Here is a 121896-nt window from a genome sequence, read left to right as displayed (position 1 = left end):
CTGTTGGAATTTGTTCGGCAGTCTGTGAACCATGGAGCAACTCACGTGCAACCATCTGGCTATCTCTGCTTGATGGCCTGCCTCTAGCCTTGAAATTCATTATCTGAATTCATTGGTTAAATGATGTCTTGCATATCCATGAATTTTGCTATCGCAAAATGGAAAATCGTTTTAAAATGCCTCTTAAAATGCTGTGACTCATTAGGATATTATACTGCTGACAACAACACTCACTTGTATATGATAAGCAGACTCGGTATCAATTTTTCATAATGTACCTGACTTTCGTGTGTGTGTGTGTGTGTCCCCTCACCCTCAATTATAGCAGTTTTCCTCTTTGTTCTTTAATTTATGGAAACAAGAAATAACATTTCTCTATGAAATATTATTGAAGTTGGCTGTAGCAAGCCTTTGACCGAGTTTGGCACAAAGGCTTACTAAGCAAACTCTCATTATTTGGACTGCCTCAGGACTTCTGCAGATGGATTGTTAGCTTCCAGTCTGGATGCATACTATGTGTGATGGTAGATGGCTCCCTATCCTCTCACCATCCAACAAATGCTGCGTTCCCCCAAGGTTCAGTTTTCTCACCGACCCTCTTCCTTCTATATATCAACAACCTACTTCAGTTGACCTCTAACCCAATACACAGTTTTGCAGATGATAGCATATTACATTCCTCCCTTTCATTTGACAAACCCTACTCTACACAACTCACCTCAACCCACAGAACATCAACCACCTCTGCCCTTAATTCTGACCTCCAAGCCATATGCCAACGGGGCTCAGATAACCTTGTCAACTTCAATGCTAGTAAAATCCAGTTGTCTTATTTCTCACAAAAAAGAACCATTTTCCCCCAGCATTGTTTTCGATAACACTCAAATTCTCAGACAAGATGAAATTTCTCTTCTCGGAATTACCTTGACATCAAGCCTCTCCTGGCATAAATACATCACAACCATTGCATCCTCAGCTTCCAAAAAACTAGGCTTCCTCTTTCGCTCAAGACACTACTTCACCTCTAAACAGCTGTTAACACTATACAAGTCACAAATCCGCCCAGCTCTCAAATACTCCTCACATCTGGAGTGGGGCTCCAGAATGCTTGACTCAATACAGAGGAGAGCAATTAGACTAATAAATGACCCATCCCTCACTAACTCACTCCCCCCCACTTTCACATAGATAGACGCCTACTCTCCGCAATATTCTGTATATTCTATAAATATTTCCATGGAAAATGTTCATCTGAAACAGCATCAATAATTCCCCCTACCCTGTACTAAGCCCATTGGAACATATACAGCTGCTGCCCAACATCCTTTCACAGTACACCTCGAAACCCACAGAACAAGTTTCTTTTCCTCCTCGTTCATCCCTACTACTGCAATACTGTGGAACAGTCTTCCCCCAGACGTATTTCCCAAGGAATACAACATACAGGCGTTCAAATCAAATGTAAACAAGTTTCTCCCTTTGCATCCCACCATCCATATACGGTACTAAAGTACTATAGGTTGACCAGCCAACCTCCTGTATATGGGTCCAACATAAAAAAAAAAAAAAAAAAAAAAAGTCAGTGTCTACACTGGTCAACAAATTAAAGTTTTTTTAATAACTAATTAATTTAGGTGATTATTTTCTCTAAATCCAGAACTATGATCCAAAAAAATATTTGGTAGTATTGCATATACAGTAGATACTGGTTAATTGGTCCACCACTAAATAGGATCAGCCATTTTACTGAACAAGTCTAAGAAGAACAAAAAGAAAGAACGTGCTTCATTTATTTGGGACACAATGGCCACCCAGTAACCTCTACCAAATAGAGTGGTGAAAAATTACTTCAGCTTGCTGCAACAATTTAGCTCTAATGACATTTATGATGCTGATGAGATAGGGCTATTATATCATGCTATAAACATGCTACACCATTTAATCAAAGAAACCAGTGGATTGCATAACAGTGGTATGGTGTTCAAATATGTCAGTAACTGCTAAAAGAATCTGTTAGTTATGGAAAAGGGACAAGCCTTGATGCTTTAAAGGGATTAGAATAAAGAATTTATTAGTTCAATGCCATGCCAACAAACATGCATGGATGATATCAGAATTTTTTTATTGGCTTATGAGTTTGAACATAAATTACAATGGAAGTCAAGAAAGCGGTTGTGAAGAATCACAAAAATTTAAGAGATCAGTGCAAAAGTTAATCTCTTACAAGTAGTACATTTTTCAATAGTAGCATGGAATAAGCAACAAGCTTATTCAAAATGGTTTTGCTCACTGTGGTTTTAAGCATTCAATCACAGATATTCCAGATACAGCCAATAGTGAAAATGACATCCCATGTGAAGTGAATCACATCAAACTATGAAGAGTTTCATCCATTGACAATAATCTTTAATACTATAATGTTAAATGAAGATTTTGAAGATAAAGTGGTAGAAGAAATTGCAGCAAAACATTTGAGGATGTTAGAACATGTAAGCAATGAGGATGACCCTCCTGAGTTTGAACAAATGACTGCCCAGGACATTAGCAAATTTACTGCTGGATTATAACTATTTCATGCAAGAAGGCAATGAGGTGCTATATCTGTGCTTTGATACCTGCACAATTGTGTAGTCAATCAAAAAAAAGCTGGGGGGGGGGGCTACGCTTGATCTATTTCTAGAATGTCATTAACAACAGAACTGCATGCATATTTAATACGTGTATAAATGAAATTATTTTTATAGCAACTATATTACTCGAATTAAAGCCAGTTGTTTATAAGTGTAAGCTTGCTTCTCAGCAAATGAAAAACTTGTCTAAATTTGTATTTCTTATGTACACACACACACCTTTTAAACTCTTTATGTGCAATTTTGTGTAAACTGGCTAAATTATGCTATTCCTGACACAGTTCAATTAACCAGAATGTACACAGAAACACATCTGTGTGTACACACACAGATGTGTATGCTTTTGATAGTTTTGGAATATTTTATCATGGATTTGTCAACAATAATACTAAAATTTTAAATTATTGTCAGTTGATTACCCTTTTGTAGCTGTTATCTTTCAAGACTTGAAGCAGTAATTTGAAGATGAGAAGTTTGAACTCGTGGTCTGAATACTGTACACAAGTCTGTTGATTAGAATTTTCACTTGTGCTTTGATATCTTTAATTCATAGGCAAAGTGGATGCTAGATTCGATATTATTTCAAAGCTGAATCATTAATCTCTTTCTTTTTATTATTTTCATCACATTTACAAATTAGTTACCTATAAAACAGGTGCAGCTGCAATTATGCGTGTAGTTTGTTTACAAGTTAAGCAGCAGCAACACATCACTCATGCAGCCAGGAATACATACTTTTGGTGTGAAATAAGGAACCAAAATAAAACGTTGGCTTCTCATTTTCTGAAACATGGCTTTGTAAAGTCAGTTTAACTTGATGGGTTCAAGGAAATTCTGATTTTTGAAAAGAACCAAATGGTCATGTAACATTTTTCTTCTAATTTGCACTAATGGATATTCTATTAAAAATTTAATATTGTACCCAAAATTGTACTTTGAATCTGCCATAAGAGAAGTGTTTCGCCCTTGAACTCTTCTAGCACTTGCTCAACTATCACCATCAAATATTACAGTACTGGTGGATGAACTTTTGCTTCCACTGTAGATAGGAAGTTAGTGGCTTTAATTGAAAGCATTGATGAAGTTACAAAAAATTTCATCTGATTGAATAAAAGGAATTGTTTTGAGTTTGAATTTATGTGAAAAAAAATTGGTCAGCTGTGTTCACCAGTGGAACTCATTAGCTGGAGGAATGAAATTTTCTGTTTTTAGAAATGGAAGCAATGTCTTAATATTTTGAAATAAAGAGTGGAATTTCTTACTGCTGTGATGCAGAAGGGTTTTTTAGAGAAATGGAGTTGACCACAGAGATTGGTACTGTTTTGGGACTTCTGAAGCAAGCTAAAGTACCTGTATTTTGTAACAGCAATGAGAAAGAAACCTTCCATATCCCTTTGTACATGCTATGAGTATGAAAGTAGACTGAAAATATGTGTAAATTGAGGGGAAGTAATAGGATCCAATAATTTCCATTGGAATATCTGTGGCAATTTAAAAGTAGTTTGCTTTACTGCTGGCTATGTGCAAGGCATTGCAAGTTTTTCTGGTAGTGTGGTATAGTAGTGCAGTGATGGAACACTAGCAAATTTTTACACAAATTTTAAATTCATAAATTTAAAAAAAAGGAAAATGCTGTACTTATTTTTCCATCAGTCTCTAAGTCGTTTATTTTTATAGTTGGTTTCATTTGTGCTATTGTGTATTTTTAATAAGAATGGTAGTTAAATAAAATAAAAGTTGAATAAAAGCCTGCTATTACAAAGAAGTAACAGTTAAGTTTGATTTATAATGCTGGTTATTCACAAACTATAATTTATATATACCTATATATATAACATAAAGGTTACATTTACATTCCTATAGTTGTTCATAGCATTTCTGGAATAAAAACTGAAATTATGAACATATTAAATTAGCTGAACTCATTTATTTATTTACATGCTAAGATGCATACTCGCAAAAAAAAAGCATATTGAAATGACCTAAAGAACAAAAAATCATGTGCTGATGTTCAATGTTGAAAGTAGCACATCTTGTGGCAGTCTTTTACAAGTAGTATTTTTGGTTGATGTAAAGATTGTGCACTTTCCTGTTTCCCCTCTTGCACATGCTTTATATATGAAAGTGGTGATGTCGATAATAACTGCAAGATGAGTGTTGGTGAATTTTGTGCAAGAACATGTTCAAATAAGTGCAGGTAAAAATTTGAAAAATTACTGAAGAATATACATATGAAAATGGAATCCTTAATTTGTTTTGTTCTCTCATAATTTTTTTAAACAAGTGACAATTCTGTATTGGCTATTGTCACATTCCAAACATGTTATCTCTCCTGTCTCTATTCATATCAGAGACACGACAAAGCATTTGAAGTTTTTGTAGTCCAGAAATGTGAAGTGACGTTCATGACCAGATGATCCCTGTATAAAGTTGGTGGTGATAATCCTTCTATCCTCACCATCCAAGTGTTATTACTAAGCATATTGGCTGTCTGTGTGCTAAGCAGGTGAAATAAGAGCATTCCAAAATAATGCCTTTGGTGCTTAAAAATATGTCAACATTGCTCCACAGTCTAAAGTTCTTGGCTAACCAGATCTTTCCTGGATCACTGACATCAGTCAGTCCATGTTATTAAACTGCTTATACCACCAATTTATTATTTAGCATGACAAACATTTTTATGCATATGTAAGGGACATGGCCAATAAATATCACTTGGCATAACATTCTGTAATGAAAATAAATCATGTAGCTGTTTAATGAAGGATAGAAAAGCCATCATTTGTTTTGTTGGGGGGGGGGGGTTGTCAAACATTAATAATGCATCTGAGATGAGCATAGATGCATAATTGTTTTACAAAATGAATTGGAAAGCTCAGATAATATCAGTTTTAGAGATATGATTAATTAAGATCTATGAACCTTGAAATTTTTTGTATTGGAGCACTTGAATTTTTAAGTAATGGAAAATTGATCTAATGATGATTTTAAAAAGAAAGAGTAAAGAAGAATTTTTTTTTTCTTGCCACTTATTCAGTGAAAAATTTACTAATGGGGAATTGTCTGTAAACCAAATCCAGAATGTCATCAGTATTATCAGTCTGAAAAATTACTTTTCTTATATAGTCTTATGTGGAATATTATTCAAAAATATACATCTGAAGTATTATATATATAAATTAAAGCTTAAAAGTAAAACAAACATTAAAGCTCTAGTTAAATAATTCTTTATTTCAGTAATTATAAAACAAGCAAATATTGTGTTAACATTAATTCTATGCAAGGTTATATTCTTTCAAGTTATTTTGCAGAATAGTGTCCTTGACAGCACAAAATACCAAACGTATATTTTCTGTATCTGTTGTCCAGAACATCAGGTGTTACACATGCAGCATGCAAAGAAACAGCTATATTAAACCATTAAAATACTATTGCCAAGAAAATATTTTGTTTATGGATAATGCAATAAAGGAGATTTAAGATTGTATAATTCTACCTACCAATGAAAGTCCAATCAATATTTGCTAGAATATCCATCTATTTCAAAGTATCTACATACCAGAATGATTGTGCTGATGTGAAGAAATCACTTCATGTAATGTTTTGAAAGTCATTCAACTAGATGGTAACCAGTTTTTTTACTACCTGGTGTTGCGACCATCTTCCTTATTGGAGAACTTTAAAGCAGTACCATGCTCGGTCTATAGAGTAGAGAATAGATTATCTAACCCTCACTGAACGTCACTACTGTGCCATTCCAAAGGCAACCCTTAATGAATCTGTAGAAATTAGGTACTATAGGTTTACAGCCTTTCATAGGTAGGATGTATAGAATTCATATAAATTTATATAATTTCAAATTTATCACAGATGAAGCTCATTTGTTCATTGACTTTTCTGAAATATACTGCTAAAACAATATAAGTTTTATAAATCTGGAAAAGAGGTAAATGATAAGGTGTGCCAGGAGAAAAGCTGTTCGAAGTGCTACAGTTACATGTTGTAAATGGCACACTAGGAAAGCACAACTAAACCTAATATCAAAATCAGAGAAACTGTTCTTTAAGGAGGTTAATGTCTCTGCATTAAATGCATTCTCAATGCTGAACCTGTAAAGCATTTAACAAAACTATTATGATGGAAAGCTGGTTGATTAAATTTAAGTAGAATAAGAAAATTTAGCCAAAATATAAGATAGAAACTAAATGTTTGCTTATATCTCAGCACATAGTTGAAGCTTTGTATGTTAAATTCAGTGTGCTTCAATGTTTTCTAAGTCATTTTGTGATGGAAATAGCATTGCTTCCTTTGCTTGAATACCAATGGCATTTCCCAATCAGAGTTCTTAGTTTATGTGTTTAGCAGTTTCCAGAAACTGCAAGTAAGTAGCTCATTTGCTAATGTTCATATATCATCGAAACATGTATTTAAATAAGTTGTACCTGAACAAGAAAACATTAGTACAGTGCTGTTGTTTTCGTGCAAGTACATGAACGTTTCAAGTATTTTTGTGTTTCACAAACAGGAGTACATACAATGTTATATGAAGATAACTTCTAAATCACACATGTATGTCAGCACCTGCTGATGGGTATGACCTGCAGGTCGTACCCATCAGCAGAAGTTTTGTAATTGGCTCAGTTCAACAACATAACATCATATGATTAAAAATGAATCTTCATACTGCTGTGGAAAGCAGCATTAAAAATTGCTTTCCACAGCAGTATGAAGATTCATTTCTGATCTGATCGCAGATCAGAAAGAACTGATTGCACAGTTTGTAGGGTGCTATTCTCTACGATCAGTTCTTTGATTGCAGAGAATATCACACCATAAATACTTTTGAAGGCTATCTTACAAGTGACATTTATCTCTGATTCCTGTAAAATGAATTGCTTCGTATTAGTTGTACTGTTGGCTACTTGGCAATGTATATACCTCTAGCACATCAATCTTCCAAAATTTTCTCATACAGTAAAAGCGTATCTCATTGATCATTTTCATGATTTGCATAAGTTATAATGGTGGTCCACAAACTAGCTATCCAAAGTCTCTAGACTGGATTTTGGGCATTCAGATGAGTTGATGTATTGTATCAGGCAAATGACTGTTACAGTGTGGTGATATGCATTGCTCAGTTGTATTATCGATTCTGCAGCCTAAAGGACAGTCCAGAGGAACTAATGTGGACTATGTGTCTGGAGAGAGTGTGCATACAGGGATAAGCTGTATCTAGGGTGGTTGTTTTTGAGAACCTACTGTAAATGTGTATGTACAAACATAGTGCTATAACCAAGTATTCTAGCAGTAATGATCAGGAAAAAGGAGCAGCTATAATATTGAATACTAAACACAAGTAAAATCTTGAATGACAGGCAATATCAAGTAGAGTGATGTGAGAATATATCAGAATTTGGCAGTGTGACTCATTTATACCTATGCTCCCACTGAAGATTCTTCTGAGGGAATAGTTGAATTTTTTGAGGCATTAGAGTAGGCAGCTAACACAAAGAAAAAGTTAGTCCTTGTTATATAGATCTAAAGAGCAGAGTGGGAAATTATTATCAAACTTATAGAAATGTTTTAGGAAAATTTGGAGAAAAGAGCACAACTAATAATAATAATGATAAGTACCTGCTGTATTTCTGTTCAGGATGTGAGCTAGTTACTACTAACATGTTCCAACATAAAGATGTGCACAAATTCACATGAAGAGAAGATGCAAGAAATAAAAATATCATTGATTATGTTATTGTTGATGGGGATATCTTCATGCTGGTTCAGAACACAAGAATACACAAAGGATTTGAAATAGGAAGTGATCACCATAGTTTTGAGTAGGTAAAATTTATTATCATATTGAAAATCAGAGTGTGTAACAAAGTTTTAAAATGAATCAAAGTTGAACTGTAGACCCAAACACAAACCATTAATCATGAAAAAATGAACAGATGTGAGAACAAGAACCAAATCTTGAAGATTTGTTGGCAAACCCTAAAGAAAACATTGATTCAGCCAGAGAGGCATGTGTGGTGAGATTGTAAAGATAGAAAAATCAGAACTCCATGGTGGACTCAGGAAATTAAAGAGGCAGTTAAGGAAAAAGAAAAAAAAAAGCACATCAAAAGTTCATGCTAAGTAAGTCAGCTTGTGCTCTTAGAGAATGCAGAGAAAATTGTATGATAGCAAAGCACAGTGTAAAACTAGCTAAACAAAAGTCATTGAAGACTTGAGTAAGAACATAGAAAATAAATATCAGGAAAATGGCAAAATATTCTGGAGGTCATTGAAAAAAGCTTAGAAATGGAGGAGAGATGGAGCTCTTATTCTTTTTATAGAATACTATAAAAGGAATTAGAGATGATAAAGGTGGTGATAAAACTGAAGATAAAGTTATTCTATATATCTGAAGTAATTATTTGAAGAGCTGTTAAATGAAACAGTGACAGCACAGAATGGTGGTAAAAAAAAACATTGAAGAAGAATATAATCAGGAGTACATATCAGAATACCTGAAGTGGAAAAAACAACAAAAAATTAGACTTAGCCAGAGGGTTGAATTCCAGATGATTGGAGTAGAGCTCTCATAGTATCCATCATAAAGGGAAATGAAACTTGAACATCAAAATTAGACTAATTTCACTACCGGGTGTTCTCGGTAAGATTTATGCAAGTATACTCGAGAAAAATTGTGGAAGGGAAGCTTGCTTGGAATAAAACAAGCTGGGTTTGCGCTAAACGCATTGGCAGGATCAGATTTTCACTTGCAGCAAAGACCACATTGTTGGGTGATTTGAATTTGTGGGATTTTGTGCAGTGCGGTGGGTGTGAGATGTATATGTCGCAAAAATTAAAGGATGTGTGGAAGGAAATTGAAACTGGAGAGAGTGTGCATTAAACGTTTCAAAAGTGAGTGCCTGTTGGGTGACGAGACTGGAGCAGATATTGGCAGGGTGGACAGCATTGACGGTAGGATGAAAATTTCAGAATTAATGTCGAATGTGTGGCTGAGGAAATAGAGTAGAACGGAACGGACATAAAGAAATAGTGCACTTGAATCACTTATCCTTCACATGAGAAAGTGCAGAAGTGACAAAAGATTAGCAGGGCTGAGAAGAGGAAGAAGCAGGTGGTCCGAAGTAATAATAAAAACCTAGCCAACAAATGAGAAAAGTTAAGGAGAAAATTATCTACAGAGACTCAGTGAGTCAATTGAGTCTGATCACTGAGTCACTCAAAGATCAGACTCAGTGAGTACTTAGAGTAATAAAACTGTTTCCTCTGGGTGCAAAAAGGTAAGGTGAAAGAACTGATTGTCTTAAATGGCACAAACGATTTTAGAGGTGAGAAATATTTTATGAGGAAGGAGGTAAAGGAGTTGTTGGAAGAAGAAGAAGCAAAATTAAAGAACAAGAAGGTGAAAACTAAGTCTCCTGCCACACTATGATAAAGACAAACCAAAGAGGAGGGCGTTGGTAGCAAATGAATCAACGTGTAGATTGTGCAGAAAGAATGATGTAATTTGTGGGTCTGTGTTTGAATGGTTTAGGTGTCTTAGAGAGATAGCTTTGTTCACTGAGCATGCTAAACCACAAATTCAGGAAAACTTAAGCAATTGGGGTGGAAACAGGAGAGTTTATGTGAAGGCACCCATGAGTGAGTGTAAGAATGAGTAAGTGCAGAATCTAGTCTTTCAAGCAAAAATATTGAATAAGGTAGTTTAGGAAGTAAAGGTGGGTGGGTACCTAAAAGGATGCTGCAGTTTCTATATACTAATGCCAGAAGTATCAGGAACGAGAAGGGGGAGTTTCTGACATTGGTTAGAGCAACCTTGCCAAAATGATATGCATTAGTGAGACTTGGCTATCAGCAGATGATGTAGTTACAGGGATATAATGTGAAGGGTTTGGTGTTTTCAAGGAAGATAGTGAAGATAGGATTTGATTGGGTGGGGGGGGGGATTCTGCTGATAATAGCAGATGACTTGCATCTAAAAAGGATAAGGAGGGTGGATGTTCATTTGAAGCAGTCTGGTGTGAGATCAAGGCCAGTAAGACAAAATATACAGGTTGAGTGGTTATTATGAAGAATTTCAACTACAGAGATATAGACTAGAAGGAAGAAACATCACATGGAATTCATACACCTACTGAGAGAGAATTACTTGAGGCAGCATGTGATGGAAGAAACTAGGGGTGTGAGAGTATTGGACCTGGTCACAAGATCAGAAGTGCTATCCATAACCAAGGTGGTCACATTGCTTCCAATTGGCAAAAGTGACCATTTTGGTCTTGACTTGGTAGATTGTAAAACATTGAGGAATATTCTGTCAAGAAGAGTTAAATGTGGAACTATAAAGCAGGCGATTATGACAAGCTTAGGAGGAAACTTAAATTTGTGTCATGGCATAAAACACTGCAGGGGAAGGATGTGAGTAGTGCATGGGAGATAAAGGGTCATGTAGAGGAAGCAATATTAAATTGTATGCCTAAGGTAAGGAGGGTTAATCAGGTAGGAGTTAGGTGGATGAATAATGTCATTAAGCATGAGTTATAGAAGAAGAAAATGCTGTGGAGGGTATACAAGGAAAAAGGTGACCATGTCAAGGAAGACAAAATCAGATCGAGAAGAAATCCGAAAGAGTGCTTTGGTTATGTGGCAAGTAAGAGGAGAATGACTATGGAAGATTAACCTTAATGAGTAATGACGATCATGAAGTGACAGAAGCAGATAAAATAATTGAGTTACTGAGTGACCACTTTACAAGGGGTATCATTCAAGTGAGGTTACTGCTGTAATAACATGTGGGAACAGAGGCGGATGAATTGGAGGTTCTTAGGATATTGCAGAATCTCATGTAAATACAGCTCTGGGGATAAATTGGATATCAGCTTGCATTTTACTAGAACGTGCAGAACTGGCAATCTCTGACTGGAATCTTTAAGTCTCAGCTCTGGTAGAGTTCCAAGGGAGTGGAAGGACAAAATACAGTAGATTCCAGTTAATTGGGGCAGCCATTTATTTTGGACAAATATTGAAGAACAGAAACAAATCTAGAATATAACTTAAAGTTGCTTTGCTTATTTGGGCCACCTTGTTGCTTTATTGGTAGATTGGCTATAGATGGCACACATGTAGTGAGTTGAGTAGAGCGTGTTGTCAGTCAGTGCTGGAATACAGAGCAAAGAGGACAGTGACTGCTAGGTAATGTACTTTTGAATAAAACAGGAGTGTGTTAATTTTTTTAGTAAAAAGTGTAACAAACAATGTAGCAATTTTATTTATTTTTTATAAGGCCCCTGTCAAGATGCCAAGGAAAGATCTAATGTTAGCAGATAAAATCACTTTACTTGACAAAATAAAAATCCAACCGTCTAACACCAGTCATCTTCAGCTTGTAGAGATCACTGATGTTCTTCCAAAATTTCACATTTGTTAGGCCAGCAGGACAAATAGCTAGAAGAACTGGCATTGCACAGTGGACAACAGGGAAAATCCCAAAGATGGAAGTGAGAATGCAAGAATCCAGACATTGAGGAGGCTCTCAATGTCTGGTTGAGAGCCGCCTCAATATGTCTGACCCTCTGGATTTTCCATGAAGATCCTTCATGGAAAATCCAGAGGGTCAGACATATTTGACAAAGTAAATTCATGTCTAGAAAATCAACAACTAGATTTTAGTAAGCTCATCAGTGTTTGCACAGATGGAGCACCGTCAATGGTAGGTAGAGTTTCTGGGAGACAGTAACTTTACTTGAAAGGTTTTTAGGTCGTTCTGTACTAAAGCATCACTGTATTATACATGAAGAATCTCTGTGTGGAAAAACTCTAAATTGGATACCAGTTGTAAAGTGTGTGAATAAAATTAGAGCAAGAGGGTTAAACAGAAGAGAATTCAGAGAATATTGTGAACTGCTAGATATGGAATATGGTGATCTCATCCTTCATCGTGAGGTGCACTGGCTTTCTAAAGGACAAGTTCTCAGTAGATTTTGGAAGCTGAAAGAAAGTGTTTCTGGAGGAGAAGGATGAGCTGCATGAGGAAAAGCCCTGTTGTGTGATGAGAAATGGCTATTTGATTTAGCATTTTTAGTTGATGTTACCAGCCATCTCAATGATCTAAATTTGAAACTGCAGGGCAAGAACAAATTGTTTTCTAGCTTAGTAAATGACATTAGTGCATTCAAAATTAAATTAAAACTGTTCCTCCCCCAGTTAGAAAACAGGGATTTAAGTCAATTTCCACATTTAAAAGAACATAGTGAATCTGTTGAAGATAATGGCAACTTTACAGAATATACTGTGAAACTCAGATTATTGCAAGAGTCCTTTAACAGTCGTTTTAGCAATTTTGTCGAAAAATACTGCATACTTGTATTTATAAATCATTTTCGCTTACTGAACAAAAAATCTGACTATGCCTAGTAACATATAAATGGAACTTATTGATCTCGAAACCAATTCTTTATTGAAAATGAAATTTAATGAACTTCCATCACTCCCAGATGCTTCTGATATAATTAATTTCTGGCGATCGTTGCCCTGTGAATATTTTCCAGACCTGAGAAAATTTGCTCAGAGTTATATCAGTCGTTTTGGAACTACATACAGATGCAAACAAGCATTTTCATGAATGAAAATGATTAAAAACAAACTACAGTCGCAACTGACTGATTCAAATTTGAAAAACTGTTTGATGCTTTTTGTAACTGATTTAACTCCAAACATTACAAGCTTAGCAAAAGCAAAGCAATTTCAGAAGTCTGAATAAAATAATTAATGTTTATCTTGTCTTTATATGAAATCCTTTTATTTAAAACTGCTAAAAGTGTCTATATAATAAATCATTTTATGCATTAAATATATCCATATAACCATATTTTAAAAGGCCTGAAAGAGGCTAGGAATAAGAAAAGTCTCATTGACTATGTTATTGTTGATAGTGATGTTTTCTCCTTGGTGCAGGACACCAGAGTGTACAGAGGATTTGAAATTGGAAGTGATCACTATTCAGTCTTGAGCAGGATAAAATTGAATTTCATATTGAAAAGAATAACATGTAAGAAAGTTTTAAAGCGAATAAAAGTTGAGCAGCTCTCAGATGTGAACTGTAGACTAAAATACAGAAATATTATTGAAAAGAAAATGAAAGAGTTTGAGAACAGGAATCAAACCTTGGAGATTCAGTGGCAAACTCTGAAGGAAACATTGATTGATTCTGCCAGGGAGGCATGTGGTGAGGTTGTGTGCAAGGATAAAAAAATCAGAACTCCCTGGTGGACACAGGAAGTTAAAGAGGCAGTGAAGGAAAAGAAGAAAGCATATCAAAAGTTCCTGGCAAATAAGTCAGCTTTTACTCTTACAGAATACAGACAAATGTAAGAAAGCTAAACAGTGTGTAAAACTAGCTAAACAAAAGTCATGGGAGGACTTTGGCAAGAATATAGAAAATAAATATCAAGAAGGTGGATAATATTCTGGAGGTTGTTGAAGAAGCTTAGGAATGGAGGAAAGAGTGCTGTAAAAGGAATTAGAGATGATAAAGGTGAAATGAAAACAGGAGAAAAAGATATCCTTGAAGTATGGAGTAATTACTTTGAAAAACTGCTAAATGAAACAAGCAGTGATGACAGCACAGTGATAAAAAAACACTGACCAGGCATGCAGTCAGGAATACGTATCCATACTTGAAGTCAAAAAAGCCATCAAAGGCTTGAAATGTGGAAAGGCAGCAGGAGTAGATGATATTCAACCAGAAATGCTGAAGTATGGTGGTATAAGAGTCTTACAGTGGCTGCACTGCATAGTTCAGAAAGCCTGGACAGAGGGACGAATTCCCGATGATTGGAGTAGAGCTCTCATAGTACCCATATATAAAAAGGGAAATAAAACTGAATGTGAGAATTACAGAGGTATTTCCCTACTGAGTGTTCCTGGCAAGATCTATGCAAGTATACTTGAGAAACGGTTGAGAAGAATTGTGGAAGAAAAGCTTGGTGAAGAACAAGCTGGATTCATGCCAAATAGAGGCTGTCAGGATCAGATCTTCACTTTACGACAAATAGTCGAGAAAGCATGGGAATATAACAAAGATCTGTATTTAAGTTTTGTCGATTTGGAAAAGGCATATGACAAGGTGCCAAGAGAGAAGCTATTCAATACGCTGCAGTTATATGGTGTGAATGGGGCATTATATCAAGCAATACTTAGTCTTTATTTGAGTAATAAATCTGGTGTGAGACAAGGATGTACATTATCCCCTCTGTTATTCATTATCTATATGGATCACATTATGAAGGAATGTGGTATTAAACCTGATATCAAAATTGGAGATGTTAATGTCAGCTCTTTGCTTTATGCAGATGATGTTATACTTCTAAATAAATCCGCTACAAGTCTGCAAGATTCTCTGACTAAATTGAATAGCTGTTGTAATAGATATGGTATGAAGGTCAGCAATAAAAAGACAAAGACAATGAAAATAGGCAGAATCATTGAAAATGTCAACTGTGTTGTGAATGGAGAACCTATGGAACAAGTAAAACATTTCAGCTACTTAGGCACAATTTTTACTGAAGATGGTAAACTAAATATAGAAATAGACAACAGAATCAGCAAAGCTGGTATCGTGGGAAGTCAATTGAATAAATTCATATGGAATAAGAAAGAAATTAGTCGGAACACTAAATTAGCTGTATACAAGACAGTGTTCAAACCAATTTTAACTTATGGATCTGAGAGCTGGGTCAGAAGTAAAACACTTGACCAAAGACTAGAGACCGCAGATATGAGAGTCCTGAGAAAGATTAGAGGCGTGAACAGATGGCATCAATGGCAATATCATATTAAAAATGAGGATATTAGGAAAGAACTTGACATTGTCAGCATCCAGGAATGCGTTAGCAGAGCTAATCTCAGATGGTATGGTCACTTAAATAGAATGGGAGAGGAAAGATTAGCAAAACAAGTGTTCTCTGCCAGGTTGGCAGGAAAACGACCCAGAGGAAGACCAAGATATAGGTGGATTGATACGGTACAAAGTGCCTTAGACGATAGAAATATAAGATCTGATAATGTTAGAGTCTTGACAAGTAACAGACGGATTTGGAGGAAAATTGTAGATAGGAAGTTAGTAATGATGTAATTTTTTCATGTAGTACTGTCATATCCTGTACACCCCTTGAGGGTACATGGCAGGAATTTGATGATGATGAAAAGTGGTATAAGTTTGTATGGCGCATCTTAACTAAAAAATGAAAAAATTGACGCATGACATACAGGGTGTTCGGGATAAATTTGACAGTTTCGTAAGGAAAAAGAAAATCTTCTTTGTATCTATTAAATTTAATGAATTGACAAAAAACATTACAGGCAGAGTTAATTACAATACTATCAACAAGATTTACTCAAAATAACCACCATTAGCATCGATCACAGCTTCAATCCTGCTTCGGAACCTCGAACAAGCTGATGCTACAGTCTCCCTGGGAAGGGCCGCAAAAACTGTTTTAATTTTATCCATTAACTGGGCTTTTGTATTACTGGAAGTGCGATTGGTGTCTTTTTCAACTGCGCCCCATACAAAATAATCCATGGGGTTAAGGTCTGGGGAGTTTGGAGGCCAAACATTTGGACTGGTGAAGTCGTAGAAATTTTCAGACAACCATTTTTGACTTTTCCCAGAGGTGTGGCAAGGGGCCGAATCCTGCTGCCATACATACGGCCTACCATTGGCTACCCTTGTTATCCAGGGCTTGACTACAGTGTTTAGCAACTCCACGTAGCCATCTGAAGTCAACCTGAGGCCCTCTTGGAAAAAATGCGGAGGCATCACATTGCCTTCAGAGGATACACATCCGAAAACCATCACAGTTTGGGGAAATTTAGTCTGCATTACATGAGGAATGTCCTTTGTACTGTATGCAAGCCATCTGTTATTCTGCGTGTTGTGTTTTTGATCCTGGCAAAAGTTTTTCTCATCGGAAAAGAACCAGATTGTTTGTGGTTCCGCAGGATGTTTCACTCTGCTTAGAAGTTTCTTCGCGTTTATCAAACGTTTTTCACGGGCCTTTTCTGTAAGCAGCTGACCTTTGCGGCGCTTGTATGAGTAGTAGCGGAGGTCTTCATTGAGTGCAAGCTTCATAGTAGAGGCTGCAACATTCATTTCACGTCACAAAGCCCGAATTCCAATGCCAGGGTTCTTCAACACCTGTTCCTGCAGATTTGCGAGGAATTCTGCTGTACGAACGCAATCAGATCGTCTGCTAGGGATCTTTCTTCTTGCTACATCCTCGTAGTCACCATTGCAAGTCTCTAGTTCATGCCTGATTGTTTTTACTGTATTCAGGGAGCATTGGGCAGCAGTCGAAATATCCTTATTTTGATGGCCGGCACGAATCATCATGATACAAGTTATTCTCTTCCATGATTCAGGTGGGTTCCAGCTATCCATCCTTTCTGACATCTTGTATATGAATGAAGAAGGGTCCAACCTTTTAAATGAAGAGAAGTGTGTGTTAATACATGTAACTTACGGAAAAATATAATTAATTATAAATATGTCAAATTTATCCCGAACACCCTGTATAAAAGGTTGGCCACCCCTGCCTTAAAGGGTACATATCAAGAATTTAATGATGTATTTATAAATGAATCAATTTCTTTAAGAAAATTAAATTTTTGCAGAGTTATCTCAGAAACACAAAAATGACTTCCATTGAATATAAAAATAAAATCCAGTTTATTTTAGAAGTGACACGTTCTTCATGACAGGTTAAGGAAACTTTTCTGTGTTTCCTTTTTTCTCTGCACATTCTCATCAAGTTGGTTTTCTTTACTGTGGGAGGAATAGTATCTGGAAAGTGATAGGCAGTAAGCCTAAAAGGAGTTTGACTGGATGGCATAGAATAACCATGAATATTCACAAATGAATTGTAATTTCCAATTCACTGATTCCATTCAGAAATCAGTGAGCTTTTTTGATTGACCTGATTTTTCTTATGGAATGCATAAATTCCATATAGCTAAAGAGATTGAAATATATTTTCTTGTAATATTATAATTGTTTTTATAATCAGCTGCAGTGTGGAGGGATGAAAACAGCTTTGTTCTTATGTTGGCATTTCTTCATTTGAGATGAATGAACTGTTGAAAGTAATCACATCACATGTCATGTTTCTGTTTCATTTCAAGTCACAAATAAATAACTTCCAGTTCTCCAAAAGACAAATACGTGAATAACTTCATATTCATGTCTCAACCATACACCACCCCACCAATAAGAATCTAAATCATATCTTAAGCAATGCCCAAAACACAAAATAAAGGAATGATGATGGCCATACAAGTATATTTATTTGAATTCTTAAAATTAAGAAAAAAACATGGAAGTAAACTTGAGGAAAATTTATTTGGTCTAATGGCATATCCAAATATATTTGGGTAAATCTGTTAAGTAGTTAAACTACTCAATTCGTTAATTAAAAAATAGTCTCCAATCTGTCAGCTGTTTTAAACAATGTGTCGGTTTCATTTCTCCATAATCATATTTGACAAGCAGAGATGAGTGGTAGCTCCACTGTACAAAACCCTGATCAGAGCACATTACTGTGTTAGATCTGGACACTGGGATTTGAAGGGCTTGAAGTAACTGGAAAAAGAGTACAGGGGTGGATAACAAAAGTGATATTCGTGCTGCAGAATGTTAGTTATGATAATGGGCTTCAGGGTATGTAATCTGCAAAATCTGGAGAGAAAAATTATGTGATTCAGACATTGGTATTAACTGGACTGACAATGAGATATTTTATGGTAGAATGAGAAAGAACAGGAGCAAGATGCCATTCTTTGAAACAAGTCAAGTTTTTGTGTTAATGAGAATGGTAGGAGCATGGAATCCACTGACAGAGGGTGGCGATTCTGGCAGAAATGCTTATACCTTGGTTTTTTCACGAAATTACAACTTATAATCAATATTAATTATGATAACTTTAATACTTTCTATATTTTGGCAGCATTACATTGCATCATCAAGGAACAAGCTACATGCTCTTGCACTCACAAAGGTAAATTGAATCTACGCTGTTAATTGATCTTTAACTTAGCCTGACCTCTAGCGGTTAAAAAAAAAATACAATTTACCCTACTAAAGTCCTTCCATACTAAGATTTTCTTCTGGACTTGTATAGTTCAGGTTGCTATTGAATGGTTAAAAAAAAATTTCACCAAGTTGTCTTGTATTGAGATTATTCTTTGGCTTGTTCTGATTGCTATAATGGTTGCAAATGGGTCCTCCACATTCTTGGAATGGTTAGACCATTGTTTTTGTTCAGGTTAGGATTGTCTTTGAGCATTTCACATGCTTCTTTAAATTTCCTCTCAAACCAGGTTTTGGTGCAGTGTAGGGACTTGGTACCTTTCCAAACAATTCTGTGGTATGTCTCGATTGCTTGGTCTGAAAGGCCGGTTTTTCTAAAATGGAGGTATGTAATGTGTCGTTTGTGTTCGTCCTTCCTAATTGGGATGGTTCGCCCTGTTTCTCCTATGTATGGTAGGTTACATGTGCATTGTGTTTTGTAAACCCCTGGGTGGGCTAGATGTGGAAGAGGATCTTTGGAAGAACTGAGTAGGTGTCTTAATTTTGTTGGGGGTTTGATGTTGTATTTGTGTAAACCATTTTATATATAAAGGACACATCAGAAAAATTAACAAAAAATTGAGAAATACAACCTTACAACCACACTTACAGACCACATAAAAAAAAAAAACTGGCACCCCTTATCTACTCCACTAAGACCAGTTACATTCCCTAGACCTACCAAGTCCTTTGCAGTTGCAAACTGTCCTACTACAGCCAAACAGGCAGGACAGCCAATATCAGAATTTCTGAACACATGGACTACATCTGTTTCCATGATTACAGCTACTCTGGACTTACTGACCATGCTTTGGACACACTCACCACAGGATACACTGGAAAAGGACCACTCTACTGTACTGCAACAAATACAAATATGAAAAGCTATTTATGGAATCTGCCCCAATCGCTGAAAACTTTCCAAACCTCAACAAATTTGTTGGAAGTTTTTTTCACTTGGTTAGAATATAATAAATTTAGTTTAATCCTTTATCCAAGTGTAAGCAAACAAAGTTTGCACCTGAAGTATCTTCAGGACTGAGGCAACTCATGGTAAAGGTGTACCAAGCTCATGTATAATGCATAGCATTATTCATGTCCACAAGGAGATGTGCTTTGCATTATGGGAGATACTAAGACAAGGAGTGCTGAGAGCTTGGTCCACCTTTACCACGAGTTGCCTCAGTCCTGAAGATACTTCAGGTGCAAACTTTGTTTGCTTACACTTGGATAAAGGATTAAACTAAATTTATTATACTCAACAAATTTGGGTGCATGAAACTGCCCCAAATTTGGGAAGCATTTATCCTTGGACTTCAGTCCAATGGCCAAGCCCACCTAATTTAGCACACTAGGGGATGCCATTTAGGACTCTAGGCTTGACTTTGGTTGCCTTTCTTCAGCCTCATTTACCCAGTATTAGTGCTTGCATGCACATATCATTGTTTTGTGATCCCTAATGGTAATGTAATGTTGCCAAAATATAGAAAGTATTAATTAAAGTTATCATAATTAATATTGGTTATACATTGTAATTTTCAGAAAAATAATAGTAATGAGAGGGTGGTGAGAGTGAGTGCAAGCAGTTCATGAGTTTAAAGTGCATATGATATTTTGTGTTGTCTAGGTCAAACCTCCCATGAAGTCTTATGACTCCATGGAAACTGAAATGATAATAAACATTGAATAAATAGGTTCATTCATGACAAATTTATTGTGAAATTTTTGACTCAGTATGACATTTCCAATTCAGGACATGAGAAGTAGAAGTGTGTTCGATATGGAGAAAAGGATGTTGGAAGTTTTAGGATTAAACTAAATTTATTATGGAGAAAAGGATGGGATTGTTTAAATTTGATATAAAGTGAAAATAGAGATTCTTATATGGTTTAAAAACAAACAAAAAAAACAAAACAAAACAAACCTGTTGCACAAGTAAAATGGGAATAAATTCCACGACCTGGGTCAGGATTCTTGGCAAGATAAATTTTCAAAATAAATTCCCGTGCTGCAACATCATCCTGTTTGGGACCTAGGTTAATGAAAGTAAGTATAATTTTTACAAATTTTATATTAAAAACAAAAACTTAAAGAGTGTTATTTATTTATATAAAGAGGATTAATTTATTTTTCTTCCACAGAAAAAGCACTTTGAGACCAAACACTAAAAATTATCAAATAATTTATTCAATTAATTATCAAATAATTCTAAGCTACCTATTGTAATGCGTTTTGTGTTGGAGTGCCATTAAAGCTTTACAGTCTTGTGATTTGGTGATTGACAATTAAGATTTGAAAATTTCATATTCGTGATATATATGGAATGAATTTTTCATGTCAGGAAACTGCTTTAGCCAAATAATTTGCAGATGACAAATTGCATATAAAAGTACCTGCAAAAAAAGGCAGTCTGTGAATATATCCCTAATGGTGGAGGCTGAGAAAAGTGATATTAGTTACCTCAGTAGAGGCATCATCTGTAGAACCCAAACATCTTAGACATCTCTAAAGGTATCATACTGTATAGGTTACACATAGACACAGTTTCAAAATTAATTAAGTTAGATCAAGTACAAATATTTAGATTTACATATCAATGATTATTGTCAGTATAATACAGTTGGAAATTGAAAAATTAAACAACAATGAAGGTATGTGGAGAATGGAATCTTTCCTTATATGCAGTTGTGAGACAGCCAGTTTCAAGTCTATAAATTCAATTAGCTCTGTGATGCCATCTCCAAAAGATACAACTCCATCTCTACTGCTACTTGTAGTCTATTCAGTCCCATGCAACTGCAAGTGATTCTATTTTGGAGCAAACAGACCGATCTGTTTCTAGGTGACAATGCACCTTGTCATCAAGAAACAGAACAAATCAGGTCTAGCAGAACATGGGATTACTAATACTAGCCACAGAATCCTTTGGAATGATGTCAAATTAATATACAGCAGATGTTCTCATAAATATGAGCGTCTCTTTAAAGAAAGCCTCTGAAGTATTTTAGCATCACCCAAATCTCAACTCTGCATGCCAAAAATATGGGAAAGTATTAAGAACTATACTGTTTAATTATGTCTTTAATTACATGTACACATGCATTTTTTTTTAATCACATGCATGTGCACATACATTTCGATTGATCCTAATAGTATAAGTGTATATAAGGAGAGATTCCATTCTCCATAGAGTGAAATGTTTAATTCTTTACAAAAGACAAAGATGACTGACTAGGGACACATGAATTAACTGCACCTAGCTGAGCTATAAGGTTAGCACTAAAGACTTTACTAGTGGTTCTGAAGTATTCCCATTCCAATTATGCATCAGTAATTGTTTGCAGTTGAAAAAAATTCTTCTCTTGCTATAAACAGGATATATCACCTACAGCAGAGTCAGAAGCACAGATTTGGATTAATGGTTAGTGTCAGAAGGTTTATAGTCCAAAAAAAAAAAAAACAGAATTTCTGCTGATCTCATAGTAATTGTTTTAATCAACCTTAAAAAAAATCTTTACCCAATGCTATCCCTTGATTTGTCTTAAAAACATAGTAAAAAGGATTAACCATAACCTAGGTCTCATTTTCACACTTCTGTATGCAGCTGCATTAGGAACACCCCATCCCCCCCAATTTACATATTTGGCACGATAATGAAGTACCACGTGATATCAACATTACATGCAGCTACTATAAATGAGCACACCCATCCTCTGTATGTAATCAGTAAAATGTTTGCTAGTAATGGGGAAACGTGGTGACTTAAACCAATTTGACCATGGGCAGGTAGTTGAAGTCCTAAGGGCAGATGCCAGTATTTCGGAAACAGCTGCACTTGTTGGTTGCTCCCATACTACTGTATTAAGGGTATACCAGGACTGGATTAACCATGAACAGACATCCAGCAGATGAGCTCACATTGGGCAGCCATGCATGGTTGATCCTAGAAGTGAATGTCAGTGTCACGACTGGTATCTCAGCAATGACATGCAATAGTTGCACAGTTCATCCACCAGTACAACAGCTGGGCAGTTTGACCCATTTCCACATGTACCATGCACTATACCTTGCTTTGTCTGGGATTCCAGAGACCAACAAGGGTATCCATGATGACAGACAACACCTCGCATTGGCCAAGGAACATTGACAATGGACCCTGAAGAAGGTCGTCTGAAGTGATGAGTCCCATTTCCTGCAGCACAATTCTGACGGCTGGGTTTACATTTGGCATAAACAGCATGAAGCCATATCCTCCTGGTTGCACAGTTTGGGTTCAAAAGGCCAGCGTAGGTGATGTTATGGTCTGGGAGCTTTCATGGCATGCCTAGGTCTATTGGTTATCATCCCACAAATACTGAGTGTATATGCTACAGGGTCATATTAGCTGACCATCTCCATCCATATCTACAGGAGGCCTACCCCGACCACTGTGCCATCTTTCAACAGGACAGTGCACCTCGTCATCAGGCTCATACAACTACTGAGTGGTTGGAGAAACACGACAACGAATTCGCCACATTTCCTTGGCTCCCAAACTCACCCTAACTATAACCTACTTGAACATGTGTGGGATATGCTAGAATGGGGGTATGAGAACTGCTGATCCTCTTCCACGGAATGAGCATTAACTGACAGAGTTGCTGCAGCAGATATGGGTCGACTTATGCATGGACGATGGTCAACACCCTGTGAAATTTGTTCCTAGGCATCTGTAAGCCGTGATTGCACAAAGAGTTATTAGGTGAGTGTTCCTAATGCAAAGCTAACTCAATGTATATCATACAAGTTTATAGTCATGGGATTAGGGAGAGTGGCAAGCAAAGAAGTGAAGTTCAAAATAGCACACACACATTCACTTGGATGTTGAGAAGCACTGACAAGTATGAAAAAAAATTAGAATAGATCTGAGAAATGGGTTATAAATAAAACAGTTGATCAGAGAGTAGAAACCAGAGATATGACAGTTTTTATGCAAACTTACTTGTGAACAAAATTGATGTGATATCTTCATGTTGTCTCTGTCTTGTTTGCTATTCCAAAGAATGAACTTGCACATTGTTATATTGGAATATAACAATGTGCTTTTTATTTACATTTTTCACAATGAAAATAACTATTTTACATTGTGTGAAAAGAGCTTTTCTAACATCAGTTTTCCCATCCAGCAGGTGCATTGTCCTCATGAAAGATGATTTTTTTTTCTTCTGCAAACCAGGTCTTTTCTCACAAATTTTTTTCGTCTAGTCTGGTTAAAAGATCGAAATAATATTCCCCAGTTATTGTTTTACTCTTTTCAAGGTAATTAATAAACAGAATGCCTTTAGCATCCTAAAACACTGATGCCATGACCTTTCCTGCTGATGAAACTGACTTTGTCTTCTTTGGCGCTGAACAACCAGCTTCTGTTCACTGTTTTGACTGCTGTTTGGATTCTGGTGTGTAATGGTGAATCCAAGACTCATCCATAGTAATAAATCGATGCACAAAATCAGCTTTATTCTTGTTAAAACACTCCAAGCGCTGTTCAGAGATTTTCATGTGAGTGCGTTTTTGATCTGCTGTGAGCAAGCACAGACCCATCTTGTGCAAACCTTTTTCATTTGCAATTCTTCATGCAAAATATATCCTACATGCCCTTTCCCTTTGAACATATATGGTGACCATAACAAATGTCAACATTAAATAACTCACCATCAAAATCTGGAAAATAGTCAACCAAATGGGAATCCATGATTTTTTCTTCAAGTAAATCCTTCTTGTTAAGGAATAAAATAATTGATGAATTCTGGAACCATGGATATGTAATGATTGTTGTGAACAGAGCTATGCTTTCTTCCATTCGATTCTGTAAATCAGAATTACTCAATTTTAATATTTCAAGAAACAAAATATACACATTTGTAGAATTAAAGTCTAATAAATAGTTAAATAATTACATATTATCTTATATATCTTATCACTCTATATTATCCTAAGTAATATATGTAGAAAGTTTTTTTTACTGCTAGGTATATTATAATCAACAAAAATTATATTCTTGTTTTAATCCTTTTGCCCAAGCTTTTTGGATTCTGGTGTGTAATGGTGAATCCAAGACTCATCCATAGTAATAAATCAAACAAACATGCAAACAAAGTGTGCATGTGAAGTATCTCCACTACTATTCTAATGTGTACAGAGGCTTTTGATTTTACTTAAATTGCTTCAGCAGGGAAAAGTGAAACATTTTACTGCTGAAGCAATACAATTTACTACTTGTATCTAGGAAATATATGACTTATGCATTGATTTTACTCTGGTATCTTTCTGGGTCTGCTTCCTACTGATGAGACCTTGATACAGGTCAAAACTGGTCTGGGTAGTGACCCTTCCCATAATTCAGAACAATACATATATGTTTAAAGGAAATGTGCTTTGCATTGTGGGATACTGAGTTAGTGAGGTAAGTCAACAGTCTCTATATACAAACTGACTAGTCATGAAGATACTTCATGCACAAATTTGTACTTAGTGAAGGATTATACAAGAATATAGTTTCTTATCATACATAATGAGAATATTAAAGATCCATCATCTTTTTATACCCAAATGAAATAAAGCCTGAAAAGTTTCAAAATTTTACTAGATAGTGTATCACAATGTTGCCTTCAGCATAAGAGTTGCCTGAACTTAACTTGCATTACTTAAAAGACATAATCTCTGCTTAAAGCCTGTATATTTACCTTTTATGTGCACTGATTAGGTTTCACTGGCCTGACAACTGTTTTGAACTGTTGGTTCTCATTAGAGATCAGGCAGAAATCTAAGAGGATATAAACCCTCTATTCAACCATTGGAAGTTCCATGTTAGAGTTATCTTCTTCATAAGTGAACTCTATATCTTTGTATTATATTTGTGCACCTACCAAGAGTTCACTTGTGAAGAATGTAACCCTCTGACATGGGATTCCATAGTACTGAATAGAGGATTTTTGCCCTCTTAGGTTTCTGCCTGGCTCTAATGAGAACCAACAGTTCGAAACAGCTCTGTCAGGCTATTGAAACCTAATCTATCCATTTCTTTCTAGTCTTCCTGGCAGTATCTTACCTTCAGTGGCATAGCTTGGGGGGGGGGGGGGAGAGATTGTCTCGTGTGAAAAGTGCCGCCCCAATTTTATTTTTCGACAATTCTTTTATTTATGCTATCTCTTAGTAATTTTTATTATGCACTAATTAAAGTTGAATATACAGGCTCCTGAGCAGAGTTCGTGTCTTTTATAAATGCAAGCCAAAGCAACTCCTGTGCCAAAGGTTATATTCTTATATACTCTCTAGTACAATTTCAAAACTTTAAGTTCCATTTTACTGTTGTGTATTACTTAATATTATTGCTAAATTGAAGCCTTTCTGGCTCTATATAGCTTGGTAATTTCTTGTCAATAGGATATGATTTATAATAATTTTAAATATTAAATAAATAAGCAATTGTTTATTGAAAATGCAGCTAGTGATTGTTATATTCTTATTTCTTCTTTTTTGAAACAAATATTTACAAATACTATGTACAAATGTATTATCACATATGTCACAGAAGTTTCCTACATAGTAAGTAATCAATATTCATGCCCAAATAATAACTGATTCTTGCTGTTAAATGTGTAGGAATGTTGTAGTATCATCATTTTCCGCATCTATCTAAGTTAGGTTGAGACTATCATGAACAACAGCTTGCCAGTTCAATTTATCAGCAGTCAAGTTATTTTAATTTCTGTAGGAGTTCAGACCACTTATACTCCTGATCATTTCTATCCATTTCTTTCTAGTCTTCCTGGCAGTATCTTACCTTCAGTGTCGTAGCTTGGGGGGGGCTTGTGTCTCATGTGAAACTTTTCACATGAGACACAATTTTATTTTTCCACAATTCTTTTATTTATGCTATCTTAGTAATTTTCATTACTTAATTAATAATTAGTTTTTAACTATACTTACAACTAAAATAAACATAAACATAGTGTTTTAATTTATTTCTCTATACATTGTTTTGACTTTTTGTAGTATTTTTGGCGTGTATTGAGAGGGGAGGCAAACTCGGGAACTGCCCCGGGTGACAACAGCTCTAGCTATGCCACTGCTTACATTCTACTCTTCCATGTTGGAGAATTTGAGGAAACCTTTTAGTAGGCATTCTGTACCCATATCCATACCACTGTAACTGTTTTTTTCTGATTCTTGTTATTACAGAAATGTGTAGTGTAATTCTTCTCTAAACTCTTCACTGATTTTATTTTCAGTCCATGATTGTTTTATTTATTTTTTGTGAAACTTGTTTTCAGAGCCTGTCAATCTTTGTTCTTCCTTCTGTTTGATAACTGAAGTTTTTGAACCATAAAGAATTGTGGGGGAATATCATTCTTTGGAAATATGTGCATTTTTCCATATATTTGTAATTTTGATCATAGTAGCTCACCCTAGATTTACCATCATCATCAATTTCCTGATATATACATCAAGGGGTGTTCAGGGTACTATGACAGCACTACTTGATTAAGTTTACATTATTATTAATCTCCTGTCAAGAATTTTCTCCAAATTAGTCTATTACTTGTCAGCAATCCAATATTGTATCTAGCATTTGTGCTTCTAAGGCACTTCTGATTGAATCAATCCAGCTAGACATTGATCTTTCTCTAGATCTCTTTTCTGCTATCTTGGCTCACCTATTCATTTTAATATCTTCATTTTTAATATTTTGCTGACATGGATGGCATTGGTTCATTCCTCTTAATTTTTCTCAGAACCCTCATATGTATAGTCTCTAGTCTTTGATCAAGTGCTTTATTTCTAATTCAACTCTCATAACCATAACTTAAAACTGGTTTGAACACTGTATTGTATACTGCTAGTTTTGTGTTTTTGGCTAATTTCTCTCTTTTTCCATATAAATTTATTAAAACTGGCTCCCCCACCATATCAGCTTTGCTTATTCTGTTATTTATTTTGCCATCTTGGCTAAAAATTGTACCTAAATAGCTGAAATATTTTACTTGTTTAGCTGCATTCTCAATGGAGAACCTATAAAAGTTTTCTTTTTTCCTGCCTATTTTCATAATCTTGGTCTTTTTTTTTATCACTGACTTTCAACCAAATTTGTTACAGCTGTTATGCAATTTAGTTAGTGAACTCGGGAGACTTGGATGTGTTTAGAAGTGCATCATGTGCATAAAGCAGAGAGCTAAGTTTGATATCTCTAATTCGAATATCATGTTTAATGCCACTTTCTTCATAATGCAATCCATATAGATGATGAATAAGAGTGAAGATAATGTGCATCCTTGTCTTACCCCTGATTTTACATCAAACCTTCCTGTATTTCCTTCAGTTCTAACTGCTGACTTACATAAAAACTATGTTGTATACTTGGTATAATGTTCCATTTACTCCAAATTGTAGTATTTTGAAAAGCCTTTCTCTGGACACATTGTCATGTGCCTTTTCCAGATTTACAAAACTTAAGTATAGATCCTTGTCATATTCCCATGATTTCTCACCTTTTTTTTTTTTTTTTTTTTTTTTTTTTTCCACACATAGTGAAAATCTGACTCTAGATTTATTCTATGTTTAATAGTTTCTTCATGATTTAGCTTGTCTGTGATCAACATGCCAAGTCATTGAATTTTTTAACCTGTTCCAGTTTATTTCCTTCTATTTCTAAGTTAAATTCACTTTTCCATTTTTGCCTATTGCCATTGTTTTGGTTTTACCAGAATTTATCTGCATTACATAGTCTTTTCTGTTTTTATTTAGATTTTCAATCATGTATTTTAAGTTTTCATTATTATCTGTAAATAATATTATATAATCTGCATATTTTATATGATGTAAAATTTTACAACTCACAGTTATTCCCATGTTTGCTGGAATATATTCTTTCACTAGTTCTTCCATTCTCAGGTTAAACAAAATTGTGAAATCAGACATCTCTGCATAACCTTTCTCAGCTTGTCTATGATCAACATGCTCCAAATTTTATTGTTCCTATTGTATTTTTATAGTACTAGAGGATGATAGTGAATAGGAAAGGGAGTAGGGATGCCAGTTCAATGTTGCAAAATGTAAGGTTTTAAATTTTGGGAAACAAAGATGGAATGTAGAATTTATGCTTTGTGGGGATATATTATTAGAGGTGGAGGAAATAGATCTTTGAATGATGTGGATAAGGATCTAAAATTTAGATCCCTTCCTGTGTATATGATGATGCCAAAATTGTGAGGACAAACAACGAATTCTGGGAATCATGCAGAGGACACCGACTTGTAGAAGTAAGGAGATTCTAGTTCCATTGTATAAGGCCTTGATTAGGCCACATACGGACTTCTGTGTGCACAGATTTGGTCACCTGGTTTTCAAAAAGGATGAAAAGATGTTGGAAAGGGTCCACAGACAAATGACTCTGATCTTTGGAATGTTGAATATGAGGAAAGGTTGAGAAGATGGAATTTACAGAGTCTTGTGGATAGGAAGGACAGGTGGTGATATGATAGAAATGTACAAGTTGGTAAGGGGTTGTTATAGGATCAATGTTGAAGAAGTTTTTCATAAAATGGTGAGAGATCAGGGGGAGAACAAGAGGTGATCCCTGGAAACTGTATAAGGAGAGTGTGAATAAGGGCATGAGAAGCAGATTTTTTGCATGCAAAGTTATGAATGATTGGAATGCCTTGCCTGAGAGTGTGGTGTCTGCAGAGAATTTGAATGTGTTTAAGGAAGGGTATGATGAGCTGTGTGTGTATGACAAAGGGACCTCCTAGATGAGTCTGACTCCATGGGATCTTTGGATAATAACAATAATGATTAAGTATAGTTTCTGGGAAAATTCCCATGTTACTCCTCTTAAACACTATTAATATAATTATGGCTATTATAGCCTGTTTTTGTTTAGGAGTATTCCTTATTTTAATACACTGGCTAACATTACTCAAAAAAGGGGTGTATATATATTTTTTTTTAGGGCATTATGGGTGAGTATAGAAGGCAATATGGCAGAATAAAGGAGGTGAAAAAAATTTTGTATATACCTTGTTTTTGGTTCTATGATGCCTTCCAATTCCAAGATCTTGCTGAAGGTTGTTTATAAAGGGGGGGGGGGAACGGGGATGTGTTTTGATGTGGGAAATAAGATTGGAAACCCGGGTTACTATTAATAATAATAATAATATATATATTATTTTGTTTAGGGCCGCATTTTTGTGGGGGGGGATGAAGGGGAAGAATATCCTTATGTGGAAACTGGGACAGGGGTTAACAGGGTGTGGACCGTTTTGGACGTCGTCTGACCATCATTGGAACCTTGTGGGAATGAGTGTAGGGCTATGTCAACGCTGCAAGTTGCATCTGCCAAATTAGGGCATTTGTGGTCGCTACATGGCCGGAGGCGTGGCTTAATTTGTAAGTTCTGGATCGTCCAACATTCGGAAATTAGGTAGGGGCAGTGGACGTTGATAGAATTTTCATCGCATTTTATGGCAATAGTTTCAGATATTCTAAGCATTGTTTTGTTGTCTTGTTTGTCTATGATTATGGCCTTGTCAATTTGGGGGGGGGGGGGGGGAATATTAAAATAAGGGACACTCCTAAACAAAAACAGGCTATAATAGCCGTAATTATATTAACAATAATGATATTGAGTATTCTTTGTTCTAAAATTTCAAATAGTTTTTTCTACTTATAGATTCAAATACTTGCTTAAAGTCTGTAAAATAGCATAAAGATTTGTTTTTTCCTCGCATCGATTGAGCTAATTGTAGAAGAGTATAGATTGCATCAGTTGTAGATCTTCCTCTCCTAGATTCCATTTGCTGTTCTCCTACATGTTGTTCATGAGTTGCTTGAATTCTGTTTTTATAATTCTGATAAATAATTTATATGTGGGACTTTATAAGGTTATTGTCTGTAATTTGTACATCTGTACAAGCAAATAATAATACCAAAAGCATTTTAAAAAATACCATCTTTGTATGTTGTATTCATGAATATGCTAGTGATGAAGAAATGCATCATCAAATATAAAAGATGAGTGCAAAAAAGAGTAATCATAATGGGAGACTTTAATTATCCAAATATTGATTGGATAGCAGCAGAATCTCATGAGAAGAATGAAAATGAGTTTATTGAGCTGTTGCAAGACAACTTCCTCAAGCAGCATGTGACAGAAGGCATTTCAGTTAAAGACATAACTATTCTGCCTCCGGTTGGTGACAGTGATCATGCAGTACTCGCTTGGGAAGTGACTAAGTTTATGAAAAGGTTACATGCTGAAGTGCAAAGCAGGAAATTATGACCAACTGAGGAGTATACTGAGTTCAGTTGAATGGGAAGCATTTAAACAATACTTAAATGATGCAATATCACAATGTGTCCTGAGAGTGCGAAGAATAAATAAGGTAGGAGTCAAATGGATGTGTAATCCTATTAAGCAAGTGATTTGTAAGAAAAGGATGATGTGGAAGGAATATCATAAGGATGCATAAGGATGATGTTTGTTATGAATATTATAAGCAGCAAGCTAAAATACTCACGCAACTATTGTATGGCAAGGAAAGTCTGAGTATGAAAAGAAAGTGGCTCTGCGTGATACTCACAAGAATTCTGTCAATATGCTGCACGTAAAAAAAAGAATGAATATGAAAGAATAACTCTTCTAAATGCAGATGGCATTGAGGGTAACAAATGCAGAAGAGGTTGTTCGACTAATGAACACCCATTTTGTTAAAAGCTATCAACCTGGTGTATGCAACATTGAACTTACTGCTATCTCTTCACTGGGTGAGAAACTCTGGTGCATGAGGACAAGGTATTAGAACTGTTGCATAAACTAAATAAGAATTCAGCAATAGGGACTGATGGGATATCAGCACGTCTGCTGAAAGAGTGTTCAGCTGAAAACCGATTGACTAGGCTGTTTAATGCGAGTCTCAGAACAGGGAAGATTCTGCAGGGATGGAAAGAATGTATGGTAATTCCATTGCACAAAGGTGGTGAAAAGACTCGTATATCCATCTATCAACCAATTAGTATCTCAGGAGTGGTGGTGAAGATTTTAGAAAAAATTGGTTAGGGCTTGCATTCAGAAATGGGTTGACAGTGAATCCCTACTTTGCAATGAGCATTGTGGGTTTACTAAGGGAAGGTCATATTTTAGCAACTTGCTCACATTCTATAACAAAGTTACCATTGAACTAGACAAGGGGAATGGATACACCATGATACTTTTGAATTTTGCTAAGGCTTTTGACAGAATACAGCATGGTAGACTGTTGCATAAATTGGAGAATATGGGTTTGGATTATAGAATATTAGCGTGGATTAGAGGATGGCTGACTGACAGATATCATAAAGTGGTATATGGGGAATGTGAGTATGCAAGATTTAAGGTAACCAGTGGTGTACCACAAGGATCAGTGCTTGGTCCACTGTTATTCAGTCTGTACATTAATGATATTGGGAAGGATCTGACAAGCAATATACAGCTCTATTTGCTGATAATGCAAAGATAGGTAGGATAATCAGGAATGCTGCTGATATGCAATACTTGCAGAATGATTGGAATAGGCTGGAACTGTTGGCATTTGAAAACGGATGTCAGTTCAATGTCAGTAAATGTGAAATTCACTTTGGCGTGATTAGATATCCAATGTTGTATTATATTGGTGGGATTATTCTAGAACAAACTGATGAGGCTAGGGATCTTGCAGTGTTAGTAGATAGGAAGTTGAAGTTCAGAGGACATATAGCAAAGATTGCAAATACAACTCAAAAGATAATTGCAAAGCCAAAACGAATGTTCACATGTAAAGATAAGACTGTAATTTTTCCTCTTTATAAGGCCTTGATAAGACTTCACTTGGGCTATTGTGTGTAGGTCTGGTCTCCTGGTTTCTGTTGTGATTCTGATATAGTGGAGACAGTGCAAAGGAGAGTGTTAAAAATGATATCAGGATTGTGGAAAGCCTGATAGCAATATGAATAACTGCTATCAGGATTGTGGAAGATAGATTGAGAATTTATAGACTGCAGACACTAGCAAACAGGAGAAAGAGTGCTGTTATTCTGAAAGGGTCATACAGGATTTCAGTTGATAAAATTTTTCAATTTATGGAGGGTTTGGAAAGGACAAGAGGGTATCCTTGGAAGCTGAGAATGAATACAGCTAAGAAGGGGGAGAGAGCTAGATTTTTCTCTCATAGGGTGATGCATGATTGGAATGAATTGCCATTGGAGGTTGTGAGTGCAAACAGTGTGAATTAATTCAAGAATAAGTATGATAGCTGATGTGTGTAGTATGTGGTCTCCCTCGATGAGTCCCTGACTCCTTGGAGGTCTCTCTCTTAATAATATTTACCTCATTATCTGATTCATATAAGATTTGATCATATTCACTCAAGGCAACCAAGAAAATAATAGATGTCACATTTTCAAAGCAGTGGATCCATTTTCTTCTTTCTGATCTTTGTCCTCCAACGTCAACCATCCTATAAATGTAATTTAATAAATAATTATAAATAACAGGTAAATAAATGAGGTAACTGTCAGATCATTGAATTCTGTGATTCTATTATGATGTGATACCTTGAATATAATAAAAATAGCCAATAAATATTTGTATGTTTTCATAAGTATTTATACATAAGTATAAATACTTATGAAAACTTGTACATCACTTAAGATAAATACTATGCTAAAAATATATCTTCTCTGCTCAGTTTTACACTGTGCAGAGATTCATGACAAAATACATACAGCTGTATCCTGCTTAACATGGAGTCCATTTATCATAAATTTGCTGTTACACTGTTATAAAGCTATTAGTATTAAATCAAATGCAAGGAAGCAAATACTCTGATCCCTAATATACCAAGCATTCCCTACAAAAGTATTTAAGCGCTAACAAAGGATTCCAGTTATACTAAATTTATGCCTTTCCAATATTTGGCTAGGACCCTTCTCCTTACAGTACTTCTGAAAGTTGATTCTGATGATTGATTGATTACTCTTTCACTAAAAGAATATTTCCTTAACTTTAATCTATAACAGTCTTGTTTATTATACTTCATACTTAGTTCAAACAATTCCTGAAAAAGTGTAAAATTATTCTTATAATTTTACATCTCTTTTGAAGTTTATTCTGACCTACTCTTTCACTAAAAAAAAATAAGTTTTGTTAACTTTAATCTATAGCAATATTGTTTATTAATCCAAAATAGTGCCCTTTGCAACTCCTGTAAAATGCAAAATTATTTGTACAATTCAATTTATTCTACTCTTACCAAATGAATTATCCACTTACCTTACCTACTTTAATATTATGATTGTTTAATATACTTAGTTTATAAATTATATATTTATTTAGTTTAATCCTTTATCCAAGTGTAAGCAAACAAAGTTTGTGCCTGAAGTTGCTTCAGGACTGGGACAACTTGTAGTAAAAGTGGTATAAGTTTTCATCACTTGCCTTAGTATCTCCCATAATGCAAAGCACATCTCCTTGCAGACATGTATAATGCTATGCATTAAGGGAAGGGCCACTACCCAGACTGGTTTCGATCTTTATTGAGGTGCTGTTTAAGTAAAGACCTCTCTAAAAATTAGGCAGTCCCCCCAGACCGCTCCCTATGAGTGACCGAAGGACCGTACAACTCAGCAGTGGCTCTACTCAGTGACAGGTTCACCCCACCACCAAAAAGAACCATAATCTCAGCTGTGGCACCACTCAGAAACAGGCAAAAACTTACCCCCAAACAGAGCCTCTCGCATCTCAACCACTTCTGTGCAAAAGCACATCATTGGGATCCAGATCCAGTGGTGGTGGTGATACCAAGATGGAAGTAATGGAGAAGTCATATTTACCTATACGAGTTGCCAAAAGGTGTCACACCTTATTATTAAATTACTCTGGATTAGAGAAATATGTTTAAAGTTTTTTCACTTGGTTAGACTATAAATTATATATTTAATTTAATCCTTTATCCAAGTGTAAGCAAACAAAGTTTGCACCTGAAGTATCTTCAGGAATAGGGCAACTCATGGTAAAGGTGGTATAAGTTCTCATCACTTGCCTTAGTATCCCATAATGCAAAGCACATCTCCTTGCAGACATGTATAATGCTATGCATTAAGGGAAGGGTCACTACCCAGACCGGTTTCGACCTTTATTTAGGTCTCATCGGTGGGAGCCAGACCCACTGATGAGACCTAAATAAATGGTGGTGATACTAAGGTGGAAGTAAAGAGAAGTCATATTTCCATATGCCATTTGCAAAAAGGTGTCACAAGGAGATGTGCTTTGTATTATGGGATACTGAGGCAAGTGATGAGAACTTATACCACCTTTGCCACGAGTTGCCCCAGTCCTGAAAGATACTTCAGGCGCAAACTTTGTTTGCTTACACTTGGATAAAGGATTAAACTAAATATATAATTTATAGTCTAACCAAGTGGAAAAACCTTCCAAGATCTTTCTCTAATCCAGAGTATTTTAATAATAAGGTGTGACACGTTTTGGCAACTGGCATATCGAAATATGATTTCTGCATAGCTTCAACCTTACTGATTTCAACCTCAATAAAGGTTGAAACCAGTCAGGGTAGTGGCCCTTCCCTTAATGCATAGCATTATACATGTCTACAAGGATATGTGCTTTGCATTATGGGAGATACTAAGGCAAGTGATGAAGTGATTGAGGTGCAAATTTTGTTTGCTTACACTTGTATAAAGGATTAAACTAAATATATAATTTATAGTCTCACCAAGTGAAAAAACTTCTAATATACTTAGTAGTTATCCTATAATGTAGTTTCAAATTATGATATGCAACTTGCTTCTCTGCAATATATACAACATTCAGATACCTCAGTGTTGCAAAGACTGCACATCGTATTGCTGTTATGATAAAAAGGACGTACGGATAAAGAGGTGGTAGTGCCTCTATATAAGGCATTGGTCAGACCACGTATGGACTATTGTGCTCAAATTTGGTCACCTAGTTTTCATTGTGATGATGGCCCAAAGATGAATGACCAAAGTGATATCAGAACTCTGGAGTGTTAGTTATGAAGAGCATTTGAAGGAATGTGGATTACAGACATTGCTGGATAGGATAAAAAGAGGAAATATGATAGAGACCTTCAAGTCAGGGATTCTATCAGATTAATACAGAAGGAATTATTTAAAAAAAAATGGATGTTAAGATGGGAAGCACAATAGGCCATCCCTGGAAGTTGTATAATGATGCGGTGAAGAAGAGTATGAGAAGTTTATTTTTTATGTTGAAAGTTGTTAGTGAGTGGAATTCATTGCTGGAGTGTATGGTGATTGTGGGTAGTGTAAATAACTTCAAAGTTCATTATGACAGACATGTTGCTGGTTGAATGGGTCCCCACAATGAATATTGACTCCATGTAGGTTACCAAAGTAGTAATAATAATCATCAGCCACATACTCTCTGAGTCGAAAGAAGTGGATTTGAATTCCTGAATTAGCCAATCTTAAACTGGTAGAGGTTCCCACAACTTTCATAAAATGACAAACCAGCTGGTTAAGAAATGCTCAACATATTTACAAGCATGATTACAGTAAACCCTAGAAACCCAGCTATTTCAGCAATTACTCTAAATAACTCAATCCTACCCCAAAATGAGAGAATAAGCTTAAATGTATTGGAAAATTAGTTAAGGTGAAAACTCAGGAATGGATGGATAGGAATAGAATACTATATGGGTTTTGGTGAAGAGTACATCATGCTCAGTAACTCACCTTTTATAACATATGAGGGTGGTCTGAAAAGTTGTCAGCATTACAATGAAAAAACGAATTTATAATTTCAAAATTATTTTTATTTTTCAACTTGCTTGGGTGGTCTGAAAGGTTCTTGGTCTCAACCATAGATGGCAACACTATTGGCAAGATTTTTTTTTTTTTTTTTTCAAACTTGGTACATCTGTCATAAGCATCCATGTGAAATTGCAAGTCATTTTATCAAGTAGTTTGTTTTATACAGCTGTCTAAAGCAAAAGTGTTGACTGTATCCCTTGAAATGGATAAAATTGAGTATTGTGCAGTTATAAAATTCTTTGTAAAAGAAGGTTTAACAGCAAAAGAAATTCATTCAAAGTTCATAAAGGTTTATGGGCATGCTTCTCGTTTGTTTTTCGACAATTAAGAAATAGGCTGCCAAGTTTAAACGTGGCCATACCAGCCTTGAAGATCATCAACGTGAAGGACGTCCAAAAAGTGTAACAACATCAGAAATCATTGATCGAGTGCACGATATGGTATTGGATGACTGGTCAGTCAAAGTGTGTGAAATTACTGAGACTATAGCTATTTCAAAAGAACATGTAGGATATAATTTGCATGAAGAATTACAAATGAAAAAGCTTTGCGCAAGATGGGTGCCACACTTGCTCAGCAGATCAAAAACACACTAGCATGAAAATCTCTGAACATCTTTGTGCTTGGAGCATTTTAAGAAGAATAAAACTGATTTTGTGCATCGATTTATTACTATGGATGAGACTTGGATTCACCATTACACACCAGAATCTAAACAGCAGTTAAAACATTGGACAAAAGCTGGTTGTACGGCTCCGAAGAAGACAAAGTCGGTTCCATCAGTAGGAAAGGTTATGGCATCGGAGTTTTGGGATGCTAAAGGCATTTTGTTTGTTGATTATCTTGAAATGGGTAAAACAATAACCGGGGAATATTATTCTGATCTTTTAACCATACTAGACAAAAAAAGTCCTGAAAAAAGACCCGGTTTGCAGAAGAAAAAAATCATTTTTCATCAGGACAATGCACCTGCCCACAAATATGTTTTGGCAATGGGAAAATTAAGTGATCTGCACTACGAATTGTTGGAACATCCACCCCATTCCCCCAGATTTGGTTGGCTCTGACTTCTATTTCTTCCCAAAACTAAAACTCTTCATCGCTGGTCAGCGTTTTTCGTTTTTCTTCGAATCAAGAGGTGATTGCAGCTGTAGAGGGGTATTTTTCAGATCTTACTGAGAACCACTACAGGGACGGGATAATGGCGCAGGAGCATAGCTGGAATAAATGTATTAGTCTTAAGAGAGATTATGTTGAAAAATAAAAATAATTTTGAAATTATAAATTTGTTTTTTCATTGTTAGACTGAGAACTTTTCAAACCACCCTCGTAATCTCCCTTAAGACTAATACGTTTATTCCAGTGATGTTCCAACACCATTATCCCGTCCCTGTAGTGGTTTTCAGTAAGATCTGCAAAATACCCCTCTACAGCTGTAATTGCCTCTTGATTCGAAGAAATACTCTAACCAGCGAGGAAGAGTTTTAGTTTTGGGAAGAGATAGAAGTCAGAGGGAGCCAAATCTGGGGAATAGGGTGGATCCAAATTCATAGTGAGGTTCCCTTAATTTTCTGATTGCCAAAACACCTTTGTGGAGAGGTGCATTGTCCTGATGAAAGATGATTTTTTCCTTCTGCAAACCGGGTCTTTTCTCACGAATTTTTTCGTCTCTCGTCTGGTTAAAAGATCAGAATAATATTCGATGGTTATTGTTTTACTCTTTTCAAGATAACTAATAAACAAAATGCCTTTATCATCCCAAAACACCGATGCCATGACCTTTCCTGCTGATGGAACTGACTTTGTCTTCTTTGGCGCTGAACAACCAGCTTCTGTCCACTGTTTTGACTGCTGTGTTATGGTGAATCCAAGTTTCATTCATAGTAATAAATCAGCTTTATTCTTGTTAAAACGCTCCAAGCACAAAGTTGTTCAGAGATTTTCATGCAAGTGCCTTTATGATCTGCTATGAGCAAGCATGGCACCCATCTTGCACAAAGCTTTTTCATTTGCAATTCTTCATGCAAAATATATCTTAAACGTTCTTTTGAAATGCCTATAGTCTCATCAATTTCATGCACTTTGACTTGCCGGTCATCCAGTACCATATCATGCACTCAATCAATGATTTCTGGTGTTGTTACACTTTTTGGACATCCTTCACGTGGATCATCTTCAAGGCTCGTACAGCCACGTTTATACTCGGAAGCACATTTCTTAATTGTCGATAACAAAGGAGAAGTGTTCCCATAAACTTTTATGAACTTTGAATGAATTTCTTTTGCTGTTAAACCTTTTTTTACAAAGAATTTTATAACTCAACGATACTCAATTTTATCCATTTCAAGGAATACAGACAACACTTTTGCTTCAGGCAGTTGTATAAAACAAACTACTTGATAGAATGACTTGCCATTTCACATGGATGCTTATGACAGATGTACCAACTTAGAAAAAATAATCTTGCCAATAGTGTGGCCATCTATAGTCAAGGCCAAGAACTTTTCAGACCACCCTTGTAGTGACTACTGCTGATTTTCTTTAAAAATGGCTTCAGTACAGGAAAAAGCCTAATGTGTTCTGTGGCTAGCAGAAACAAAATCTCCAGTTACAGTGCAGTGAATGTTTAGTGCACGGTATGGAAAGAACCCACCTGATGTCAAGCTCATTAAGTCATGAAAGACAAAGTTTTTAGAAACAGTTTCAGTTCATAAGGGTACAAGCAGTGGCAGACCATCGGTTTTGAAGAGACAGTTGAGGCAGTTCAAACTGCCTTCACCCAGTCACCACAGAAGTCAATCAGAAGAGCTTCACTAGAACTTCAAATGCTAAGGAGTACAGTCCACAAAGTGGATGTGCAAACATTTGAAATTGTTTGCTTACAAAGTCTAAATTGTCCAGTAGATAAAGTCAGATGATCGTCCAAGGCAACATTTCACGTGAGTGGGGTAGTCAACAGACTATGTAGGGATCTGAAAACCCACATCCCATAAGAGAACACATTCGAGCTAGTCCAAAACTCAATGTGTGATGTGGACTAATGCATGATCGAGTGATTGGCCCTTTCTTCTTTCTTGAAAAATAAATTAATGGAAATGTGTACTTAGACATACTCAATAATTATGCCATTCCCAAGCTACAGGAGATGCAACCAAATGTTATCTTTCAACAGGACAGAGCCCCCCCCCCCATCCTCATTGGTCTCGTGACTTTTTTATATTTCTATATATTATGCATTGAAGTCTAACTTTGTGTTCCATTTCAAGTATCCACTGAAGAGTTATAATATATTATAATCAGGGTAAACATTTGTGGAACCCCTGTAGTTTTATCACCATGCTAATACACAAATATTAAAAGTGAAGATATGCATTGAACGTTATGGTCATTTAAATGTGAAATAAAAAATTAACATTAAAATTTAAAAAAAAAATAATTAAACACATATTTGAATGCAAATGGTAGAGACTGGCTTATTATTACCCATCATCTTCATAGGGTTCACAGACTCACTGAGAGAATCCCTAAACATTTCACTAAGTACTAACCATCATTTGCACAATATCTGTCATGATATTTCACTTTGAATTCATTAACTGACAAAGTGTTTGCAGCTGACTCTAGCAGCCTATTTCATTTCATTCATTCACCATACTCTTGCTCAATTACCAGAGATTATCCCTAGCCTCCCCCTCTCCCTCACAGCAGTACATGCTGCTTGTTTGGTATTTTGAATGATTTTTCTTTTATTTCATGTAAATTTATTTAGTTGCCTTATGTTAGTCATGCTAATTTTATTATCTATTTCCATATATAATTTATAATATATAATATTATAAATTATATATGGAATATCTAATTTATAATAAATATATATAAATATAGATAATAAATATATATAAATTATATATATTTATTATCTATTTCCATATATAATATTTATTCTTTATTGCAAAATTTTTATTATTTAACAGTTGCTATTCAATTTTAATTATGTACCTTAGAGACCAACTCAACAGAATTGAAGAGAGGCACCATTAACATAAGAAGCAATTTAAATGAGGTGATACAAACAGAGGAATTAAATAATTAGTGTTAATGTGATGAAAACTAAAAGAAGTGAAATACTAAATAATATGATTTAGAAGTAGCTATAGTATTCAACAGGACATTTATCCAGAAGAGAAGATGAGCGATGGACAACCATACTTACGAACTAGATTCCTAAAGAAGGGAAACGAAGCTGAGGAAGTCCTAAAAGAAGGTGGAGTGATGAACTGTCAGAGTTTATTGGGGAAAGTTGGTCAACCATTGCCAAAAATAGAGAAAGGTGGAAAGAACTGGAGGAGGCCTTCGTCCATTTGGAAATTGTAAATTGTAAATTGGAAAATGTAACTTTAGTAGCTGTGGTGATCCCACTGAAAATACCAGTAGTGGAGAAGAAGTAAATTAATTGTTCGAGTCCTTAGGCTCGAACAATTAATTTACAGCTGACATAAAGGAAACAGAAAGGCTGGTTCTTGTTGAAAACACAGAAATGTTCTTGGAAAATGTGGAGAAAGAGGCATGGCTTATAATGGTGACTGCCTGCTGAATTTCTCTTTGGAACATAAGGAAGTCATTATTCTATAATAATGAATTCATTATTCTATGCAAGTCATTCTATATATGATTCTGTGATATGCTTGATAAGAGTGTGACAAAATAATGTTTCCTGGTGTAAAAATTAAGGATACTAGTGAAGCATGATGCATAGAGAAAAAGAAGTAAAAGAGGTACTTGTTTGTACAAGTACAAATGACCTGAGAGATGACAACTGTTGACCTATGGTATGCAAGAAGATAAGAATGTTAATGGAACAGGTGAAAAGAAGAATTGGAAAGTAAAGATTGCATCTTAACAATAAGATACAATCTTAACTTTTTTAAAAGAAAACTCACTGCTAGAAGCCAAAGGCTCAATCAATAATATCCCAAGTCCATTATGGTCTACCATCTAGCAGTAGACTACAACAGACAAATATCTTGGGACAAACATCCCCCCCCCCCCCCTCCCAAAAAAAAACATACTACCAAACAAGTAAAGGTTATTGGATGGGGGTGGCTTACCAGTAGTAGTCAATAGCTTATATTGTCATGACTTGTTACAGAAATGATCCATGTTAGAATGGAGGCTTTCGTTCCTCATTCTATTCAAATTTGATATTAGAATGGAGGCTTTCATTCCTCGTTCTATTCAAAATTCCACCCTACATCCAAGCCATGGTTTTTCTAAAAAGCATGCCAGGATGGTCCAAGATAAGAAAACCAGTTATAAATGGTGTGAGGCAAAAACTCCAGCTTGGTTCACAGCTTATGCTGAAGCTCACAATCTTCCAAAACCATCATTGAAAAGGCTAAATACAGAAAACCCCTATTGTTGCTTGTGTTGTGCCTTCTTCCCTTGCAAAAGCCACTGGTTGGAAGACATTTGTTGTTTCTGCCTCTTTCTGATAATCAAAATGATAACATTGCAACATCGACCTAAAGATAAGGCTGACCTCCTAGCATCATTCATTTCATCCAACCCCCTACATCGATAACAAAGGAAACTCTCCTCCTCCTCCTTTACCTACATCATTGCATTGCATAGCTCCTGTAGCCTTCTGCCAGAAAGACATGAGAAGAATCTTGAACAACCTGGATACTAAAAAGGCTTCTGGTTCTGATGAAATCCACCATTTATACTCAAGAGATGTGCTCCTGAACTAACACTTGTTCTTACCACATCATTTACATGCCATATTATATTCAACTAGCATCTGTGTATGCTCAATTCCCAAAAAAAAGGCAAAAAGTGTCTGGCATCCAACTATTGACCTATTGTTCTCACCTCAGCATTGTCCAAATTATAATGGAAGGTTATCAACAGCTAACTTATTTGACATCTGGAGACTTTCAACTAATCAACAACCACCAATATGGATTTTGCCAATGATAATCCATAGCAGGTCTGGCCTACAGAATACATACCATTCAAAAGTTTGGAGAAACCTGTGCTGTTGCATTTGACATTTTCAAGACATTTGACAGAGTCTAGCATTGAGGGCTTCTCAGCAAATTGCCATCTTATGGTCTGCCTTCCTTCCTTTGTAAACTGTTGCCAGTTTTCTCTCAGGTTGGTCACTATGTGTAATGGCAAAAGATGTTTTCTCTTCAGATTTTCCTGTTAATGCAGGTGTTCCTCAGGACTCTGTTATTTTCCATTATCTTCCTTATATATATAAATGACCTACTCTCATTGATTCCAAACCCTATAAACAGTTTGCCAATGATAGCACACTGCACTTATTCTACTCATGTGATAAACCTTGCAGTACTCCAACATCTCAAGCTTCAAGATTATGTATGATAAGTATCCTAAACACTGATCTCCACACCATCCTGCAATGGACAATAGTAACTGTTACTAGTTGCCTTCAATGCTTCCAAAACACAGTTGTTCCTATTTTCTTGCAAAAAAGACATTGGTTCTTTTCCAGTTACTTAATGCTTGTTAAGTAAGTTACTTTAACCAGTTACTTAAGTGATGTGAATAAGCATATTCACATCACTTCTATAGCATCTTTAGCTTTCAGAAAATTGTCCATCCTTTTTCACTCAAGAGACATTCTCTCCTATTCACTCTGTACAAATCTCAAATCTGCCCAATCTTGAAATACTTCTCTCACATTTGCAGTGGTGCAGCTAAGACTTCTCTAAAAATTCTTTATGCAGTTTGGTTGAATGATGACCTCTCTGTTATTCACTCTCTTCAGCCACTGTCTCTCTCTTCTACAAATATTTCCATGGATGCTGTTCAGCAGAACTAGCATCATGTCCCCCCATCCCCCATTTCTGCTAAACCTACAGGAGCATGAACAGTTACCAGCAGCTGCCCTAACATCCTTTTACAGTTGAGCTGAGACTCACTGAACCTGTAACTCCCAGTCATCTTTTATTCCATCTACTCGAGTTTTGTGGAACAGCCTTTTCCTGTTTCCAAGGACTACAATCTTCAGCTCTTTAAGAAGAATATCAACAGAATGATTTCCTCTTGACCACAGCCCACTTAAAGTATTTGTTTGCTAAAGGCCTTGTGGTCTCTTATGTTTGGAAGTGATATAAAAAAAAAGAGAGAAATTCAGAACAAAGGACATAAAGCATGTCTCTTGTGTTGTGTCATATCATCAGTATACAAGATGGTATGCCATTGTGTGTGTGTGCGCATGTGTACACACAAAATCTATGGGAGTGTAATTAATCTTGCAGTGTCAAGACACACAGACACTAAAGAAAACAAGAACACGTTAATAAGGGAAGAAATGAGGATGATTGCAAATAGAGCATTGCAGTTAATTACTTGTGAAGTACCTTTCACATATTTAATAAAAGATACTTCATCAAGGTGTTGAACTTAAACAATTACATATGTAACATTCACTTATAACTTAGAAAATAACATACCTGAAAATGATGGCATCAAGATCAAAAGGATATTCGATAATACCTGTTGTAGGTACTCGAACCCTGAGAACATCTTGTTGTGTAGGAAGATAATCTGGTGCAGATACTCGGTCAAGATCACTCAGGTAACTGAAAAAAATAGTAAAAATATTATATAAATGATAAATGCCACCACAAAGTGATACTTTATGTATCAGAATTTCTTCTCTTCCTCCTCAGAATTTCAATAAAAAATTGAAAGATTTTTTATTGAAATTATAATTATAATTTCCTCGCAATTCACACAGTTCTACAAAATATAGGCATACAAAAGTAATATGACTGATAACAAAATGGAATGTATTTAATATTTTAAATTTCTTGTTATCAAAGCAAATGCCTTTTATTAGCTTTGTCTAGTGCCCATATTCTGTTTTGCTGTTGGCTGATCATAGCTCATAGTAATATATGGGTGGTGGTGAGTTCCTCACATAGCATGTTCTAGCCTGCACTTTTCCAGAAATTTATAAGTTGGTTATATTATGTAGGCAGTTTGGTCATTAAGTACATTATATGACTGGATGACTTCCTTCTGTTCAAATTTTAAACTGAGAATCAGAAATACTGAAGCTTCTGATAGAAGGGTCAGTCTGAAACAATTAAGCCTTTCACTAGCATTTATGGTCTATTAACTATGGTGGGTCATTTTTATTCTGAGGAGGAGAAAGAGCACTCATACTTGAAAACAGAAGGATGAAAACAATAATGTAATTTCTTATTTTTAGAGGTACCTGTGGCATAGTATAATTATTAAAGGAACATGTAAGACCACAGTAATAACTTTTAATAAGGTACAGATATTTCATACTAAAACTAATAGTACATCTTCAGTGTTACAAATAGTTATAGGAATGGAATACAAGTAACGAACTCGGTGGATCACCTATTAATAAAATACATAGTTGTCGCATGCTAGGAAATGATAGAAAATAATTAATTAATATTTAAGATAATTTTTTTAAACAATTATCTTAAATATTAATTATTATTTTCTATCATTTCCTAGCGTGCGACAACTATGTATTTTAATAGGTGATCCACCGAATATTCGTTACTTGTATTCCATTCCTATAACTGTTTGTAACACTGAAGATGTAGTTTTAGTATGAAATATCTGTACCTTATTAATTAAAAGTTATTACTGTGGTCTTACATGTTCCTTTAATAAATGTAATTTCTTGTTTATAATTTCCTTGTAATTCACACAGTTCTATAAGATATAGACTATGCCTATATCTTATAGAAAGTATTCTTAATAGGTAGTGAGTTCATCACACAGCATGTGTGATGATCTAACTGCCCTTACATTACTGTGAGCTCCGATCAGCCAACAACAACAAAACAGAATATGAGCTGCATAATTTTTATAGAAGTTAGTTATTTTATTATTATTATTACTACTGGTATCTCCACAGAGTCAATAGACTCATCACGGGAGACCCAAACTATCAAAACAATAGCTATCATACCTCTTATTGAATTCATTTATAAATGAAGAACTCACAGCTGAGTCAGGCAATGCATTCCACTCATTCACCACCCTCCAAGCAAAAAATCTAGTTCTCACATCCTTGTTAACCACACGTTTCCTTAATTTCCAGGGATGACCGCTTGTTCTTCCATCACTATCACACAGCCGAAATATTTCCCATGCATCAATCTTATAAAAACCTTTTAGTAATTTATCCTTTCTTTTAGTAATTTAAATGTTTCTATCATATCCCCTCCTCTCCACCTATCAACCAACCTCTGCAATCCACAAGCTCTCAATCTATCAGTGTAGGGAGCATTTTTTACATGCTCACCAACTCAGTCACTCTCCTCTGAACCCTCTCAACAACCTTCTCGTCTCCAAGGAATCCAGGTGACCAGACATGAGCACAGTAATCCAAATGTGGAAGTATCAATGCCTTATAAAAGGGAATAATAACCTCTTTATCTCTGGATGTTAGTGTGTTCTTCAATAACCAAGTAATCTTATGTGCAATCTTGGACACCTTAGCAATGTACCCTCTGAACTTCATCTCCCTATCCACTAACACCCCCAAGTCCCTAGCCTCATCAAACTCTTGGAGTACCGTTCCATCAATGTGGTACACAGCTGGTAATCTTTTAATCCCAAAATGCATAACTTTACACTTTTCCACATTGAACTGACATCCATTACTTTTGCCCATTTTGCCAGCTTATTTAAATTATCCTGCAAACTCTCAACATCAGCTTGATTTTTTATTGCACTACCCAACTTTGCATCATCAGCAAACAACTGAAGATCTCCCTTCAAGCCATTTCCTATATCATTTATGTACAAAATAAACAATAACGGCCCAAGCACAGAGTCCTGAAGCACACCACTGGTCACCTGCCTCATCCTAGACTCTGCTCCTCCATATACTACTTTCTATCCTTTAGATGGAAGAAAATAAGTTTCATTAGATTTTTTCCTAGCAACCTATTAACTATATTGGACATTTTTCTTCTGAGGAGGAGAAAGAGCGCTCTTAAGTTGATGTAATTTTTATGAAATTGTAAATCCACAGAATTTTTACAATTTTGGAGACTTTAAATTATCATCAGTTTCTTTTCAGGTTGTCCAATTTCTAATTATTGCTAACATTTTAATGATCAAGGTGTGCTTTTTTTTTTTCCCAGACATACTAATTATTTTCAAGATATCAGCCACCTGCTTTGTCTTCCAAGTGTGCTCTTTTTCTCCATTTCAAACTCTACCCTGTAGACCCTCAGTTAAATCTACAAGTCTGATTTTTATTGTGTTTTATGTATACATGCGGTGGAATATTTATGACCATAATCACCTTGATTGTTGCCTTTCTTCTATGAAAAAAAATTTCTCAAATTAAATATTATTTATTATTATTATTAAGAGAGACCCCCAGGAAATCAGGGACTGATAGAGGATTATAAATAAGATATAGGTATAAAAAAGTATTCTTAATAGGTAGTGAGCCATTTTCAATTCTAATTTTAAATAAAAATTTGAAATTATTTATGGGAGATACTGTTGATAGGTGGCTATAAAACAAAATTAGCTGCATTCTGTTATTTTCATTCTTTGGTATAGACATCCTTTTGAAAATGAACAAAACTGCAATATTTTCATTGCATCTTTCCACTATTTAGTGTATCTCCTGATCAAGAAATTTTTTTAGGATCCTCTGAATGGTGTAAAATAGTGGAGTTTTGTATCACCAGCATTAATGTAAAGGTAGAAAAAAAAATATTTAAAAAATCGATTTTTTTTTTTTTTTTACTTTTTGATTCGTAACTTCTATTAACATGATTTCATATTGCAAGGTTTGCAAAGAATAGGAGAACTACAGTTTGAAGTGCTTATAACATTTTATTCTATTTTAACCAATTTTACATAGCAAGATAATACAAAATAACTGATACTTACCACTTAAATGTAATTTATTTTTCCATAGGATATGATGTCAATTTTAATAGCATTGCAGGTTTTGATTATTTGAATATAAATGAAGTCGGGAAATGAGTAGTGTGATAGGAGAGAATGATGAGTGAAATATGAATGAGAAAATAAGAATCAGGAGTGTGGAAGGCTTGAACGAGTGTGAAGTTTTCAGAGACGGTCTTTATTGGGGGAATGAATGGTGAGTAAGAGTAACTAAGTAAGTAACTTGCAGAGAGGGATATATGAGCTGAAAGAGGAGGTGGAATGTCTTGTGAACGAGATGAGAAGTATGAAAGATGAGATTAGGGAAACAGTAGGAGAGAGAGAGATGGGAATGTTAGAAGAGGAGAGAATAGAAACAGTAGAAGAGAGGGAGTGAGAGAGACTTATGGGAATGATAGAAGAGGGGAGAATGGAAACAGGCAGAGAGAGGAAATGAGAAGAATGCGAGGGAGTGCTGGAACCAGGGATAGAGTGATGCCAGGACAGCAGATAAGTAGGGAAACACAGAGAGAAAGGGTTAGAGGAGAGAGAGAGAGTGAGTGATGGATGCAGGTGAGCAATGAAAGAACAGAGTGGTAAGATGTGTGATGTGTGCAGACTTGATCCGTGGTGTGCAAGACACGATGCCAGAGGAGTGTTTGCCTGGAGGGACGATAGAAAGTGTGGCTATGGCAATTAAGAGGGGTGAAAGGATAGATAAAATGATTGTGATGGTGGGCACAAATGACTTGGGAGGCGATGTAAATCGGGCGGCAAGAGATCTGAGATTCTTGCTTGAGGTTGTGCAAAAGAAAATGTAGAGAGGAAAGATTGTGTGTGTGTGTGTGTGTGTGTGTGTGTGTGTGTGTGTGTGTGTGTGTGTGTGTGTGTGTGTGCGCGCGCGCGCGCTGCTCAGGCATGATAGTGATGAGCTGAGCAGAAGAGCAGTAATACTGAATAGCATAATAGCCAGAATGTGTCAGAAGAGAGGATTGGAGGGCATTTGAGGACAGAAGAGAATTGTATGCGAGAGACTGCTTGCATTTGAATGAGGAAGGACGAAGCCATCCGGAGAGATTGCTGTTTTCTGAACAAGTCAGAGTGTTAATGCAGGGAAATTAGAATTCCCAGGGTGGATGGTAGCAGAGGTGGCCTCTTGTGGAAATGGGTGCTTGGGAGGAAGGGGGGGGGAACATCAGGTAACACTGAGTCCAGCAGGGTCAAGAGAGGATAATAATAGATATAGAAGCAGTGACATTTTTATGCTTTATACTAATGCCAGGTATATCCAAAATAAAGGAGAGGAATTGCTGGTGCTGATAGCATCAGCCTGACCAAAGATTATTGGGATCTCTGAGACGTGGATGATGGAGGATGATATAATAACAGGAAATGAAGTAGCAGGGTACAGCATTTTTCGGCAGGATAGGAAAGGAAAACGTGGTGGTGGTGGAGTACTGCTTATGATAAGTGATGACATGTCCTCTAAGAGTGGAGGCTTTGGAAGGCAGTAATGGTTTTGAAAGCATATGGTGTGAGGTAGAAGTGGCTAAGACAGGATATTTAGTGGGGTGTTGCTACAAACCAAGGAGCACAGAGGCTGGGGAACAGGAGATGTTTAGGCAGTTGAGCTTGGCAAGTGCAAGAACAATGATTGTAATGGGATATTTTAACTACAGCAGTATAAGCTGGGAAGAGGAAAATGCATGTAGTAATAAGGGGATGGAATTTCTAGAATTCTTGAGGGACAAATGTCTTAGGCAACATGTAATAGAGGGAACAAGAGATTTAAGAGTTTTGGATTTGGTCATAGCGTCAGAAGAGCTGATAATAAGTGAGATGACATCTCTCCCACCAGTTGGAGAGAGAGAGTGACCATGTGATTTTGACTTGGAAGATGAATAGACATGCACATACAGGTGTATCAAAGAAAAGGGAATGTATGTGGAATTATAAGGCAGGTGATTATAATAGGCTTAGGTATCAACTAGGGAGAGTTTCACGGAGGTCAGAATTGGAAGACCAGGATATCATTAGTGCTTGGGAAATTGTGAAGGAATATTTGTTAGCAGCAATAGTAAGCTGCATTCCACAAGTGAAGTGGACACAATTTGGTGTAAAGTGGATGATAAATAATATCAAATAGGAACTGCAGTTGAAAAGGAGATTATGGAAGAAATATAAGCAGAGGGGTGGAGGGCAGATACACAAAGAATATAAGACGCAGGTCAGGAGAGTGACTAGTATGGTGAGGAAGGCAAAACTGGAATATGAGAAGAGATTGGCACTAAGATCCAAAGACAATCCTAGGGAATTTTAACTATGTGGCCAGTAGGAGGATAAATGATTATGGAAGAATGACATTGCAGAATAAAAATAGGAATAGAGTGACTGATGCAGAGGACATAGTGGAGTTGTTCAATGAGCACTTTATTGGAGTATTTCATCCTGGAGAAGAAGGTTTTAATACTAGAGGGATAGGGCAGATTCAGAGTTTAGAGGTGCAAGAGGAGAGTCTATTCCAAATACTGAGTACTCTGGATATCAGTAAAGCTGTGGAACTGGATAGTATTTCACCATGGGTTTTGAGAGAATGTGCTGAAGAACTGACAGCTCTATTGACCTGGCTCTTCTATAAAAGTCTGGCTGCAGAAAAGTACCCAAGGAATGGACAGAAGCTAAGATAGTGCTGCTGCACAAAGGCAGTAGCAGACTGGAAGTGTCTAATTATAGGCCAGTTTGTGTGTCATCAGTAGTTGTTAAGGTCTTGGAGAAATTAGTGAGGGACTATATACAGCATTGGGCAGATGAGGGTAATGTTATCTGTGAGAATGAACATGGATTTGTTAAGGGATCGTTCTTGCTTTAGCAACATGATTGCCTTTTATAATAAAGTGACAAGAGCAGTTGATGAGGGAAAGGCATATATGGCCATGTTTTGGGGTTTTGCAAAGGCGTTTGACAGGGTACCACATGATAAACTGATATTTAAGTTGCAGTACATGGGTTTAAAAGTCAGGTTAGTCAAATGGTTTCAGGATTGGCTGTCTGATAGGTATCAGAGAGTTGTGTATGATGGAGCAATATCAAGGAAGCAGAAGGTTACAAGTGGGGTTCCACAGGGCTCAGTACTGGGACCTGTATTTTTACCCTTTATATCAATGGTTTATATCAACAACTGAATATCAGGGGATATTCAGTTGTTTTCAGATGATGTGAAGCTGGGAAGGATTATCAGTAATAGTGTAGATGTGGTAGCCCTGCAAGAGGATTTGAATAAACTTGACAGATGGGCAAATTAATGGGTATGTCAGTTTAATGCAGCAAAATGTAAAGTCTTGAAGTTTGGGATCCATTGATGGGAGGATGCATGCTCGATTGGAGGAGGCATATGGGAAGAAGTAGGGGGGGTCAAGAGATCTGGGGGGGAATGATGATTGATAGAAAACTGAAATTCAGGGAGCATATTGCAAAAGATGGTGAGGGTAACCCAGAGGATTGCTGCAATACTGAGAAGGACGCTGACCTGCAGAGATAAAAGAGTTATCATTTCGTTGTATAAGACCCTGATCAGACCACACTTTGACTATTGTTTTCAAATTTAGTCCCCAGGATTTGAAGGGGATAAATTAACTGTGGAAAGGATAGAGAGGCAGATGACAAAGATGGTTTCAGGGCTGTACAATGTCAGTTACGAGGATTGACTGAGGGAATGTGGACTGCAGAGTTTCGTGGATAGAAGGAGAAGTAATGTGATCGAGACTTTTAAACTGTTGGGAGACAGTTACAGGGTAGACATACATTTGGGAGTTCTTTCACTTGGTGGAACAGCCAGAAGGAGTGATGACAAGGGGCCATCCCTGCAAAATGTAAAAGGAAGCTGTGAGCAAGAGGGTAACAAGTGGTTTCTTTTTGTGGAGGGTGACTGAACCGTGGAATGCAATGCCTGAGAGAGTGGTTAAAGCAAGAATGGCCAATGAGTTCAAGGAGTGATTTGATAGACTTTGTGTTTCCTAAGAAGGACCTCCCACAATGAGTCTTTTGACTCCATGGAGGCCTGAATAATAATAATAATAATTTATTATAATTCCTGTACCCATTATATTATGATGGGAACAGGAATTATAAAAAGTAGGAAAAAAGTATAAAAAGGTAAATGTATGGAGATTCCATTGTTAGAGGATTGGTTAATGAGAGAGTCTATGTGGTCTGCTGTCCAGGAGGGAGAATGAGCAAGATAATTCATGCTTTTTACATGAGGAAACGAGCAAGAGAATTAATGGTGGGTTGTGGGAAGAAATTATTTAAATGAGCATAAGGAGAATGTAAGTGTAGCAAATATCAGAAGGTTATTGAGGAGAGTAAAAGATAACAGTATAGTGGGAAAGGTTGTCAGCATGTTACCGAGGTATGACAATGATGAGTTGAAACAGAGAGCAAGAATTATGAATGGTATGCTAGTTGAGCTGTGTAAGGAGAATGGAGTGCAGTTTGTGGATGTATGGCATGTATGTGAGGGAAGAATGGAATTATACAGATGTGATGGTGTAAAAATATTTATGTAGCTCCAAAAAGTCTAAATATGTTTACATAAATTTTACCAAGGTCAAGCCCAGTAAGAATTGTAACTTGTACATAGCAAATAAGGGATTTAGCTATTTGCAAAGATGTCAAATTTTGTGTGTGTGTTCTACATGGAAATGCTCAAGGTCAGTGCTAGGTGGACCGACAAAAGCTTCAAATGAATGTCCGCTGCCAGAATGAATAGGATTTAGGGAGTATTGGAGAAAAACAAAGGAAGGGTCAGTCTGAGAAAAGGATCAAGGGATTTCACCGAAATGTTCGGGGGTCACATATCTCCGTGCAAGGATTCACAAGTGACCGAATAGAAGGCGTTGGCGAAAAGATCGCATCATCGGTTGTCCAGAGGTCATGATCGAGAAGTCGTCAACGGTTGTCCATCAGATGTAAGCCATCGAGGACACGACTTCAGGAGAAATCATGCCAGTGATCTAAAAGAAAGATGATGAGGAGCCGATCCACCAGGCAAAGCACATATTTGATGATGAATTGACGATTCTTTGCCGGGAAGAAATTGCTCCATTAGTCCAACGCACATGCAAGCATTCCACAAGCCAATAATCTTCGTCTGAAGTGTGGCGAGTACAGCATCCCAGAAGCATCAGTAAATCTATCGCCGGCATAAAGAGGGAGAGAAAAACCCGACACGGAAGAAAAGGGAACAGAAGTCCAGTTCGAAGCCAAGTGCACAGTGGGTAGCAGTTTGTTCAATTTTCTTGTGCTTTTAAGAGAACTTTTATTAGTGGACTGTAAAGTAGAGGCTGATCTAAATAGGCATATTTAACAGTTGAAGATTATAAAGTAATTAATTGTCAGGAATTTGTAGTTGAAATAAGTCATAGTGTAACTGTTTGCTGAATTGGTGAAACTTATCTATAGAATATTCCCAGTATAGAAAGGAAGGAGCAATTGTGTGTAAAAGATATTATCTATGTATTCGATGAATAAGAGTTAACAATTAAGTAATAAATGCCATTGCTCAGTATAAATGATTTATGTTATATTAAGAAAATTACTTACATATGTGATATGATTTGCGTGAGTAAAATGCATGTACTTAACTAATTTATTTATGCAGATTTGTATTGAGAGGTTTTTTTCTATTACTGCAAATGCAGTGTAAATTTGTCTTATGTGAATTAAATTTCGTTGTTTAAATATTAATAAGTATTGCCTGATTCTTAATTATTTGATGCACTGTTCCGAAAAATATTGGAGCCTATTAGCGGGAACCCAGAAGAAAGGTAAAGGATATATAGTAGACCATGACTGCAGATACTAATTAAATTAGGGATATTCTGAGGGTAAATGGAAAAACTACTGGAAGCATTTTACACTTCTTGTTAATAGAAAATGAACATCAGTGGCGCAGCTTTTAATCAAATAAATTTTCTGGTGTTCAAAGAAAACAAGGCAAGTGCGGAAGGCAGTTTAGCGTAAGGAGATATTAAAGATAAACAAAAGAGTGATGAGGAAGAATAGTTAGAAGTACATAACAAAAGTTGCATTAAACATATAAATATATACAGAGATATAAAGAGATAAGATAGACATAGGATAAAGAGAATAAAGTATATAATAAAAAAAAAAGATATATAAAGAATAATAAATAAAACTAGCCACCCCCCCCCCCCCACCCATTTACAATGAATTGCATCTTGAATGGCTTTGGAATGAGAGAAACTGTTGCTAAATGGAAGCGCAGTATGTATTCATGCAGGCAAGAGATCAGAAGTAAAAAATGAAGTGAAAGATCAGGAGAGTGATTGGTGAAGAGACCGAGGTGCTTGGCAATGGAAACAGTAGTAGTGTAAGAGATGAAGAAGGAACAGGGAAACAGAGGGAGCCTGGGTGGACAGGGACATAACATAGGATGGTGGAAGTATTAGTGAATAAATGTATATATGAGGATGATAAATTTAGTTTAATCCTTTATCCCAGAGAGAGCAAATAAAGTTTGTGCCTGAAAATATCTTCAGGACTGAATATAGTGTTGTACTATCTTACCTGGGTAAGTAATACAACACCAGGCAACTCGTAGCAAAGGTGGAGCAAGCTACCAACACTCCAATCCCAGTATCTCCCATAATGCAAAACACATCTCCTTTGGGTAAGTAGTACAACACCAGGCAACTCATAGCAAAGGTGGAACAAGCTACCAACACTCCTATCCCAGTATCTCCCATAATGCAAAACACATCTCCTTTGGGTAAGTAGTACAACACCAGGCAACTCATAGCAAAGGTGGAACAAGCTACCAACACTCCTATCCCAGTATCTCCCATAATGCAAAACACATCTCCTTGTGGATATGTATACTGTTATGCATTAAGGGATTGGCCACTACCAGACTAGTTTCGACCTTTATTGAGGTCCCTTCAGTGGGAGCCAGGCCCAGAGTTGGAGATACCAGGCAGAAGCAGTAGCAAGGTCTTCTTTACCTATAGGAGTTGCCAAAAGGTTTGCCACCTTTTTTTTTTTATTAAATTACTCTGGATTTAAAGAAAGATGTTGAAAGTTTATTTTTCACTAGGTTAGACTATGATAAATTTAGTTTAATACTTTATCCCAGTGAGAGCAAACAAAGTTTGTGCCTGAAAATATCTTCTGGGCTGAATATAGTGTTGTACTATCTTACCTGGGTAAGTAGTACAACACCAGGCAACTCGTAGCAAAGGTGGAGCAAGCCACCAACACTCCTATCCCAGTATCTCCCACCTCTCACTGGGATAAAGGATTAAACTAAATTTATCATAGTCTAACCTAGTGAAAAATAAACTTTCAGTATATATGACGATGATCAGCATAGAAATGGAATAGATCAGGATGTCAGTGGGGAAGTTGAGACTGAGTGGATATATGTGGTAAGCAGTGATAAAGGTAATTGGGCAAGGGCAGGTGTGGTGGGGAAATCACAGAAACAACAAGTGGCTTGGGTAGAACTGGTTATAGATCTAAAACTTGACTGCTGTGTTTATTTACAAATGCCAGAAGTATCAAAAATAAGGGAGATGAAATTGTTTCAGTGAAAATGCAGATAAATCAAAAAGTACATACTTAGATTATTAAAATAACAGTAAAAAATCAGAAACCGGTTAGTCTGGAAATATACCGTGATTAATCCTAAAACCCTGTGAAATTTTACAGATTCCATGCATCTGCTAATTAAATATACCTGTTGTAATGAGTAGAATGCCAGGAAAAATTCAAAACAATTTTCTTTCATCTAAAACAGGATAGTGTAACCATGTAACTCACTTTCATGAAATACAAAATTATGCAGCGTCAGTTTAATTTTTAATTTGATGATTTCAGATGGAGAGCCTCTGCTCAGTTGGAATACATGAAGCTTTTTAGAAAGACATCGTTCAAATTGAAGATTTAATTTTCCTTCCCTTTTGCACTCCACTAATGTTGATATAGATATAGTAATTTTTATATAAGAATATTTTTACTTCATTTATTAAATATATATATATATATATATATATATTATGACAGAAATACTAAATGGGGGAAGGGAGAATGAAAGAAAGATAGATGAACCTCACTATTTTGCAGAGTCTGTAAGCTGGTATTCTCTCCTCCTCTCATAACATTCTTGGATTCCCATATCTTCCCATAATGATCTGATAGCGTCTACGTAAGGAGCTTCAAATGTTGTCACTGTCTCATAATCAATCTCCCTTATTAGTGCAGCATTTTCCTTAAAAGAATAAAGTAAAGTAAAAATCACATCTGGGAGGGTGGGATATTCCAGAAACAAGTGAATTGTAGTATGATTGTTGATTATGCAAAATGAATATATATATATATATATATAATTTTATAAGCTTGGTTATTTAACTCCTAATCCCAAGGTTTTAGTAGTACAGAGCCTTATCATCTTTACTTATAGAAGTTGCTGCAAGGTGTTTTTATTTTTAATAAGAATCTCTGGAGGAGATATAGATGTAATTAATTTTTTAACTTGGTATTTAGGGTCTAGCTACTCACTGAGGAGACCTCAAAAAAGATTGAAACCGGTCTGGGTAGTGACCCCACCCATAATGTAAAGCACATCTCACTAAAAGATGTATACTGCAATACATTATGGGTGGGGTCACTACCCAGACCGGTTTCAACCTTTTTTGAGGTCTCCTCAGTGAGTAGCTAGACCCTAAATACAAGTTAAAAAATTAATTACATCTACAGGGTGTTCGGGATAAATTTGACAGTTTCGTAAGGAAAAGGAAAATCTTCTTTGTATCTATTAAATTTAATGAATTGACAAAAAAACATTACAGGCAGAGTTAATTACAATACTATCAACAAGATTTACTCAAAATAACCACCATTAGCATCGATCACAGCTTCAATTCTGCTTCGGAACCTCGAACAAGCTGATGCTACAGTCTCCCTGGGAAGGGCCGCAAAAACTGTTTTAATTTTATCCATTAACTGGGCTTTTGTATTACTGGAAGTACGATTGGTGTCTTTTTCAACTGCGCCCCATACAAAATAATCCATGGGGTTAAGGTCTGGGGAGTTTGGAGGCCAAACATTTGGACTGGTGAAGTCGTAGAAATTTTCAGACAACCATTTTTGACTTTTCCCAGAGGTGTGACAAGGGGCCGAATCCTGCTGCCATACATACGGCCTACCATTGGCTACCCTTGTTATCCAGGGCTTGACTACAGTTAGCAACTCCACGAACAAAGCCCGAATTCCAATGCCAGGGTTCTTCAACACCTGTTCCTGCAGATTTGCGAGGAATTCTGCTGTACGAACGCAATCAGATCGTCTGCTAGGGATCTTTCTTCTTGCTACATCCTCGTAGTCACCATTGCAAGTCTCTAGTTCATGCCTGATTGTTTTTACTGTATTCAGGGAGCATTGGGCAGCAGTCGTAATATCCTTATTTTGATGGCGGGCACGAATCATCATGATACAAGTTATTCTCTTCCATGATTCAGGTGGGTTCCAGCTATCCATCCTTTCTGACATCTTGTATATGAATGAAGAAGGGTCCAAACTTTTAAATGAAGAGAAGTGTGTGTTAATACATGTAACTTACGGAAAAATATAATTAATTATAAATATGTCAAATTTATCCCGAACACCCTGTATATCTCCTCCAGAGATTCTTATTAAAAATAAAAACACCTTGCAGCAACTTCTATAGGAAAAGATGATAAGGCTCTGTATTACTAAAACCTTGGTATTTAGGGTCTAGCTACTCACTGAGGAGACCTCAAAAAAGGTTGAAACCAGTCTGGGTAGTGACCCCACCCATAATGTATTGCAGTATACATCTTTTAGCGAGATGTGCTTTACATTATGGGAAAATACTAAGAATAGTGATCAGAGCTTTACCCACCTTTACAATGAGTTGCCTTGGTGTTGCACCATCTTTAGACTTGAACTATGTTTCAGGTGCAAACTTAATTGTTTGCACACTTGGGATTAGGAGTTAAATAACCAAGCTTATAAAATTACTTGGTAACCCTAATATACAATATCCACAAGTTTAAAAAGTAATTTTATAAACTTGGTTATTTTACTCCTAATCCCAAGTGTGCAAACAATTAAGTTTGCACCTGAAACATAGTTCAAGTCTAAAGATGGTGCAACACCAAGGCAACTCATTGTAAAGGTGGGTAAAGCTCTGATCACTATTCTTAGTATTTTCCCATAATGTAAAGCACATCTCGCTAAAAGATGTATACTGCAGTACGTTATGGGTGGGATCTCTACCCAGACCGGTTTCAACCTTTTTTGAGGTCTCCTCAGTGAGTAGCTAGACCCTAAATACCAAGGTTGACAATTGACATTTATGTCTTTAGGGGTGAAGCAAGATGCTTTTCATATTCCCCGCTATCTGTTGTGGTTGCAGTGAAGGTAAAATTTATGAGCAGAATGCTCGCCCTGATTGGGCATGGAGATTATGCATCACTAAAGGAGGCCAATATAGCTTTTGGTCTTCTATATTTGAATATGTCCGTTGGATCGTCTGCTGTAGCTTGTTGAACCAAATCGTTGGGATGTGTGGACGTCTTTAGGAAAAACTTGGTGGCTAAGGATCGTAGAAAAGAGAAAATATAGGGAATATTAGTGTCTCTGTGGAGTTGAATGTTTCTAACATACCACGGGGCGTTCAAAATCATTCTCAGGCACTTGTTCTGCACTCGCTGTATTTTGATGATGTTAGCATTAGAGGTGTGGCTCCAGGCCAGAGAGGCATAGGTGATTATAGGACGAATTGTCATCTGGTATAGTTGTAATTTGATTCTGTTGCTGAGCTTGCTATTTCTATTAATTAGCGGATAGATCTGTGCTATTGCTTTAGATGCCTTTGTGCATGCAGACTTGGTGTGCTGATTGAAAGATAGCTTTTTGTCGAGAATTATACCCAGGTAATTTGTTTCTGACTGCCAGGGAATTTTAGTATTGAATAGTAACAAATCTCCTACAGGAGACATTGGCCTTTTTGAGAAAAGAACGGCTGAGCTTTTCTGGGGGTTGACTTCCAATCTCCACTTAGAGAACCAACCCTCCAGCTTTAGAATGTTTTCTTGAAGCTTTCTGGTAATGAAAAGGGGTCTGAGAGATCTGGTTAGAATTGCCGTATCATCCGCATATAGGGCCAAAATGGAAGTCATCGGATTGTGCGGGATGTCTGACATGTATATAGAGAACAGTAATGGAGCCAGTAGAGATCCCTGCGGCACTCCAGCAAAGATGTGGCGCTGGGAGGATGTAGAACCGTTGATTTTTACTTGCATTGATCTATTTTGAAGATATGAGTGGATTAAATGAACCATTTTAGGTGAGATGCCGGCTGAGATAAGCTTGTGCAGGAGTCCAAAATGCCAGATTTTGTCAAATGCTTTGGATAAGTCTAGGAAAACAGCTCCTGTGCACTGGCGCCAGTTGTAGCTGGTTGTGATGTATTCAACAATTCTGTGGATTTGCTGGGTAGTACTATGGTGTTGCCTGAAACCAAACTGTTCTTTTGGAAGGATGTTTAGGTCATTTATTGAGGTCTGAAGTCGTGTATTTTAGAATTAACTGCAAAAGTTCAAAAAAGGTTCCAAGTGCCGCCTGGGGCGGATCTCGCCCCTCCCTAGCTACGCCTCTAATTACGTGACACCTCCAGGGAGTCCAAAGACTCATCGAGGGAAAGTACCCACTCCACAACTCTCTATCTCCGCCACTCAAATCCACTAACTTTCACTGACCGTAACTACACCAACGCCATCTACAGCCGACCACCACTAATATTTCCACAGATAATCAGAAGCATCCATTACCACGGCAGGATTCGAACCCGCAGCCTTTTGGCTGGAGAGCAGATAAGCTAACCACTCGGCCAACCGGGCCAGCCTTAAAAATGTTTAAAGGTATAGCACGTGTAATAAAAAAAGCGAAATTGGTTAACTTCTTTGTAGTATATAAAAACTAGAAGTCCTTATACATAACATATAGTACACTGTATAACATTTTTAATATTAACTGAGTAACACGATACGAGGGTAGACTGAAAAGTTCTCGGCCTCAACCATGCATGGCAACACTATCGGCAAGATTTTTTTTTTTTAAGTTGGTATACGCATCCATGTGAAATTGCAAGTCATTCTATCAAGTAGTTTGTTTTATACAGCTGTCTGAAGCAAAAGTGTTGTCTGTATCCCTTGAAATGGATAAAATTGAGTTTTGTGCGGTTATAAAATTCTTTGTAAAACTTTTACAAACTTTATAAAAGAAGGTTTAACGTTTTATAAAGGTTTTTTACCTTTATAAAAGAAGGTTTAACGCCAAAAGAAATGCATCCGAAGTTCATAAACGTTTATGGGCACTCTTCACCTTCGTTTTCGACGATTAAGAAATGGGCTGCTGAGTTTAAACGTGGCCGTACCAGCCTTGAAGATGATTCGCATGAAGGATGTCTAAAAAGTGTAACAACAGCAGAAATCATTGATCAAGTGCATGATATGGTATTGGATGACCGGCGAGTCAAAGTGAGTGAAATTGCTGAGACTATAGGCATTTCAAAAGAACGTGTGGGATATATTTTGCATGAAGCATTGCAAATGAAAAAAACTTTGAGCAAGATGGGTGCCACGCTTGATCACAGCAGATCAAAAAGGCACTTGCATGAAAATCTCCGAACAACTTTGTGCTTGGAGCGTTTTAACAAGAATAAAACTGATTTTCTGCGTCGATTTATTACTATGAATGAGACTTGTATTCACCATAACACAGCAGTCAAAACAGTGGACAGAAACTGGTTGTTCAGCGCCAAAGAAGACAAAGTCGGTTCCATCAGCAGGAAAGGTCATGGCATTGGTGTTTTGGGATGATAAAGGCATTTTGTTTATTAGTTATTTTGAAAAGGATAAAGCAATAACCGTCGAATATTATTCTGATCTTTTAACCAGACGACGAAAAAATTCGTGTGAAAAGACCCGGTTTGCAGAAGGGAAAAAAATCATCTTTCATCAGGACAATTCACCTCCCCACAAAGGGGTGTTTTGGCAATGGGAAAATTAAGGGATGTGCACTATGAATTTGGAACATCCACCCTATTCCCCAGATTTGGCTCCCTCTGACTTCTCTCTCTTCCCAAATCTAAAATTCTTCCTCGGTGGTCAGCGTTTTTCTTCGAATCAAGAGGTGATTGCAGCTGTAGAGGGGCATTTTGCAGATCTTACTGAGAACCACTACAGGGACAGGATAATGGCGCTGGAGCATTGCTGGAATAAATGTATTAATCTTAAGGGAGATTATGTTGAAAAATAAAAATAATTTTAAAATTATATCATTTTTTTTTTCATTGTTAGGCAGAGAATTTTTCAGACCACCCTCGTATATATATAGAAGAATTTGTTGATCATAAAAATACACTCAAGGAGGGGGGGGGGGTCAAAGCTGATGAATGAATGAAAAATTATGGTACGCACAAGAAATCTAGAAATTATTTCAATTTTAAGTTGAAAGTTGAAAATCATTTTCATATCACAAACTAAAATTTTAACTTACAATGTTGACTGGATTCTTGTATTCAATCTTTAGAAGATCCATGGCTTTTATCATACTCTTCATAGCCATAAAAATATTTTGATAAACCAATTTGATAAAACCTTTTCTGTCTTCATCTGAATATCCTGCTCCGTGAATAATTCTCATTTGTTTTATAAAAGTACTTTTACCAGATTCTCCAGTTCCTTTGGGAAAGAGGAGAAGAAAAACTTAGTTGACATATTACATCAATTAGTCTAAATTTATGATAAGAAAATCGGAAGATAAAAAGTATACTAATGAAATATGCAAATCTTAATTGTAAGAATGTACAGTAGTTAACTGTAGGCAGCTCTCACCGGTGGTGTGTATACAGGGTAGTTCAAAATTCCACGTACAAACTTTGAGGGAAGGTAGAGAACATCAAAATCAACCATATTCATATAGGAAAGCATGACCGGAAACGCCATCTGAAAGTGATAGGTGGTGCTGTTCGCCAGTGCTTCAGGTGAGCAACTGGGGCTTCCTCATTCAAGCTTTCGACGTCGTACGAAGAACATGCGTTGTTTTATGAACGCTGGGATAGCAGACATGCACCTCGTTTGCAGGTTAGCTGACGGTAATGGACGAACCGTTGTACGAATGTATCGCGAAAGGTACCGAAACAGACCACATCACCAAATGTTTGCGTATTTGCATCAGAATTTGTGTAACTATGGGTTATTTAGGGATCGCAGGCATGATAGTGGGCGGCCACGATCGACGCGAAATCCCGCCATCGAAGAGGTGTTGCATGCAATGGACAATAATCCAAAGACAAGCACACGCGCCGTTGCCTCTGCTATAGGAGTATCTCGATCCAGTGTACTGCACGTTTTGCACTCTGAGTCCTTACATCCATTTCATCTGCAACGGGTCCAGTTACTGATGGCCGAAGATTATCTTCGGTGTGTGGAATTCGCGCAGTGGTTTCTGCAGAAAAGTGCAGTAGACCCGCATTTTCCAACTTGTGTTCTGTTCACGGATGAAGCTTCATTTACCCTCGAAGGGGTCTTCAATCACCATAATGCTCGTGTGGGCCCATAAGAACCCACACGCTGTGCGATCACATGCTGCACAACAACTCTTCGCCCTTAATGTATGGGCAGGTATCGTCACTGACTGTTTAGTCGGCCCATACCTGTTACCACCCCGACTGGGCTCTCAGAAGTATCGGACCTTTCTGAAAGAAGTTCTGCCGGATTTACTAAACAACGTTCCAATGACCGTGCGTCGGCAGATGTGGTTCCAACACGACGGGGCTCCAGTCCATTTTGGCATTTCTGTACGTCACTATTTGGACAGATCCTTTGAGGTTCAATGGATTGAGCGTGGTGGACCCCTCGCAAGGCCCCCCCACGCTCACCTGATTTATCGAGCATTGATTTCTTTCTGTGGGATACCCTTAACACGTTCATTGCCAATCACGCGATATCGCCCGATGCGAGTCCTCACCAAACGGCCGATCACGCGTTATTGCGTGGACGTCGCTAACTAAATTAAAAAATAAAAAAAAATTTGGCCACCACATGAAATTCCAATTTTCAGCTTGGCAATGAAAGTGTTAAAGCCATGGTGTACGAAACGCCTGTTGCATTTGACATGGACCTCGTGGCAAGAATCGCCATCGCCGCTGCTAATATCCGGGAAACTCCAGATGTTTTCGAAAATGTACGGCAATCAATGCGTCTTCGGTGGCAGGCATGTATCACTGCTAATAGTCGTAACTTTGAGCATTTGATGTGAAACCATATTATGTATCCAACTACTATTCGACTGTTCAGTTACGCCTAATGAAGTTTTTTACACTACTTACTGCCTTGTGTTATTTCTGTATCTTCGTGTCCCTGTTAGTACCTTCCGGTGGCGTTTCCGGTCAAGCTTTCCTATGTGAATATGGTTGATTTTGATGTTCTTTACCTCCCCTCAAAGTTTATATGTGGATTCTGAACTACCCTGTGTGTGTGTGTGTATATATATATATATATATATATATATATATATCATACGCTTCATGATTTATTTACGCTTCCTGAGATTTATTTCAAGGACAAAAATCATACAACTCTTTCAATGCTTTCGTTGTATACACTCTCACCACCATCTTAAGCAATGTATACTATGTAAAAAAAAAAGAAAAACTAAATATATCTTAATTTCTACGAAATTCTACAGATTAAGTTTTCAATCTATCCTCATAGCTGGTATTCCAAGTACTAAACATTTTGCCCTCTATAAAGTTTTTTCCCTCCATCTTGAAGCCGACAAAATCTCTACACAGTCCTCCAGATGTAATCTGATTATACTATTCATCCAAAATCATTAATTGGCACTTCACAGTAGGACTCTCACATCCTTATCTGTACTATCAACATCCATTTCATTATTCCAGCAATGTTGATTGTCGTCACTAACAATGCAACATATCCCCTGAACTTCAGCGCTCCTTTCACCATTATCCCGCATTCTCCTCCCTACTCCTCTAATTTCTTGGACTTGAAACTGGACTGTTCATGAGTGGAAGGTCTTTTTCTACAGTGATGAAAAGTAATGGGATGAAGGGAAGCCTCTATATCTGGTCAATTCTCTACAGATACTTCCAGGAGGAGTGCCTTGTCCATATGTGTCAAGTATGGAAATATGTTATTAATGATACTGTTTTCCAGTTATGGTATTGGAATGTGGAGTTTTGTCTATCTATAGGACAATAACCACCGTTATTCTGTAGCATTCTAGGTCATGAGTGCACAAACCTTTTCACTTGGGGGATGAGCAATGTTTTGCATACAAGAAAATTTTCATTTATGTAGTGCAGCCATGAACAAAGTAATGATGATATTCATACTATAATGAGCAAGGATAAAAATTAATCAAGATTTACGCACTGTGCAAAAAAAGTTATCAGAAATATTTTTTTTTTAATATTCCATACACACGCGCACACCAGACTACAAAGCCTACATCATATTACTGTTGCATGCAGGCAAGCAATTTAGAAGAAACAAGCAAACTGTGTTTGGCGGAAGTCGTGCTCAAGAAAGAAGTAAGCAAGATTGTTCTGCAGCATAGAATCAGGGAAATGAAACATTGGGATGAGAAATTAGTTCAGTAGGTATCCAAATGGACCCTGCATGAATTTCGAAGTCTGTGTTTTTATATAACACATCAGAGTGGAAGAACGATAAAAGCCAGTTCAGCAGCAGTCATAAAAGAAAAATTATCGAAGTTGTCGTAAAACATAAGGCAAAAACGGACAGAACGTCATTTGGGAAGAGAGGATCATCTATTAAGTGGATTGCCTGACATTTTGTTATGCTACCATGTCAGAGTGAAAACCATATTTTAAAGTTAGTTAGTATCTGAAATTTGTGAGAAATGTCTTGATCAGGAAAGGACAAAGTTTTGGGATATTATTATTATTATTATTACGGGCAACTTCAAGGAGTCCTTAGATTCATCGAGGGAGGCCGTAAACATCATGTCAAGGACAACTATTCAGCATTCGCACATTTTCTATCATACTTTGCTTTGAACTCATTTACAGCCATGGCACTCACAACAAACTCTAGTAACTTATTCCACTCATTCACCACTCTCCAAGTAAAAAAAAAAAACCTAGTTCTAACACCCTTGCTAACTACACTCTTGCTCAATTTCCATGCATGATCGCTAGTTCTCCCACCACCAGACATGTTCTGAAAAATTTCTTCTGAATTAATCTTGTAAGAACCCTTCCGTAATTTGAATGTTTCAATCATATCACCCCTTTTCTGCCTATCAACCAATTTCTATACCCCACAGATCTCAACCTCTTCTCGTAAGGTTCATTCCATAGACCAGCTATCATCTTCGTCACTCGCTGCTGGATCCCCTCTACCTCCTCCCCATCAAGAAGAAACCCTTTGGCGCCTAGATCTGGGCACAGTAGTCAAGATGAGGATCTTATCAAGGCTCGATAAAGAGGAACAATAACCTGCTTGTTTGTGTTCGTCAAAGTATTATTCAGTAACAAAGTGATCTGATGAGCTGATTTAGCCACTTTTGCTATGTGCCCCATAAACTCCCTATCCACCAACACCCAAATCCCTGGCCTCGTCAATCTCTTGGAGTACAGTTCCACCAATGTGGTATACTGCTGCAATTCTTTTCACCCAAAAATGCATAACCTTACACTTTGCCACATTAAACTGGCTTCCATTTTCCTTAGCCCAGTCTTCCAATCTTTCCAAATCATCCTGCAAAATTTTGACATCATGTGGATTTACTATTGCTCTACCCAACTTTGCATAATCAGCAAACAAATAAACAGTTCCTCTCAGATCCTTTCCTATATCGTTAATGAACAAATTATATATTGTGGATGTTATGTATTGTGTGTGTTTTGTAGCAGTGAAGAGAAGGTTGTAATCATTCTGCTAAAGAATGGCCAAAAGATCGTTCAGGCATTGGTTATGGAAGATTTTAGAAATTGGAATGTTTGGCCTCTATGTGGTTTGTCAAAGGAACAGGAATGGAGTATATCATCAACAAAATAATATAAAATATTTCGGATTTTAGATATAGAGAAGAAAGAGGTTGAGTGAAAGTAATGAGTTCCTGGGGTACCCTAGCATTGGAGAGGAAATGTGAGGAGATAGGAAGCTTTCCACAATAAAAGTAAACGACTAGAGATAAAATCAACAATACAACTTCAAAGGATGGAGGACAAATCAAAAGGTGTTAAACAGTCCTTTAGCAGCGCCTTAGCGTGGTTGGTAAGCCGGAGCTTGAGTTGAAGATCAAAAATAGAGCAAAAAAAAAAAAAACATGCTCCATGACTCCAAATAGCACTGTTTAGGACACGGCGTCGTTCTTTGACACACTGGAAGTGTTGAATTATCATACAACTTTCATTGGTTACATGGAGAGGCGAGTAATATCTGCTAAACAGACGTAATCTGAACATCGAGATAGTGAATTTTTAGCTAATGATGGCATTTTCAGTAACTTTTGAAAGAAATGGAGTCGGATTATTTGGCTAATAGCTGATTATATCTTTTGGGAAGAGGGAAAGAAGGGGATCCAGAATAGAAATTTGTTTTTATGCTGCAAGTGCAAAATTAGTCAAAATGTTTCGGCTGTCAGCGACTACAGTCGAACTTGAAACGGTCTTTCTTCTGCTAATCTAGTCGGGGAATTTCCAGATACCCCCCCTGTTCTATATGTCAGTGATTAATTTGACATACATAATTTGCTACTGTTATGCAAACTCAGTAAAACAATTTCCATCTTCAGGCTAAAACTTTAGATCGGAGATTGAAAAGTACGCTTTAAAGTGAATTTAAATGCAGGCAAATTGCGAAAGTTTGTCAATGCTGTTTTTCCTTTTGGTTAATTCGTTACTTAGTATGCAAACATGAATGTGCGGTTTCATTAGGAGAAGTACTGTACTACGAAATCCAGCAAGGTTACAAACAACTTAGGGCAGTCATTTCCAACCCCTTTAAGGAGACTCCTCTTTTGTTTTATCAAAAAACAAAAACAAAAAAACTTGCATTCCCACTGCCTGAACATTGACTGCGCTTAGTCAGTCTGCAGAGTGCAATACAGTTTCCCCACATTATGTCATTTTCATTAAAAAAAAAAAAAAATCAGTTACACAGAAAAGTTCTGCTGAGGTGGCATTGCTTCAATAGGTTCAATTAATGGCAAATCTTCCTTAACGACAGTATCATCATTCAGCACATATGGGAAGAAGGAAATGGATTTTTTGCAGTTACTAAGGGATAGCTACCTGAAACAGCATGTCATGGAATATACTAGGGGTTCGAGAGTGCTCGACCTAGTAATTGCATCTCAGAATTTGACTGTAATGAATATGACCACGTTGATACCAATTGGTAAGAGTGATCATAAGGTGACCTGGGAGGTGGCCAAATGTGTGGAATTATCTATTAAGACAGGGTACAAGTGGAATTACCGGGCTGGTAAGTATGACAAGCTGAGGAGATTGCTTGGATCAGTGCTATCAACTAGATGTTGATAGTGCATAGGGAATGGTAAAGGAACGTTTGAAGGAGATAATGGCTGATTGCATACCTAGAGTCTGGAGAGTAAATCAAGTGGGAGTTAAATGGAAGAATAACACCATTAAGCTTGAACTGCAAAAAAAAAAAAAAAAAAGATACAAACAAACAATTGTGGATGGAATTTAAGGAGAAAGTGAACTGCAGGCAAACGAACAGTACAAAGCACAGGCAAGAAGGGTAACTACTGTGGTAAGATAAACAAAAGCAGATTATGAAAGGAAATTAGCAACGCATACTAAAGAGAATCCCAAACAGTTCTTTCCATATGCTGCAAGTAAAAGAAAAACTGTATATGGCAATGTGTTTAAGGAATGCTAATGGTAGGGTGGTAACTGAATAGGTTGAAATAGTAGACTTACTAAGCGAACACTTTGCAAGAGTATATCATCCAGGCGGTGATATTGCAGAAATGAGGGAACCAGTGGCTTATACAGGAATTAAGGTGAATAGTATATTACAGAACCTTGATGTGAATACATCAGTGGGATTGGATGGTATACCAGCTCGAGTCAGTGCCCTTGACCATATTGTTTAATTTAAGTCTCAGCTCTGGGTTAGTCCCGTAGGGATGGAAAGTGGGGGGAAAAGGTCCATTGCATAAAGGAAGACTGCTGTTGCAAATTACCGACCGATCAGCATATCAGGAGTCAAGGTTTTGAAGAAAGTAATCAAGAGCAAAATACAGGAATGGATAGATGAAAATGGAATACTGTATGGGGGCAGCATGGTTTTGTTAAGGGTAGATCATGCCTCAGTAACTTGCTCACTTTTTTTATAATACAGTGACGGCTGAAATGGATAAGGGTAATGGGGTTGCAGTGATACTGCTGGACTTTGCTAATGCCTTTGACAGGACACCACATGGAATTCTAATCAGTAAACTGCAGCATATGGGGAGGAATATATGGTTGGTGAGATGTATAGGAGGGTGATTGATGGAGAGATATCAGAGAGTAGTTTATTCAGGAGTAGAGTCCAAAAGAAGACTTATGACTAGTGGTTTGCTGCAGGGTTCTGTTCTTAAACCACTGTATTTAGTTTGTTCATTAACGATATAGAAAGGATCTGAGAAGAACTGTTCATTTATTTGCTGATGATGCAAAGTTGGGTAGAGCAATAGTGAATGCACATGATGTCAAACTTTGTAGGATGATTTGGATATGTTGGCAGACGGCTAAGGAGAATGGAAGCCAGTTTAATGTGGCAAAAATGCAAAACCTTCCCCCCCCCAAAAAAAGGTTATGCATTTGGGGGGGGGTGAAAAGATTAGCAGAAGTATACCACATTGGTGAAACTGTACTTCAGGAGATTGAAAAAGCCAGAAATTTGGGAGTGTTGGTGGATAGGGAGTTTATAGGGCACATAGCAAAAGTGGCTAAATCAGCTCATCAGATCACTTTGTTACTGAATAATACTTTGACGAGCACAAACAAGCAGGTTATTGTTCCTCTTTATCGAGCCTTGATAAGACCCCCACTACTGTGCCCAAATCTGGGCGCCAGGGTTTCTTCTTGTTTGGGAGGAGGAGGTAGAAAGTATCCAGCTACGAGTGACCAAGATGATAGCTGGTCTATGGAATGAACCTTACGAGAACAGGTTGAAGATCTGTGGGGTATAGAAATTGGTTGATAGGCAGAAAAGGGGTGATATGATTGAGACATTCAAATTACTGAAGGGTTTTTACAAGATTAATTCAGAGGAAATTTTTCAGAACATGTCTGGTGGTGGGAGAACTAGCGATCATGCATGGAAATTGAGCAAGAGTGTAGTTAGCAAGGTGTTAGAACTAGGTTTTTTTTTTTTTTTTCCTTGGAGAGTGGTGAATGAGTGGAATAAGCTGCCAGAGTTTGTAAATGACTGTAAATGAGTTCAAAGCAAAGTATGATAGAAAATGTGCGAATGCTGAATGGTTGTCCTTGACATGATGTTTAGGGCCTCTCTCGATGAGTCTAAGGACTGGTTGGAGTTGCCCGTAATAATAATAATAATAATAATAATAATGTAATCAGATAAGCATCTATGACTACATCAGTTGCTTCATCGACTTACGTTGCAAAATAGGAAAATTTTATTTTTTTTCAATTAATTGATCTCAGATGTTTTCAACCAAACGCGAGATTCGCCTTCCCATTGCACCGTCGGAAAAGCAGAACCAGGTTCGTCGAGAGCCAACGCTGGGACCGGGGGAAAAAGCTCTTAACAGGTAACCAAAATAAATAAATAAAACAATTATTTTTATATTTTCCTGTTTTATTAATACCAAAAATATTAATAAACAATATCAGACTAGAAAAATCAAAATCAAAATTCCGCACACAAAACATATAATAGCAACAATTAATATTTCTTTCTTTCAAAAACTATTGGCAACGTTACTATATAACAAATAATTGAATTTATTAACATTTAGAGCTTTCTTGGCATTTTTATTTGCAAACATTTGAATAATATAATCAAAATCTGTCTGGCTAACATAGCCAAAGTACTACTCTTGAGACGATTTTGGCACATAGTAGACCTTAACACATTCTTAATTCTTGCCAATACACTGAATTACCTTTCGGCCTGGGCCACAGTTACAGATAACGTAGAAAATCTTCTGAGAGCAATGCAAATGTTGAGAAACACTGTTTCAATATGTAATTCTTCGATTTTATTTACTAGCTCAATCTAACGATTCACGCCGAAAGTAGCTGTGTGTATGGTTTCATAGGCAATTTTTTGGAAATATCGCAGTTACATTTCTAGCTTATAATTTCAGCGTTCTGTTTTAATTTATTGTCATCAACTGTCAAGTAATGCCATAAAAATCGAAATAAACTGGATATTTCATTTATAGCACTATATCGCCAAGTCAAATTTCCGATAACGAAATCTAGAATTTTGTAAAAATACATGAATTTTCAAGTGTTCTTCAATATTAATTTCTGAATTATCACTGTCCCGAACGTTTTCGTCTGCATATATTATTCTAAATTTACGTCTTTTAGCAGACAAACTCGTGGAAGGTATTTCAATTTGAAAATTTTCAGCAACAAATTTGCATTCACTGAAAACACTGGTCCACTTTTCTCTAATATCTTTTATTTCCAAAATTAAGTTTTTGCTTTTGGTTTCTTCAATGTCAATTGTTGCAGTTATTTTCTGTAAAATTTTGTTTCTGTAATTGACCGCCACCAATATTTTAAACCACACACTGGCTAAAATTATGCATTCAAATGAATTAATGTAAATCAGAATGCCATTGAAATCAGTCCGAATTTCTGCAGTTAAATTTAAAGATAAAATTTGTTCCACGACTTTTTTTTAATTTTTTAATCCGCCTAAATTATTTGTGAATGTTACAGTCGGCATCTATTCTTGCTGGCCAACGCGTGTGAGATAAACTGTGCAGGGAACAACCAATATTTTGTTTTAAAATATCCCATCTTTGAAGGCTTGAACTAAAAATACTGTACAATTTTTGAATGGTCCCAAAACATAATTGCTTCAATGCAAGCTTCCGCAGCTTGTATGCCACACATTTAGTGAATGACAAACACAAGGATAATGTATTGCTAAAGAATTTTTTTTCTCTGAAAATGAAACTTTGAGAACCTTTATAAGAGCCACTCAGATTGGCTCCGTTGTAATCCTGGCCACCGCAATCGGCAATTGTGTTCTTCAAAAGTACTTAAAATTAAGTTGGCAATCGCTTCTCCTGTTCTCTGGCTACAGTGGACAAATTTCAAAACCGTTCTTTAATTTCATACTTTCCAGCGTCACTCACTTGCAAATAACTCAATATTATTATTACTACGGACGACTCCAAGGAGTCGTTAGACTCATCGAGGGAGGCCCTAAACATCATGTCCACACAACCATTCGACATTCTTACAGTATCTATCATACCTTGCCTTGCACTCATTCACTGTCATAGCGTCCTCCCATCACCAGTCCTGATCTCAAAAATATCCTCTGAATTAATCCTATAGAAACCCTTTAGCAATTTTAATCTCATTCATATCTCCTCTTTTCCACCTATCAACCAATTTCTGCAACCCACAATTCTTCAACCTGTTCTCATAAGGTTCATTCCATAGACCTGCTATAATCTTGGTCACTCGCCTCTGGATCCTCACAACTGCCTCCCAACCAAGAAGAAACCTAGTTGACCAGATCTCTTCAGCAACCAAGTGATTTGATGAGCTGATTTAGCCACTTTTGCAATGTATCCCCTAAACTTCATCTCCCTATCCACCAACTCTCCCAAGTCCCTAGCCTCATCAATCTCCTGGAGTACAGTTCCACCAATGTGATATACTGCTGCTAATCTTTTTACCCCAAAATGCATAACCTTACATTTTGTCACATTAAATTGATATTCATTCTCCTTATCCCAGACCTCCAATCTATCCAAATTATCCTGAAAAATTTTGACATCTTCTGCATTCACCATTGCCCTACCCAACTTTGCATCATCAGCGAACAAATGAACCGTTCCTCTTAGATCCTTCCCTATATCGTTAATGAACAAATTAAACAGCAGTGGTCCAAGAACAGACCACTAGTCACAGGCTGTCTTTTGGACTCTACTCCTGAATAAATTACTCTTTGATATCTCACCATCAACCACCCATCCATTCATTTCACCAACCCTTTATCCATTCCCATATGTTGCATTTTATAGATTAGAATTCCATGTAGTATCCTGTCAAAGGCCTTAGCCAGGTTCAGCAGTATCACTGTAAACCCATTATCCATATCCAGTTCAGCCATCACTGTGTTATAAAACTTGAGCAAGTTACTGAGGCATGATCTACCCTTCACAAAACCATGCTTTCTCCCATACAGTATATCATTTTCATCAATCCATTCCTGTATTTTTCCCTTGACTACTTTCTCCAAGACCTTGACAACGACTCCTGGTATGCTGATCGGTCGTTAATTTGCAACGGTAGTCTTGGATCCTCCTTTATGCAGTGGAACTATTATCCCCTCTTTCCACACCTCCGGGACTAAACCAGACCCGAGACTTAAATTAAACAACGTGGTCAAGGGCACTGATAATTCTTTAGCCGCTTCACCTAAGACCTGTGCCGGTATACCGTCCAATCCCACAGATGTATTCACATTAAGGTTCTGTAATAGACTATTCACCTCTTCATTCATCACAATTCCCGTATAAACTAATGGTTCCTTCATTCTTTCAATGTTACCACCTGGATGATATACTCTTGCAAAGTGCTCGCTCAGTAATTCCACTATATCGACTGATTCAGTGACCTCTTTGCCATCGGCATTCCTTAAAATCATTCTGCCGTGTATGTACAGTTTTTGTTTTACTTGCAGCATATTGAAAGAACTGTTTGGAATTCTCTTTAGCTTGCACAGCTAGCTTCCTTTCATAATCCACTTTTGCTTTTCTTACCACACTCGTTACCCATCTGGCCTGCGCTTTTTATCGTTCGTGTGCCTGCAGGTCACCTTTCTCTTTAAACTCCCTCCACAGTTGTTTCTTTTTTTTGCAGCTCAAGCTTAATGGTGTTATTCATCCATTTAACCCCTACTTGTTTTACTATTCGGACCATAGGTATACAATCAGCCATAACCTCCAGCAAATGCTCCTTGACCGCTCGCCATGCTCTGTCGGCATCCAGCCCTTGGAGGTTTACATGCCATGCCACTGAACCAAGCAATCTCCTAAGCTTGTCATACTTGCCAGCACGGTAATTCCACGTTTACCCTGTCTTAATCAAAAATTCCACACCTTTAACTACCTCCCAGGTCAAGACCTTATGATCACTCTCACCAATAGGTGGACATGGTCATATTCATTACAGTCAAATTCTCAGATGCTATTACCAGGTCAAACGCTCTCAAACCCCTAGTACTTTCTATTACATGCTGTCTCAGATAGTTATCCCTTAGTAACTGAATTAAATCCAGTTCCTTCCTCACATGTGTCCTCTGCTCCTTCCAGTCAATGTTACCATAGTTGAAATCCCCCATAATAATTACCCTCCTTCCACTCATTTCATCAATTTGTTTATGCATACTATCTCCACCATCTATTTCATCACCTGGTCTATAGCAGCAGCCAACTGTATATTTTGTTCTGCTAGTCTCAATCTCACACCAAATAGCCTCAAATGAGCTCTTTTCATTATCCTGCGATCAATTTCTATTCTCCTCGGCTGCAGTTCACACTCCTCCTCCCCATTTTATTCTCTCTGTCCCTCCTTAACACACTATAAACTACACATTCTATCCCACTAACTATATCATCTCCGTCAGCCATGTTTCACTAATGCCAATAACCTGTGGCCAGGAAGATCCAACCAAGGCCAAAAATTCTTCCTTCTTGTTCCTAATACTCCTGGCATTAGTATACATGAAATGCAGAGGTCCCTTTGTCCCATCCCTATCTTGATGCGTTATTCTAACTATTCCATTCTGGTTTCTTGTCCTTAGTACTGGCTCGAGTACATTATATATATTCTTACACTCAACTGTCTTACTGACGTCCGCATATCCACTCCCCCCCCCCCTCCTTGATAGTTCTAATTTCCCTCGTTCTGCACATCCATTTTCACTTCATTCAGCAACACTTTTTCCAGTCTCCACACACCAAATCCATTCAAATACAGGCCATCCTTCTTGTACAAATCCTTTCGCTCATCAAACTCATTCCACACGTCCACAAATTCCACACCACACCGTCTGCATAACCTGCTCATAAAGTCATTTGCGATTATAGCCCTTCTTCTAAACTCCTCTCTGTCACACCGCGGCTACAGACTCACCATCCTAACTCTGTCACGTCACTCTTTTCTTTCGCTACCTTTAACAATACTTTCAAGTCCTCTCTCCTAAAAAAATTATCTCCTTTCAATTCATTCGTACCGCCATATGAAAATCTTCTGTTCAATATGATAAAATAGTAGATACATCTGCAGAATCGGGAGTTGTATTTACTATTATTTAGTAATACTTTGCTTTTGTAACAGTATCTGCACAGCATTCTATAAATTTGTTCTGGCTTTTTATTTATTTATTCGTATGGAGTTCGCTCCCTCTTCTTTCCCGTCCCTACTGGGGCGAGTTGATCCCCCCTCATGGGGGTTAAGTATTTATGGCTGTAGATCCGTGTGTTCAGGGGGCCGGTTTGCCTGCTTGCAAAATGAAAAACCCCAGATAAACTGGGAGGGGGGGGGCGCTGTCCACTCACAAGACCGATAACTTGGCTATGGTTGAGGAAGATCCTTAACACTTTCATTGCCAAGCTGAAAATTGGAATTTCGTGTGGTGGCCAATTTTTTTTTATTTTTTTATTTAGTTAGCGACGTCCGCGCGATAAATAACGCGTGATCGGCCGTTTGGTGAGAACTCGCATCGCGCGATATCGCGTGATTGGCAATGAACGTGTTAAGCTCCTCACGTCAGCGACGGGAATCGAACCTAGGAGACTCCTTCCTCAGGCATATGGTTGCGAAGCGCAAAGCCACTAAACTAACCGCGCGGACGGCTTTCGGCTGATAAGTAATGTACTTGCATTCGGTTATGTGATAATTGGGATTGTTTTGATGATGATGTTCACCCGGTATTTTCTACCCACTACAGGGTGAAGGCCTCTCCCTTGAGAGAGGCCTTCACCCTTTAGTGAGTAGAAAATGCAGTACCCTGTCTTGGGAGAGCGTACCGTATTTACTCGAATATAACTCGCACTTTTGCCCCATGAAGTTAAAACGGTATTAACAAAAAAATCACTGGACTCAACGACAAAGGCAAGCCGACAATTATCAAGTTGAAATGCTAATTTTCTTCAACCGAATTCCAAAATATGTAAGGCTGCCATAACAACATTCACTACCTTTTACTTAAAGTTTTAACTTTTTTTTGTGTGTGTGTGTGTACGAGGTATATCGGAAACTTTAATTTCTTTTTTCATAAAGTAAAAGGGGTGCAAGATATTCGAGTAAATACGGTATCCATACTTAGATGAATGAATGTATGACGGTGGAAGACGATCACAACATCCATGCCTAGTGGGGATTCAAACCCGCAGCCTATTGGCTGGAGAGCTGATACGTTAACCACTCGGCCAACCAGGCCAGCGGGATTGTTTTACATTGTTCAAATGTTTGTTTTTATTTTATTTTATTTTAGTACGGGATCATAGTGACACATTAATTCATACAATTCCCAAAAAGTTTCTGTTTCCGGGATTACCTAACAAATGTGTTTTACTTCTAAATACTAAACCTCATTCTCTAAAAAATAATGTAACGCCTAAAATTTTGTGTAATATTTGTTTCTATTTGCATTCCTGATTCTTGACATAATCATGAAGATATGAATTTACAGTTGTGTTGCCAAGATTTTTCTCTAAATTTCGCCATTGTATATAATTCGTTTTATGATTTTTTTGATCAAAATGATTATTTTGATGTTCGGAAATTTTTTCATACCATTTTATTGAAAATCCAGATTTCAGAGCAAAACTGGATGTATAACATGTCGCAGTTTTATTAAAAAGTCTGCAGGGAAGCAAAACAATGCTTGTTTGCTGTTACTCCAGAGGAGCCAATCTCGTGGTATTAGTTCACCATTTTGTAAAGTTATTTTAAGTAAATTAATTGGAAATTTATACCCATGAATGCCATTCGGAAATTCCGTAGGATGTTTTCCGGGCTCTAGGCGTACCACCTCCTCCACTTGAACTGGTGTACAATATTCTGTTTCAATTACACTTATATCATAATTGTTTGTTTTTATTAAGTCTGAATGAGTATCGCTCTCTTGCCGAGTCAACTGCTGTTCTGATTCTTTAGAGGAGGGGTTCTCAATATGGTGTACGCGTACCCCTTGAGGGATATGTGGTAAAAAAAATTTTTTTTTGGGGGGGGGGTATGCCGTGAGAGCTTAAAAGCCACTAGATCGAGTAACAAAGTCGCAAGTTGGCAATACTGATTAATTTCTGAGAACTGAGTGACGAAGCGCAGCGTTGTAGTTCATGTCTATACATGTTTGTCAATCCTCCCTCACCTTCCATACCTGAGAGCCAAACCTACCTGAACAGCTGATCGCATGGTCAAAACATCCATTCTAAGTGAATGAGTGTGCCTTCTTACTGCTCTATGTATTTGTTGTGATTTATTTCACTTGCTGTGCTTAAAGTTATTTTGTTTTCGGTTTACCGTGAAGTTAAATGAACATGTTTCTAAAGTGCCTTGAAACATGGATAAATGGATAATTAACAAGAAAAGTAACGTGGAAAGACCTGCAGTGGAAGTGGCGCTTACATCTTCTGTGCTAGGCTGCCCAAGCATGGACTTCAGTTGAAGTCTAGTCGCCATCTAGAGGAACTTTTTTTTCTTCGACTACTTCCCAAATTAGTCGATCTCTGTCATAGCAAGCGGGTTTTTTCCTCCGGAAACTCAGGTTTTTTTCATTCCGTGAACACAAGAAAATCGACCATAGAATCCACATTAATTCAGACAACACATTCTATTAGGATTAGGTACCAAGAGATGGCAGCACTTGTTTGCCATCTCTTCATCGGTGGCGGCTTATAATTAGTGATAGTCACGGGCCGACTATCTCTGATTCGCTACCGGTGGAGATTGAACTACCCACTCAGTCTCCAAAAGCTAGATAGGGTTAAAAGGCCTCGCTTACTCCCTACAAGGGAATAAAAACGCTTTAGCTTATTGTTATTTTTATTATTAGCTCAATTACCAAAGTAACTAAAAGAACATTAAATGTTAAACAATCAAGTGATGAAAAAAAAAATAAAGAACGTAAATATCATGAATCATATTTACAATTTGGCTTTATCTGGACAAGAAATTTAGTAGAACCAAATCCATAGTGCACTGTTTGCTCTGAAGTCCTGTCACAAAATTCTATGAAGCTATCTCTTTTATGGTGACACTTTGAAACAAAACATGAGGCATTTAAAAAATTAAGCCCTTAAGCTGTTTTGAATCTCTTTTGGAAGACCTGAATAAAACCATAATTAAGCATTTTTCTGGTGTAGAATCAAATGAAATTGCACTCAATGCTTCTTACAAAGTAAGCCTTCAAATGTCCAAAGATGGAAAAGGCTCACACAATAGGAGAGTCACTCATTCTTCCAGCAGTGGAAGAAATAGCTTCTTGTATAATAAATTTAGTTTACTCCTTTCTCCAAGTGTAAGCAAACAAAGTTTGCACCTGAAGTATCTTCCGGACTGAGACAACTTGTGATAAAGGTGGGCCAAGCTCTCATCACTCCTTGTCTTAGTATCTCCCATAATGCAAAACACATCTCCTTCCAGACATGTATAATGTCTATGCATTAAGGGAAGGGCCACTACCCAGACCAGTTTCGACCTTTATTGAGGTCTCGTCAGTGAGAGCCAGACCCAGAGGTGGTGATACCAAGGTGGAAGAAATGGAGAAGTCATATTTACTTATATTTACTTATATGAGTTGCCAAAAGGTGTCTCACCTTATTATTAAATTACTCTGGATTTAGAGAAAGATGTTGGAAGTTTTTTCCCACTTGGTTAGAGTGGGAAAAATTATAATTAAAAATTAAACTAAATTAATAAATTTAGTTTAATCCTTTATCCAAGTGTAAGCAAACAAAATTTGCGCTTCAAGTATCTTCAGGACCGAGGCAACTAGTGGTAAAAGTGGACCAAGCTCTCATCACTCCTTGTCTTAGTATCTCCCATAATGCAAAGCACATCTCTTTCCAGACATATATACAATACATACAAGAACATACAAGACAAGCTTCTTGTATGTTTGGTCAAAAAGAGGCAAACCTTGTCAGAACCATTCCTTTGTCAAACGACACACTTTCCAATAGAATTAAAGATATGCCCTGTAATATTAAGGACAACTCATTCGAACTGTTTAATGTAGATCGTGGTTTGCCATACAAGTGGATGAGTCGACAGTCGTAGCTGGGCTAACTCAATTACTTGTTTTTGGGCGTGAAAAATTCCAAGATGCAATATTTGAAGATATTTTATTTTGTAAGCTTCTCAAAACGTTTACTATGGGTGAGGATATTTTTGATATGATTGATTCATTTTTTGCCGAAAACAACCTTGAATGAAAAAATTGCATTTTTGTATATATTGATGGAGCAAAAGCAATGAGTGGTTTGTCGTATAAAACAAGCTGCACCAGAATGTCAGTTCACTCATTGTTGTCTTCACCGTGAAGTGCTGATAGCTATATTTCTTCTCCCTGATGATTTAAAAAGAGTCCTGGAACTTAAAAGTGTACAAATGGTTAATTTCACCAAACTCAACCATTGAAGTCTGGAATTTTTTCAATTATCTGTGAAGAAAAGAGTAGCCTGCATTAGATGTTGATACTTCACACAGAAGTACGTTGGTTGTCACGAGGAAATGTTCTTCGCCATTTATTTGAACTCTACAATGAAGTACACTTTTCTTCATGGACCACGAGTTTCAACTTTCTTTGAGACTGCAAGATTTAGAATGGCTTCTATGGTTAGTATATTAGCTGATATATTTGAAAAAAAAAAAAAAAAAGAAAGAATGAAAAAAAAGAAACTTATCATTGCAAGGAGACAACGTTGATGTGTTCTATGTTGAGAAGAACACAGAGGCAATGGTTAAAAAAAATTATATATATATATAGGAAAACGGAATTAAAAAGAACAGCTGTGGCCAATTTCAGCGACTAGATTCATTTATTAAAGAAAATGAGCAAACGATTGCAGACTTTGAAGACATCAGACAACAAATAATTGTTCACTTTAGCACTCTTAAAACTCTTATGAGGCAGTATTCCCCAACCTAATGAAATGCAAGAATAGATCCCCCCCCCCTTTCACATTTGATTTAGAAAAATGTAAGCTTCCGTTGTCCAATAAAGAAGAGTTGATTGAGATATCTTGTGACAATAGTTTAAAAAACATTCGTTCCAAAAAATTGCAGTCAAACATTTCTTACCTTTCACAACAACTTGTTTATGTGAAACTGGTTTTTCCTCTTTAACTGCTTTAAAAAAATAAATATAGGAACAGACTGGATGTTGAGGATGACTTGCGACTCTACCTTAGCAAGATAACTCCAAACCATTGATGAACTGTGCAAGCGTAAAAAAAAAAAACATATCTCACTGATTACCCAGTAAAATTTGTTTATGTCACTCTGTGATATAAACAATTCGATATATGTATGTAATTTATGAATACAAAATTGAATGTGTGTGTGTGTGTGTGTGTGTGTGTGTGTGTGTGTGTGTGTGTGTGTGTGTGTGTGTGTGTGTGTGTGTGTGTGTGTGTGTGTGTGTGTGTGTGTGTGTGTTCACCCTATTCGAGATGCCGTCCGGTGTCCAGGAGCTTTATTGTTCTTTAATAATACCATATAATTCAACAGGTGATGTGGGTGCAATATGGTAAGCACTGGTATCTGGGAGTTTTAATATGTGTCTGACTTGTCTGTGGATTTTGTATAAGTGATTAAAATCTAAGTTGTTATATGAAGGTTTGCACTGCACCTCTAGATTCTTTACTATGGCTTCTGTGAGATTGAGGAGAGGGATCTGTTTTTATTTTTGATGTTTCTCAGTAACCCCCAGATAGAGTGATCAATAGGTGAGATAGAAGCTAACATTTCATCCCAAACTTGGTTTCTATGAGTTTTAAGTGTATCTCTCACTTCCCCGTTCAATCTATTAAGAACTGTTTTGTCCTGAGATGCGCGAGTGTTACGAAATCTCTTCCTAGATCAGGTCCATAATATCCTCGGGCAAACGACCAGGCTTGGAAAGAGGTTTCTGGAAGGTTGCAACCGTTATAGCAGACTTAATTTGTTGGGTGAGGCTAGTCACTGCAGATTCCACATCATCTTTTGTGAATATGTGAGGGACAGGTCCAATTTGCTCCCTAAGTGCTTTAGACAATCTGTCCCACGATAAGCATGAGTGAGAGGGAGAAGACAGGTATTCTTGTTTTCCCAGTTGTAGTAGAATTGGGTTGTGATCATCCGATGACAGCTCGTTTAGTGATTTAAGACTGTACTGAAGTTTAATGTCTTGCAGGATAGCTATATCCAGGATGTCAGCAGTGCCAAACGTACTGAGATGAGTTGGTTCGGTAGGTCCAGCCACGACAGCACAGTTTGATCCTATGTAGTTGGAAAGGATGCAGCCATTCTTGTTGGTGGTTCTACTATTCCAGGCAGGGTGCTTGGAGTTTAAATCCCCAGCAATAATGATGGGTACTCTAACTCCTAAAATGGCATTTAGATCAGTCTGCAGCAGAGTTTTTAAGGATGGATTGTAAGCCGAATAGATTTTCAATCTGCCGGCAGAGCTGGTGAAAACTTCCACACCTGTAATTTCAAGGTTAGTGGTTGGTGAGTTGTTCACAGAATGCTGCTTAATGAAGATGGCAGTGCCACCACCCCTGTAGTTGGATCTGTTATTTCTGTACATGAGATAACTTCGTATTTTGGGACTGTCAGAGGGTCTAAGGTGTGTTTCACTGATTAGTATAATATCAGGCTGTAAGTGAAATCTTGTAGCTCCAGAATTTTGTTCCTTAAGCCATTCGCATTCCATGCAATGATCTGAAGAGAGGCAGGAATAAGCTTGTTTTTATTCATTTATGATTGCTGTGAGGATGGCCTGTGTTTCCTGTAGGAATATTTTAGTGGTGGTTGCTGAAAGGTTAGAGAGGCTGAAATCTTGTAGCATGTTAGCTAAAGAGGCTGTATTAACTGCTATCAGATTAGTAGGCACTATTGGCTGATTTTGTTCAGATATTGGTTTGTTAGTACGGGCCACATCAGCATAACTTCTTGTTTGCCTTTGGCTTCCACTGTCTTTGAAGGTCACCGACTGTTGCTGCCGAGTCTCAGGCTGTGGAGCAGGGCCCCAGGTGATCTTTTACTAGAGGAAGAGGGAGGTTTAACTGTCTCCATCACTCTATTTTTTGGGTGCTGAGTACATCCCTTGTAGTTTGCTGGGTGAGGGCCAACACAGTTGACACATATAGCCGAGGTGGTTTTTGGCTTGATGCAGGTGTTAGTGGGGTGGTTCTTAGCACATTTCAGGCATTTATACTCTGCCTTGCAGAGTCTTTGAGCATGGCCAAACTTCTGTTATCTATGGCATTGATTAGTAGATGCCCATTTACGGAGTGGCTCTGGGGTGATCCGGAGTCCACAAACAGATGTTAAATCATAGATGTTCTTATAGGCTTTGTGAATCTCCACCAAGACCAGAAGCATAGGGGATTTGTCCGCTCTCGTCATTCTGCTGATCTTAATAGGTGGCAGGTCCTGGTGGCGGAGGTCAGCCTCAATTTCATCTGTAGTTATATCCTCCGTGACACCCCGCAGTACTACCTTCAGATTTTTCTCTGAACTAAGAGCAAAGGTGTGGTAGTGAATATTGCTGGAGTCTAACACTTTGGTCAGTTTCCTGTAATCAGTCACAGTAGCCGGCTGAATTTTTATACCATCATCAGTGTTCTTGGCTGAGAGATACTGTATCAGTGAGTTTATCATGGTGGACCTTAATTGTGTCCATCTTTTCTTTTCCTGGAGGACTATCGGTGGAACCCTTTCTTTCGTGGCGGTGGAGAGATTGGAACTGGGAGTATCCTCTTCCATACCAAAATCTATGGGAGGGTCTGTGTCAGTGGTTTTGTGCTTTTTGCGCACACGAACTTCTTCAAAGTCTGGGGGAGACTGCAACTGAGTAATGAGCTCCTCACTTGTATCGTCCGAGTTATCTTCTATGACTGCAGAGGGCGGGAATGAGTCAAAAAGTTTAACTTTTACCAACTATCACTCAGAAGTTTTCCTAATCCGAGGAATTCATTATAAACCTCCTCGAAAATGGTCTGGTTCAGAGGTTTTGCCATAGCAAATTCCTTTGACACAATCTGGTGTTTTCCAGCAGTACGATAGTTTAGTATGCCCTGTGATTAGGCGAAGAAGATGGTTTCCGACGGAACTAAAAATTGAAATTAAAGTATTTACTCGCCTGTAACTAACTTACAAAAACTTTTCGTAATCAAAATGTTTGATCAATACATGTGAACATAATACTCGACACGAAACCATAAATCGCTAAAAAACATATCAATCAAATTCGCAATTCACCATAAATAATACACGAAACACTAACACGCGAGCCGCCATATTGAAATCAATTCAGATCGCCTCTATGTGTGTGTTTTATTTTATTCCCATTTTTATACTATAACTATATTTTCATCTATCTGTACAAGGGGTACGCCAGTTACATACACATTTCCAGGGGGTACGCGAAGCATAAAAGTTTGAGAACCACTGCTTTAGTTATTTAGAACCACTGCATTATTGTTTATTATCTTTACCTTCTTTTGGCTCTTCATTTTCCAAATCAAGACATTGTACATTTACTGTAGTTGTACCTAAAAATCCTGGATTCTCCCCAGTTTTTTTATTCTTTTTCTTTCTTGTTCTTTCCATAATTTTGATTTCCGTTTTGTTGCTCCTGATTTAATGGTAGCTCATTGTTGAAAATTTAATTTCAAAAAAATAAATTAAAAAGTAGAATACAGTATATGGAAATCGATTTAATAGTAAAATTACATTTGCATAATAAATTTCACATGATGATCATGTATTGTTCTCATGTATTTGTTTACATCGATAGTCTTACAAATGGACAGACTACACACTGACCAAAGTCCAAGCATACCCTTACTGTGAACAACTCCAGGCGCTCATGCTGTAAAGAAAGCATTTCGTCGAGTAAACAAAGACGAAATTTATTGTGAACCTTGACACGCTAAAAATAGAATCGAATAAATGTTGCTGGGTATTTAAAATATATTTTGAGTTCTCTCGGTAAATTGTTAATCGTTGAAGAATAGTCAACTGTTTGCTGTGAGCAATACTATATTAAAAGATTATATTAATATATTAGTACCTAACTTGGCCCTTAGAAATTACTTGCCCCTAGTAATCACGTGTTCGTGGAACCTTATCCCTCCCTTTTTTTTTTCTAGACGAACCTGAGTCGAACCATTCAAAGTCGGTATACCTATGATTCGCCTAGCTTCATCTCCACCAAATCAATTGCTGCAGTGGCATCAACGTTTCTCCTACCATGAATTATCAAATTCTCCGATGGGAGAATTTGATAATATCGTACCCTCTTTCCAACCAACACGCTGCGGGTTCGATTCCCGCCGTTGGCATAGATGTTTGTAATTGTCTTTAGGTGGCAGATGAAATTCATCAACCGGCATGAGATCACTGCCTCGCTTATTGGAGGACTGAAGTGGATTAAAAAAAAAGCTCCATGTTTGGTCAGCGGGGTTTCCAGATTATGTAAAAAATTATATATATCCGCGCAGTTAGCCTAGTGGCTGTGCGCTTCGCAACCATATGCCTGGGGAAGGAGTGTCCTAGGTTCGAATCCCGTCAGTGACGTGTGGAGCTGAAGGATCTTTCTCAGTCATTGCCAAGTTAGCCGGTCTTGGGCGTGGACAGTACGGTTTTTCCCCCCAGTTTATCCTGGGATTTTTCATCCCGCAAAGCAGGCAAACTAGCCCTGAGAACTCAACACACACTACAGGACATAGATACACCTGGACTTAGGGCTGACCACCTTATCCTGTGAACGGTTTGAGGTCCGGTGATTAATAAACCCTCGACACCGCAAGGTAAAAGAGGGTAAAAGGAAGATGAGATAAGATATATATAATTGAAAAAAAATGGGGGCGGGGGAATATCCTTAGCGCACCCACAATCAAATTTTTTTGATGTAGTAACTATATTGTAGTCATAACTACAATGGCATCTGACAATGTAATAATGTAATAATGGTAATGAAATAAATATGGAAGTTGAAAGTGCTGTGTTGTATTGTATTGAAATAAGTGGATGAAATATCGAGTGCATGCGGGAGTTGTGCTCGAAAATAAACAATGATAAGGGCCATTCCTTCTCGTCGCCTCCTTATAAAGGATCTTTCATCCTCCACATTTTGAAAACTACTGACTTAGGGCAACTGGAGAAAGTATGGAACTATAACTTGCTGCGGAGACTAACAATAGTAATTTCGGTATTAACTTCCGTTTTTTTTTGTTTTTTTTTTCCCATTCTTCACATATATTTAAATAGCCAACGCATAAATAATTTATTGTGATAATATAAATAAACAAGCGTTATGGATGTAGTCAACAGAAATCGATAAATGTTCAATTCATAACTAAAAAATAAATAAATAATTATAAAAATCATCAAATTTAAGTGGATATTAGATCGATCATTATTTCAAATCCGAATGTTGAAACTATGAAAGTTTCGTAAAAATAATATTATTTTTACGAAATTTGATTATAATATTATAATTTTTGTATTATTAGACACCTCCAGGGAGAGTGTGCCAACAGCAACGAACGATTGTTTCCCTTCCAACTACTAACCACACTCAAACTTACTTAACGGAGCCCTTAGTAGCAGATGCTCTACCAATCGACCAACGTTTGCCGGCTAGTTTGAATTATAAAGTAATATTTTCTTTCAGCAGTAATTTGAGCCCTCAAATACAAAACACATATTGAAGGATTTCCAATACTTACCTAACAAAAGAAGCTTTAACTCCCTTCTGGCATCATGTTTATCTCTGCGTAGCTGCTTTTCTATTTCCTGGTTTATCCTTTTCTGTTCTTTTGCTTCTTCACTTAAAAGACAAGACATTCCCAGAGATGAACTATAGAAATATGAATATCGCAAATTCTCTGTGATTGAATTTCTTCAATGAATAAACAGACCCCCTTGAACTCGATAGAGAGGTGAAATATTTAGGAAAAATCTAAGCACAAAACGTTGAGGGTCACGAAGGATTAAAAAAACAGCTACGTTTCTGATAGTGTTTCTCCTGCCTAGAATTTGAAGGAAAGAAAAATAATTGGCGCCATCAAAAAAAAAAAAAAAAAAAATGGCATTAGCACTAATTCAATAAAAAGTTCAAGGCTATACGAATACTTCTTTCTGACTTGTTTCTTCGTTAATCCAATTGTAGTTCAAAGACTAACAGAATAGCTGGATACTATAAACCCAGACATGGATTCCTTACAACAGTGGTTTCTAAACTTTATGTAGTGGTGTCTTATCTCCCCACTTTAGAAATATTTTGTTTCGTCTTCATTGATCTTCAATGAATACATTTTTATGACTAAATTAAGGAAAGAAAAATGATTAATACATCACGCAAATTGAATAATATAACTGTAGCATTAATTACGTTCTTTACAAATATGTTAATATTCACCAATAACTTACAAATGCACCCACCCACACCCACACACAGCGTAAGGTCGATAGTTGATTTTGCAAAAAATGAAGAAAGAAAAAAAAAACCTCACTTTCACAACTATAGTCTGTCTACACAGTTAAAAGAACCATAGCTGACAGAGTGACAAGAAGAGTCATTTCATGATAAAGGTGAGAAAAGAATAAGGAATGTATGAATTCGTCATCAAGACGCGAAATCACGTGCTTTATGCATAAAAATTTCCAACTGTTATACAAGCAAAATAGTCACCATTTTAAAAACTAGAATGTTCATAAAAGAAAAGCTAATTTTCCTACGTATAATAATAAACTCTCATTCCACGAAACAAATTGATTACTCCATAATTGGAGTGGATAGGCCTTTTTCTGCCATACCCAGAAGTGTGTGTGACGAGGGTTCTCTCATCTTGTCGTCGAACGATACTTTACAAACATCTATGGCATAAACACCAACATAAATGCATCACTTGCAAGATATTCAGAATTGGCCTACTATTCCGAACTAAAACTCAAATTGCAGCCACATTAAACACAATCCACATTCTATGTCCAAATCATGCGCTTCATGATTCCTTTTGCCTCAATGGTAGCTTTAGCTTTATGATATTCAACATTGCTTGCCAGAGAATACATAATTGAGAATTGACTGCTTTTGATCTCTGGTTCAAGGTTTCCTTGTTGCATCCAGTAACATTCATCTGTTGTATTTACTACACGTTTACAATTTCCTATCCATGAAGCTCGATCTCTTGCAATCCAGCTATCCAAATACTGAAGTCATCTTCGTAGGTGACGTTAATGTCCAAAACTTTAACAGTCTTGTTTTTTTAAAAAATAAATAAATAATGTTCTAATGCAAATCCACAATGAATAACTGCCTCCACTTTTCCGATACTCAAAACTGGACAGTGGAGAGGGTTAATGAGAATTCGGATAGGTAGATGTACGATTTACATTACATCTACAAAATCTTGCAATAACTGTCGATGTAACGCGCCTGCAATCAGTGCAAGAAAGAAAAAAACAAAAACAAAAAAACGCTTCGCTACATATTTTCCCATAGGTGCAAAATCCTAGCTGTGCTACTGTTACGCCCTATAATTATTACTATTTGTAATAACAATAATATGGAAATGAGTTTGTAACATATCAATGCTCTCCAACGATAAATAAACAGGTTCTCTACTGAAGATTTAATAACTTAAAATCCATAACTAATTACGAATGTAATTATTTAATAACTTAAACATTCCCTATTCCTCAGCATATATCTAAATCTGTAAAGGCGCTGATCAACTCAATACACCGAAAAGACATATCGTAGCAGGCTATATCTATATACATAAAGTTTTAATAAATAAACAAAATTTCTTTTCCCAAAACTGCGAATACTTTGTTTTCCCAGAAATATTGGTTCCCTATCTAGGAACTTGGTTTTTCCTTCCAGTCATCTTAGAAACTGCTACTCGAGCACTTGAAAGATTTCTGTGAGTGCCGTTCAACAATATAAGGCTTCTCAAAGTAGTATGTAAGCACAACTCGCAAAATATACTCATACATATGATATGTTTAAAAGTCGTCAATCGTATATTTAGTCATGGAAATTTCTTAAGGGAATTTCAATATAGGTTTTAAAACAACGACAGTAATAATAATAATTTTGAAACAAAGCTAAAATCGAAGAATTATTGATTTAAAATTCATTCCTCGATTTTAACGCCGCATTTAGCACATTTTGGATTCTGAACAAACAAGAATGTTTCTTAATTGCACATTAAGGAAGAGGTGAATAAGGTAGAGATAAGAGGGTTGGGATTATTTATATAAACTGAGACATTACTAGGTCACTATAGAGAGGACAATCAGTGCTATGTATACACAAAACTAGTAAGAAAGGAATAAAATTGTTTATTTTAATAGACTTAAAACGCTCTGTGTTTTGAATGTTATTCATAACTTATTTTAACAGTATTACAACACCAAACGAAATTATAAAAAAGTCCTTCAAAAAATTTTAAAAAAAGTCGCACAAGTCCTTCTGACTATGGTATAGCTCCTTTATTTTTTAATTTATTAAAAAATAAATTAATTTTAAAAAATAAATTATTATTACTATATGACACCTCCAGAGAGTCCAAAGACTCATCGAGAGAGGGCACCTACTCTAAAACTCTGTCTACTCTACAGCTCATTGTAACCGCAACTACACCAACGCCATCTACCGCCCACCACCACTAGTATTTCCGCAGACAATCACAAACATCCATGCCCAGAGCGGGATTTGAACCCACAGCCTTTTGGCCGGAATGCAGATACGCTAACCACTCGGCCAACCAGGCTGGAAAAAAATATTCTTTAGTCAGCGACTAGAATCGAACTAAAAAAGCTCTTTCTTCAGGCAGCCTAGTGCTGTGGACGCACAAGCCACTTCCATTTAGCTACACAGACTTTTAAATTAAAAAGAATTTATTTTTTACATAGTCTGGAAAACCTCAAGCCACTTCAGTCCTCCAGTAAGTGGGGCAGTGGTCCCACACTGGACAATGCAATTCATCTACGATCTAAAGACAATCACAAACATATATCCATTTCATGGCAAGATGCGAACCTGCAGCCTGTTGGTTGGAGTGTGGGTACACTAACCACTCAGCCAACCAGGCCAGCAGTTACAATTCATATTTATAACTGATAATATTGTAATCGTATTGTATTATTGTAATAATAATTAATGGTATTTACAATTGATAACAGGTGATAGCTGCATTAGATAAGGAAAATGTATATACTATTTACTAATAATTGTCCATACAATTTAGCAATTTACGACTGATACGCAGGTGAACCCTAATATCGGGTATGTCCACCTTTGGCTTTGATCACCTCCTGCACCCTTTGAGGGAGGCATTCCCATTATTTAAAGCAGACATCAGGTGGAATTTGTCTCCATTTCTCCATCAAAGCAGCACAGAGTTCAGCGACAGATTGAGGACGTGCTGTTATGGTCCTCAATCACTGCTCCAATTCATCTCACAGGTGTTTGATGAAATTGAGGTCAGGACTTTGCACAGGCTAGGGCAGTTGTTTAACACCCATCTCTTCATACCATTCCATAACAGCTGCGGCTTTGTGGCATAAGGCATTGTCATCTTGATAGTAACATGGGTTCATTCTATAAAAACTCCAGTGGGCAGTACAGTGGCACCTGTAGCCAGCACATGATTATCCAGAATATCAAGGTGCTGAGTTGCCTTCATGGAACCATGGACAACGACCAGTGGTCCCACTCCATACCAGCTGAATGCACCCTACACCATCACTCCACCACCAAACTTTACTGCGGGTACAACACACTGTGGTAAGAAGCATTCACCAGACTGCCTCCAAACCCTGACATCAGACTGGAAACAGGTGAATCTTGATTCATCACTTCAGAGTATCGTTTTTCACTGGTTAATTGTCCATTTCACACACTCTTTGCACCAAGCCAGATGCAAACTTGTTCGTTGTTGTGATGGTCGGCATGTGTGTCGCTGCTCTTCAATGGAAACCCAGTAAATGGAGTTCTTTTCGTACAGTATTAGTGCTCATCATGGTGTTACTGGCGCTCTCTAACTCATCATGGATGGTCTATGTCGATTGTAGCCAGTTTTGGTGTACCACCCATTTTAACATCCTCCTGTCCCTGTCAGTCATTTTCAGCTGCTACACTGGGTGTTTTCCTGCAATAGTGATGCCAAAATATCTCCATTTGTTAATCACATCACCAACCATTGATTCTGGATTCTCGTTGAGCGGCAATGGCACATATGGACATGCCCCAGTGTGACAGCCCATAATGACACCTCTCTCAAAGTCACTGAGTTCACGTCATGTTGGTTCCTAGAAATGTTCCATACTAACTATATTCAATGATGAAATACTGCTTCCTACTATCTGTGCACTGGTTTTTATGTTATTAACAAACCTGGAATGTTCCATAATTTCAAATAACATGGATAACCAGACAATTATTGGTAGATAGTGTATATTGTGATACAGTGTATCACAATATTTTTGTATTATAAACAATGCCCTAGATACCAATTTTTATGGCTGATAAAAATTTTCCATTGTGACGAGATGAAATATGGTCACAGAAATCAGCACTTGGGATGTGTATACTTCAAGGGTTGTCACTTGATTGAGACCACAGCATACAAATGAGAAAAGAAAACATTTAAGTAATATGAATGATTTCTGCAGAGAGAAATAATCTATAGCTTGCATTTTTAGTGAAATGTTTTTTTTTGCACACTAAATGTATTATCATTATAATTTTAAAAAACCGTTGTCAAAAAAGAAACCGAACTTTTCGAAAATAGATGAAACTAGTGGCGTCACCTGTTTTATCTTTTTGTTGTCGAAAGCGGCAACCTTCGTTAGTGTTGTGTCAACTGTTTATTATTATTATTATTATTATTATTATGTGACACCTCCAGGGAGTCCAAAGATTCATCGAGGGAGAGTGTGCCAACAGCATCGAACAATTGAACCCTGTCCAACTACTTACAGCGCTCAAACTTGCTTAAGCTATTAGTAGCAGAGGCTCTACCCAGTGCCAGTACTAGGGTCTTTGCCGGCCGCCTGCAATTTCTATCTAAGCGCCCCTGTAACTATCGGGGCATGTGTGGTTCTTTTACGATAATAATTTTTTTTTTTAAATTATTATTTGACACCTCCAGGGAGTCCAAAGACTCATCGAGGGAGAGTGTGCCAACAGCATCGAACGATTCGGCCCTTCCAACTACTAACCGCGCTCAAACTTACTTAACTGGGCCATTAGTAGCAGAGGCTCTACCAATCGACCAACCTTAATTTAAATTATTTGAAATTTCTTAAATAAATTTTGACAGAACAGCCACACGTTGGTTCGCTAAATGTAACGAACAAAGGGGTGTTGACTAGATAGGATAATCGTTAAAAACCCGAATATTCAAAATTTAAAGCAAATTTTGATAAAGCCACTTCACTTTAATCATTGCATATAATGATACAGGGATTATAGCCTTCTCACCCACCCGAATCGCTAACAAAATTAAAATGAATTTTAATTAAAGTTAAAATTTATTTGAACTAATGTTTAAAATTTTTTTTGCATTTTACAAGTTACTAAATTCTTAGTAACTTGTAAAATGTTTTTCATCATTTTTATAAGTGGAACTATCTTTTAGGAAAATAAAAGAAACTCAGGATAGATGAGAAAATAAGAAAAGAATTCAGAAATAATTAGAACATTTAATATAAGTATTCGAAAAATAAAATCTTCACAGAATAACAGAAAATAAATTAAATTACATAAATATACTTGAAATTTTTTGAATTAAAATTTTAGGGTTTTTGATTTCATATTCACAAAATTAGAAATAACGGTCTTAACGTCTAATTCCGCACATATATAATTTTCAATAGCTATTAACGCCAAACTAACAAGCCTATTTTGTGACATACTTATTCTTAAGTAGGTTTTAATCAATTTCAACTTGGAAAAGGAACGTTCTCCGCTCGCTACACTAACAGGGAAATTTTAAAAGAGGTATACCGTGAGTAGACATATCGATACAAAATTAATAACGGAAAAACAAACAGGTAAGGTTAATGGTATTCTTAAAGCAATTGAAAAGTTAGGGAAAGATAAATTATTGGACACAATAAAATTAAGACTATCGAAAGAGTTTTGAATATTTAAATTATCCTTCCGAAAAATATCCCGGAAAGCACATAGCTCGTCATATAGTTCTATTGCATTTACGTCTTTATTGTCGCTGTCCTTCAAGAGAATCTCTAAATCGTCACAATTTTTTCGTAAATCTTCGTTGTTAATTTGTAGTAATCTATACAAGAAATTGAAATTATCATAATATCTTTTTAGTTGTTCAAAATGTTCCATTAACGAACACATTGCAATGTCTAGAAGTGTATAAAACACATTCACTCTACATTTTTCTTCTGGCGATTGTGGCGTTTGGTCATGATGCTCGTATTCAAATTGTCGTGTTTTCTTTCGTCGAACTTCCGTACCAGTTTTAAATTCTTGTTCTCCATCCACCTCTTCAATCAGTTCTTTTGCTGTTTTTAGAACTTTAAAATTTGTATCTGATCGATACTCTTTTAAGAATATTTTTAAGTTTTCGATAGATTCTAAAGCAAGTGTAATATTCATATTTTTGTCTTCAGGAATTTTACTCACAGGGTTTATTCTGTTAAATCATGCCAAGTTATAAGAGAGCAAATAAATTGGTAGTCCTTTATTTTAGCACATTATGTTTGTGCTTCATGCTGAGTTTATTAAAATTTTCATTATTTAAAATTTCAAAAAGTGTATTGTAAATTTCTCCTAACTGATATCGTAGAGGGCGGGTGTTGCATTAATTTTACTTTCCCATCGCGTTTCTGATGGCTGTTTCAATGGTAAATTTTTTGCGATCTTTAAAAGGATTGCCCAACGTTTGTAAGAGAATGAAAAGAAATTGTATATTTCTTGAATAATTGCAAAGAAACTAATTGTATCTGTATTCACTTTGGCTGCATCGTTAATGATTAAATTTAGAATATGTGCAGCACATGGCATGTAAAAAGCTCAAGGATTTTTGTTCAAAAGCAAATTTTGGAGCCCATATTTTCTCCCTTTCATATTTGCCCCATTGTTGTACCCTTGGCCTTGCATGTCTTCAATGGGAATGTTTCATTTTTCCAGTTGTTCCATTATTGTTGCACATAAACCATGTCCTGTGGAATCTGATATATCTGCAAAACCTAAAAACTTTTCCCTGATTTTGACAATTCCATTGTCACAGGAAACAAAGCAAATAATAATGGTCATTTGTTCTGTTTTACTTGCATCAGGTATGCAGTCTAAAATTATGGAATAATATTTAGATTTTCGAATTGATAATAAAATTGTATCCCTGATTGTGTTACTTAAAGTTTCCAATATTTCATTTTGACTGTCTTTACTCAAATAGTGTACTCTATTGTTTCGTTATAGGGCCCTTTCAAAAAATTGTTATTCCTTTCATATAATTTATCAGGTGACCCGCGAAAAGCTAAATTTTGGATACCAAGGAATTTTATAATTTCAATCAAGCGTTCTAAAACACTCGTCCAATGTTTCTTTTCCATTTCATACATGCTTTGAGTCTGGCAATTAATAGTAGTTTTGTTTTTTAAATTTTTATCAAGTTCGTTCCATTTCAAGAAATTTTTCATGTGAGTTAAACTAGTCTCATGTCTATGCAAAGTTGTACTTACATTTCTCCAATCGTTATCACCTTCTACAAGACTACTTGATTCAGTAGGTGCAAAAAGTTCAGTAGGTGCAACAAAGTAGGTGATTAGTAGGAGATCAGTAGGTGATTCAGTAGGTGCAACAAAAACAAAAAACAGAATTTAAAGTTTCGGAATAAATGAGCCATGTTCTTGACATGAGCTGCCCGTTTTCCATTGTTCTATTATAATACGTGTCGCCAAATTTATGACCATATGTATCTCTGGGATATATTATATTTTTCTTTTGAACAGGCCCCATTTCAATTAAAACAACTCGTAATTTTTCATCAATATTTCCCCATTCACCTGGATCTTCTAAATTTAGAGAGACTAACAATGTGTTAGATTCGTGATCAACTACAACTAAATCTTCTCCTAACTGTTTTTCACTTAAATCATGCATCTTGTTATCTTGTTCAATAGTTGCAATAGTACTTTCATGCAAACTGGATGATGTGCACGGTTCGTCAACTCTGATTTCTGATGTATCGAGTTGGTTACAATCTGCATCAGAATATTTTAATATTTTAACAAATTTATTAAGAGCCCCAGTTTGTTTCTTAATGTCTGCTTCTTTTGCAGCATGACGCTCATGATTTTGTGGATAACTTTTTTTAATTTTTGATTCCATTTCCATTTTATATCCACAAGAAATTATTACACAACACGACACAGAGACGAAATAATAGTCCGCACTGCGCTACTGTCAGTAGCCTACTGAGATGCATACCATATGACTGGTTTACTTAGCTATAAATGTTTTGTAAGAAAATTCGTTTCTGCACATATTCACCTTTTCACTTTAGATAGGCTGTAGTAGACACAACATTCTGCAGGCAAGCGTCTGCTCTCTCGCTGCAAAATTGTAAACAGTCGGCTGATCAAAGAGGCGGCAATATACAATTTTTTAAATTTTTATTCGGTGTATCCGGCCTTATTTTAATATTGATCGTTCTAAGAATTTTTGTTTTTATGATAAAAATTTTGTTTCTTAAAAATTAACTTATAAACCGTGCCCCGGCGGCGGTGCCCCCTTCGTAGCGGCACCCGCATGCACCGGATGCGCTGCATGCCCGCTTCCGCCAGCCCTGGCTCTACCAATCCATCAACCTTTGCTAGCAAATGACATTTGTTTCGTTAGAAGACGAGTTATAGTGCCAAGAGTGACCATGTGTTTTGACAAACGGTCGGAAAATGAGTTTCGAACAGAGAGCTGCAATTGACTTTTGTGTTAAACTTAGTAAACGTTTTACCGAAACGCATCAAATGCTTCAAAAAGTACTCAAGTTTACGAGTGGTTTAAGCGATTTCCAAGTGGTTGTGAGACAATTGAGGACGACGAACAGCCGGACCGTCCAAAAACTGAACTGAGCGAAGTTAACATCCAAAAAGTGCGTGATTTCATCAAAGAAAACCTGAAATTGTCCTTGAGATTGATTGAAAATGAACTGAGGATTCCAAAATCAATTGTGCACAACATTTTGACAGAGAGTTTGGGCCTTCGAAAATTGAATTCGCAATTTGTTCCCCACAAGTTGACCAACGACCAAAAAATGTATCGAACTGAAACTGCAAGGACCTCATTAAAACCGCTCGTAATACTAAAATTTCCTGGAAACGATCGTTACTGGTGACGAAACGTAGTGTTTTGAGTATGAGCCCGAAACAAAGCGCCAGAGTGCTGAGTGGTGACCACCAGAAGAGGGACATTCGAAAATAGTCGCTTGGAGAAGTCAAAAATAAAGACAATGTCGATTTGTTTCTACGATTCCATGGACATTATCCATAAAGATAAATCCGCCTGGCCAAACGGTCAATGGTGAGTTCTAAAAGTTCAAAACTTCGAGTTTTATCTTGAAGTTTTGAAGCGATTGATAGCGAGAATTCGTCGCGTACGGCATGAATATCGTGACGACCGACCGTTGGTCAAAACACACTGTCACTCTTGGCACTATAACTCAGCTTCTAATGAAGCAAATGTCATAAACAGTTGACACAACACTAATGAAGGTTGCCGCTTTCGATAACAAAAGATACAACAGGTGGCGCCACTAGTTTCTTCTATTTTTGAAAAGTTAGGTTTCATTTTGAGCAGAGGGTGTATTTAAAATACAGTGCATATATGTTCTCTCAAAAATGTTCGAAAAGTGAATTTGAGAATACAGAATACTTAAAGAAGTGGAAAGTAATAATATTAGAAGATGAACATAAAATTTTAATCCTTGATGAATTGTGGAATGAAAGTAATGGAACTTACCTCCAAGTCCTCTCATTCTGCAATGAGCACCATCTTCAAGAAATTATTATACATAGGAGCCTGTGTAGCTCAGTGGATGTGGCGTTTACACACCACGGCGCTTGGCCGCACGAAGGAAGACTTGGTTTCGAGTCTAGTCGGCGACTAGAGGAAATTTTTCTAAGCCTTTTTTCGACCGGTTCCCGAGTTAGTCGATCTCTGGCACGGGCAAGCGGGTTTTTCGTCCCGTAAACTCAAGAAAATCGACCGTAGAACCCACATTATTTCAGACATTAAATATATTGTGTTAGGGTTAGGGACCACGAGATGGCGGCACATTTGAGCCGTCTCTCTTCAGTGTACTGCTTAATTAGTGATAGCCTTGGGCCATCTATCTCTGATTGGTGCCAGTGGAGATTGAACTGCCCACTCAGTCTCCAAAAGTTAGACAGGGCTAAATGGCCTCGCCTACTCCCCGTATACGGGAATAAAAAGGCGTTAGATGATTTTTTTATTTTATTTTTATGTTATTATAGTTCAAGTATTTGCAAGAATGACATTGTAATATTCATGACACAAGAAATTAGTTCACTGTATGAAGCCTTTGTGCTTAATGGTCATTTCTAGGAAAAAATTAGGCGAAACTGTATTTTTGTATACTGAAAAACATTCAAGTTGCTGTTCAAATTAGTCAAAATTTGGTTGGAATAAAAAAAAAAAAATCAGTAGTTGGGATAAGAAATTAGCTACTTGATATAACAATGACTTATGGGAAGGAGAAGTATTTATTCCAAAAGGATGACAATTCTGTCCTTTGATTATTATTGCTTAATTTATACTCATATATGTCATAAGAAGGTGAAATGGTTTGAATCTGATGTGGCATCTCTCTTAGAGGGTTTCAATATATTTGAGTAAATAGATGCATGAGTAGAATGCTGGGGCAATGTTGCCAAGTGCAAGGTATAAATCAACAAATCCAACACCTACGGCCTTTCTGTGTTAGAACCAAGCCCCCCCCCCCCAAAAAAAAAGAAAAGAAAAAGGGAAAAAATGCTAGAAAAATTTCCAAAAATCTTTTCCTAATTAAAATTAATTATTTTTTTTAAATTTATGTTGTGTCGTGTCTTCTGTTTCTATGCTACTTATGAATTAGCGGTCGCATAAGGTGGGAATACCCTATAGCTATCGGGAATCCTGGCCGCTGTGAATGCAAGGCAAACTAAATAGTGCTCGGGAGAGACTTCGTTTGCACAAGACAAGCCAGAGGAGATCACAGGTATCATGTATTGGCGATCACTGCAGATGCTCAGTCATAGCGCGCATGCAATGGGTATTGTGTATTCTCAAATCGTCTACTCAACTCGCCCCCCCCCCACCAAGATTAAATCCTGAGTGTGCCACTGGTTAGACGTATATAATATATATATATAGTACTATTTGCACCGGAAATGCAATGGGAGGCTGTTTACACCATTGGAAAAGCTTCACTGCAGAAAGGTAATTATTTACATTTAAAAGGAAATATTGCAAAGACTGTGGGTAACACAGGATTGCAGAATGAAAAGAATGTTGCTTAGAGACAAAGATGTGATTGTGCCATTGCATAAGGTTTTAATCAGACCCTACCTGGACTAAGTGTGCAGATTTATTATTATTTTTATTTTCATTATTTTCCTAACCCCCATGGAGTCACATGGGGGTTATTAGGAAAATCTCAAGACTCATCATGGGAAGTCAATACTTAAAATCATCCACAGTCTGCAACAAAGACTGTGGATGACAGTCACCACCATCTCAGGCAATGCATTACATGCTCCCACGACTTTCTATGTAAAAAACTTACTTCTTACTCTTTTACTCACCACCTCCTTTTGCAACTTCCAGGGATGGCTTCTTGTCCTTGTTCCTTCCCCTCATTCTACCTTATGAAAAATCTTCTTAGTGTTAATACAATAATAACCCTTCAACAGCTTAAATGTCTTGATCATATCCCTCCCTTTGCCTTCTCCATCTACCAAGCTCTGCAGTCTGCATGCCCTCAGTCTATCCTCATAATCAATGTTGTACAGTACTGACATAATTTTTGTTGTCCATCTCTGAACCCTCTCCCCAAGGTTACTTCATCCTCTTCAAATCCTAGTGACCAGGTCTGAGCACAGAAATCCAGATGTGGTCTTATCAAAGCTTTATACAATGGGAGCAGCACACTTATCTCTCGTGGTTAATGTTCTCCTCAACATCAGCGCAATTCTCTCAGATGTCTTCACAACTTTTGCAATATGTTCCCTGGAACTTTAAATCTTTATCCACAATCACCCTAAGAGCCTTTGCTTCCTCAACTTCTTCCAGTATAACTCCACCAAGTGAGTATGAAGCATCCTTTCTGTGGATCCCAAATTTTAAAATCTTACATTTAGTTGCATTAACTGACATCTCCATGCCTTTGCCCACCCTTCCAACTTATTCAAATCCTCTTGAAGAGCCAAAGCATTAGCACCATTGCTAATAACCCTCCCAAGCTTCACCTCATCTGCAAACAACTGAACATCTTCCTGTAGTCCCATAAAGATTGAACAGCAATGGTCCCAGGACTGAACCATGTGGAACTCTACTTGTAACCTTCCTACTTCCTGATACTGCTCCCCCCCCCCATATACAACTCTCTGATATCCATCAGAAAGACAGTCACCAATCTAATCCACTAACCTGATATCCAAACCCATATGATTCAACCTAAAAATCAACTTGTCATGTGGCACCCTGTTAAATACCTTGGAAAAATCCAAAAAATGACAGGGTATGCCTGAAATTTATCCACTGCTCTTGTTACTCTATTGTAAAACATAACCAGATTACTAAAACAAGAGTGTCCTTTAGCAAATCCATGCTGGCCTGCATAAATAATATCACTCTCACCTGCATATGAGTTCTTACCAATTTCTCCAAAATCTTAACTACAGAAGAAATACAAACAGGCTGATAGTTTTATACCTCCATTCTACCACCACCTTTATGCAATGGTACTATATTACCCTCCCTCTACTCTTTAGGAACCTGTCCCATTGCAAGACCTTCAGCCTTAAACAGCCAAAATTAATGGCACAGTCAGTTCCATAGCACATTCCCTTAAAACATGTGGTGAAATTCCATCTAGTTCCCCTCCTTATTGACATTTAGTGTACTCAATATTCGGAATGCATCCTTTTCACTTACTTCTAGCACTTCACCACTCATTATTCTTCTAGAAATAAAGCTTATAGTACAAGGATGGAACACTCTAATAAAGTGATCATTAAATAGCTCAACTATGTCATCTGCTTTGGTCGCCCGATTCCCATCCCCATCTAGCAAGATAATTTGTCCACAATCATTTTCCCTCCTACTTGTCACATAGTGAAAAAAAACTCCTTGGGATTCTCCTTGGATTGCAGTGCCAGTCTTCTCTCATTTTCTAATTTTTCTCTCCTTACAATACTAGTCACTTTCCTAGCATGAGCCTTATATTCTTCATGCAACTGTTCTCCACCCCTCTCTCTTTATATGCCTTCCATAATCTTTTTCTTCTGCAATTCTCCTTTTATTCCTTTTTGTCATCCATTTGACTTCAAATTGCCTTATCTTCCGCATTTAAAATATACAATCTGTCATCGTTGTCAACAATTTTTTCTTAAGTATCTCTCATGCACTAATGACTCCTCTTCCTTTAAATGCTTTCATCCAGTTAGTGCTGCAAGCTGGTTTCTAAGGTCTATGATAGTCACCTGCCTTATAAATTCACATAACTTCCTTCTGTTTTTATATCTCCCCACACCTATTCATCCTCCAAGTCAGGACTACGTGGATCTTACCAATGGGGAGAAGACCAGTATGCCATCTCAATCACAATCAGATCCTCTGATTCTATGACCAAATCTAGAACTCTCGATCCTTATGTTCCCTTGACCTGTGTCTCCTCTGCCCAGTTTATATCACTATGGTTGAAGTCCCCCATAATGATCGCTCACTTTGTGGTTGTCAAACTAATTTGCCTAAACATTTTTTGCTCATCACCATCTATATTTCCTGGTCTGCAGCAACAACCAACTAAATATCTTATCCTATAAACATCCATCTCACACCATATACTCTCAAAGCCAAAATTTTATTTCTACTGAGATTCTCCTCCTTGAGAATACACAATTCATGAGTAACACTCCATCAACACATTTACCTTCTCTATCCTGCCAAAATATGCTATACCCTTCAATTTCTATCCCTGTTAGAACATCCTCCTCCTCAGTTAATGAAGTTTCACTGATACCAACAATCTTTGGAAAGACTGAGTATATCAATGCCACAAACTCATTCCCTTTATTCCTAGTGTTCTTAGCATTTGCATACAGAAAAACCAGTGCATTGCCAGTATTCTTATAGCCATTACCACTCCCCTCATACTCCACCTGGCTCTGTAATATAGTGTACACCCTCTCATTTCTCAGCCACTATCCCCATATGAGGCTATCCCTACAACATTCCACCTATGCAAGTCTAATTTCCATCTTCTGACACACTTACCCAGAAAACAAAAGTCTCTCCAAAATGCCTGTGTCCTTCTGCATTCAAATGCAATCCATCTGCCGGCCTGGTTGGCCAAGTGGTTAGCGTATCTGCTCTCCAGCCAAAAGGCTGCAGGCTTGAATCCCACTGTGGACATGGATGATTATGATTGTCTGTGAAAATACTAGTGGTGGTGGTGATGGACAGTAGATGGCGGTGTAGATGATGCAGTTCACTGTCATTAGAGGACTGAGCGGTGGAGACGGAGAGTTGTAGAGTAGGTGCCTTCCCTCAATGAGTCTGGGACTACCTGGAGGCAGAGGATTAGCTAGAGGGGGGGCAGTTTTCCTTGGGCGGCACTTTAAACATTTTTGAATTTTTGCAGTTAATTCTAAAATACAGTCTTGAGAACTCAGTTCTAACTATTATAATATTACAGCCAATTTTCCTCACAATTTCTGTAAGTGTTGCTAGTTATGAGAGTTTTTCTAAATAAAATTGATTAAGAATTACCTATATTACTATGAAATAGACTTCGACGATGTCATCGACAATTTTGCTAACAGAAAAGCAAGAAAAATAACATTTTAGAATGTTGGAATTAAAGTTTTACTTCAAAAATAAACATCGTGTTTTAATTTATTTCCCTATACTTCGTTTTGACTTTTTGTAGTATTTTTGGTGTGTATTGAGAGGGGCAGCAAACTCAGGGACCGCCACAGGCAGCAAAAGCTCTAGCCACACCACTGCTTGGAGGTGTCAAAGTAATAGTAGTAATAATAATAATCTCTTACATACAGCTCCCTTCTATCCTCAAACATACTTTATGCACCCATATATTCCAGGCCCCTTTTTCCTGCACATTCTCGCTATCATTTCATTCGTCGTCATCATTGCTCTTCTCCTCCATTCTGCATTATCATACCAGGGCAACATGCTCACTCTCTTTCCTCAGACACATTTTAATCACATTTAATCACTTGGATCTTTCTCAAATCATTTGGATTTGAAAAATGAAGAAACTCTGGTAAAGATCTAGTGAGTAACTTAAGGAACATGGATCATTACTAGAAGTTGTATGGTAGCATGATGAATAAGAGAGTGAGGAACAGATTGTTTTATCTTGACATGGTAGGTGAGTGGAATATTATTATTATGATTCAGGCCTCCATGACGTCACAAGACTCATCATGGGAAGCCTATCCTAGAAATTACAAAGTCTATCATACCGCTCCTTGAACTCATTGACCATTCATGCTCTCACGTAGTAAATGTCAAGGCTGTGCAAGTTAAAATATAGGCAGCAAGGCTAAAATGGGTCTCTTGCAAATCATACCATGACTCAGTGTGATTTGCAATGATGATAATTAGAAGAATAATACTAAATATTGGTTAATATTCACTGTTTTAAATTTTACAAATACAAACAGCACAGTTAAACAACTGCAAGAAACTATTTTATTACATTTCAGTACATAAATATATGATCAAATCTCTTACAAGACAGAATATAGTATGTTACTTATAAAAACAGAAGGAAACAATTATGAAAATATGCAGCTATCTCCATTTACTTAATTACATCCATATTTAAAAATGTACAAAAGTTTACTCTAATGATATAATTCACAATTGTCTTTAATACAGAAGGCAAAATATCATTATTACAAATCTGATTTTACAATAAATGTAGAAAGATTACTCTGATTTTACAGAATCATGGAATTTTTATCCCTCAAGCAATGGCAGCTGATTATCTCATATAAATTACCACTATTTTGTAGTCCTTGCATTAAAATCATACCTGTGACAAAATGTTTACATTTTGCTAGTGTTCCTATTTCACTTAAATTATTACCATAAATATAACAACCTAAGTATGCAAACTTTTCGGGATGTGGCTTCCCCTTTTCATTTTAATATATATATATATATATATATATATATTTTATATGAATCCTACACCCATGGAAAATTGTAAACCTATTGCACATTAATAATTTAATAATGTGGGTAGGTTAATAGTCAGATACTCTAAAAATCCTGCTCTAGAGACCAAAATATGGATCTTTTAAACATTAGGTTAGGTTGGTAAGGGGTTGCTACCAGATTAATGTGAAAGAATTTTTTCATAAAATGGAAGATGGGTTAGAACAAGAGGCCAGTCCTAGAAACTGTATAACGAAGTTATGAATAAGGAGTGTGGGGCAGTCTCTGCAAGGAGAGTTGTTATGAGTGAAATGCATTGTCTGACAATGTGGTAAATGCAGACATGCCAAATTAGTTTAAAGTACAGTTTCGTGAGTTTTTGTGTGTGAGAGTGTGTACCTCCCATAGATGAGGACTCCATGACAGTCTGATGAATAATAATAGTAATAATAATTTTTCAACCTATTTTAATCCTCCAATAAGCAGAGTGATGGTGGTCTTGCCCCAGGTGATAGATTCATCTCCCACCAAAACAATGTGACACACAGAGAGATTCAAACCGAAGATTTGGTGGTTGGAGAGTAGAGATATCCACTAGGTCACATCTTTTTTTTTTCTTTTCTTATTTCAGTACATTCAGTCATTCTCTCTTCATTCATATTTAATACTTGATGCTATTCAACCATTAGCATGAGAAAGAAGACATAACTAATTTAAAAGTGGTGTGCTACAAACAAATTAAATGTATGTTCCTCACCTCAGAAGTCATCATGGGAATTAGTCAATCCTGTGTATGATGCAAAATTACATCAGGTTTAGGTATTAATGTTGGCACTATTGATTACAGTATGATCAATTAACTCCCCTCTTTCTCCACAAAAACAACAGAATAGATGCTATATTTTAATAGTACTTTACCATTAGCATCCATTTCAGGAATATTCTTAGTTTGCATACTTCATCCTAAACTATCATGAAAGGTTTATTTTTTGTTTGTAATGTAATTAAATGTAAAACATTTTGCTGCTTTCTTAGGGGAGCAATAGCTAATCTAAACTGAAAATAAAACAGTCCATACGGAATCCATCAGAACTACAATCAACTCTCACTATATGAAACATTGTTTTAGTGAACTCACTATAATAAGCTACTGTAGAAAGTTTTTCACTTGGTCAAAAAGTAAATTATACTTGGCAAGAAATTATATTCTTGCTTAATTCTTTATCCAATGCATGACTAGGCTACTTGTATATAGAGTCTTCATATCCCATAATGCAAAGCCCACTTCCTTTCAGACATATATACTGGGAGGAATCACTACCCAGGCGGTTTTGACCTTTTTTTTTTGAGGCATTATTAAAGTACAGGTGTACCTTTCCAAAACCTCTGGGTAATTTACAAGATCACTGTAAATCTCACTGATTGACCAGAAAGATTCACTACTGTCTATCACACTCATCACTCCTGACTTGAATCATTCCAGGACCAGACACTCAGTGACAGGCAAAAACCTACCACCAAGCAGAACCACTTTTTCTCAGGAAGAAAGCCCAAAGAAAAACATTATTAAAATGTCATCAGCAGGAGATAGAAATAATGAAGAAATCATATATCTTCCATATACAAGCAGTAAAAGGATGTATCATCTTATTATTAAAATACTCTGGATCAGAGATCGTTTTAGAAAGTTTTCGTTTGCTTACAAAGTCATTTATTATTATTATTATTACCCAAGACCTGATGGAGTCAAAGACTCATCTGGGAGGTCCTTTTATCACACACACACATCTCATCATACTGTGTCTTAAACACACTCAAACTCCTTGCAGACACCACACTCTCAGGCAAAGCATTCCAATCATTCACAACTCTGCACGAAAAAAACCTGCCTTTCACTCCCCTACTCACACCCTCTGTATACAGTTTCCAGGGATGACCTCTGGTTCTCCCGTGATCTCTCACTATTCTCTGTAGAACTTCTCCACCATTGATCTTATAACAACCCCTTACCAACTTGTAGGTCTCTATCATATCTCCCCTCTTCCTTCTCTCCACCAGACTCTGAAAATTACATCTTCTCAATCTTTCCTCATACTCAACATTCCAGAGGTCAGAAACTACCTTAGTCAGTTGCCTTTGGACCCTTTCCAACATCTCTTCATCCTTCTGAAAACCCGGTGACCAAATCTGGGCACAATAGTCCATGTGTGGCCTAATCAAAGCCTTATACAATGGAACAAGAATCTCCCTACTTCTACACGTCAGTGTCCTTAGCATCACTCCCAGAAGTCTTTGTGTTGTCTTCACAATTTTGGCAATGTGTCCCCTAAATTTTAGATCCTTATCCACTGATCACTCCCAGATCTCTTATTTCCTCTACCTCCAACACTGAGAAGAAATTATATTCTTGTTTAATCTTTTATACAAGTGAACTATCACAACTAAGCTACTTGTATATAAAGGCTGATGATCCCATCAGTTGTTTTAATATCCATCCCATAATGCCAAACACATTCTTTTTAAAAGTGTATATTGCTATGCATTATGAGAAGGGTGACTTCTGCATTAATTCAACCTTCGTGTCTTCCTGGGTCTGGCTCCCACTGATGAGACCTCGGTAAAGGTTGAAACCAGCCTGGGTAGTGATCTTTCCCATAATACATAGTAATATACATGTTTTGAGAGGAAGTATGCTTTGCATTATGGGATACTACGGCAATTTAAAGTACCAGCCTCTATATACAATAATCTAGCTGTGAAGATTATTCGAGCATATGAAGTATGCTCGAATAACAAATTACGCTTGAATAAAGAATTAAATATAATTTCTTGTCAGGTATAAATAACAAACTACTGAAATGTCCTAGCCAAAGCCCCTTTGGTTCCTATATGTTGACATAGTAGGAGCCAACTATAGTTCCTTGTAAAATGATCTTAGCAAAGTTAGCATGTAAAGAAAAAAAAATAAAAGAAGCTGAACATAACCATTTCAATTCTGGGCTGCATTTTTCAAGTCTTATATGGTAAAAATGGATAAATAACACAGATGATTAAGGAATAATATTTATTGCCATTTAGTTTAAAATAAATACATCATCATTATCATGCATATCAAGGATTTAGGCCTAAAGTGGCCTGTTCCGGCCTTAGAAGTTATCATTGAATCTTTTAAGAGGACATCCTGGTTTTCTTTTTCCTAATGGCTTGTACTTTAAGGCTTGTTTTGGTAATTTTTCTATTTTCACTCTTTGAACGTTTTCCATCCATTTATGTTTATATTTTTAAATTTTTTTTATTACTGATTCTTGGTTTAATTCTTTCATTTCAAGTTTAATACCTTGATGGAAATTTTTATTCCATTTTATTATTATTTCATTTAGGTAAATATTAAAAAGAGTTGCTGAGAGGGGACATCCCTGCCGGAACAAATAAAATAAATACTTATGAGCTAAATCATTTAAAAAAATTTATTAAAATTAAAAATAATTTTTTATTTAGATTTACAAATTAATAGAAATAGTTTTAAATACTTACTATTATTTCCATCATTTAAATTCAGTAAATAAAATAACTATTTAATATGAAATTGGTTTGCAATGATTCATGGTAAGATGATTCATAAACAATACAATGACAGCAATTCTCAGACGCCAAAAGGGGAAAAAAAATTATTATCTGAATATGTCTTAAGCTGTTATTCATTCTCTCCATTCGATTTCTACAGTTATTCACATTTAAAATCCTAAACTTTTAAGATTTAAGTTTTAAAGTTTAAAATTTTAAATATTTTACTTCAGAAACAGTATAAATTGTTTAAAAGTTGAACAAATGGAACAACAATTCAACAAACAGTTTCAGCATTAAAACTGCAATATGAATCTTAACATTAAGGCAAAGAGATATTGACCATTTGGGTTTAACCAATATTTACATCAAAAATAGGTATTTATTATTTAAAAAAAGAGAATATCACAAGGTGACTAGTGGCTTTAAACATACAAATAACTACTAACATCCACAAGATTTCTGTTCAAATGTTGCTTTCTCGTCGATCCTCACACCCATAGCATTATATCGTTGACCAGGTAGATTAACACCATCTACTGTCCTCTGGATTCGAAGCATTACCATGTCCAAAAGTGCATCAACTGCTTTTGCAATATTTTGACCACTGGCAGCACTTGTTTCAAAATATGTCAGACTAATTGAAAAACAAGGGAAAAAAAAAAGGGAAAAAAAAAGTAGTCTATTCATCTTTTCTTTAATTGTTGAATGATATAAGAAATTTACATTATGAAAAAATTATGGATACAACTACCGTGTTAGAGTAAAACTTTAGTTTAATATAAACCAAAATATATGCTCGGCGTTACGACCTTCACATTAAGTTCATCTTCTGAAGTATGTGTATATATACAAAGAAACAAGCTGCACTACAATCTACATGGCATGATAAAGTACTGATCAACCATTAAAACCATTTGCCTGACCTCTGGTGCTTAAAAAAAAAACCTCACTACATCAAAGCTAGAGTCCTGTTATTAGTATTATCTATTAGGTTACAAAGTTAAATTAAGCAAGAGAGTAACATGTTCATACAGAAAATAATAGATAAATAAATAAACAGAAATTGAAATTACTTATATAAGTATACATATAAATTGCAACTGGTATGGAGTGACAAAAGAAAAATAAAAAACTGCTTCGAGTCTTAAAATCAAGGTTTGCTGGAAACTAAGCGGGCTGAATGTATGCCATCCAAATTCTTGGGATTTTTAATTCCCCCATTATTATTAAGATTAGGGTGGTTAATTAAATATTTCATAGGCTTCTTTAAATTTCTGTTCATACTAAGTTTTTGTATGATGCAAAGAACAAGTACATTTCCAATCAATTCAATGTAGGGTGTTTTGCTCAGAAGGCAAATTGATTGGAAAAGTACTTGTTCTTTGGAAACATCTAGTGAATGGTGCAGTAGAGAAGAAAAGAGAAAGAAAGATGCCAGGGAAGTGAAAGAAGAGTACGGGGGGGGGGGGGGGGGGAAGAAGCATGAAGGGAATAAAAGGAGATGTTGTATAGTGGTTGTGTGATCAGTGATATACTTGATTAGAGTGTGACAAAATTGTGCTTTCAGAAGCAAAGATTCAAGATGTGAATGATGATGCTGTCAGAATGCAACGAGGAAAAGTGAAAAGTTCATAGCTTTGGCAGGTATGAATGATTTGAAAGGTGATACGAACAGAATAAAAGAGGATATGAAAGTTACTAGAAGAAGGGAAAAAAAAAAGAGTGAGCGAGAGTAAGGATGCATTGGAAAAGATATGCATTCACTTAAATATAAAGAGCCAATAGGCTTCACTATTGTGGGATCCGACAATAATGTGGGATTTAATATCCACTTAATTTAAATGATATGCATTCATTTAAGTGATTATTGACTTAAATGAATTCTTCTTGTGCTTCTTCTTCTTTAGCCTCTTTCAATCCACTGCTGGTATAGCCTTAACTTTCTTAATTTTGTTTTGTGGCAATCTTTCCTTCTCTTGGTATCCACTCAGTGCTTAATTTTGTTCACCTTTCATCTGGCAGTCTACTAATGTGGCCAACCCATCTCCATTTACATGCTTTACAATATCTTCTACTCCAGTCATTTCTCTAATTCTAGTATTTCTATTCTATCCATTTTTGTTATGTACCATTCTTCTCTTCAAAGCTTTTTGGGCTAAATACAAACCTGTCTTCCTGTTTTTTAGTTGTTTCCCATGCCTCCCTTCCATAGCTAAACACAAATAATGTATATATTAAAGAGTTTTCTTTTAGGCACATAGGTAAATCTCTTAATGTACAATCTTTATACAACCAAAATGCTTGGTTTCCCTTGTGTGAAATTCTTCTATTTAGTTCTTTATCTTGTTTTTCCTTAAAACTAGTCCTCCACAACTAATTTGTCATCAGTTTAGTTTTAGCTAGATTAATCTTTAAAACTTTTTTTCCTGCTTTCTCTATCAAGGTCATTTAACATTTCCTGAGCTTTTTTCTTTATTTTGAGGTAAAAGAACAATGTCATCTACAAACATAAGTGATTGAATTTTTTTTTTCACCATTGATGCTAATTTCAGAGTATTCTCATGAAACATACTTAAAGGCTTCTAATGTATCATAAAACAACTTGGGTGATATAGGATTTCCTAGCTTTACTCCTCTCCCAATAACAAATTTATGATTTATTATTATTTCTTGACACCTCCAAGGAGTCCAAAGACTCATCGAGGGAGGGTATCTACTATACAACTCTCTGTCTCCACCACTTCCATCTGTCCCCATCATCTACAACAATGCCATCTACTGCCCACCACCACCACCACCACTAGTAAAATCTATAAATTTGTGTGTCCTGAAGGCCAATTTGTGTATGTGGGATGAAAACCTCAAGTTTCTGGGAGAAAAAATCCTGTTACTCCATATGAGATTGGTTAACTCACCATCAATTGAAAAAAAAACATATAAAGGAGGGTGCTAGTGGGCCAAGCACTGCGGATGCGATTTGAAGAGCTCCTGATTCAGATAAGTTTTACTAGGAATAATTAAGTATATATGCATAATTGTTTAAGTAAGAGCGGCTGTAAACGTTGTATGCTACCGATATTATTAGTGTGGGGGTTTTTTCTTGCCTAAACTAAATTACAAAATCATTATTATTAGACATAGTAACCTGCAGAGAAAAAAAAAAAAATTGCGGCAGCATTGTCATTCCATGATTTTAATTTAGATTTCAGTCGTTTCGTTAAGTGTGAGGTCTGTTATATGTATTCCTTCAATTACATAAATGATTTGTGGATGTTTAGTGCGGATGGAAGAAGCATGTGTGCGAAGTGTGATCTGAATGAGGAACTGATGAATGCGAATATGAAATTGATGACAGAAAGTGCTAGTACCGATTGTGTTGCGAGTGCACGTTTGAAAGAGAAGGATGGTGAGTAAGAGAGGCGAAAAAATGTTAAAAAATCAGGAAAAAAGAAAAAGAGCGATTTGACAACCATAACGGATGTTAAAAGGGACGAAAGTGAGGCGGAAAGAAGCGAAATTGAGAGAACGAATGAAAGTAGAAATGGCGTGATGCAGAAATCGCAAGTAAAAAAAATCGAAAGAATAAATGATAGCGAAAAAAGAATGAATGATGGCAAAAGTTGGACACATGTTGGAACGAAAGTACTGAACCAAAGAAAGGTGAATGACAGTAAAAGTGAGAAGAATGATAGTGAAAGTTGGACGCATGTTAGTCCGAAAGTATGGAAACAAAGAAAGATAAATGAGAGTGAAAGTGAGAAGAATGATAGTGAAAGTTGGACGTATGCTGGACCGAAAGTATGGAAACAAAGAAGGATGAATGAGAGAGAAAGTGAGAAGAGGGGATCGAGAGTTAGAAAGATTTAATGATAGAGAGAATGTGTCGTGAGGTTCGGAAGGTGAATTGGATTGGATGAAGCAAGAAATGAAATGGATGCAGAATGAAATTAAGAGAATTCAGGTCAAAACTATTAAAATAAATCATGATGGCATGAAAGAGTTAACGAAAGATGAGCGAGTGGCATTGTATGGCAACTACAGTATTAAAGATGTGCTAGAGGATAAAATGCACAAGGTATGTTTTCCAGGTGGTAAAATGAGTAGAGTGATTGAGGCATTGAATATGAGGCAGGAGCGAGCAAAAGAGTTAATTGTATTAATTGGTACAAATGATTTGAGAGAGAACAAAGAGCATGTCAAAATGAATGTCAGGAGACTGCTTGGAAAGATAAAAGAGAATAGTGTGACAGGAAAGGTAGTCAGTGTGTTGCCTAGGTATGATTGTGGTGAAATGAGGTGGACAGCAAGGATTATGAATGATATTCTGGCTGAAATGTGTGAGGAGATGGGAGTACAGTTTGTTAATGTGTGGAATGAGTTTGAGGGATGAAGTGAGCTGTATGGGAGCGATGGACTGCATTTGAGTGGTTATGGTGTGAGTCGCTTGGAGAGACTGCTGCTGGAAAGTAGAGAAGTGAATAGAGAGAGTGAATCAGATTGAGAGGGGAGTGATGTGGAAGAGCAGGAGAGTAAAACAGGAGAGATTGAAGAAGTGGAAATGAATGAGGAAGTGAGTGGTATGAGTATAGAAAATGAGAGAATGGGTGTGCAAGAGGAGCAGGGAAACGGGGAGGCTCAGGGTGGACAGGGGTACACAGTGTGAGAAAGGTGGATGCTCCAAGAGGAGGTGAGAACATGTGTAGGCAGGAAAGTAATGAGATGACCAGGGATCAAGAGGAAACAGATGGAATTGCAAAGGGTTCTAAAATGAAGAAGCAGAAAGGGAAATGGCCCCAGTCCAGCATGGAGAGATCACATCGAGTGAGTGGTATCAGTGGAACTAGTGTAGTTCCAGAAATGAGTTGTTGTGTTTGTATACCATTGCTAGAAGTATAAGAAACAAGGCAGATGAAATGGTTGCACTAATTGCGTCTGTGCACCCAGAGATTGTCGGAATAAGTGAGACATGGTTAGATGAGGACGACATCCTAACAGGAATAGAGATGGAAAGGTATGATGTGTTTCGTGAGGATAGAAGGGGTAAAAAGGGAGGGGGAGTGCTATTGATGATAGAGAAAGAGTTATGTCCATACAAGGTAGAGATGCAAGAGGGAAATAGGGGCAGTGGTTTTGAGGCAGTATGGTGTGAGATAGAGGTGAATAGAATCAAATACTTGGTGGGATGTTGTTATAGACCTGGTAATGTGGATGGTGGTGATAGTGAAATGTATAGTCAAATAAGCCAAGCAAATAAGAAAAGGGTGATCATTATGGGTGATTTTAATTATGGCAATATAGACTGAATGAAGAGATAGCAACTGGAAGTAAAGAAAATGAGTTTCTTGAGTTTTTGAGGGATAACTACCTCAGACAGTATGTAACAGAGGGCACACGAGGATTAAGGGTCTTGGATTTGGTCATCTCATTGGAGGATGTAATTATCAATGAGGTGTCAAATCATCCACCAATTGGTGAAAGTGACCATGAGGTGATTACCTGGGTGGTTGCCAGCAGTGCAAGGACCCCTGTGAAAAAAGGGTATATGTAGAACCACAAGGGGGGGGGATTATGAAGAGCTCAGGAGACAGCTTGCAGGTGTAGCATGGAATGAGGAGTTAGCTGGAAAAGAGATCAATGCAGCTTGGGGGATTTTCAAATTTAGTAGATGCAATGTCTAAATGTATACTATGGGTGAGAAGGTTAAATAAGGTAGGTGTGAGATGGATGAATAAATAGATTAAGCATGCAATTCAGAGAAAAAGGGCATTGTGGAGGCAGCATAAGAGAAGTGGAAGTAACCAATTTCATGAGGTCTACAAAGACCAGGCAAGGAGGTGAATTGGTTGGTGAGAGTAGCTAAAGAGAGGTATGAACAGCAGTTAGCTAATGAAGCCAAAAAGAATCCTAGGGAGTTCTTTCGATATGTAGCCAGCAAAAGAAAGAATGATTATGGAAGGATGACACTGATTAGAGGAAATGGTATAAAGATAGCTGTTGCAGAATGTGTGGTGGAGATACTTAATGAGCAGTTCATAAAGATCTTTCAATCTTGTGAATGTGACTTCATGGAGAGATTAAGAGCAGTTGATGATGGGGAGCAGAGACTGACTGTAAGTGAGCAAGAGGTGTTTGGGGAGTTGAGTAAACTAGATGTAAATAAGGTGGTGGGACTTGATAATATATCACCGCGTATTCTGAAGGAATGTGCCAGAGAGTTGACACCTGCCTTGACATATTTTTTTAATACGAGTCTTGCACTTGGTCAAGTTCCTAAGGAGTGGAAGGAGGGCAAGATTGTGCCACTTCATAAAGGAGGTGATCGAACTCAAGCATCAAGCTATAGGCCTATCTGTGTGTCAGGTGTTGTGGTTAAGTTGTTGGAGAAGCTTGTGAGAACTAGGATCCAGAGTTGGGTTGACAACAATGGTATAATCTTTGAGGGACAGCATGGATTTGCTAAAGGAAGGTCATGTTTTAGTAATCTACTTACTTATTACAATAAAGTGACTGCTTCCTTGGACAGAGGAGAAGGATACACAGTAATATACTTTGATTTCGCAAAAGCTTTTGATAGAGTACCTCATGATAAGTTGACAGTCAAACTAGAGCAGATGGGGTTGGATATTATATTAGTGCATTGGATTGGAGACTGGCTATCTGATAGGTATCAACAAGTTGTGTATGGGGGTGCAATATCCAGGAAAAGGAAAGTCACTAGTGGAGTGCCTCAGGGGTCTGTTTTAGGGCTATTACTGTTTAACTTGTATGTTAATGATATTGGCGAAGATTTGGATGGAGATATTCAGCTGTTTGCAGATGATGCAAAGTTGGGATGAACCATAAAGAGTAGTGAAGATGTTGTGGCCTTGCAAGAAGACTTGAATAAATTGAGTGATTGGGCAAGCAAATGGGGATGTGAGTTCAATGTTGCAAAATATAAGGTTTTAAAATTTGGAAAACAAAGATGGAATGCAGAATTTATGCTTGGTGAGAATATATTGTTGGAAGTAGAGGAAATAAGAGATCTGGGGGTGATAGTGGATAAGGATCTAAAATTTAGGGGACACATCGCCAAAATTGTGAAGACAACACAAAGACTTCTGGGAATGATGCGGAGGACACTGATGTGTAGAAGTAGGGAGATTCTTGTTCCATTGTATAAGGCTTTGATTAGGCCACACATGGACTATTGTGCCCAGATTTGATCAACTGGTTTTCAGAAGGCTGTAGAGATGTTGGAAAGGGTCCAAAGGCGACTGGTAGATGTAATTTGCAGAGTCTAGTGGAGTGAAGGAAGAGGGGAGATATGATAGAGACCTACAAGTTGGTAAGGTGTTGTTATAGGATCAATGGTGGAGAAGTTCTACAGAGAATAGTGGGAGATCAGGGGAGAAGCAGAGGTCATCCCTGGAAACTGTATAAAGAGGGTGTGAGTAGGGGAGTGAGAGGCAGGTTTTTTTCGTGCAAAGTTGTGAGTGATTGGAATGTCTTGCCTGAGAGTGTGGTGTCTGCAAGGAGCTTGAATGTGTTTAAGACACGGTATGATGAGATGTGTGTGAGATAAAAGGACCTCCTAGATGAGTCTTTGACTCCATGAGGTCTTGTTTAATAATAATAATTTAATAATAATAAAAAATGTTCCTCCCGTGACAACGAGAATTGAACTTGGGCCTTTTCCAACTGAAGGAAGCAATGTACCATCATTCTTCCAATTGCACCATGGAGGTTCTAAATTCCTTTCCTTGATGTTCTGGCTTTATACTGGCTGATGTACAGTTTTTTTAAAATTCAGATATACTTTGTTGGGGTGGCTTCTTGCTTTAAACTGTTTATTATTTCTGACTGATATAGAGAATCAAAAGCTTTTTCAAAATCTATGAACTCTAAATCTGAAGAAAAATTAGATACATTTGTTTTTTTTCTATTACTTGATTAATAGTGTGGATATGATCTATTGTAATATTATGTTTTGTATGAATATATGGAGTTAAATGGGAAGAACCTACTGAAAATATGCTGATGACACTGTTATCCTTGAAGACTCTTGTCAGTATGTCATACAAGCTACATCTAATTTAATTATATGTAAAAATCAATTTAAAAAAAATACAAAAAAACCAAAATTAATAAAAAAATAAAAATATATAATTAATAAAAAAATAAAAAACATATAAAATTAATAAAAAAATAAAACAATCCTTATTTCACCAACAGTACTAATATAATAAAGATTTACAACCTTTTATGAGTGGGAGTCATATAAAAAACTTAAAGAAAGTAAACCTGTTAAACATAAAACAGACAACCTGGTAAACATAAAATGGAAAAAAAAAAAAAAGGTGAAACGAAATAGCAATGTATGGTGATTCCATTGTTAGAGGTGTGGTTAATAGGATGGTCTATAAGATCTGATTTCCGGAGGGAGAATGAGTAAGATAATTCATGCTTTGGATATGAGAAGGAAATCAGCAAGAGAGAGTTAGTGGTGGTTGTGGGAACAAATGATTTGGTTGAAGATTAGTAGAATGTCAGGATGGATATCAGAAGTACTGAGGTAGTGAAAGATAACAGTATATTGGGAAAGGTTTTCAGTGTATTGCTACAGTATGATGATGATGATGAGTTGAGACAGAGAGTAATTTTCAATCCCCCCTCCTCCCTGTCAGGAGACATACAGTTATTTGCTGATGATTCAAACAACTGTGTGATGCATGATTGGAATATTATATAAATTAAGTGGATATTAAAATAAAAGATAGGCACAGCCACTAGGCAGTTAGCCTAGTGGCTGTACGCTTCGCAACCATATGCCTGGGGAAGGAGTGTCCTAGGTTCGATTCCCGTCAGTGACGTGAGGAGCTGAAGGATCTTCCTCAGCCATAGCCAAGTTAGCCAGTCTTGGGCGTGGACAGCAGGGTTTTTTCCCCAGTTTATTCTGGGGGATTTTCATCCCGCAAAGCAGGCAAAACTGGCCTTTAGAACTCAACACTACAGGCCATAGGATACACCGGGGCATATGGCTGACCACCTTATCCTGTAAACGGAGTGAGGTCCGATGATCAATGGACCCTCGACACCGCAAGGTAAAAGAGGGTATAAGGAAGATGAGATGAGATGAGATAAGATAATAATAATAATAAAAAGAAGTCATTTTTGCCTCTTTATAAGGCCTTCTTAAGTGAGGTCTTATCAAGGCCTTATAAAGAGGCAAAAATGACTTATTTTTATTATTATTATTATAATAAAAACTACTATTATAATAAAAATTACTATTGCATGCAGTTCTAGTCAGCAGCATAGCTGGGGGGGGGGGGTCTTCCCCAGGAGGACCAGCGTTTAAGAAATCTTGCCATACTGACTACAGAACAACAACCGAGTAATTAAATAGACTTCGCCAATGTCATCAACAATTTTGCTAACTTAAAAGCAAGAAAAATAACATTTTAGAATGTGGGAATGAAAGTTTTACTTCAAAAATAAACACAGTGTTTAAATTTATTTCCATATACGTCATTTTGATTTTTTGTAGAATTTTTGATGTGTATTGTGAGAGGGGCAGCAAAAGCTGTAGCTACACCACTGGGTCTAGTCTCCTAATTTCCGTGGTGATTCTGATATAGTGCAGAGAGAGAGAGAGAGAGAGAGAGAGAGAGAGCAAAGTAGAAAGTGTTAAAAAATCATATCAGGATTATGGAATATTGAGATTTACAAACTTCAGAAAGTGTCATACAGGATACCAATAGATGGAATTTTTCATTTTATGGAGGTTGGGTTAAGGGTGCAAGGACATCCTTGGAAGCTGAGAATGAATGCCATCAAGAAGTGGGTGAGAGCTAGATTTTTCTCTCTCATAGAGTGATGCATGATTGGAGTATTATATCCAACATAATTTCAGAGCCAAATACAGAAACTATAAAAGTTTCATATTTGAAAGTTGACCAGAGAGCTTGTGGGAATACACTTGCTGCCATACTACGTCGAATTTAATTTTATGTTGGATTTAATATCCACTTAATTTATATAATTTTGCATCGCCGAATTGAAACGTTTTGGCTCTTTATTTTAGTAAATACTTTACGCACTGACAGAGAGTTGGCCTACGGAAAATACACCTCTCCAACGCTTTGAGTTCCTTAGTACAAAGAGTTTTTGCTCTCTTAGGTTTCTGCCTGGTCTCTGACAAAAACCAATGAGTTTGAAACAGCTGTCAGATTAGTGAAACCTTATTAAAATGGACCAATAGTAGGCAATATATGGGTGCTTCGGCATGCATGCATGCTTGCTATTAGGTTTGGCTAGTGCAACTCGTAGTATGGTGACAAGTGTATTCCTGCAAGTTCTCTAGTCAACTTTCAAATATGAAAATAGTTTCAATACAAAACTTTTATAGTTTCTGTATTCGGCTCTGAAATTATGTTGGATTTAATATCCACTTAATTTATATAATTTTTCATCACTGAATTGAAGCCTTTTGGCTCTTTATTTTAGTAAATGATTGGAATAGATTGCCACTGGATGTTGTGTGTACAAGTAGTGTGAATGAATTCAAGGGCAATTAGGGCAGCTGGTCTATCTTACTAATAATAATATTGTAAATGTGGTGAAGGTAATACTGAGAAAGATGTTGACTAATGGAAATAAAAGAGTAGTAAATTCCATTGTATAAAGCCTGATCAGACTACATCTGGATTACTGTGATCAAATCTGGTCACCATAATGAAGTAACCTTGGAAAGGGTACAGAGACAGATCAGGTGATATCAGGATGATACAGTGTTGGTTATGAGGATAGACTAAGGTATACAAACTGCAGAATTCAGCGAATGTTACAAACAGGTAATATGATTCAAACATTTAAACAACTGAGAGGCAATTTATAAGATTGACATTAGGGAAATTTCTTGTATGGTAGAATAAGGGAAAGAAATATGGACGAGGAAACATCCCTGGAAGTTATAAGAGGAAATTATGAGTAAGAGGGTGAGAAGTAGTCTCGTTTTTTTTTTTCATGGGGGGGGGGGGCAGACCATGGAAGGCATTGCCTGATAAAGTGGAAAGAGCACAGATAGTGAATGAATTTAAGGAACAGTATGATAGACAATGTTGTAAAACAAGTACTCATAGTAAGTCTTGTGAGCCACAGTTGTCCTGAATAATAATATAACTAATGTGCTATCAACAGTATTAATTAAATTAATCTGTTATTTGTCAGGACTCCATAATAATGTCGGATCTTATATTTTGGTCATCTAAAACACTTCTAACTGCTTCTAGATCTTGATCTTCCTCTAGAGTCTTTTTCCTGCCATCCTTGCATTAAACACCTGATTTGCTTACATTTCCTTGCCCATTCAGTTCAAGCAATACCACTGTAGATTAGACCTGCTGACACATCCCTGAATACTAACTATGTCAAGTTTCTTCCTAATATCTTCCTTTTATTATGATCCTGTCATTGATGTTACCTATTCATTTTTTCAATCTATCTTCATAGGGGAACATTCCACAGACCACTCACCATCTTAGTCACACGCCTCTGAATCTTCTCCACCTCTTCCTCATCCCCAAGAAACCCAGGAGACCAGACTTAAGCACAGTAATCAAGACCTTGTAAAGAGGAATAATAACTTCCTTATCTCTACTTGTTAATGTGTTCTTCAATAGCCAAGTAATCTTATGGGCTACTTTAGCAACCTTAGTAATATGTCCTCTAAACTTTAACTCTCTTTAACTTTAACCACATCCCTAAATCTCTAGCTTCATCTATTTCCTGGAGCACAGTGCTATCAATGTAATACAAAGCTTGTAATCAGTTTATCCCAAAATGTACAACTTTACATTTCTCCACATTAAACTGACATCCATTATCTTTTGCCCATACTGACAGACTATTTAAATCGCCCTGCAAGCTCTCCACATCACCTTGATTAATTAGTACTCTATCTAATTTTCCACCATCGGCAAACAATTGAATATTTCCTTTCAGGTTATTCTTATATCATTTAAGTGTAAATTAAACAGCAATGGACCCAGCATTGAATCTTGTGGCAGACTACTAGCTGCCTGTTTTTGCCTCGATTCTGCCCCTCCATATATACTACTTTTTGATATCTGTCTGGCAGCCACCCTCTTATCCATTTAACCAGTGTCATATCCATCCCCATTTCTTCTAATTTGCATAACAGAGTTCCATGTGGTATTCTGTAAAATGCCTTTGCAAAATCCAGCAGAATCATCCTGTAACCATTTCCTTTATTCAACTCTGCTATTACTTTATTACAGTGTTTCTCAACCTTTCTAGGGCCAAGGACCAGTAAAATGCTGAAAACAATTCTACAGACCACTAAGTTACAGAGGTGTAGCTGGGGGGGGGGGATCCAACCGGGGTGGATTCTCCCCCCAGTTTTTTGGTGTTTAACAAATCTTGCCTTACTGTCTATAAAACAGCAATTGAGTGATGAAATAGACTTCAACAATGTCATCGACGATTTTGCGAACAGAAAAGCGAGAAAAATAACATTTTAGAATGTTGGAATTAAAGTTTTACTTCAGAAATAAACATAGTGTTTTTAATTTGTTTCCCTATACGTCATTTTGACTATTCGTAAAAACTGTGCTATTCATAAGATAATAAATCTAAAAGCATGTTTTGAATACATATGGAAACATAATTAATTAAATTGGAAGTAAATGATTAAAATTGTATCATCATTGAACAAAGTTTTAATTTTTATTAAACAAATAAATAATATGATCTAATTATGTTACTACTTACTTTTAATGAGATGGTTGAGCTTCTGGGCCTTTGCAGAATTGCTGGATATCTGGCTCAATATTGGTCAAATTCAGTTGAAGATCAGCACACACACAAAGACGATTTCTGTATTTTGTTTTTATTTGAAGGAGCGATTTTCATCGCTCCTTCAAATAAAAACAAAGGTAGGTTGTAGAGAACTGCATGATGATTTTCAATGCTTCTTCAGATAATTCGGGAAATTCACTTCTCACTGAAGGCGAGATCCAAAATCGAACCAAACCAAGATCACTGAATTGCATTTTAAGTCCAATGTCACATGAAAGCTTATTTAAACTGTTCTTTTTTCGATAAAGAAAGGTTGTTCTCGTGACTGCAAGCCTGAAATTGGATTGCGAACCCACAGAAATTTCTTATAAAAGTTATTCAGAAAATGCATTTCAAAATTCCGTTTCAGATTTTTGAGGTGGTTACAAAACCTTTCCAGAAACTCAGAATCAACAAAAATATCATTTTCCACCAAAAAGGATTCCAATGTTGGAAAAGGTGCAAATTGTGTGTCTTTTACATAATTAATCCATAAAAAACAGTTTTTTCTCGAATGCCTTTATTCTGTCGTAGGCATCAAGAACAGTTAAAGAATTTCCCTGAAGGGAGAGATCTAGTTCATTTAATTTCGAAAAAATGTCTGAAAGATAGGAAGTGTTAATAACCATGCTTCGTCAACTAGGAGTGATGCAAAATCAGAATTACGTTCATTTACAAATAATAAAACTTCGTGCTTTAATTGAAATAACCTTGTTAGTACTTTGCCCCTGGAAATCCAGTGAATTTCAGAATGAAGCAAAAGTTGTATATTATTCACTGCCCATTTCATCACAGAGTACTGAAAATAACCTGTTATTTAACGTCAAGCTTTAATAAAATTAACTAGCTTTATAGCGTTATATAGCACAGTTTTAAATTCTGGTGACATTCCTTTGGAGGTTAAAGCTTCCCTATGTATGAAACAATGTACCCATTTCATATACGGAGCTACTTCCTTGACCATAGAAACAGCCCCACTATGCCTGCCTATAAGGGCGCGAGCTCTGTCCGAACAGAAGCCTATACATTTTCCCCACTGGATCCCTTTGTGTATTATGTAATTATTGAGAGTGTGAAATATTTCTTCTCCTGTTGTTCGGGATGGCAAAGTTCTACAAAACAGAATATCATCATGAATGTTGTTATCATGTGCATACCTTACATAGCATATTAACTGTAACGTCAGTAGTCTCATCTATTTGTAATGCATAATAAGAGCGCTTCTTAACTCTTTCGATTAACTGAGATTCTATGTCACTCACCATATCATTAATTTTGCGACCGACAGTGTCATTTGAAAGAGGAATCAAATCAACATCTTTTAGTAACTTGTTGCCAAATATCGTTTTTACCACATCTTTTATAGCTGGAAGTAGCAAATTTTCCCTGATAGAATGAGGTTTCCCTGTTTTCGCTATGCACAAACTTAAGAGATAGGATGCTTCCAGTGCCTTGCTATTAATGGAACCCATGGCCGAAACTATATCTTTCCCATGATTTAATGTCCCTAAGCATCACTGAAAAAATTCAACTGGCTTATTTTTCATATCACAATGTTTAGTTTCTAAATGTCGTCAGAATTTCACAGGTTTCATGCACTCATTCGACAACACTTCATTACACAAAACACATTGAGGTTTCTGTTCACTTTCATCTCCACACCAAGTAAATGCAAATTCCAAATATGAACTGTTAACAGAAAAAATACTTACTATATTTTTTCTTTGAGCTGCTTGTTTCTTCTACTTTAATAGTATCAGATTTAATCGCCGTTAAAAACGTGTATCCCAATTAGGGTTAGCATCATCTGTTTCATTTGCCCTTCTTTTCAAAGTCCTAGTTCTAAGCAACTTTTCCATTATTAAAAAACGTTTCTGAAAAATATATATAATACTGAGCTTAACTCAGGACACACTTTGTCCAAGTATCACTTAGCACGTCTCAAGATATACTGAGCCTTGGTTGAAGGAGGGAAACCTTCAATAATAAAAATCAATAAACAACAAGCCATTGGTTGAAATGTGGATAACACATGTTCACTTCAAATCTGATAAAACAGCAAGGGAAGGTGGAAGCAATAAAACTATATTATTCTTCCCTTCCCCCCTCTTTTATTATTGTCATTCTGCCGCTACAAATTTAGCAGCAGAATGATATATAATAAAAAGGGTTCCACCTTTGAACATTCTGACGATATTTTTTTTAAAGTCTCCATTTGATTTAAATAATTTTCACTTGCTTATTCAATTTTAATTTGTTTAGATAATTAAAAAATATATATTTATTTAATTAATTTAAGTCTGTCTACCTGTGGACCACCTGTCCCATCATCGCAGGTGAGAAACACTCTTCTATTATAAAAATATAGTAAATTACTAAGGCATGACCGATTCTTAACAAACCCACGTTGACCCTTAGACAGTATATCGTATTTTTATCTACCCATTCTTGAATTATCTTTTTGATCAATTTTTCCAGTACTTTTACCACCATGCCTGAGATATTGATTGGTCTAATTTGCTGCTGCAGTCTTAAAACCTCCATAATGCAAGGGAATTATTTTACCCTCTTTCCACTTCCTTGGAACTTTACCAGAGTTGAGAATTAAATTAATGAGTTCAGTCAGATGTATTGCTAGTTCCATTGTACATTCTTGCAAGACCTGAGAAGATGATACCCCACCTAATCCCACATCTGTATTTACATTGAGATACTGCAATATCCTAAGAACTTCCAATTCATCCACCTCTGTTCTCACATTAGCATTTGTCACATATGTTAAAGCAGTAAAGCAGTAGAAGAGAGGGAATGAGAGAAAGTTATGAGAATGGTAGAAGAGAGGGGATGAGAGAGAGTTATGGGAATGATAGAAGAGGAGAGAATAGGAACAATAGAAGAGAGGGAATGAGAGAGAGTGATGTGAATGATAGAAGAGGAGAGAATAGGATAAATGGAAGAGAGGGAATGAGAAGAATGTGAGGGAGCACTGGAACCAGGGATAGAGTGATGTCAGGAAGGCAGGTGAGTAGGGGAACACAGAGAAAAAGTGTTAGAAGAGAGAGAGAGAGAGAGAGAGAGAGAGAGAGAGAGGGATGCATGTAATGTACGGGGACTCAATAATCCGTGGTGTGCAAGATAGGATGCGTGAGGAGTGTTTGTCTGGAGAAACGATAGAAAGGGTGGCTATGGCAATTAAGAGGGATGAAAGGGTGGATGAGATGATTGTGATGGTAGGAACAAATGACTTGAGAGGTAATGTAAATTGGGCAGCGAGAGATATGAGATTCTTGCTTGAGGTTGTATGAAAGAAGACGCAGAGAGGAAAGATAGTGTGCACGTTGCTTAGGTATGATAGTGAAAAGCTGAGCAGAAGAGCAGTAATATTGAATAACATAATAGCTAGAATGTGTCAGAAGAGAGGATTGGAATATGTGGATGCTTGGAGGGATTTTGAGGACAGAGAAGAATTATATGCGAGAGATCGTTTGCATTTGAATGAGGAAGGATGTAGGCATCTGGAGAGATTGCTGTTCTGAACGAGTCGGTGTGTCAATGCAGGGAAACTAGAATGCCCAAGGTGGATTTTAGCAGGCGTGGCCTCTTGTGGGAATAGGTACTTGGGAGAAGGGAGACAACATCAGATAACACTGAGCCCAGTGGAGTCTAGAGGGGATAATGCTGCGTATACAAAAAGTAGCATTTTTATGCTCTATACTAATGCCAGGAATATCTGGAATAAAGGAAAAGAATTGGTGGCACTGATATCATCAGCCTGGCCAAAGATTATTGGGATCACTGAGACGTGGTTGACAGACGAGGATATAATAACAGGAATATAAGTAGCAGGGTACAGCATTTTTCAGCAGGATAGGAAGGTAAAGCATGGTGGTGGAGTACTGTTTATGATAAG

General features: G+C 36.8%; 2 protein-coding genes across 3 annotated transcripts in view; both read right to left on the bottom strand.

Annotated features, from left to right (window-relative positions):
• Positions 1 to 5905: 5905 nt before the first annotated feature.
• Positions 5906 to 84973, bottom strand: LOC150109382 (G protein alpha q subunit-like). The gene is made up of 8 exons (XM_090407798.1): positions 84856 to 84973; positions 61171 to 61355; positions 55701 to 55855; positions 44115 to 44243; positions 33143 to 33272; positions 24457 to 24610; positions 20690 to 20797; positions 5906 to 5988 (listed from the first exon to the last, which is right to left on the bottom strand). The coding sequence occupies exons 1-8, from the start codon at positions 84971 to 84973 to the stop codon at positions 5906 to 5908; spliced, it is 1062 nt and encodes a 353-aa protein (XP_090263924.1).
• Positions 84974 to 101085: 16112 nt separating this feature from the next.
• Positions 101086 to 121896, bottom strand: part of LOC150109381 (ras-related protein Rab-27A-like) — a 122260-nt gene continuing 101449 nt past the window's right edge. For both annotated transcript variants that reach the window (XM_090407795.1, XM_090407796.1), the window contains exon 5: positions 101086 to 105780. In XM_090407795.1, the coding sequence (XP_090263921.1) occupies positions 105588 to 105780 (193 nt within the window). In that variant the 3' untranslated portion in view covers positions 101086 to 105587. The remainder of the gene's footprint in view (positions 105781 to 121896) is intronic.

The sequence above is a fragment of the Typopeltis vanoorti genome, chromosome 2 (assembly GCF_054136105.1).
Source record: "Typopeltis vanoorti isolate ZY-2024b chromosome 2, IOZ_Tvanoo_1.0, whole genome shotgun sequence".
Taxonomy (NCBI): Eukaryota; Metazoa; Arthropoda; class Arachnida; order Uropygi; family Thelyphonidae; genus Typopeltis; species Typopeltis vanoorti.
This window is presented reverse-complemented; position numbering and strand designations above follow the sequence as displayed.

Bases quoted from the DNA above. Each gene is read 5' to 3' on its own strand.
- LOC150109382 (XM_090407798.1), bottom strand. From the start codon at position 84,973: ATGTCTTGTCTTTTAAGTGAAGAAGCAAAAGAACAGAAAAGGATAAAC. The intron at 33,273-44,114 runs GTATGTTATTTT...TTACATTTATAG, and splicing joins CTTGATGCCATCATTTTCAG to GATGGTTGACGTTGGAGGAC. The intron at 5,989-20,689 runs GTTTGTTTTGTT...TCTGGACAACAG, and splicing joins CCATTTTACTTGTGCAACAG to ATACAGAAAATATACGTTTG.